This window comes from Bidens hawaiensis, unplaced genomic scaffold (genome assembly GCF_021521415.1).
Source record: "Bidens hawaiensis isolate Kalapana, Puna unplaced genomic scaffold, B.hawaiensis_p1.1 tig00000459_1, whole genome shotgun sequence".
Classification (NCBI taxonomy): domain Eukaryota; kingdom Viridiplantae; phylum Streptophyta; class Magnoliopsida; order Asterales; family Asteraceae; genus Bidens; species Bidens hawaiensis.
The window spans coordinates 1,392,289-1,536,467 of NW_027491031.1; the positions used below are offsets into that span (position 1 = coordinate 1,392,289).

Genomic DNA, 144,179 nt, shown 5'->3' on the forward strand with positions numbered 1-144,179 from the left:
ACTTAATTTTTTAATCAGATTTAATCTCAACCATATAATATAAACCTATTAAAATAAATGTGGTTAAAAATGAGATTCTTAAAGTTATTAAAACTCAACAAGTTCTCAAATTATTCTTCCCTAATATATATTATTTATTTAACAATTATGGGCCTCTCTGGAGAATGGACCTGGGTCCGTCGCCCTCCATTTTAGCCAGCTTTGGCCACGCAAAAATATTTTGTGGGGTTGTGATATACAACAAAATTTGTGTGAGTTACAACAAAATTTTTGAAATCTAACAGAATTTTCTAGGAGTTCCGATCAAATTAAATTTGAGTTATGTCGGGAATTAATAAAAAGTTTTACAACTAACTTCATTTACACTTGGCTTCATATAATAGGTTGACAATATCGTCGTTGGCATATTTAAACAGTCGGATTTAACGGATTTGGGATGGACATTTAAAGAATTGTTTTGAAATTAAATTTATTTTAGATATCCCGTTAGTTTTTTAATAACGTGAACTGCTTATTTGACAAATACATTAATATTCAACTTAAATATTTCATTAGTTGAAATCTCGACCAACCGGTCAAAGTTGAAAACAGATAAAAACCAAGAACGATCAAAACTTTGTATGGTGACTTGAGAGCAAAAATTTAACCCAAGGAGAATGACCAGTATTCGATAATCGGAATTTTACCGGATTAGAGTTCAAAAATTGCCTTAGGTAGATATCCATAGGGGTGAGCATATTTGGTACCGCTACCGCCACCGGTATCGAACTTGGTACCGATTTGGACAGTCGGTACCGAATCAGTACCAAGTTTTGATTTTTCGGTACCAAACCAAATAATTTTAAGTGTCGGTATTGCTACCATGCCTAGCTCATCCCTAGTTATGGGATTCATTATGTAATCGTTGGTTTCATTCCATTAACCAACCAAACACCCATTTTTTCATTTTATCGCAATGACTCATTTCATTTCTTCTTACCAAACACTACCTTAAACTTTGAAATATATTATATTTGGAATAAAGGAAGGCATACCGGAAGCAAAGAGGAGTGTGACCAGCATGAACATGAACAAGCATTTACCCATCTTGAAATATTATTTCACAAGTATGATCAACACAGGTGGAAACCGAGTTTATATACACAAGTATTGGAACCAGTTAATGGTTTCTTTACGTCTCTATAACATATATATTAACAAAGTAACAGTAAATGTTTTAGTTTATTAATTTATCAACAATACTTTTAAACATTTAACTTTTTTTTGTTCCTTGACAACTATATAAGACTTTTCTTTTTCGAACTGTAACAACTATATAAGACTTGAACCATTTTGTAAAATGTAAAGGTTAGTTGTTTTTTATTTTTTTTTCCAAAAGGTTATTCTACTTACATGTGTATCATAGTGTACTGTGTATATGATCTTAATAATTAATATGGCATACATATACATATGTATACGATACAAAGTTTATGAAAGAATTTGGACCCTAGACTAAGATTCAATGGAAGGGATAAAGAAATAATGTCACGTCACAATTTTTCAAACGTGAAAAAACTTCAAGAGATAAATTTGATATAGCCAAATGGTGGAGTGGTAGGCGAGTTTGTGACTCAGGCTCAGGCTCTATAACATATATAGTAGCCAAGAGATAAATTTCAACCAGGGTGATGTGACTCAGGCTCGATTTTTGTCTCAGCATTTAGTTTCAAATGCACCAGGGTGATGATGAGAGACTAGGCGAGTTTGTGGCTTTCATTAGTTAGATCCTTGAACTAAACGAGTTTTATCTCATCGCAGTGTCGGGCCTTTGGTCGAGTGTTCATGGGTGTTCACGAGTGTTCACGAGTTGGATCCTTGAACTTAACGAGTTTTAACATTGTTTTAAATACTAAACATTTAACATATAAAAAGGAATTAGATCCTAAATCACAATAAAATTATAGGTTCCGCTTCTTTTACTCCCCGCACTAGGATTCTCTTTTATTAGCCTTGCTACTCTTCAAATATGCCACCGCGTAACACACAACTTTAATAACATCCGGAAATCCTAGCATATTATCAGGTGAGTAATCACAACCCATTTTTCCTATTTTTGTTTTAGGGGCATTATGCATATTAGAAATTATTATACTAATTTACTCAAACCAATTCCATTATTTGTGAGATTGTGCATGATATTGATCGATTAATTGTTGATTGTTATATGAATTATGTGTTTACTACTTTTATGGTTGGTTGGTATCTCATATTCATCCTCATAATATGATCATATGCCGTGTGAGTATACATGTCCGAATCTAGTGGCATGTTCAAAAATACACAATTGTTTACTTTTACTTTATGTTGTTTATTGGTTGCAAATTCGTCCAAATAGACATGCCCGAAATCTAATGGCATGATCGAAAAGACACATATACTTGTTTATATTAATTGATGTTATTCCATGCGCAAGGATTGTTTATTTCTCAATATTATTATTATTATACACCAAACTGTGAATTACTCGCTCAACATATGTTGTTGACAAATTATTTTTACGCATATTGCGTATTGTTATTTCAGATGATTTGAACTGGAGAACTTAGATCACATCTTAGGTTAAAAATTATAATAGTTTAAATGTTGTAATTTCGTATAATGCTGACACTAATTATTAATTTTGTGTATTTGAACTATGATACATGAAACTAAAAGTTGGGATTGTGATCAGTTACATTCTTAGTTTGTAACATCCCGAAATTTCCAAAATAATATTAATTGTATTACTTAATAATAGAGGGAAAGTTTACTCGGGTTATCGGGAAATAAATAAATAAATAGAGTAGGAGTTGGTATGGGTCGGGCTAGTGTTGGGTAATGGATATGGGTTATGGACTTGGGTTATGAAAGAAGGAAGGAGAGTCCATGGGCTTAAGCCCATGATCCCTAAATATAAATACCATTAATCACCATTTAATCCTCATTCTCACATATTCCATACACCACCAAAACACACACAACACCATCTTATAACCCGAACCAAGATCCGAAGGCGAAAACCAGAGCTTGTTGGTGCTGGAACGTCGTGACGAACCAAAACAACATCAAGGCTTAACCGGGTTCGTAGTTCGACTCGTTCAAGGTACGTTTATAGTTAGAAATCGTTCGTATAGGTTCGGTTTGATTTGGGAAATCATAGATCTGTGTTAGTTTGTTATAAACGAACCTAAAACAACAAATATTACTGGAAGTGATTAGCATTTGATAGGTTAATTGTTAACCTAAAAGAACCCGTAACCTATATGCCTAAATCGCACCCCTTAAACATCGATGTTAGGTCGAATTGATGGTTGGGGTTTGTAGGCGCTGGTCAGACGATTCCGTGGATACCTAAATCGAGTTGTTTGGTTAAGAAACGAAGATGATTAAGGACGAACAGTAGCTGCAGCCGACAACTTCGCCTGCAAGCTAAGTTCGCCTGATGAACTTCGCCTGCAAGCTAAGTTCGCCTAATGACAACTTCGCCTAAAGCTAAGTTCGCCTGATGACAACTTCGCCTAAAAGCTAAGTTCGCGTAAGGGTCAACTTCGCCTAAAGCTAAGTTCGCCTAAGGGTTAACTTCGCCTAAAAGCTAAGTTCGCCTAAGGGTTAACTTCGCCTAAAGCTAAGTTCGCCTAAGGGTTAACTTCGCCTAAAGCTAAGTTCGCCTAAGGTTTAACTTCGCCTAAAGTCGAGTTCGATTAGAAAATAAATTATAAACGATAAGTAAAAGTAAGCTAATACTAGGCCACCAGATTAGATCAGGCGAGTATTAATACGTGTAACTTATACAGTCAGCCGAGCTCAGTTAAAGAATGGATTTACAACTATCGGAGGAAGAGGCAGAGTTCAGGTGAGTTTCTAGCCCCATGTCCTTGTTATGTTTTCGGGGCTGTGTGCATACTCGATGTGAAGTGTGAATACACTTACCTTAAGTGGTAAGTGTATGCTATAGATTTTATACGAGGTAGCTATTATATAATACTTGTTGGTGCGTGAACGATCTTCGGATATTGCACGCATCGCCAAGGACAGTGATTGCCAAGTGGTTATTAGTGTGTATGTATGCTATGATGTGACTTGCTTATTATGTAAATGATATGAAGCATGTTGTAGATAAGTAGAGGTAGAGCGTGTTAGAAGTGGCAAGGGTGTAGTAAGAGTGATAGTGGCATGATGATAGTACGTGGTAGGGTAAGCCTATACGTGACTACGTCATTAAAGTGGCAAAGTGGCAAAGTGGCATAACGTTAAACGTTATTAAAGTGGCAAAGTGGCATAACGTTAAACGTTATTAAAGTGGCAAAGTGGTAAGGTGGTAGGTGTAAATAAGAGGCTAAGTGGTAAGGTAAGCAGGTTAGATAGTGGACTACGTGTCTTCGGATACGTATATGATGCATGTAGTGGTTGTATGATAAGTTGCTTGATTAACTAGAACTCACTCAGCGTAGCTGACTTTTAGTATGCACGCAGGTGAGTAGGAGGAGGCATCTCGCTTGAGGAGACACGTGGCACTGAATAAGAGGCTGGTATCGGAAGACTCAAGATGTTTAAGTTTAATGTTTCGTTTATTTTGAAAGGCAAAATGATGTTTTAAGACAAGACGTGTTTTGATATGAAATGTTTTAAGAAAGTTTTTTATATTCCGCGAAAGTTTTAATGAACTCTGATTTGTAAGAACTGTGTCTATGAGTAAATCCGACGCGAAAGTAGGGCTACCGGGTTCGGGGCCATACATAGTTGGGATAAAATAATGATTATTGGTTGGCTTGTAAATGAATCGAACGTTCGATGAACTATTTGTGATCCGTTCGACGAGAAATTCGTTTATTTAATAGACTAATGAATATGAACAAAAAAATTTTATTCGTTTAACTAAACAAACGGACATGGACACATGTTTCGATCGTTCGTTTATTTATGTATGTTTACTCCTGTTTATTTATGTTCGTTTAAGTATTAATAGAAAGTATTTAAATATTATCTAGATGAGTACCTACTTAAAGGTTTTATATTTTTTCATTTGTGTTCATGTAAGTGAGTTAATTTATGTTTGTTTGTGTTCATTTACATTTGTTCATATATGTTCATTTATCCTTGTTCAATTATGTTCATTCATGTTCGATTATGTTCGTGAACTGTTTGTTTAGATATTAAACAAACAAACATAAACGAATATAATATATTTGATATAGAAACATTTATCATAGAAAAAACAATCCAAAATTAAATTATCATCTTAAAAAGTATATGTGTACACCACTCCTTTTGAAATCAAAATTGCAACAAAATTAGGTGGCCGAATTTATGCCTACTTTAGGCTGGGGAAACCCAATTGAGGATGATAATTGTTCGGGTACGAATTGAAAAATAAATAAAAATTAATTAATAGGAAATTAGGCTAGGGAGAAATTTTAGAAATAATATTTTAAATATAAGTTGCATTACATTATGAAACAACTTTGTGGAACATATATGTCTAAACAATCAGAATATCAGATGCAATAATTATCTAAACAATTTACAAAGTTTTATTGAAAATTGTAACTTTTGTTAAAAAGATTGCATTGGTATTACATAAAAACAACGTTTCTTTTTTTAGATTGTTTAACTGTTATGAGCTAAATTTTATATAAATATTATAACTATTTTCTGTAATTTTGAGTAGTTTTGGAGTTGCTTTTATTAATATTGCTCCTAACTAGTTTATATTTATATTTTTAAAGCTTTTAAGGTGTAATGGTTTTTATTAATCTCAACTATCATCTTTTGATCCCTACCGGTCCTAACTAACCAATTAGTTGATAACATTGGTGTCATTGTGTTCACGCCCAATCAAACGTCTCGCCCCGGCATGCTCCACGGTTTTTTGGTCGGGGTGTGACAGACAGTCCCACATTTTATTATATATATTCCCAACAATCCGCGACTAACAGAATTATAACGTCATTAGTTGATAGTCACTGGAAAAACATTTTCGACCGGAAAACTCAACATTTTCATGCCAAACTTATTTTTAACCTTGGATCAGATCTTAGTGACATTTCTCTAATAAAATAATCCCTAATAGCCTACATCATCACTAAATCCTATATCCAAAAATCTATATCTATTAATCTTATATTTCTCATAAAAACTATTATGTTTCACAATAACTACAAAATAACAAATTTCATGCTCATTTTATATCGCTTAGTTTATAAATAAAAATTTTATAAATAATTTTGATATGGTAACTTATATTTATAATAAAAAAATTAGTATTTTATAAAGGAAAATTGATTTTTTACAATCCCACCTTTTTAAGGTTAGCCGATAATAATCACATCCTACAAAATTGTTGCCACTGGTCTCACTTTCCATATTATTTGTTTTCGTTGGACCCCGTTAAAAAAGCGTAACTCCATTAAGTTTTTTCTGAATTTCAAAATGATGTTCAGGCTTTTGATCGGAAGAGGATACGAGTCGACTGATATGAAACTTAACTCAAAATGGTGCTCCAAATGTCGAAACGATGCTTCAATCGGGGTGTTTAAACTCCCGATTAACAAAAGTAAGTCGTTTGGAGCACTATTTCAAGATAAGTTTACATGAACCGACTCATATACTCCTTTCGATTAAAAGTCATAAAATATCAGTTATTATTATTATTAGGGAATATTGAATTTTAAAAATCCCTATTAAATGGTATTGGCCGATAATAATCCCTATTCATTTTATCGCCACTGGCGGTTCCAAATTCAAAAAAGTTGGCCTCCAATGGTCCCCCGTTAAAAAGAACTTAACGGCGTTATATTTTTGCCGAATTTCAAACTAACTTTTTAGGGCTATTACTCGGAAGGAAGATACGAGTCGAATGATATAAAACTTAGCTCCAAACAATGATCTAAACGACTTGATTTTGGTTAATTGTAAGTTCAAACACCCGAATTGAAGCATTGCTTCATCATTTTGAAGCACTGTTTCGAACTAAGTTTTACACCAATTGACTCGTATCCTACTAACGATCAAAAACCCAAAAACATTGGTTTGAAATTCAGAAAAAACTATAACGACGTTAAGTCATATTTAACAGAGGACCATTAGGGGCCAACTTTTTTGAATTTGGGACCGCCAGTGGCGATAAAATGAATAGGGATTATTATTGGCTAATATCATTCAATAGGGATTATTAAAATCCAATATTCCTTATTATTATTATTATTATTATTTGACGGAGTCCAATGAAAACAAATAGTGTGAAAGGTTAGATCGACGGTCCGTGGTGGACCTACCATGGGAGGAGGGGTTAACGTACCCTGTAAGAATTTTTTTTAATTGTATATATGTGTTAAATCTCGATCAAACCCTATGAAATTTTTACACCGACACTTGTATGGAATATCAAAAATAATCACCAGCAGAGAAAATAGTAATAACCTATATCTTTAAGCCCATGCCATCAAGCCCATATTAATCCACCAACCTTATATATAATAAATAATTTTTATTTATTATTTGAGGAGACTCGTAAAACAATGGATGTTACATTTATTATATGATATAAATACATATAAATAAGTTTTAACACTCCCAGTAGCAACCACAAAGTTTTCTCTCATTACATTTTCCCACGGCTGTAGGTTTCCATGTACACAAATTTGCACACTCCCAATCAATCGTACGACGATACGGACCAGCTGTAGTAGGCCCTTCGCACGTCTTCGCTTCTATCACCTTCACCATCGTCTCTTCTGCAATTATTTTCCGTCTTGTTATCAAAGACATAATGATATTTATGTTACATGAGTAATGTTGTAAAGAGTATAAATCAGACACTAAGAAAATGAAGTAGACATGTGAAAATATGTGTATAAGATATATAAATATTTATGATGAAGAAAATGAAATGTAGAAAAAGTATAAAAGTGGATGAAGTTAATATATTCTAAGGTATTTCTCTTGATGCAAGAATATAATGTGAAATAATCCAATTTCAAGCCTTTATGCATTATAGAAGTTCATGCATAAAGATACTTAGAATTATTAATGGACAAATATATTCACGCTTATAAATTATAATACAAATACCTAAAAAATATCCTAAAAAGTGCAACCCCTTTAAATATTCAATCTATACCTGAAAAATACCCGGAAAAATACCCGAAAATAGGTTTTTTCAATGCCTGGAAGCAAGGTATTCAAATACCAGGTTTTAAAATACTCGGTTCTATAGCCGACCTGAACCTGATACATAGGGTATGGTTATTAGAGGCAATAATCGGACCCGACCTGACTCGGGTATTGCCAATACCCGATTTTCCAGTATGCGGTCATACCCGAACCCAGTTCCATACCCGAAACCGGGTATCTGAAAAACCCGATTTATGCATCTCTAGGCCAGACGATATTGTTTTAACTGGGTTCACGCTGGCTTCAGAATTCGGCTTGGGCGTTTCCCCAAAACCAAACTGACGGCTACCACTTGATAATCATTTGAAGACCGGAAATAACAGGAAATAAAATAATGTTTCGTATTTGCAAGGTATTAACTTGCTGACCCAAACCAGGAATTGAGAATTCTAATACATACGAATAACAAATATTAGTGAATCCATTGAAAAAAAAAATTTCTGCTACGTCACAGCTTTTGATTCCACCTAAAATTGATATATTGTTTGATTTATAAATATATATATATATATATATATACCTGAAGCAAATAGAGCTATCACCAACATGAACATGAATAAACTCTTTCCCATTTTGTAATCTAATTTTGCATGTGATCTAATACAAGTGGAAAGACGAGGTTTATATGTACAAATATTAACAGTAGTTAATGATATCTTTATGGCTCTATCACACATTAATTACAATATATTTGACTATTAATTAAATTATTATTTGAATATGTCGCTTCATTGATAGTATTTATTTGTAATATGTGATTTTTGACTATTAATCAACTAGTGATTTACCCGGTGTGTTGCATCGCGACTGATCGGTAAAACCTAGACAGACGTTGGTATATCCCAACGTTGAGATGGTAAGTCGATCGGCCGGTTTCGGTTAGATATGTTATTATATCGGAACTAAACCATAAATATATATATATAAAAAGTGGTGGACCAATCATCAGTGGGTAGCGTTGGTCGGTCAAACTCGAGCGTTAGTAAAACCCAACCGCTATCGATCCGGGGTGTTGAGGCGGTGAGTCTACGCAAATTCGGTCAGCTTCCTTCATGCTCTTTACGATACTGGAACTAAAACAAAAAAATGGCATTCGGCTGTTTCGTTACATTCGTTACGGTATTATAACTAAAAGAAAACGCGGTGAGTTTAACGAAGTCGGTCGGATTCCGTCACGCTCATTACGATACCGGAACTAAAAAACCATAATATAAATTATCATTCGGTCGGTTTTCAATACATTCATAACACAGCGTAGAAAAAACCTAACCTACACCAATTAAGTGGCACCAATAGGGTCTTTGCGACGCAATACCATTCAACTGTATATAGTAATAGTTATTTAAATATGGTACTTATTTTATTAGTTTTCTGTTTTTTATACACTCACAGTAAGATATAGGGGGTTTAATATTTTTTAATGGTCAAATAGAAAACTGACACTCACTGAGTCATTCGATTATCTGCATTCCACCCTTACGAGGAAACCTACAATATGTCGATTATCTGAAAACCACTTACCGAACCTGAAACCTTCTTTTTCATCGCATATGGTAGTTAAACCCAAAACCACCCAATTTAAGAAATTGAAGTATTTAGATGTCTCATTTCAACCGCCTGACATTACAATCACATCTAAATTAATACTTTTTAAATTCATATAATTTATAAAATTATGCATATGACTTTTCTATATCTATCTTTTTCAACACGAAGCTATTTTATTAATATTCTGTAATATTATGCAAAACAGGTAAACCTAAGAAGTGATTATATACTAGAAATAAGACAATTTATTATTAGACTAGTTTGAGCCTCGTGTATTACACGGAAAATTGATGAAAATTATAAAATTTGAAAACTAATCAAAATACAATCGACAACACAATTATTATATATTGTCAATAAAGTTAAAATTTATATTAAATAGGAATTACTAAAGAAACATTACGCAAATATTTACTTATAAGAAAAAATTTCTTGTACACTACGTTTGCGGTTGTGTTTTCCAATATACCTAATAATCAAAAATTTTAGTCAATGTATGCTTGTAAATCTTGACAAAGCGACGTATAGATTTCCGTGTGAAAACACGAGGTCTTTCAAGTACAATCCAACCATAAATAATAAAACAAGCTTATGTATTAAATCTTAATCTTAAATATATATATATATATATATATATATATATATATATATATATATATATATATATATAAACGAAAACTCCTTAAATTCTCTCAAGCCATCAGATTGCTTTATTTGTAAAAGAAGGTTTCTCATGCATTTAACCTGAATTCACGAGCATGGGTCTCATCAAACTCAGATAGCCTTTTAAACGGGTTATAACATCTCATTATATTAAAAATTGATCTCATCAAATATTTTATATGAAAATCCTATAAAATAAGGACATACTAAAAATTAGTATCTGGTTTTTAATAAAATATTATTTATAATTCAAAAACTGTTTTAGAGTAAAAAAAAAAAGTGGGTCATGGGTCTTACCAAACCCATATAGCCTCTAAACCGTGTTATAACATCTAATTTATTTGTGAAACACTTTAATCATCAAATCCTAAGTATATTAATAACTTCATTACAATAAATAAAATTAACATTCAAAAAAATATATTAAAATTAGAAACGAATAATATAAAACACCTCCGTATTACAAAAAATAAAAACTAGTTATATATATATATATATATATATATATATATATATAGGATCCTAAGAGAACCCTTTGCAAATTGAGAACTTTGAGAACCATTTTGGACCACTAAAAACACCCTTGAAAAAAATATTTAAAAAAAAATCATAAAACAAAAAATAACAAAAATTTTAAAAAAGTAAAAAACCAAAATTCTTATATTTCATTCAGGTTCCATTAAAAAAACTAAAAAAAAATAAAAAAATAAAAAAAACGTCGTATTATACACATATGTATAATTTTATTTAATCTTTAGTTACGTAATATACACATATGTACAGTGTCATTTATCTTAAATTATACACATGTGTATAAAAAATCATGTAAATGTACATATATGTATATATTATACATACGTGTATATAATTTGGCTAAACCGAGTTTTTTTTTTGAAACCGGGATGTTAAAATAAGAATTTTTTTTTACTTTTTTCATTTTTGTGTTTTTTTTATTTTATGATTTTTTTTATTTTTGGGTTTTTTGTGGTCCAAAATGGTTCTCATGGTTCTCAATTTCAAAAAAGTTCTCTCATAATCATGATCATATATATATATATATATATATATATGATAGTTAAGAAAAGAACTTCATGATTCTAGCTTTCCAAAATAAACCAAGAATAAATATAAATGGTTAGTATGTCGATAAACAAATTGATGAGAATTTGTCAATGTATATAATGAATTTTTTTTAAGGAATAAAGTATTATAATTGACTTTTATTTTATATACCTGAAAATACTAAAAAATTAATAATAAAGCAATGTTCCGACCACTTTAATCCCATTTGGCATGCTCTTTTTCTATAGCTAAATTATTTCATTTTATTACTTAAGGATAAACATGACGTTAAAAATAAAAAGAAAAATATATAAATAAATAAACATTAACACACTTGTTTTATATATACATAAGAATAAGGCTATTTAGGGTTAGCTTGGCCCACATAGGATCCAAATAACAAAATGGGTTTAAAAAATGTGAAGATGGCTTAAAGAATGACAAGTGGCACAAAGTAGTATTCTTTTATTAGAGTAGTAGATTAGATTTATTTATATATATGGTAAGTTTAACAATTTATTATTACATTATATTTATTTATATATCAAGGTAAGTTTAACAATCCCAGTTGCAGATACAAATATGTTTCGTTCTAGAACAAGCACCCACAGCATCTTTATTTACATTCCAGCATGGTTGTTGACACTCCCTATTCAGGACACAACTACTTCCATTGATAAACTGTTCGCACTTCTTCGCTTCTGTCACATTTACCATCCTCTCTTCTGCGATTATTATTCATCTTGTTATAATCAGCAACATAATAACAGTCAATGAAATTAACAATGCTTCAATTCGGTGTACGTTTAAACTTCCAATTAAAAAAAATCAAGTCGTTAGGAGCATCGTTAATTTGATACAAGTTTTACGTCAATCGACTTTATTCTTTCTTTTGATCAAAAACCGTAAATATCAGTTTCAAATTCAGAAAAAACTTAACAGGGTCCATGAAAACAAATAGTGTGAAAGGTGGAATAGTGACAACAATTTTCTTTTAATAAGATTATAAATTTAATCCAGTTTTTCTGTTTTAATTATATTTATACGTACGAAGTTTTGTATCCATTATATGTTTATGTGTCACGAATATTGTTATAAATTTATGAGCCAAACTCAATTATTAAGAAAAAAATAAAGTATATACGTTAAAAATATGCATAGTAAGAGGTAGAAAGTGTAAGATGCATGCACAAAATGAAATGAAAATGATGTACAAGGCTCAATAACATGGTCTCATTATCATTTAATTATAATAGAAAACGTTACTCATTAGAAAAACAAAAAAACAAACTAAAGCCGTTTTGATACCGCCTAAAATATGTTCTTTTGCGCATTAAATATGTAGTTTCTGGGTTAAAAGGAAAAACATACCCGAAGCAAAGAGAACTATCACCAACATGAACATGAACAAACATTTTCCCATCTTGAAGCTTTATTTCACAAGTAATAAGTACAAGTGGAAAGAGAGTTTATATACACAGATGTTGGCAATAGTTAATGGCCTTCTATACGTCTCTATACCATATGGTAAAAAAAATGACATTAAATGTTTTTTTTATTCGATAACTCACTCTCTCTAACTAGCTTTACTCTAGTATGAGTTGATGAAATTGATAAAGGAATGAAATGTGAGTTGAATAGACTAGTGTTGTCTCTAGGGACATCGAAATGAAGCCAAGGCTTTAGACTCTCACTTTTTAAGGACTTGAATTTCCTGAACAAAATTAATAATTAAACATTTTTAATTTGAAACTTGAATTAATGTGTGTGATTTGAGCCGCGTTTAAACTAAATTAGATCAAGGATAGTGTGAGGAATTGCATTACTTATGTATTTGCAAAAAAAAAAATGATGGCAATATCTTGATTTATTTGAAGTGAAACCAAAATAATTTATTTATAACAACACCTTGTTTTTAAACATTGTTTTAGACCACCAAAGTGGTTGAGTTTCCCCTGGAATGGACGAGGTAATAGAATGGATCATTATCATTCCGTTATCTTGTTTGGTTCTCATGTGTTAATGAAATTAATCATTTGTTTGTTAGACAAGAAAATACGAATGAATAAAATAAAATTGGTGGTGACTCGAGATTGTGGTGGTGGTAGGGGTAGTGGTGGGTGGGGGTGGCGGAGGTGGTGGTTGGCAATGGTGCTGGGTGGCAGCGGTAGATCACTTCATAGTTCATTCCATTAACTAAACAAAAACTCTTATTTTCATTCCTTCCTATTAGACCATGTGTAGTTATAAAGTCTTACCACTAGGCATTATGCGCCACGTGACGCCCAGTCAAAGTTATGACTTTTTACAAAAACACGGTGTAGTCATAAAGCACCACCCCAGGCATTATGCGTCACGTGGCGCCCAGTCACTTGTACATTTTTTTTGTTTTTTTAGTTTTGTTATTATTATCAAATAACTATAATATTTTATTAAATAACTATTACATTAAAATAAAAAAAACTACTCGTCGTCTTCATCGTCTTCGCCCTCCTCGTCGTCGTCGTCGTCTTCATTGTTGCCCTCGTTTTGATGCTCGTTTTCACCAGACAAACGCCGATTCATCCAAAGATATTCGACCAAATCCCCCTTTAGTGCGTTATGTATCTCTTTTGACCGCACAAAATCTGAGTTTTCGAGCCTTTTCTCCATACTTACTGGAGTTCGTGGTGGATCCGGGTCCGGTATGAAAGTTGGACATATTGTTCTTCCCTCGTCTTCGATGATCATGTTATGCATTATGATGCAAGCATGCATAGCACATTTCATTCTTTTAAAGACCATAGACAACAATGATTTCTAACAAAATGCCATCGTTGTTGAAGAACACCAAAACACCTCTCGATATCATTTCTCGCAGACTCTTGCACTTTCTTAAAGTACTGTCTTTTTTCATCCATCGGGTCTCTGAGTGTTTTAACGGTTATCGTATATTCTTGATATATTCCATCACCCAGATAGTACCCATGATGGTAGAAGTTATCGTTAGCCCAAAACGAAGCGACGGGAACGGTCCCAGATATGTAACTCTCTATCACAGGAGACTGCTCTAAGACGGTTATGTCATTGTTGGAACTGGGAACACCAAAGAATGCCGACCAAATCCAAAGGTTGTATGAAGCAATCGCTTGAAGGCTGACCGTTGGTCCATTTTGGTCACCTCGTGTGTATTGACCTCGCTATGCAGTTGGACAATTAGCCCATTCCCAATGCATGCAATCTACACTCCATATCATGCCGGGTAAACCATGCACCCTTGTATGTGCCTCGTAAAGACGTTGTATATCGTTCCAGCGTTTTACACATTATAACGCGCAAAAAAAAACCCCAAAACGCCGGGGGGGGGGGGGTGTTCCCCGACGTTTTGGGCGATAACTCGCCCCCATAACGCTGCATTACAGATGGTCTAACGAACTAATTATTACCAACTAAATTCCTACCATCCTATCACATCGCGCAAGGGAATCCCACTAGTTTATATTGATTCATTCACATATGAAATTTTACTGCGAATTTACACTTTCAATCGCTACAAATTTAAGGGGCCGAATTAATGGTTAAATGTCACTGTCCCGATTAAAGAGGATATTCAGGTAGTAGAGTCCCGGATTGTTTGTTTTCTTTTTACGGGCAAATGTAAACAACTTCGGACTGAATTCCGACCTAATTGAAATACATTGTTAATTTCCGAATTCGGTTGGTTACCAAACTAAATTCTGAATTTGATAATGTGTTTTATAAAAAAAATTAATTGTCTTGGCATATTCGAGCTATATATTAGAGTTAATGGCCATTTTCGTCCCTGTGGTTTGCGACTTTCGCCACTTCAGTCCAAAGTTTGATTTTTTGTCAATTTAGTCCTAGTAGTTTTCATTTTTAGCCTGTTATATCCTCTGTTGGTACATGTTTGTCAGTAGTTCATAGTCTTGTAATTGTAATCGAGTCTGTATTGTAATTGTGTATTTGATTATGTTTTAGATTGTGTAACTAGCAAAGTTGTCAACAAGTTTGCTCAGGCGAACTTGTTGAACAAGCGAAGTTGTCAACAAGTTCGCTCAGGCGAACTTGTTGAATATGCGAAGTTACAGACAACTTCGCCTGTGGCGAAGTTGTCGTGTATATATTCACTGTTTCAGCCGAAACGTGTAGAGGTTAAGCAGTTTAGGGTTTCAGTCAAGTGTTCGAGTTTAAGCAGACGTGTTTGCTAGTTCCAGTGTCTGTAATAGTGACTACGAGTCACGTGTTTGGTTAATAATATTACGTGTTTGATTCATTGCTTGTGTTATTCTATATCTACACTCGTAACCTACCTACGCAGGGATTCCGCACCTGCGTTGTTAGAGAACGTCTCTAACTTGATTTGTTTTGTGCAGATATGGCTGCAGTTGGAGGAACTGGTGGTGATGATGGTGATGAGCAACGACAATTCTTTCCAGCTCATAACCAATACATTACTTTGGATCCAGACGCACGAGGCGTTGAAGACTATAGGGAGATTATCACATTTCTCCAACGATCACGAGTTTTTCACGCGATCACTAATACACTACCCATATCTCTGCCCAACATTCAAGACTTCTGGCAGACGGTGTATTATGACTGCAGACCTGAGCCTCCAGTGATGCGAGCAACCGTCAATGGTCAAAACATACAGTTTTCTTCGGAAGACATTCGGTTGGCTCTGCAGTTCGGCAATGAGACACGAGACGACCCAACGGAGTTCGTAGCTCCCTTCCGTGACGGAGCATACTTGAGAATGGGTTATTCGGGTCCGCTGGGGGACTCGCAGAGGAGGAAAGGCTTTCTGCTGGACCAATGGCGTTTTCTGATGCACGTGTTAATTGTGTGCATGTCCGGCAGGAAAGCAGGAACAGACGGGATGGGTGCGACGATGCAATCTGCCATGACGGCCCTGACTTACAATCGTCGTTACTCTTTTAGTCAGATGATTTTCTATGAGATTGATCGTCAGAGACGGGCGACGGCGCGAGAACGATTTATCATGTATCCGCGATTTCTTCAAATGATTATTAATCATGTCGCTCCGTCTCTACCGCAACGGCGCCCTATTCGATATGTTGAGTGTGTAACAAAGCGTATTTTTGCTCAATGTAGGACGTCGAGCACTCGTAGCAACCCTGAACGCCGTCCAAGGCATACTCCACTTTTCGGGTATCTCATCAACCCGGAGTATGTTCCTGCAGGAGGGGACGAGTTCAGGGATCCGCAACCACATCAGGCGGCAGCACCTCATGCTGTATCAGCTGCGCCTGTTGTATCTTCTGCTGCTGTGCCAGCTACTATTGCACAGACTATGTCCACGGCTGAAAACGTTGATCTGGATGCTGCTTTCAGTGGACACGGTTTGTTTGATATGGATATCTCGGGTCCTCAAGTTATGGATGCTTCTACAGCAGCTACTTCGGTAGCTGAATCCGAGTTAGATGAAACGTTTGCTGAGGCCAGACGGCTAATGGTGACTCGTGAAAGAATTTCGGGTAAGAGGCCGAGAGTTGAGGAGGAGGAGGGAGATGAGGAAGAAGCGGTACAACTTGTGATGAGACGTTCGCAACGAGAACGACTGGGTATGGCTACTGGAGCGGGGGAGACTTCAAGGCATGTACGTTTTGCTCCGCCTGTCTTGTCAGGTATGTCACTTCTTCCTACTACTGCACAGGTTACGACTGTCGAAGCGTCAGCTCCAGCAGTGGTGTCTCTACCACCACAACCGTTTGATCCACCGGTGGTAGTCGCACGCTTCGTTGATTCGACTATCACAACAACTGCAGGGTTACCAAGTGTACCACCTGCGGTCACTTCTGCTACTGATGTTCCGCCAACTCCACTGCCTACTTCAGATGCTGAACGGATTACATCACTAGAGCGTATTGTTGCCGAACAGTCTAAGACTATTGAACGCCTAGTGGAATCCAATCAACTACAAGCTGCCCTCCTGGTTGAACACGGAAGAATAATTGATGCCTTCAAGGAATACTTGGCATCTCAGGGGGAGAAGACGTGTAGGGGCGATGAGTTGAGAACGAAAAGACGAGAAGATCATGACGATGATCCCAATGCACCTTCGGGTGCAGGTGGTGAGCTGCCAAGAACCTCTCAGGCTCTTGGGGCTTCCACAACTGAGGGGGAGTCTACAGATGTAGCTGGTGATGTTGTTGTTGGTATGGGTGATGATGCTGATGTTGAGGACGTTATCGATGCTTTAAAGGAGTTGGATGATGAGGAAGACGATGAGTTTATGGATGATGACGACGTGTTGCCCGTGGATGAGATAGAGAGGATTGGGGAAAAGATTAATGTGGAAAATGTGTTAGAAGAAGGTGAGATAATGGATGATGATGTTGAGCATGACATTCCCGAAGTGGAAAAGTCGGGTGTTGGTGATGAAACGGTGTTGGATGAGACGATGTGGGAAGAGCAGCCTAGATGGAAGGAAGAATATGCTCATTGGTTTGTCAAGACCAAGAAGCCTGCTGTTCCAACCATGTTCAGAAAGAGCTACAACATTAAAGGGTATGCAGAGGCGAAAAAGGGGATTATTTGTTGGATCTATGATGAACAGCTCAAGTTGTTTGTGGTGAAGCGTTATGATGGCGTTCAGTATTTCAAGAGAATGTTGAGATCGTTCAACACATTGCCTGAATGCGAAGTAAAAGATTTGGCCAGGTTGGGCCTGATAAACCGAAACAACGACAATATGGCTAGAATGATTGAGAAGATAATGTGGAAAGAAGGAGTAAAAGAAAAGAAGTTTGAGTTGCTAAAGCCACAAAAGGGAAAATTAGTGAAGGATACAGAGAGAGGTATGAGAGCAGATGGTAAACCGTGGATGGTGATGAAGTACAAACCAGTCCGATGTATCAAGGAGGTACCCATGAAGGCTATGCCTCGAGATGTGCTGAAAGATTTGAAATGGTGGTTTGTGGACTGTGAGACTGCAGAGGCAGTAATGGAGGACGAGGATGAACAAGAACTGCTTCGGGTTTACGACCCGATGCATCTTGTTAACCTGTCGCAAGCTGATCTGGAAGTACTCAACAACAAGAAGATCTTCTACATTCCTGCTTGGAAGGATCAAGCTAGGAGATATCAAAGTGTAGTGTCAGTATGTGTGAAAGAAGGGGCGCACGCTTAGAGATGCAGATTACAAGACTCGAGTTTTGAAGAATCAAGATATGAAGCTACTGCCAAGGGGGAGTCTGTTGGTACATGTTTGTCAGTAGTTCATAGTCTTGTAATTGTAATCGAGTCTGTATTGTAATTGTGTATTTGATTATGTTTTAGATTGTGTAACTAGCAAAGTTGTCAACAAGTTTGCTCAGGCGAACTTGTTGAACAAGCGAAGTTGTCAACAAGTTCGCTCAGGCGAACTTGTTGAATATGCGAAGTTACAGACAACTTCGCCTGTGGCGAAGTTGTCGTGTATATATTCACTGTTTCAGCCGAAACGTGTAGAGGTTAAGCAGTTTAGGGTTTCAGTCAAGTGTTCGAGTTTAAGCAGACGTGTTTGCTAGTTCCAGTGTCTGTAATAGTGACTACGAGTCACGTGTTTGGTTAATAATATTACGTGTTTGATTCATTGCTTGTGTTATTCTATATCTACACTCGTAACCTACCTACGCAGGGATTCCGCACCTGCGTTGTTAGAGAACATCCCGTGTACGATCCGTTCCAGGAACCTACATCCTCCCGTCTAACGGCATCCAAGTATGCCGTTAGTTCTTTATCACCTGAGGGCTAGAAGTGTCTTTTTAGATATTACCTCAGGGACTGAATAGTCTTTTTAGATATTATAATTAATTATTATATTAACTGAATATACAAGAACTTAGATACGATATTCACATACAACCAGTGATAAAGTGAAGAACTAGGGAAGAAGAACCAGCGATTAAGTGAAGAACAACATGGAAATGTGGGATACCAGAGCTTCTGGTGATGATTTCGATCCAGACGTTGAATACGGTATGTATTAACTCCTTAACCCTAACCCTAACCCTAACTATTATCTATTAATCAAAGAAACCCTTGAATTCCAAACCCTAACCCCTAACTATTATCTATTAATCGGTTTCAGGGAATTTTCCAGACCATTTTACTATTAAATTCCACCATGGGGGAGAGTTCGAGAAATCTCCAGAAACTACATACAAGGGGGGTTTGGTTACTTTTGTTGATAGAGTGAATGCTGATCTGTTTTCAGTGATTATTGTGAATGATATGGTACAACAATTAGGCTACAGCGAAGAGGAAGTTGTTACTGACCAGAAATTCTATTTTAGAATTCCCGGAGGGGACTTAGATTCAGGTTTAAGACCCTTGTCCAATGATGCTGGTGCTCTTAGCCTCATAGGATATATTAGTGTGCATAGGGTAATTGAGGTGTATGTGGAACATTCACACATTATATCAAAGGTAAAAGAGGCTTCAATGTTAAGTTATTTTAATGTGGAAATAGATGATGAATTAGAATCTGATGAACCTACAGATGATGATGTAGTTGAATTAGATGACATAGATTTACATAATGTTAGGGTGCCTGAATCTGATGAAGATGTAGAGGGGTTTGATAGTGATAGTGAGGCAGAAGGTTCTGATTATGATTCAGACTTCATATTTAATGAAAACAGTATGGATGACCCAAATCAGGATATGGAATTATTTAGAGCAGCCGTGGATGATATATCTGATGAAGGTGAAGATGTTGAAGATAAAGGAGATGAGTTAGATGATTTAGATCTACATGATATTGATAGTCTTAGTGATCCTGATAATGATACTATGTTGCAAAGAGCTATTAGGATGAACAAGAAAAAAAAGAGAAAATCACACTCAAAAGAAACTGATGAAGAATATTGTCATTTTTACTTGGGTCAAACTTTTGGTGGTAAAGATGAGATAAAGCAAATGGTGAAGACTCATGCAATTCATTCAAGGAGACAACTTCATGTTGTGAAGAATGACAAGATTAGGTATCGTGTAGTGTGTTTGGGGAGAAATTTAAATATGGGTAGTTGTGAAAATAATGATAACCAGACAAATGAGGTGGAAGAGAATCTCATGCCAAGAAGGAAAAGAAAGTGTAAAAAAAATTATGGGGCCCAAGAGGGTAGTTCCAGCCATAAATCAAAACCTAAAAGGAATAAGATTCCTCCTCCCACTTGCCCATGGGTCCTACATGTGTCTTTTGATGGGGCTGAAAGAATATGGTGTGTGACAACATTAGATACTGAGCATCAATGTTTACAAACTAGAACTGTAAGCTTATGCACGGTTGGGTGGTTGGCAAAGGAACTGGAGGAAGATCTTGAAGAGGACCCAAATGAAAGTATGAGGAAATTGCAAAAAAATATTCAAAGGAGGTTGCAAGTTCAAGTCACCCCTAACCAGATTTACAAGGCTAAAAGAGTTGCTAAAAAGAATGTTGTGCATGATTTTAGTGGTCAGTATGCTATTCTTAGAGAATATTGTCAAGAGGTGGTTAGATGCAATCCAGGTATGTATTTTTAAGTATCTTAAACTGTTTACTTATGTATTTTAGTGTAGTTTTGCTAAAATATTTACTTATGTATCTTAAAACTGTTTACTTATGCTAGGTACAACTATCAAGATTGATGTTGAAAGTGAATGTAATCCTAGCAGCCCAACTAGACAGTTTAAGAGGATTTATGTATGTTTAGCTCCATTGAGGGAAGGCTTTAAATTATGTGGGAGAGAATTATTGGGGCTAGATGGTTGTTTCATGAAGGGGATATACCCAGGCTAAATCTTAACTGCTGTTGGAGTTGATAGCAACAATGGTATTTATCCTGTTGCATATGCAATAGTTGAATCAGAAAATACCAATTCATGGACATGGTTTTTGGAGATTTTAGCTGATGATCTGGATTTGACATCTAACTCTAATTTCACTTTTATGAGTGACAGGCAGAAGGTAATTATTTAACACTTGATTATGTTTTATATCATATTACTTACAAATATTTTTGTTTTAAAATTAGGGCTTAATACCTGCAATACAAAAAGTTTTCCCAAATGTTGAACATAGATATTGTGCAAGACATATTGAAGAAAATATGAAACAAAAGTGGAAGGGTCAAGCTGCAAAGAATCTGTACTGGAAATGTGTATATGCAACAACTCCTCAGACATTTAATAAAGCAATGAAACAGGTGTTTATAGAAAATAAGGAGTTATATGATTGGTTGAAGGAAATTCCACCAAGGCATTGGTCACTATCACATTTTACTGGTATTTTTATGTTATTAATTACATTATTGTTCATTACATTATTGTTAATTACATCCTTGTCAGTTGAATTACTTATGCTTATACTATAGGTAGGGCACTAAGTGATTTGCAATTAAACAACATGTGTGAGGTGTTCAATAGGCAGTTGACACCTGGAAGGGACCTCCCTATCATTAGTTGCCTAGAGTTCATTAGGGAATACCTAATGAAAAGAATTGTGAAAGTGCATATGAAGATAGCAAAATGTAAAGGTCCATTAACACCCAATGTTACAGTTTCATTTAAAAAAATCAAGAAGGATGCCACTAAGTGTAATGTCATTTGGAATGGGGCTACAAAGTATCAAGTAAGTGGTCCAAATCAAGAGCAATATGTTGTGACAGTTGACCAAAGGTCTTGCACATGTAGAATGTGGGACTTGACTGGGATTCCATGAAAGCATGCAGTGGCATGTATTTTTGATATGGGTGAACATGGATTGGATGATGGTGTGCCAGAGAAATGGGTTGACAAAGTGTATTGGTTGGAGACATGGAAGAATGTTTATGCACACACCATAGATCCAATCAATGGCCAAGAAGAATGGGCACCATCCCCTTGGCCCACTAAATTGACTGCTCTTAAGCACCATGTGCAGATTGGTAGACCAAAAAAGAATAGAAAGAAATCTGCTGTGGAAATTGAATTACTGAGTCAAAAGGTTGGTAAAGCCAAGAAATTGCCAAGGAAGGGTCGTACAGTTACATGTGATATTTGCAAGCAACCAGGACACAACAAGAGATCTTGCAAGAAGAGGAAAACAGGAGATATAAGAGAAGCAGGAGGTTTAGGAACACAAGTTGATGCAACTGATGCAGCAGGCTGTTCAGGGGTTTAAACTGCTTTTGGTATTGTAATATTAGGATGTTAAACTGCTTTTGGTATTGTAATACTTTGGTACTATGTTTAATTATGTTAAAACTTGTAATCTTTTGGTATTAGGATGTTTTTGGTACTTTTTACTTTATGTTAAAACCTGTAATCTTTTGTATTGGTTAGTTGACCTTACAAATGTCAACTGGAATGGCTAATGGTATATTGTTTGAATTGCATAGTTGATTGTAGTTAAAGGGCATTTTGGTAATTTGTATTGGTTTTTATTTGTTTGTTTGTTTTTTTCCTGTTTGTTTGATCTGAACAAGCAGGCTGATAAAAGGCATTTTAGTAATCTGCATAATTTTGGTACTTTGCAGACAAAAACATACAATCTGCATAATTTTGGTAATCTGCAAATAATCTGTTAATCTTACAAAAGTCATTTGACCTTAACATACAAAAGCAATATAAACTGTTAATCCATTAATCTTTAATTTCATGAGTTTTTGTATTTGGTATAATATGTTAATCTTTATCATCTTTTATTTCATATGTTTTTGAATTAGGTTAATTTTGACTTTTACAAAAGTCAACTACAGTGGTACCATTGACCTGTCAAACATTTTACACAAAACCAACCAATTAGCTTGTCAAACATTTTACAAAACACTTAATCAAACATTGAGTTGTTTAATCTAACCATATGTTCAAACAAAGACCATACATTTTCATATCATAAAATTAGTACTACAAAAGACAATACAGTGGTACGATGACCATACAACAAAGAGATCTTAGCAAGACAACTTCAACATTCAGTGGAAACATACATAAAGGAAAAAAACAACCAAAACAAAAGTCAATGCAAACTTCATTCTTTTGGTCTTCAATTCCATTTTAGTACTTGTTTGACATATTGGAGGATCCATCCAAACAACAAAGCCACAACTCCTTGGCTGCAATTAACAAAAATTAGGGCAAAAATTAGGGGAAAAAAAACCTAATTTCAAATGTTTGTTCAATACAATTGTATAACTTACCTGTTTGCTGCAACAATAGAACCGTCTTCCTGGGTTACTCTCCGTATATGAGGTACGAATCACAGTAGGCCAACCACATGAGCAGAAAACCATGATTGATGATCTAGAGTTTTGATGGAACAATTTGGTTGATAATCTAGGGCTTCGTTCTGCTTTTGGTCTTATAAGGAAAAGAAAACTGATTTAAATTAAACATAATCGAAAACTAAAAAGAAAAAGACAATAATACCCTTAAACTAACGGCATACTTGGATGCCGTTAGACGGGAGGATATAACAGGCTAAAAATGAAAACTACTAGGACTAAATTGACAAAAAATCAAACTTTGGACTGAAGTGGCGAAAGTCGCAAACCACAGGGACGAAAATGGCCATTAACTCTATATATTATATATAATTTTTATACATTAAAAAAATACTTATGTTCGAACTAACCCGAAAGATATCTTAAAATTTTTAATTTCAAAAGATCTAAAAACTGACCCGGACTAATGTATTAATGATGATACAAAATATAGAAAATATATATACAAAAGATATGTGCAAGAATTGCACTTGATTAATTAATTATTGCAAAGGTCTCGTTCAGAGATATACTTAAAAAGTAATTATTCTTATGATTTTCTAGTTTGAAAAGGTAATAATATTAAATACAAATAAATATTAGGGATATTAGTTTTTACTCTCAATAACACTTCCAACTTTTGATTTGTCACTCACCACTCCCAACTTTCACTCTATTTTCCTGTACCACTCCTCGTCTAAATGAACACTAACCTCGTTAATGTTTTGGACTAAAAATGTCATTCAAACTAGTCGAGGGGGTTAAACAGAAATTTTATTTTTAACACACAACCTCCATTTCCGGTGACCACGTTTTTCCGGCGACCTCTTTTTTTCCGGCGAATTTGATTTTTCCGACTATCTCGTCTTTCAGAAAATGGAGATGGTTCTAAGGTGTAAAAAGGTGATGGAGATCATGAAGATTGTGCACCGGTGGAGATATGATGAATATGGTGCTCGCCGGAAATCTGCAACTCGATTTTCCGACACGCAGGCAATCCCATAAGGTGTCTGGGTGAGACACCGGTGGTGGCGGGGGGCGCGGGTTGCGGTTTTGGGGCGATGGGCGGTGAAATGATGGATATGGTGTTCGCCAGAAACCTACAACTCGCCGGAAAACTCAAATTCTCCAGACAAAATGAGGTCGCCGGAAAAACGATGTCACCGGAAATGGAGGTTGTGTGTAGTAAAATTTATGTTTTACCCCCTCAACTAATTTGAATGACATTTTTAGTCCAAAACATTAACGAAGTTAGTGTTCATTTAGACGGGGAGTGGTACAGGAAATAGGGTGAAAGTTGGGAGGGGTGGGTGACAAATCGAAAGTTGGGAGTGTTATCTACCAATGAGGGGAAGTTGGAAATATTAAAAACCAATATCCCTAAATATTATTCTTGTACCGTTACTGTATCACACCGGTACTACAGCGAGAAATATTGATATCAAAAAGGAGTGAAAGTATAAACGAATGCCGTATTGAATATATATGTTTGATACCCATTGGTACCAATATCATTGAAAATACCAAACAAAACCGAAATCGAAAACATGAAAAGCAACTATCATAACGGTAGTGATAGACTAATAGAGCTTGATAGGTATTGGTTCGGTAGGGTACTTCGTACAAAATTGCTCATCTCTATATACTACTAGTTTTAACATAAAGTTTTAGTGACAAGATATATTGTCAACAACATTGTAAGCTGTTTTGATTTGCAGGCTGTTCTTCATATTTGGCAATATTCTTCATTTCAATATGTTTATTTATTCGGTCTACGTATACACTTTTGTTAAGTTTAGTGTTCAACAAAACACTACTTAGAAAATAGCAATTGTAACCAATTTGCGACAAAAGTTTTTTTTTTTTTTTTTTTTTTTTTTTTTTTTTTTTTTTTGTTTTGTTTTGTTTTTCAGTTTCCTGCTTTATTTGCAACCGGATTCTATTTTTACTTCTGATTAAATATTTTTCTGGCGACCGATTGGCAACCAAAGTTAAACGGTCGCAAATTGCGCCACCGTATTTTGTTCACAAGTTGGTCGCTAAATTTTAGACAGACCTCTTAATCACGAATGCCCAATTTTCTAGTAGTGAAAGTTGACCATTAACATGTCCTGTATATATTGGTTAGCAATAACTAGTCGGGTGTTAGGCTACCAAAAAAGATTTGGCATTATGTGGTGAAAATTGGTTCCCATTCATACACATGAACAATAAAAAAAAATTGCACAAATAGATGTTCATAATTTAATCTACTATATGTGCATATACATAGATACATATATAGGTGTATATGGCCTAAATATTACATACATCACATATGTAAAATAATTCCAAATAACTAATCAAATAACTAGAATGGGTGGAAAGCTAATTTGCCATGCTGTAGGTGGAAATGTACCATCAGCGTTGCGAGCAATCTTAAAGCAATTTTAAACAGTTATGTAGTCAAAACCGATAGATAATGAAGCTTTTCTTTACATATCTTTTTTTGATTTTGGTGTAAAATGATGTGTGAATTCATAACTCAGATAAGCTTGTATATACTCAATATAATTCACGTTTGAAGTTTGAACTACCATTTGCTTTATATATGAACTAATATCGATTCTCACATGAATTTTTACTTTGAACTACCTTGGATTATTAGCTCGTATTTGAACTTACACCACTAATTATTAGGGTCAGTGTATCGTGTATATTTTTACACGATAAGACACGGACACGAAACACGTATACTTGTATACCACTCGAAAACTTATCGTGTACGTGTATCCCAAACCAAAACACGAACCTATTAAAACAGGTAAACCTAAGAAGTGATCATATACTAGAAATAAGAAAATTTATTATTACATTATATTTATTTATATATAAGGCAAGTTTAACAATCCCAGTTGCAGATACAAATTTGTTTCGTTTTAGAACAAGTACACACAGCGTTTATATTTACATTCCAGCATGGTAGTTGGCAGTCCTTATTCTCGTAACAACGAATTTCATTGATAACCTTTTCGCACTTTTTCGCTTCTGTCACGTTTACCATCCTCTCTTCTGCGATTATTATTCATCTTGTTATCGATAACATAATAACCTATGCTTCAATTCGGGTGTTTAAACTTCCAATTAACAAAAATAAGCCGTTAGAAGCACTGTTTTGATACAAGTTTTACATCAATCGACTTTATTCTTTTTTTGATCAAAAACCGTAAATATCAGTTTCAAATTCGGAAAAAACTTAACAGGGTCCATGAAAACAAATAGTGTGAAAGGTGGAATAGTGACAACAATTTTCTAATATAAGATTATTATCGGTTAACCTTAAAAATGTGAGATTAATAAAATCCAGTTTTTCTGTTTTAATTATATTTATACGAAGTTTTATATCCATTATATGTTTATGTGTCACGAATAGAGTTATAAAATTTATGAGGCAAACTCAATTATTAAGAAAAAAAAATATATAGTATATACGTTAAAAATATGCATATATAGTAAGAGGTAGAAAGTTTAAGATGCAGAAAATGAAATGTAAATGATGTACAAGGCTCAATAACATGGTCTCATTATCATTTAATTATACTCCCACCGTCCCAATTTAAATGTCCTAATTTGACTTTTCAAGTCTTTCTTTTATAACTTTGACCGTAAATATTTTTGTTCGTGTCATATAATTCTTGATGAAAATTATATGAATGGATTGAGTTTTAAATGTGTTTTACATTGATATAATTTTCATCAAGTATTATATGACACGAACAAAAATATTTACGGTCAAAGTTGCAAAAGAAAGACTTGAAAAGTCAAAATAGGACATTTAAATTGGGACGGAGGGAGTAATAGAAAACGTTACTCATTAGAAAAACAAAAAAACAAACTAAAGCTGTTTCGATACCGCCTAAAATATGTTCTTTTGCACATTAAATATATAGTTTCTGGGTTAAAAGGAAAAACATACCGGAAGCAAAGAGAACTATCACCAACATGAACATGAACAAACATTTTCCCATCTTTAAGGTATATTTCACAAGTAATAAGTACAAGTGGAAAGAGAGTTGGCAATAGTTTTATGGCTTCTATACGTCTCTATACCATATGGTAAAAAAATGACATTAAATGTCTTTTTTATTTGATAACTCACTCTTTCTAGCTTTACTCTAGTATATGAGTTAATGAAATTGATAAGAGAATAAAATATGAGTTGAATAGACTAGTGTTGTCTCTAGGGACATCGAAATGAAGCCAAGGCTTTAGACCCTCACTTTCTATGGACTTGAATTTCCCGAACAAAATTAATAATTAAACATTTGTAATTTGGAACTTGAATTAATGTGTGTGATTTGAGCCACGTTTAAACTAAATTAGGTCTAGGATGGTATGAGAAATTGCATTACTTATGTATTTGCAAAAAACAATTGATGGCAATATCTTGATTTATTTGAAGTGAAAGCAAAATAATTTATTTATAACAACGCCTTGTTTTTAAACATTGTTTTAGACCATCAAAGTGGTTGAGTTTCCCCCGCAAGGGACGAGGTAATAGAATAGATCATTATCATTCCGCTATCTTGTTTGGTTATCATGTGTTAATGAAATTAATCATTTGTTTGTTAGACAAGAAAATACGAAAGAATAAAATAAAATTGGTGGTGACTCGAGATTGTGGTGGTGGTATGGGTTGTGGTGGGTGGGGGTGGCGGAGGTGGTGGTTAGCAATGGTGGTGGGTGGCAACGGTGGTGGGGGTGGGGGGTGGGTGGCGGTGACGTTGGGTGGCGGAGACCGCAGTGGGTGGGGGAGACGATGGTGGCAGTGGAGGTGGTTGGCGGAGGTGGTGGTGGTTGGTGTGGTGATGGGTGGGTGGTGGCAACAGTAGTCGGTGGTAGTGGTTAGAGGGTGTGGAAGTGATGTAGGGTGAAAGAGTGAAGTAATTGAATGAAAAACAAAAATAAGAGAGGTGGATGGAATGAATTTTAAATGTTTTATGAGAATAGAATGGACTATGTAATAGATTACTTCATTCCATTAGCTAAACAAACACTCTAATTTTCATTCCTTTCTAATAGTCCATTCTATTCCGTCTCTTAATCCTACATACAAAACACCGTCATTTATTTTATTTTATTTTTAACAATTATGAGGTTTGACATATAAAACGCTACCATTTATTTTATTTTAAGTTTGACAATTAGATTTGAACCTTCATTTGTAAAAGCCTAAAAGGCAAAGCCTAAAATTCCAATAATTAATAAATAGGTGTGAGCAATTTTCTGTTTGGTTTGACTATTAACTAAAGTTTTTAGATTTTCATAAGTGGATGGTTTCAGTTGACAAAGAAAGTTGTTTTGTTTGATTAGGTTAATCATCGAAAGGCAGTCAACTTTAGATGGTTGATCCAAGCTAACTTTAATCATGAGTAAATTATGCAAATGGTTCAGTCCATGTGGATTGATCCACATTATGAACGTGGCCGCTGACCCATCCGATTATTTTTAGTCCACCCTTTAACGAAAACCTATAATAGGTGTGAAAAATAGGGCCCAACCTGAAACCTCCTTTTTCTTTGTCTACATGTGGGAGTTGACCCAAAACCACCCATTTATTAAATTAAAATTTTTTGATGTCACATCTCGACCACTTAAGTTGTTGGAATAATTGACATTACAATCACATCTAAATTACTACTTTTTAGTTTTTAAAACCATATTTACAAAATTCATATCCATTTTTTTTTATTTTTATCTTATTTAAAACGAAGCTATTTTGTTAAGATTGTATATATTTTTAATGTAATATTATGCAAAACAGGTAAAGCTAATTAGAAGTGATTATATACTAGAATAAGGCAATTTATTTATTACATAATATTTATTCATATATAAGGTAAGTTTAACAATCCCAGTTGCAGATACAAATATATCTCTTTGCAGGACAACTCGCCACAGCTTTACGATTTATATCCCAGCATAGCAAGTCACAGTCCATCTTCTCCGAGCAAGGTCGATCTGTTTCATTAAAAACCTTTTCGCACTTCTTTGCTTCTGTCACATTTATCATCCTCTCTTCTGCGATTATTATTCATCTTGTGATCAACAACATAATAACAAACGATGTAAGATGCTTCAATTCGTGTGTTTAAACTTTAAATTAACAAAAACAAGTCGTTTGGAGCACTGTTTCGAGACAAGTTTTACGTCAATCGACTCTATTCTTTCTTGTAATCAAAAGCCTTAAAATATCAGTTTGAAATTCGGAAAAAACTTAAAAGGGGTCCGATGGAAATAAATAGTGTGAAATGTATGACTGGTGACAACAATTTTCTGAGATGAGATTATTATCGGTCAATCTTAGATTAAAATCCATTTTTTTCTGTCTTACACTAAAACATAAGATGCAGCAAATGAAATGTAAACGCTGTACAAAGCTTAATAGCATGGCCTCGTATCATTTAACGTTACTCGTAAAATGGTGAAAAACACGAAGCCTGTTTTGATTCAGCCTAAAAATATGTTCGTTTGCCCATAAAATATATAGTTATTGGTTAAAAGGAAAAGCATACCGGAAGCAAAGAGAACTATCACCAACATAAACATGAACAAACATTTTCCCATCTTGGAAGTTTATTTCACAAGTAATAAGTACAAGTGGAAAGAGAGTTTATATACACAAATGTTGGCAATAGTTTATTGCTTCTGTACGTCTCTATAGTCTATACCATATGGTAAAATAATGACAATAATTTTTTTTAATTGATAACTCAATGTCTCAATCTCTATAGCTAAACAGTTAAATTATAAGGCTTTGTTCGGTATGAGAATGAAATGATGAGGGAACGAAATGTGAATTGAACATTTGAATGGGCGAGATAATAGAATGTATCATTATCATTCCATTATCTTGTTTGGTTACAATTTGGTAATGAAATGAATAATCACTTTGTGTTGTTTGTTAAATAAGAAAATACGAATGAATAAAATAAATTGATGGTAACTCGCGATTGTGGTCGTGGTAGGGGTAGTGATGGGTGTGGGTGGGGTGGTGATGGTTGTGGGTGACGGCAACGGAGGTGGTGGTGGGTAGTGGTGGTGATGGTAGGTGGCGGAGACGGCAATGGGCGGCGGCGGTGTTGGCCGTTGGGTAGCGGTGGCGATGGTTGGTGGAGTTGGTGTTGGTCGGTGGTGGTGGTGGGTGGGTGGTGGCAACATTAGTCAGTGGGAGGGCGTGGGGATGACGTAGGGTAAAAGAGAAAATTGAATGAAAAATAAAAACAATGGGGTGGATGGAATGAATTTTTGATGTTTTAGGGAGGAACGGAATGGACTGTGTGATAGATCATTCCACTTAATTAATTAATCAAACACATATTTTTTTTTCATTCATTCGCAATAGTTCATTCTGTTATGACTCTCATTCCTATATACCAAACACTATTTATTTCATTCTTTTGTTACAATTATGAGATTTGAGCATTCACCACTTAACCACTTGTAAAAGACATAGCCTAAAATTCCAATGATTATTAATGATGGCCTAAATTATCTGTTGGTTTAATTATTGCCAAAAATTTTAAGTGGATGGTTTCAAATATCAAGGTTGCAAAAGTCGTTAGGCGAATTTTAGACGGTTGATTGGGAAGTTGGGTGCACTGGAGAGTACTCGAAAATGGTAAATATTAAGAAAATTGGTTTTTTGATATTTTATATATGATAAGTATCATAAATTTACTAATATCTATTACAAACTAAATGAGTATCAATATAAATAAGAGAAATACATTTTTAAATACTAAATTATTCCAAAATTTGTAAATCACAAAACAAAAAAGTGGTATTCATTTTTTTAATATAATAGTAAAATGATACATGTTTTATTTTTAAAGTCAAAATCAACCTGAATCGACCGACAAGATGTGACACTGACTGAGGTTGATCACATTCGATCAATTATTGGTAACTTAGCGGAGTTAAAGAAACTCATCTCGACATCATACCTTGTAGCGAGTACTCAGGGAGTACTCGGCCTTGTAGACCTGCTTTTACAACATTGTTTTCAATTGACAAGTTATGGATTTAAAACGCAATTTGCAATCATCTATTTCTTTTACATTTTTGGTCTAAAAAGTTAATTGAGATAGTTTTTAATAGTATGTTATTCTAAATTACCATTTTACACTTACTTTAAAGAAATAAAAATCACCCGACATCACTCATAGGGCTGGACATAAAAAATTCCAAATCAATTCAGATAAGGTTCATCACATTATAAAAATACAATATTTTAGTAAAAATCGTCATTAGAACTTAAAAAACACATGATATGAATATAATGATGTGTACGAATAAAAAAAACTACCTATAGTCTACGAGTTTTAATCTTTTAAAATCGTTGCGTTGCATCTTCAACCGAAACTTGTTGAAACAAATCACTTTCTTTCTAACAAATGCTAGAATCGTTCATGCATCCATCTCAAATGACCGACTTCATAAATCCTATGAGATGACTAACCAATGTCAGTAAACAAAAATCCTTGATTTGTAGTTAACTTCAAGGACGTGTCATGAAAATGTCAACATCAAACCAAGAACCAGTAATAAAACCGACTACGAGACTATCAATGTAGTATGTCGAGATATTCAATTCACCAATAAATGTAGGGTAAACATCGACTCAACAACTTTATCAAACGCCTGTGAAACTTGCACGGTAAAATTTGATAACCTTAATATTTTCATTTAGTGTTTTGACTTGTTTCATTACGAATACCCGTCAATAATAATCCAAAACTCAAACTAGACCCGTTTGACTATTTTCTTGTCAACCCAATAATAATCTCCACAATTGCACCTTGATCCTATTGCAAATAACGTGTATTCAAAAACTACATATGCAGTTTGCCTAGTTCGAAACAATATATACAGCTTGCCAATTTTGCCCTTAGTGCCAACAATGTTCCATAGTTAAACGGCCTTATCCACTACACCACTTCGTTATTTTTGAAAGGGGATACACTCCAGCTTTTCTATTTAACGAACACTATGATTTCAAAACTCGGGGGTTCCTGTGAGCCCCTTCCGGCAATGCATGCCACTGGCGCAACCGTACAACCGTCTTCCAGGCCAAGACAAACTACCCCTTTGAAGATATACACACACACATTTACCTTCTGTTATTAATACTTAACATGTTTATTCATTGCTAAACTCATAAAAAGTTGCAATAATGTGGCAGGTAAGCGGGCAACAAGCTGCGCCGCAACCCCCTTTTAAATAACAAATCCAATCTACTAATTACGAAGTTTTGGGTTTTAGGAGTCGAAAAGTTACTACTCGCGACCCGTTAAACTCTGGTCAAAAAAGCCACAACCTCTGAAGCTAGGAAACCGAATGTATTAAAAGCATTTTAATGTTATTTACTGCACAACAGGTTAACTAAAGAAGGGTAGAAATTATAAGATATATATTATTTCATTTATTGTATGATATATATAACTATACATAGATTTACATAACATTCTTTATTATATGATACATAGAAATAAGTTTAACACTCCCAGAAGCAACCACAAAGTTTTCGCTGTTCTTTACATATTCCCTTAGCTTTAGGGTTATTTTGACACAGGTTTTCACATTCCCAATCACTCGCACAACGTACCTGCATGCCAGATCCAGCAGGCCCTTAGCACGTCTTCGCTTCGGTTACCTTCACCGTCCTCTCTTCTGCAATTATTTTCCGTCTTGTTATCAAAATCATAATAAAAGTTTATAGGTGTATTGGTTTTTATTAATCATAACTATCATCTTTTAACGAATTGACTGTTTTATCATATAATTTGTTCCCAATAGTCAACGACTAACAGAATTCTAACGGCATTAGTTGCAAGTCGCCGGAAAAAACCGTTTTTGGCCGGAAAAATCACCTTTTTTTTTCGGAAAACTCAACATTTTCGCCCCAAACATATTTGTAACCTTAGATCGGACCTTTAGGAACCTTTTTTCTAGTAAAAACCCTCAATTATTAAGGTTGCCAGAACCCTGAAACCATCGTCGAAATTGGTTGATAGTACTCAAGCGGTGGTGGTTGGTTGGTAGTGAGTTAGTTGGCGATGGTGATAGTGTTCATGCTGAGTTTTCCAGAAAAAACATGCGTCTTTTCAGGCCGAAAGCGTTTTTCCGGCAACCTACAAGTAACGGTGTTAGAATTCTGTTAGTCGCGGACCGTTGAAAACGGATACGTGAAAAGATGGGATCAGTAGCGGCTAACTCATTAGTTATGACCGGCAGCGACCAAAAGATGATGATTGAGATTAATAAAAACCAATACACTTAGTTTATACGATATTTTACGTGCTTGTTATATATTTATGTTATCATGAGTAATGTTGTAAAGTGAATAAGTGAAACGCTAAGAAAATAATGTAGATACATAAAAGTAAAAGTATGTGTAGTATGATGTAAAAAGATTTATGTTGAAGAAAATGAAATGTAAATAGAGAAAGTATAGAAAGTGGTTAATTTAAAGGACTTTGCTAACTACATAGACAAAATGACAAGGAATTAAAAGACTTGTTATTCATACACTCTTTGATTCTTTAGTAAGAGTGTACACAAAAGATAAAATTTGTGTTAAAAGGGTGTATGGATATCAAAAAGGGTATGTGAATAACCAATGCCATTAAAAATGATGTTTTGTGCTTGCATGGTATTACCGATTCAACCCGAATCGAGAATGCCGATACATTTGAGTACCGTATATTAGTGAACCACTTAAAAAAATCATGGCTCCGTCACAGGTTTTGATTCCATCTGAAATCGATATATTGTTTTTGAGTTAAAAAGAAAACTATACCGAAAGCAAAGAGAGCTATCACCAACATGACCATGAACAAACTCTTTCCCATCTTTTAATTTTATTTCACAAGTGATCAATACAAGTGGAAAGAGGTGGTTTAATTATATGTACAAATATTAATGGTAGTTGATGACTTCTTTACGGCTCTATCATATATCATAAATATTTAACAATAATTGTTCTAGCAATTAATTGCATGCTGAATGGAAGATTTTGTAAATCCTATTTTACAACGAGCGTTGGTATCATAACGAACTGATACCAACTAAATTCCTACAATCCTATCACATCGCGCATAGGAATCCCACTAGTTAATATTGATACACATATGAAATTTTACTGTGAATTTACACTTTCAATCGCTACAAATTTAGGTGGCCGAATTAATGGTTAAATGTCACCGTCCCAATTAAAGAGGATTTAGGTTGTAGAGTCCTGGATTGTTTGTATTCTTTTTACGGGCAAATGTAAACAACTTCGGACTGAATTCCGACCTAATTGAAATACATTGTTAATTTCCGAATTCGGTTGGTTACCAAACTAAATTCTGAATTTGATAGTGTGTTTTAAAAGACTAATTAATTGACTTGGCATATTCGAGCTATATATTATATATAATTCTTATACATTAATAAAATACATATGTTCAAAATTAACCCGAAAGATATCTTAAAATTTTTAATTTCAAATTATCTGAAAACTGACCCGTACTAATGTATTTATGATGATACAAAATATAGAAAATATATATACAAAAGATATGTGCAAGAATTTCACTTGATTAATTAATTATTGCATAATTATTCTCATGATTTTCTAGATTGAAAAGGTAATAATATTAAATACAAATACATACTACACTTGTACTGTAACGGTATCAAACCGGTATCGTAGCGAGGAATATTGATATCAAAAATGAGTGAAAGTATAAACCGAATAACATATTGAAATTTCTGTTTGATACCCATTGGTACCAATATCATTGAAAATACCAATAAAAAAAACCAAAACCGAAAACATGAAAAGCATATATCATAACGGTAGTGATAGACTGATAGTGTTCGACAGGTATTGGTTCGGTAGGGTACTTCGTACAAAATTGCTCCTCTCTATATACTACTAGTTTTAATAGAAAATTTTAGTGACAAGATATATTGTCAACAACATTGTAAGCCGTTTTGATTTGCAGGCTGTTCTTCATATTTGGCAATATTCTTCATTTCAATATGTTTATTTATTCGGTCTACGTATACACTTATGTTAAGTTTAGTGTTCAACAAAACACTACTTAAAAAATCTAACCGAAAGGAAAAAAAGCCAAAGTCATATTTAAAACCCGTGTGATGCATGAGATGCTTAAAAAAGATGCAATTAAAGTACAAAAATTAGATGATTTAAATTTAAAAACATACATATATGTTATCAAATTAAATGGTTTTATAAGTTCAAGTATATTTTCTAATGGAATATTCATATGAATACACGGTGAATTCTTACATAATTTTTTCATAATCACGAAAAAAGATGTACCTAGTAGTTTTATGAGTTCAATAACGATTTATAACAAAACATGATACGATGTTTCACTATGAATGACATAAAAAAATCATATAAAAAATTAGCATGAATAAAACACGCTTTTGTATAATAGTTTCGAAAGAAAAAAGATGAAAACTCCATGAATCCATGGAAGTTGAATGAATATGTAAAAATAAAATAGTTATTCATTTATAATCTCATCTTGTCTTTATCAACTTAGACCTATAAATAGCGTTCATTAAATTTTACAATATTCATGGCCTACACTCAAAAGTTTATATAAAATTATAAATTAATCTAATAAAAAAATCAGCTTCTCGAAACTCCCGTGGACAATTCCTCCATTCGATATGTGTACAATCGATGCTACCGAGCAGCCCTGGAAAATGCCATCTAGCCTCATGCGCGGCGTAAAGACGTGTAATGTCGTGTCTTGTTGGTTTTCGTAGAAACCCTTTGCCATACAGTTTAATAATCGCGTTACAAAAGAATTATAGACATTCATGTGAAGTTCTCTCAGACATTTGTAAGTATTCATCGAATTGGTCGGGTGGGTTACCTGTCACTAATTGACGAATAGCGGATGTGCATTTTTGAAACGCCGTAAAACTTCGTTTGCCCCTCGCGTCGTAATATTCTTGAAACCATTTTTTGCTTGCTTCGACGTTGGCTACAATCTTTAAAAATAAAGATTTCGTCAAACGAAAGCGTTCCCTAAACGTCTCGTCATTGTATTTCGGCTCCTCCATAAAATAGTCGTTCATTAGCACTTCGTGGGCATGCATACGATCACGATCCACCATTTTTTTCTTTGGACGGCTCGGGCCTTCAAGTTCGTTGTATAACAACGGGAACCATTCGGCAATGTCATTGTCCGAAGACGAAGAGCTATCGGTGTCTAAGTGTAAGGCCCCGTACCCGGTAGCCCTACTTTAGTGTCGGATTTACCCATAAACACAGTTCTTACAATCAGTGTTAATTAAAACTTTCGCGGAAACTTCAACTTAAATAATTCATTACAAAACATTAAATCTTTTCTTTGATACCATAACACAAAACATTATGTTTAAACCTCTTGTCTTCTAACATCAGATGTCAGCCGTTCAATCCATGCCATGTGCCAACCTCATGCTAACTCTTTAATCAAATCACCTGCGTGCATACTAAAAGTCAGCTACGCTGAGTGAGTTCTAGTTAATCAAGCAACTTATCATACAACCACTACATGCATCATATACGTATCCGAAGACACGTAGTCCACTATCTAACCTGCTCACCTTACCACTTAGCCTCTTATTTACACCTACCACTTTGTCACTTTGCCACTTTAATAACGTATAACGTTATGCCACTTTGCCACTTTGCCACTTTAATGACGTAGTCACGTATAGGCTTACCTTACCACGTACTATCGTCATGCCACTAACACTCTTACTAGACTCTTGCCACTTCTAACACACTCTACCTCTACTTGTCTACAACACGCTTCATATCGTTTACATAATAAGCAAGTCACATTATAGCATTCATACACACTAATAACCACTTGGCAATCACTATCCTTGGCGATACGTGCAATATCCGAAGATCGTTCACGTACCGACAAACATTGTATAATAGATACCTCGTATAACATCAATAGCATACACTTACCACTTAAGGTAAGTGTATTCATACTTCACATCGAGTATGCACACAGCCCCGAAAACATAACAAGGAAATGGGGCTAGAAACTCACATGAATTTGGTTACTTCTTCTGCTACTGGTTATTCCTTCTCGAGCTGTGCGCGTCTAACTGTTTAATAATTGAATATCAAATACTACTCTAGCCATTCTCATTACTACTTAATTAGTCTTACGTGTCTAAGCCGATTTTACTTCATTGAATCATTACCCGGTTAGTTAATCGTTACTCGTTAATCCTTTAAGGGCATCTTTCATAAATTATCAAAGTCCAAGGGCTACTATGTAATTATCTCATTCTCTATAACGAATTAAGTGTAATTCGTTATCAGATCACACTCTAATTCGCTATCCAGATCACATTCTGATTCGTTATCCATTCTCAGTTGATTCGTTAATCTAGTTCGTCATCTTCCATAACGAATTGGGCCTTAACGAATCAGTCCATAACGAAACAGTCCCTCTAACTAATCGCCCATCTAATTCGTTATCTTTTCCCCTAAAGAAACAGACACGAACTAGAACTAATTCCTTACGCTCCCTCAGGCGAACTAGTTAGCGAATCACCTCTGGTTCGTTAGTCTTCCGTTAGCGAACTAGGGTTAGGTCAGGGAATGTCAGAACATTCCCTGACTTACCTCGTATTAACTTTTCCGGCGCCGCCGCCGGAAAGCCGCTGGAAAACCGCGGATTCGCCGGAAAAACGTATTCCAGCACCGTTTTCACCGTTTTTTGTCCTGTTCGATCCAAATCTGAGCTAGGGTGACCCCTAAGCTCATCTTAGGTTCGGTTTATACCCGATTCCACCGGATCTCGTGACTTTAACGGTTTAACGGTGTCGGCTCCTCGTTTCGCAACTAGATCTAACGGTTTTGGACCTCTACAATATCATACTAACATTACCTCGGGTCGGAACTCGGTTCTCGTTCTTCTTCTTCTTGGTTTCGGCTTAGAGAGAGAGTAAGATGAGAGAGAGAGCTAAGTGTGTGTTTTGGTGGTGTATGGAGTATGAGAAATGAATGATAATTGGTGATTTAAGGTAAATATAACTATGGATTATGGGCTTAGGCCCATGGTCCTTCCCTCTTTCCTTCATAACCCAAGTCCATAACCCATATCCATTACCCAACACTAGCCCGGCCCATACCAACTCCTACTCTATTTATTTATTTCCCGATAACCCGAGTAAACTTTCCCTCTATTATTAAATAATATAATTAATATTATTTTGAAAATTTCGGGATGTTACACTAAGGGAACCAAGTTGTTCGGAAATTCCATATTTTTTTGTTTTGAATGAAGTGGAAGATTGAGAGTGTTTTGAGTTGGATTGAAATGGTTATTTATTTATATTGTTTAATTTTTTTTTATTTAAACCCCCCCCCCCCAACGGTCAAAACCCCCAACGGTACAATTTCTTGGGATTCAAACGCGTGATTGTCATCACATGAGAGGGCCGGCAGCGGTGTTTGCCAAGCCATCACGCGTGATGGTTGGGCATCTAGCTCCACCCCGAGTCCCCTTAGAACCCGTGTGATGCATGAGATGCTTAAAAGAGATACAATTAAATTATAAAAATTAGATGATTAAAATTTAAAAACAAACATATATCCTATCAAATTAAATGGTTTTATAAGTTCAAATTATATTTTCTAATGGAATATCATATGAATACGCGGTGAATTCGTACGTAATTTTTTCATAATCACGAAAAAGATGTACCTAGTAGTTTTATGAGTTGCAATAACGATTTATAACAAAAGATGATATGATGTTTCATTATGAATGACATAAAAAAGATCATATAAAACATTAGCATGAATAAAACACGCTTTTGTATAATAATTTCGAAAGAAAAAAGATGAAAACTCCATGAATCAATGGAAGTTGAATGAATATGTAAAAATAAAATTGTTATTCATTTATAATTTCTTCTTGTCTTTATCAATTTATATTATTCTCAATGGGTTCTCTATATCCATATTCATTTCTAAAATTTAGAAAAAAACATTCAAATAATCATTCCAACCCATTCTTTATCTCCGAACTCCATCTTTAAATTTTAGTGAAATGATATAAGAAGCCTCCAAATTTAGAGTGTTCCACAATACTCCATTTCCATCTACCCTTCTATAAATTTATATTGGAAATAATTTTATATTGAAAATAATAATATGACAAATGAATATAGAGATAGTAGTGGAGAATGGGTTGGGGAAGGTTATTAGAAAATGATGTATAAATTAAAGAAATTATGTTTTTTAGTTTAATGTTAAAGATGGAGATAGAGAACCCATTGGGAATGCTTTTAGACCTATAAATAGCGTTCATTAAATTTTACCATATTCATGGCCTACACTCAAAAGTTTATATAAATCAATCTAATAAATATATATATATATATATATTAATTATTTTACCATAAATAACTACATATTTTTAATCCCGTATAATTTAGGTAATTAGTTATTTGGCTATAGGATGAATTGATATGTTTTGGTTAATTATACATGCATAAATATACTTTCAGTAAAACTAGAAAATGGTTTCAGCATAAAATTTAAGCTATGAATGAATCTACAAGTAACAAGTGTCAATAATTATTTTATTTTATTAGAATGGATAAATTTCATCATTTAAATCATGATCAAACCAATTCACCTAGAACAAAGGAAAAAAAACATAATAAATACATTGGATAATTAGACGAACTTGATCACCAGTGTCCCATAACCGATAGTTAATGGGTGTTTGATTATAGTTAATCATTCTTCCATAACCAAAGTAAACCGACTTTACAAATTACACACTTATAGATTGTATAATAGAAACTAGAAATAAGCCACTTTATTTATTTATTATATTAAATATACATTTAGTTTAACACTCCTTATGGCATGTACAAGTTTTAGTATTTGTACATTTTCCTGAAGTAAAAGCCTTATTTCTACAATCTACATGACACGTGACATCAGAGGCACACAGCCAAACATGATAATCTGAATCACAAAACTTTGCTTCTGTCACCTTCATCATCCTCTGTTCTGCAATTATTATTCTTTATATAGTCAACAAAATCGTAATAATAATTATTTTACAAATATATTTATAATTTATGTGATATTTTCTTCTCATTTTATAGCCATAAATAAACAAGTGTTAATTACTTAATTGGTTCACTGCATGTTTAAATAAACTAGTTGTAAAATGTCTAAATTAAACTGAATTATTAAAAAGATACGAATGGTAAGACTGCAAGTCGTGGAGAGGCTTTAAAGCCTATGTTAAGTGTCACGTCATAGCCAGTCAGTCACGTAGGCCTTGATGGTGTTAAAGCTCAATTCTCTTAAAGCTCCGTTTGCTAGCATAATTTATATATTTTGATATTCTAAAAAAAATAAACATCATAAAATGTAAACCAAAATTTAAAATTAGTTAGCAGCCTGACGACCCCATGTTGAAGCGGAGGTCGTCTTGTACGTGGTTGTGAACTTTTGCATTGGTCGACTAATAGTTGAGCCGTATCTCAGAACCTAGCAAATATCAACTTATCATTTGAATCTGACTCTGAAGAAGTGTTGTGCCCCGGATAGAAGTCGGTTCCGTATTTTTGTAAAAATATAATTTTTTGAAAGATATAGAGAAAAGAATTTGCATATCAATGTTGCTAGTGTATATATATAACCGTTGAAAACATTAGCTGACCCAACCACTAATATACATATTTATTTATACATTTCATGCTCTAGCCACCCCTTTATCGTCTGGGCTTTAAAGCCCTGACGCGATGTGGAGGCTTTAAAGCCAGGCCACACCTTTACCGCCTGCCATATTTCAAATGTAAATATGAAATGGTAAAACTAAGTTAAGTTATATAATCTAATATATTGTGATGATACACGAATATAAAATACACATGACATATTTCATTAATTCTTGTAGAGGTTTAGATCTTCCATAAATATACTTAGACATAATGATACTCGTCGTGATTTTTTAATATAAAATTAACAAAATACAGTGACATTTAGAATATATTGATCAGTTGTGTAATGTATTTGTGAGAATGTAATATATTTGAGATGGCAAAGCTTAAAAGAAATTACCGTTTGAAAAAATATTTAGTTAAGAAAAAAAAAACATACCGGAAGCAAAAATAATAAGTACAGACATCAAGACTAACAAACTTTTCCCCATCAATAAAAGGGGTGCATGTGAGCAGTTGGCATGCATGTACATTTATAGGCGGTAGTACGTTGATAACTTATTTGCATGTTTATATTATATTGGGTTTTATTGGGTTGTTTTCAATTTCCGTTTCTAATATATATATTTTTTTATTTTAATTTTATTTATTGTATGAGGGTTAATAATACACTTAGTGTTTGATGATGAAAGAATTGTATACTCCGTAAATAAATGAGATGTTATAGCTTGTTTAAAAGCTATATGGGTTTGGTGAGACCCATGACCCGCTCATTTTTTTTAGTATAAAGTTGTTTTTTAATTACAAATTATCTTTTTTTTAAACATTGAATATTAATTTTTAGTATATCCATATTTTATAGGATTTTCATATCAAATATTTGGTGTGATTAGTTTTAATATAATGAAATATTATAACTCGTTTAAGGGTTATCTGGGTTTGGTAAGACTACCCATACCCGTGAATTCGGGCCAAATACATGAGAAGTCTCTATTTACAAATAAAACAATTTGGTAGCTTGAAAGAATGTAGGAAGCAATCAGAAAGTTTTTAAAGGTTTCGTTTACGTATATTTAAGATATTAACAAAGTGATATATTTTTTTACCAGCAACTTATATTAAAAAAGCACCTTTACTGAATAGAAATATCTAACCGGAAGGGAAAAAAAAGCCAAAGTCACATACTAAGTAACGGGTTCTTAACCACGCTATCAAATTCAAACTGAAATTACATTTATGAGAAGAAAGCCATAAATAAGAAACCGAAACAACAAAATCGAAAAGAAAATTTTTCTTATTAAGTTTCGTACCAAAAATCGTCTTGTTTCGAGTATTCCAAATAAACCACTAAACAACGAAAATAATCACCTCAACCGCATCATTTTTCTTCTTCACCCATCAAGTTGAATCCAACCAGTTTATTATGTTTTTCGGCCCAAAACTGGTAGGAAATATAATTCCAACCAACGACCTATCGCTTTCCATAACTTGGACTCAATGAGACACCCATCAAATACATGATCCAAACCCTCCACCGAGTTCGAACAAGCATGACAAAGAATGGAAAGAATATCCACATCTTTGACTGAAATGTTATATCTAGTTGGTAATCGATCCATTAACAAAGTCATATATATATTAACAAGATTTTAATTAACAATAATTTACATAATTTCAGTTATATAGATTTAGAACAACTTTTTATTATTATGTTTCTTTTGAGAGTAGAGACAATAAGGTGAACAATATTTTTTATTATTGTGTGATTATGTTTTACCGGTGTAAATTTGTAGTTCATGTATTCGTGGACCAAACTTCGACGCCAGGTGATTTATTGTGGGATACATGTGAAGTAATACTTCAAATATTAACATATCATTTATAAATTTAGGTCAAGTTGCAACAAATTTAGGTGGCCGAATTTTTGGTAAAATGCCATGATTCCTGGACAGAATATAGGTCGCCCAAATCCAGTACAAACAATTTTGTATTTAGTTTTTATATATATTTATGTAATTTTCTAGGGAAATTATTAATAACAATAATAACTTATTAATAACTATTATATATAAAAATATAATACTTGAGACAATGGTGAATTAAGACACTTAATTTTAACAGTTTTACAGTTTGAAGTGTCAAAGAATTGCTAAATCAGCTTGGATAGGCCCGACTCGGTTTTTGAGTGGAATAATTGGATCCAAAGAAGGGGTTGGTTTCATAGCTTGGACGGCCATAATCAATAGACTGCCTACTTTAAACTCATTGGCGAGAAGAAAAATCATGGTAATGTTTATAGTTTTTCCTGTATGTTAGAAGGAAGAGGACTCGGTCGAATATGCTTATGTTTCATGTGAGTTTGCCCCAACGAAATGGTGTTTGATCTCTCAATGGTATAAGGTACCCCCGATTTTCGTCTTTTTGTGTTCGGGGTTTGGTTGAGTTGTATATATTTTCTGTGTTTCCTAAAGCAAAAGCGAAAGTGTTCCATGCGATTTATTAAATCACGATGTGGTGCCTTTGGAAGACTCGAAACGCCTTAGTCCACAATGGGAAGTCGGTCAACCTTCACTACTTGATTGAAGATATGATCTTGGTTATCTTTGGATCAAGCATAGGTCTAAAAAGAAAGGTTTTGCATGGGAGAATTGAACTTGGTTTCAGTTGTAAAGTCTTAAGTCTTTGTTCTTGCTTTTGTTGTTTGGTGGCGGGCCTTGATGATGTCAAGCCCGGTTTATTTGTGTAATTGCTAGTTTTAAAAAAAACTTGTTTTCCCTTCAAAAAAAAAAGTAAGAGTTTTACAAATGTTAATGGCTAAAGTACATGTGAAAAATGGGTAGACTTGTCTTATGAAGACAATTCACTCAACACACGTTTACACCATCATCTTTATTAACTTTATGTTTTTTATTTCAATTTTAAACCAATTTTCCACTCAAGAATTTTAAACGTCCAAAACTTTTTATACTAATAAACCATAAAAATGAGTATTTTATTCTCTTTAATTTAAGTATGATATTTTTTATAATTTATTTAAATTAAAAAAATTTAATATGTTACGTAGGGGTGTTTATTGTTTAATGCCGATTTGGATAGTTTTTAAGATAAACTTGTGAACCCAACCGTTAGTACCAATTTTTTTGTTCCAAAACCAAAGCTGAACCACTGAAAATTGAAACCGAACCGTTACTAACGGTCTTTTTCCGATTTGGTTTCAAGTTTAAGCTTTGATAATAAATTTTGTTTAAAATGATCGATTTTTAATTTAACTGTGCCATCAACTCTAACTAAACATCAACAAAATATTATACTTGAGAGAATCATAACATGAAAAATGATGATTTTCGCCACATAAATGGTAAACAATAATATAAAACCTAGGAGGCGAAACAATAGCAAGAACAAACATTACAAAAGTCATACTTGAATTATTAGGTTACTTTAAAACTTCCGTCATTTCATATGGCGGAACACTAGAAAATCATCCAGCTCACCAGACAATCGCTGACAGATTCTGCAATCACTCCTTACGTTCAGCCTATTTCCAAAAAAATTTCGACACAGTAGAGAGAAAAATTTCGACACAATAGAGATGCTTATTCTTCATAACCATCATCAGGACCCCTTCATTTCATTCATACTAGATATTCACACCATCACTATTGCTGCTGACACCTTCATTCCATTCCTACTAGACATTCACACTACCATAATCTCAATATATTTCAAGCTCTGGACCGCCTCTATTGTCACCGAAAATGTTGTCCTTACCGACATACTAGGTTTTAGGAGAGGGAGATGATGAGACATAGCACCCTCGGATATGTCCGGATGAAGTGACGAGGACCGAAACCATCAAAAAATAGTAATACAACCAGAAAGACACTGACATATCAACATGTGGAAGATTCAGAGTTCTGATTCGGAGATAAAACTCGATTATGAGTTAGGATAGATATGACAAAATCCAACAAAATGGACTTGGATATGTCGTAGCCTGACAACTGGGTACCTGTTTAACAGGTGATAAGACATGCGAATTGAAAAAAATGCGGTAGTGATTTTTTTATTTTCTTAACTAGTTATATTAATAGAGTAGACTATATTAATAGAGTAGACTTATCGTTTTTTCTATTTTCTTAAATAATTATATTAATAGGGTAGAGACTATCATTTTCTCTTTATTTGAACCTTAAAACTGTTTTATAGTCGAATCGTATTAAGTTGTTTCTAACCTTCAATTTTTTTCCTTAAAAAATTATATTGGTAGAGTAGAATCCTATCATTTTCCGTACATGAAATTTAAAGCTGCCTTATAATAATCAAATCATATAAAATAATTAAGCATGCAATATATTCATAATTTGATACTTGTGTTAAATGTATCGTTTATAAGATGCTAAGAAACGAAAGGATAAGGAAAACAAGAGGAAGTATATCTAAACCAAACAAAGCAAACTTGTTGATAGATGTTAATTGATAGAAACATGATGTAAATAACACACTTTTATTTCATATATTATTAATAACGCACAATTGAGTCGCACAAACGTGAGACTTAACCACACAAACGTACATAAACATAAGTAACACTGACTGGTAAGTGAAACATATATTTTAACACTGCTTGCGGCATGTACAACGTCGTCTCAGACCATCACATTTCCCTTCACCGAAACCTTGGCCTTCACATTTCCTGTTACAATCCCAATCCTTCACACAACTGCCTACATGGGACGTCGTTTCACACATCTTCGCCTCCGTCACCTTCACCACACTCTCTGAAGAATATCATTATTATTATTATTATCATCATCAAAATTGCAATAATAACAATATCTATGTAATATTTATACCATTTATTATGAAGAAGGAAAGAGATTCAAATTCGACATATTTATAAAATTATATGAGTATAAATTAGATATTTATATAGATGGTATATGACCAAAATGTCCATTTAACATTGAGCAGTTACAAAATGTTCATTTGACCAACTTGAAAAACCCGACCTAAATTGCCACTCTTGAAACTCGTCAGCTCGATCACCTTTTAATCATTACTTAGAGCATGTTTGGGATTCCTTATTTACACCTTCTTATTCCTTCTTATTCCTTATTTAAGGAGTTTTCCATAAGTTACAAAATCCTTACTTGTGAAAACTTTTTTCCTTCTTTAAAATGTTTAATAAATTAAATTACCCAAACACTAGCCTCATCTACAAAAGTGAATAAGTAATAAGGAGGTAAAAATAAGAAAACCCAAACACCCCCTCAATAAGATTTTTAGCTATCGGATTATGCCATTTGTCTTAAAATCATTGGGCTGGTAGCATTTTCTAAATAGTTAGGCTATGTGTGAACTTGAGAGGCTACAAAATAAAACGATTTTTGCAGTGTAAAGCCCAATCAGTAAAATGATGATTTTTATTTTAAGGGTATTGATGTTGTAACACCATATATATATATATAACAATAATATTTAACAAAACAAACCGGCGACAAAAACACTCACCCTCTGTCGCCTAAAATGGTGATTTTTATTTTAAGGGTATTGATGTTGTAACACCACATATATATATATATACAACAATAATATTTAACAAAACAAACCGGCGACAAAAACACTCGCCCTTTGTCGCCTGGGGGCGGTGTTCGCTCTGAATATCGCCCCTTTTCCTCGCCCAGTACGCGTGGGCTTAGAGCCGACAGAAGTATTTAGGTGTTCAGCGAGATTATTAAATCTCGTCGAGTAATGTTTAGATAGTAATCGTTTCAACATTTTAAGATGAAAATTATAAAAATTAATTGGTTATATAAACATTTATATACAATAAATAACATACCAGAAGCAAAGAGAACAAGCACCAACATAAATACAAACAAAGTAGTTTTCCCCATCTTGAGATATGATCACAAGTAATCAACACAAGTGTGAAGAACAGTTTATATAGGACTTATTAAAGTTACACGTGTCCTTGCATGGGCTGTCTTTTGGCACGTAAACATCCACCTATGTTCTTTGGCTGCCACCTTCACAACACCACAAATCTTGACGGTCATTGAATGGTTTTTAATGTTTTCTCATATCATATAAGCAGCAGCAACATATTCGATGATCAGTCGATTTAATGTCACACATAAATTACTATATATTCACTATTTTACAAATTTTATGAACTAGCCTTGCATAGGTTAAAGACTTAAATCTCTAAAACCCAAGAGATTGTTCGAGCGGTTGAGGATCCAGTTCTAGTTTGTTTTTTCAACTTATTGTATTTTGTTGTTTTCGACCTGCCTTTTTTTTTTAATTAATATAATGCTTAATGAAATAGTAGTTTATTTTTATTTCATGTTCATTTTGTTTTTAAATAACAAAAATAGTTTTATGATATTTTAGAGAAGTGTGTTTCATATGATTAAGGGGGGTTTTATGATAGTTTAACATGTAATGACATGTCAGTGTATGATTAATGAATTTATGATACACATGAGTAGAGCGCCCCTTCCCCCCTAGCAATGTTGAATATATCGTTGCGGCATGTTCATTTTGAACTTCGTTTTGGTGCCAGTTTTACATAAAAAAAGAGTTGTACGTAACAATCTACATTTCTTTGACACACAACTCTTATTCTTGGTTTGATGCTTTTGCGTTGCAGCACACGGGTTTTTAATAACTAGTTGTGTTCAAAACCGAAATCTAAAATAATAAAATTTTGAACTTCATTAGTTTTAGATAGGGATACTGTTACAAAATATGGAGGCCAGAAATAGGAGATTAAGTTTTATAAGTAAATAAACTATTTATACAACACAAAAATTACACACATAATTCAATCATCTAAAGTTTCATAATTTTGTATATAACTAACTACAAGATACGCGTGTTTAGTTACATTATTTGATCATAAGAACCTGACACCTTATACCTTGCGTTTGAGAACAACATTCGTGTACCCAAATAGTCTTCATAAGCTTGCAAAACCAAATATTTATAGCCCCAAAACCGAGCCAGCATTTCACTTGACTTGAGCAACACAGTCGCAACTTTTTTCCGTGCCAAGTGATATGATATATATAACACGGCCGATGAACATTTCTTTTTTGTCAATATTAATTATACAATATTCAGACATATATTTATTTGTATAAAAGATATCAGCATAATCCACACATAATTAAAATCATATAACGCTGACATAACTCGTTTAAGACATTATCTAAACGAGTCAAATAGGTTGATAGGATGACTAGCTTAGATATAAACAAGCCAACCTGGACACATAAACTACTTCTTTAACACATTATCTAAGAGTCATGCGGGTTGGTGAGTCAGTCTGCTTAGATAAATAAGCAGGGTCGACCTGTTTAGATGAACAAGCTAAACAAGACAATCTGACATAACATGTTTACTAAAAGTGTTATATGTGATAACTCAAAACATGATAATTTTCTTGTTAGAAATTGTCACCTAGCATACTAGTAAACCAATATTAAATGTTCATGAATTTTCTAAATGTGTGTAGAGTAAAGTTGGTGACAATTAATCTTAGATGTATTTTTACCTTACATGAATAAACAAGGAAATATGTAACAAACTTTTATTAATTTTTATTATTAAATGCTCACATTAAGTCACACAAATGTGACTAAACATACATAACACTGACTGGTAATTAGTAAAACATATATTCTAACACTGCTTGCGGCATCTACAACGACGTCTCAAACCATCACATTTTCCTTCAGCAAAACCTTTGCCTTCACATTTCCTGTTACAATCCCAATCCTTAAAACAACTGCCTAGATGGGACTTCGTTTCGCACATCTTCGCCTCCGTCACCTTCACCATGCTCTCTGCAATTATCATTATTATTATTATTATCATCAAAATTGCAATAATATATAATAATTTATAAATAATATTTATACCAAGTAAAACTCTATAGTATGAAGAAAGATATTAGACAATTCTCTGTTTATTGGTCGTTTAAATAAATAAATTAAAAGAAAAAAATAATGTTGACAAAAATATCCATTTGACCGATCACTACCTTTGATCAATTTTCCTAAAATGTCACTCTTGAAGCTCGTCAAACCGATCACCTTTTAACCGTTATTCAAATGAGATTTTTAACCAACCAGATTGTTATAAAAGTTAGTTCGTATTTTTTTTTAATTTTGTCAGAGCCGACGGGGTTACTTGAGTGTTCAAGTAGATTATCTTGGCTTCCGATGAAACCTTATGAACAAGTGGCAAACGATGGTTAAAAATCTCGTCGAGTAATGTTAAACAGTAATTAAGTCAACAAGTTTTAAGGTAAAACTTATTATAACAAACATTTATATATAACATACCAGAAGCAAAGAGAACGAGCACCAACATGAACACAATCAAAGTAGTTTTTCCCATCTTTAAGATTTTATCACAGCTCACAAGTATTCAACACAAGTGTATAATAACAGTTTATATAGGACTTGTTAACGTTACACGTGTTCTTGCATGGGCTGCTTTTTGACACGTAGATGTTCACCTGTGCTCTTTGACTGCCACCTTCACAACACTACAAATCTTGGCGGTGATTGATTTTAATTTTTTTTTTAAATATTTTCCTATGGCACATAATCACATATATATAATCAGTATTTAAAGAAAATGTCCACCACATGCTACCTTTGATCTTGCCTCATGATCGACATGGGTCTTTAATTTAAGGGTGTTCACGGTGTGTTTTAGACTTTTAGCAAGTTTGAAAAAAAAGTGTGTTTTAGTCTTTTAACGAGTTTGAAAAAAAAATATTTTAGATTAAACTGCTAACTATGATTTAAAAAACATGATAAAGGAAACAAATTGAATCAGCTTGTTTGGTTGATTTGTCAGATAGACCGCTGGTTCTAACGATTTTGTTTAGATGATTTGACGGTTTTGAACATTTTTCGTCATTTTTTGTGCATAACGTTGTACTACTTTTGAGAAAAAACGATAATGATGATAAAAATAGGTTGCGTTCAAATAACTTCACATGCATGAAATGAAAAGGTATAAAGATCATGTATTGTGGAAGACTTGAATGGCGGCCACATGGATGCATTAGATTGGGTTGCATATGATTAAGGGGTGTTAATTATGACCCATTGGGTTAAATGAGTTGTATCAAAATGTATATGATTATTCCAACTTCCTCACTATCACCAGTATCTTGTAGCTCATCCATATTCTGGTTTCCCGAGTTTATCCCCGAACTAACATCCAACGTATTCAACTTCTCGTTATGTGAGAACACTGAATATATTTCCAGTACTCAGGTTCTCCATTGGGTTTTTATCAACACTACAAACACCAGGGCTTAAATGATCATTAATGCTACTATTATTCCTTCCCCTATCATTCAATGTTGTTTCTAGCATATCATTAGCATTAATCTCACCATGATCAATGTTCTCAGGATCACTAATGACTCCTTTACTCTCTCCCAATTCATTGAATGCTCCCCCATGCAAGCATTAATATCATCAGGGAAAACAACTTATCGAAATAGGATTTTTTTTTTTTGGTTGGAAAGTTTATTATATGTTATAATTTACTATAAAACGATTACAATAAAGTGGCAGGCAAACGGGCAACAAGCTGCGCCGATCACCCTCAGCAGTGGTGTCTTCTTCCATAGTTTCATCTTTGTTACGCTTTCCCTTGCCCTCCGATTGTCGAGTATTGCCTTTAGATCTTTGGCCCCTCGACCCTTTAGACTTTCTACCTGTCGAAGTGTTTGAGGGGTTATTCTCCTTACCTGATGAGTCTTCAAGGTAGCGACTAGGATCCCTTAAACGCGTCTCCCAGGAATCTTTATCCCTTCTTTTGTTTCTTGTAGTTCTTGAGCCAGATTCATAGTAGTCGTCATCAGAGGATAGGTTATCATCATCGTTCTTCCTCCATAGTCTCCCCGCTGCTCCTGGTCAAGAGGTTCAGATTTCCGAACCCTTGCCTTCTCATTTATGTTCGTCCTCCCCATCAGATAATGATTAAGAGATGGATCGGACCCTTGTTAGATGATGCTCCAACACAACTAGAACGTAAAATAACACGATAGAAGAAGAAAATCAAAGAATGGTGGAGGATCGCCTTGAATCGCCGTCTCTCACAATTCGCACCTTGCCTTCTCAACCTGTTTTGACCCGTTTCAATCAATTTTTTTAATTTAACCCATTCTGACCCATCATATACATTTTGATACAACCCATGGGTCACAACTGTCACGAATTTTTTCAAAATGGAGTTTATTTATAAAAAAACAAAAAAAGGAAAATAGGGAAAGTTAAAAAAAAAAAAAAAAAGCAAATGGTGTATCCTCTGCTGACAGCAAAGGATTAGGAAGAACTAGTTTGAAAATGGAGTAGGATCCGCCATTGGCGGGAGAGGATCAATCATTGAGAGCTAATCCTTCGCTGCCAATGGTGGATTAAGAGGTCCAAGTTTCAAATCCCCCCCCCCTTTTTGTTCCGTTTTCTTCCATTAACTTCAAACCCCCCACCTAACTAAATTTTGTTTTTTTACCTGTTTGTCTTCAAATTACGGGTGTCGGGTCAAACTTCTAGGTGCAGTTTTTACCGTCTGTAATTTCGGGTGTCGGGTCAAAGATGACATGTCGACCCGTCTTGGAATACTCATAAATGAGGTGATGTCCGGATTGGATTCGGATAAATTGCTTTTCGGGTTTTTTGACCAAAAGGGAAAATATCTCGAGGCCTTACTTTCGGCTAACAAAAGGGTAAATAAAGATGGAAAAATTACCAGGGTTTTGTGTTTTTTACACGTGTCGAGTTCCGAGCTTCAGCACGCGATGTTGGTCCAACATATGTTTGAGCAGGCAGCGTTAAATGGCCTTACAAAAGTGTCGTAGTTGAGGCATGAACTTAAAAATGGTTTAAATGGGATTATGTTTATTGAGGATTTAAAAGATTCACTCGAGTTGTGTGAAGAAACAGAGACGTAATTTGCGTAAAACAGAAGAAAACAGAACAAAAATGGGGTTTGAAACTTGTTCCTCTTAATCCGCCATTGGCAGCGAAGGATTATCTCTCAATGATTGATCATCTCCTGTCAATGGCGGATCCTACTCCATTTTTAAACTAGTTCTTCCAAATCCTCTACTGCTAACAGAAGATACACCATTTGCTTTTTTTTTTTTGACTTTCCCCATTTTTTTTTTTTTTAAATAAACTCCATTTTCAAAAAAAAATCCAATTGTCACCCCTTCATGTGATGTGAGAGAATGCCGCTCCCGCAGTCCCAATTTGTCGTTACTATGGTTGCAAGGAAAGGGACTCCCCCTACTTTAGAGGTCATGTGGTAGAATACTAGACACCCCCTACTTCTCCACAACACTCGGTGTAATAATGGTAAATGTAAGTTGTGCGCATGTGAGTGAGTCGAGGGTTTTGTTTTTCTTTTCTTTTAGTATTTTAAAATATAAGAGCATAATAATCGTGCAAACAATCAAGCCCGGGCTTCAAGTAAAGCTCATTTAGTTATTAAGTTTGTGTTCGAGCCTTGTATGGGAAACTCGTTTAGACATGCCGAGCCATAAAATGTTATTTTATTTTAAGTTTTACCTCTTTTGAACTTCTACGCATTTATTTTACACTGCACAACCAACTTATGGCTCGTTTAAGGTATTACACGAGTTTGAGCCAAGCTTAGGCTTGTTTAAGGTTTCTCACAGAATATGGAAAACTAATTAAAAATGTGTATAAATTAAATAATAAATAATAAACTAGCCAAACCTGAGCTTAAAATACGAGCCGAGCTTGGGCTTTGGAAAAAGAGCTCGAAACGACCGAGCTCAAGCTCTTGTAATTTAAAACAAGCCGAGCTGACATTGATTAACTTGTGAAAATCACTCAAATCTCCTTTAATCACTTTTTGTTTATCGGTCTCCTTTGATTGTTTTACTATTCAAAAGAGTTTATAATTATTTTTAAATTTAATGGTAAAGTAATCCTTATAGAATTTGACACTTATTAAAAAGAAAAAAAGTTTATTTTACATTTTTCAACAATAACTATATTTTATCAAGCAATATAAATAATAGATTCAGTTTGTAGGTAAATTATATCTTTGTCCAGTACAAGAATTACACATAATTTACATCATCTAAAGTTTGATAATTTTGTACATAACTATAATATCCTCATGTTAAGTTACATTGTTTGATCATAAGAACCCGACGCCTTTTTCCTATCCAAGTCGTCGTCCATACAGGGTCACTCGACACAACCTTGTACCCTGCATTTGAGTACAACGTTCGAGCACCCAAATCGTCTTCATAAGCTCGCAACACCAAATATTCATAACCCCAAAACCGAGCCAACATTTCACATGACTTGAGCAACACACTCGCAACTTTTTTCCGTCTATCCATAAATCAAAGTGATATTAGCGTTAGATGCACGTGAATGTGCATGATTAAAATGTACTCCTATAACACAACAAATGAACAAACTTTTATGCCAATATTATAAATTCGTATATTTATTCTCGTCAAAAATACCATTCATAACCCAGACACAATTAAAATCGTATAACGCTAACACAACTCGTTTAACCCTATATCTAAACAAGTCAAGCGGGCTGGTGGGTTGACATGCTTAGATAAACAGATTAAACATGTCAAACCAAACACGACCTGATTATTTTCTTGTCAAAATTGTCAACCCAGTATATAGCAAACTAATATTAAAATTTTATGGCAATATAATATACCTGAAATTACGTAAAACCGCTATTCCCGACACGTAAAGATATTCATCTGCTCCGCGCAAATGCTCTAGAACAGATGCGTCTCTGAAAACCGTAACGTCCACGACTCCTACTAGTTGTTGTTTTCCTTCACTATTTGTTGTCGTCTCCGCAACCAAGCACGCGTATCTGACATGGTCATCAATTAAAATGTACAAATTTATATCCATGATCAAAAGTGTTTTTTAAACAAAAATAAATGTTTTAAATAAGTAGTCACTTTTACAAAACATATAAAATATTGACACAGTGATATAAAAAAAACTTATATAAATGTAAAAAATAACTCACCTATCAGGTGGTGAATTTCTTAGTCTGTAAAGAAGCCCTGCAAGAACCTCAGCCTGAATGTGTGTACAATAAAATTGGTAACAATCATAAATGTGTTTTTACCTTGAAACATGAATAAAAATTAATAGAGTTTTTATGTACATGGGAATATTAATTTTGGGGTGTTAAATTTGTCTTGTATTTTTTCATATTAAAACTCTAAACTTACATATTTAGAACCAAAGATACAAATTTATAAGATAATTAAGTTAAACTAGATGCTCATTTCTCTCTTGTAGTATTGTTTTCATATTTTTGGCATGTAAGAGATTTAATAACGGTAAGTATAAAATTAAACGGGTTAAACGAGCCCTCCAAACCTGTTTCGACTAGACTCAACCCCGTAAATTCCGTGTTAGGTTCATGTCATGTCAAAAATTTACTAATCCTAAAGTGTTATTTTGTCGAAAACATACCTTAATTATGCACATCATTTTTAAAATTTTTTATATGTAGTGTATTTTTTAAATGAAAAAAAAATTAACACACACAATATGTAACTTGCCCGTACTCATCCTATAGAAAATAAAATAAATATGATAATTATTATGGGTGTCCATCGGTTCGAAGATTTTTTGGATGAAACCGGAAACCTAACCGAGCCGAATTCAGATAGTTCAAAACCGAATTCAATTTCAGTTTAGTTTTCGGTGTTGACCAAATAGAATATTTTATATTTTACTTACTATAAACTTTTAAAAACATATTTACCATTATTTGTTATTGAATCAGGTTGAGCTAAACAAGAATGAGCCATATTGTAATTTTATAATCCGTTCGAATTAAATAACAAAACTTAAATAATCATTATTTGTTATTCAACTTATTTGTATAAACTCAAAAACCAAAAACCGAATTACCAATTCATATTTTAGTTTAAAATTGTACAAAAAATTTACCGAATTTGAAATTCAGTTCAGTTTTAATCGGTTTCAGTTCAGTAAAATTTCCGTGTCGACAGTTCAGATCGAATAAACACCCTACCCTTTATTTCAAATAATAAGCAAGGTACAACACTACAACCTATATAAATATAAAGTACAAGTCACCACAGCAGTGTTATGTTACCTGAAAGAATTGAAAGAAAACATCATTAAAGATAAGGACAGGATCATAAAAAGCCTCTGCTTGAATATTAGCCACACTTCTCATTTCATCATCCTCTTCAACCATCCTCCTTACTTGCCACCCATGCTCCTTAACCAAATTACCAAACTGCCCCTGCCCATCATCATATTTACCATCACCACCACCACCACCACCACCACCATCATCAACCACCAGTTCTTGAAGTTGTTGACCAGATGATGAGATTGACTTGCAATGGTAAAGTTGTTGTTGACTTTTGTTGACTTTCTTGACAAACAAGAGTCTTGGTGTTTTTATGGACATAAAAAGATTGAAACTATGTGGGTACTTGATGGAAATGGTGAAGGAGTTGTGGTGTGAAAGAGACATTGATTTGGTTATGAGTTTACTAGATTGGAAGAAGCTTTTGTTTCATGTCTTTGATGATACCTGGATTGTGTTTGTGAATATGTTTTTTTTTTTTTGGTATATTAAGCTTTAGTCTTCTACACTCGTTAGATATATTTTGCACCATATTTAATTCCACATGTAATAAACTAAATTATATTTTTTTAGTAAAAACTTTCTAAATTTGAATCATCATGTCCACTTGTATATGTTTCTATGAAGAGTATGTCACAAACAACCCCTAAGATCATAGACAATGGCGCAATTGCCCCTCATGTTTAAAGCTCCAGCTCTTCTTTTTGTTGTCGTAAATGCTGACATGTCTATTAACATTTGGATAGCTTTCTAAATTGTGTTGGATTCACGTTCGTATTGAAGTGTGTTATGAAAAATCTTAGTCGAACGATTCAGAAAGTTCAACAAGAGTGAGTTTCGTAATTTATGAGAGAAAAATGTGTGTTGAAACAAAGTCTTTTAAGTTGGAATGACGCAACACTTCGTAAAAGAGTGTGTCAACAACTAATTACATTTAGTCAAGGTATCAAAGACATGAAACAGAATTTCTAGTAACAAGTTAGTGCTAATGATTTTCTCATGTTACCGATAACTTAGTTATTGTTGGAACTCCCTGGACAGACCCCTTAAACTTTGGGTTCGTAGGTGTCAGAAATAGAATTAAGCGATCATGCACTTCATACTTTTTAACTTATACCAGTGGTGTATTCTTATTTTCTTCTGATTTTAAGTTAAGCAGACCAACAAACCAAAATGTGTTGATACTTGATAATACTAAAGGCTTCAACATGTTAATAAACGTTAGACAAAAAGGTCATTTAGGGAAGGGAAATGTATTCGCTCAAATTTTATTGTTTAATGTATAAAATTATTATCAAATAAGTACTTTATGAAATTCATGTGACCCATCTTAACTGTTTTTTTAGCATAACCTCACTTAAAGTTTGCATTTTTACTATATAATTTAACACAATTAGTTAGATTTTGAGATGTTTTCTAGATTCATGAACATGTAATAAGAAGGAATGAGTTGGCGTTTAAAACAAAGGCAATAAATGAAATACACAAATACTAAAAGGGCCAATGTATAAACTCCACAAATGGTTCATATGAAAGCCACGTGTTAGGCTGATTTTTGCTTGTATGGCCCCATACAAATGACATCTTATCTTGTGTATATCACTTATTGTTCATTTAAGTTGGTTTTCAGTTTCAAGATGATGGTTAAATTTGAGGATCTCAACGTCTCAAGTTAGAAACTTGAAGTATCAAATAGACGTGCACAAATCGGGTACATTTGGAAAACCCGAACCGGTTCGGAACCGGTTTTTTTTTCACCGGGTAAGAAATGGCACCGGTTCCAGTCAGGAACCGGTTCGGTTCCCGACCCGAACTGATGCCCCGAAATGCCAACTTTTAGGAACCGGGTAGGGTAGGAACCGGGACCGGTTATTACCTAAAAACCGGCGGTTTTTTTTGAATTTCAAATAATATAGCCGTTACAAACCGGTTCCAACGGCTATATAGCCGTTTTTGACCGTTGGAACCGGTTTTTTTTTTACTAAAAATAGGTTATTTACCTTCTATAAATAGCAAGGTATGGTGTGTACTTGTTAAACCACTTCCAAAACTATAAAAACACACTTCAAAACACAATTAAGTTTAAACCGACAACAAATGGCAACTAACGACGACGTTGTTATGGTGATCGAAACAACACGATGCCCCGATGTTTGGGTTCATTACGATTTGTGTCTCATGACCGACTCACAAGAGATGGCTCGTTGCAAATATTGCTCGAAGTTTCTTAAAGTATGATCCAACTCGACATTACGAAAACATACGAATAGTATTGTCGAGAGAAAAGAAGTTTGGATGCTAAAAAAGCGGAAGTGAGAGAGTCGTCCAGCTCTACAACCCAAGCATCTACCGCCGGTGACAACGCTTAATCGTTGTAGAACGCCGGATTAAAACGACGGACTTTTTTTAGTTTAAGTTGTTATGTTTAGTATCGTTTATGTTTTAATAATGTTTGTAGTAGTTATTGTTTGAATAAATAAAATGTTCGTCGTTATTAAAAAAATAACAAAAAAATTAATCATGACTAACAAAAGTAGTTATTATTAAACAAATCATAACTAAATATTAGTTGAACTTGTTACAAATAATTTTACTAAAACAAATACCAAACACAAATTACTACTCTTCTTCGTTTTCACCCTCGTCTTCATTCTCGTCTTCACCCTCGTCTTCGTTATCGGAAGAAAGGTCGTCCTCCACCTCCTCATCATGAATAGAACGCTCTATTGGTATTTCGTCTTCAAAGTTCGCCTTGTGTTGTACCCGATCCACCGCATCCAAATGGTCCTTTAGGCAAATGCAAACCTCTAAAGACTCAGGAGTTAATTTTGTTCTTCGCATTGATAATACCCTCCCACTAAGAGAAAAAACCGATTCGGAAGCAATCGTTGAGGCTTGTATGGCAAGCAAATCACGAGCCATGGCGGATAGAATAGGAAATTCGTTTTGTTTTCCTTTCCACCAAGCCAACAAATCAATATTGCAAACATCGTCGACAGTTGCACCCTCAACATAGTTTGCTCCACTATATCGACCAAGTTCGCTAGTTGGTGTGTTTCCTCTTTGCCTCTTAGATGCCGATTTACGAATCCCATTCATCAAGTTTATAAGTAGGTCCTTGCTCGGCCTACTAGTCGTCGTTTTTTTTAATAAAAGACGATCTCGTGCTTTGACCATATAGTTGAAAATAATGGTCATAAAGGTCTTGAAGGTTTTTGTTAAACTTTTCACACGCTTCCGTCGACAACTTCGGGTCGATCTCGTGCATACCCATGTTGTCGAATATTTCTTCGATCGTTCTCTCAACCCCATTAACATTCCAATATGGGTTTAAAGCGGCGGCACAAGTGAAGACCGACGGTATGTTTTCAAAATATTTTAAGAACTTTTCCTTCATACCCCCAACAATATTCTTGAATAGTGTGTTATTCTCCTCAAACTCTTTAAAAGTACAAGACATGTAGTATAATTATTGCAAAACCCAACAATTAGTAGGGTAATAGACTCCCGATAACTTTGTTGTTGAGTTTTTGAACACGTCAAAGATACCCCAACAAATAACCGACATTGACCCAAACACTTTCCGGAAGCATATCGGCCTCTCGTACGTCAAAAGGATTGTTATGAAAACTTTGTAGAGTTTGCCGTTGGGCGAAATCACACTTGAGCATATGACAAGTTGAGTTCCAACGGGTTGGAACATCCCAATTCGGCCCCAAATACTTTCTTTCAACCGACTTGCAATAATTCTTATATTCAAGATGTCTTCTTTTACCACTTTTGAAGACATCTTGTAACATAAGTCTAAAAAATTTTAAATCGTCACAAATGTTTTCATTTTCGAGACCTTTTTGAACAACCAAGTTGATGATATGTGCAACACATCGAACATGAAAAAAATCCCCGAAACAAGGTAGTGAATATTTAATGATAAATTTTTCGGCCGCCTTAGTATTGTTTGATGCGTTGTCAAACGAAATCGAAAATATTTTATTTCTCAAATTGTAAGTCGTTATAACTTCATCAAGCAAGTCAAACAATTTTTCGGCGGTATGTGTGTACGGGAAGTTTTCAAAAGCTATGGTTCGTTTCATCAATTGCCATGTCACCGGATCAACCTAATGAGCGGTGACACATATGTATGATTCGGGCAACCCGTGTGGTGTCGACCAAACATCGGTAGTTAAACTAACCATCGCTAGTAAAGAATGAAAAAACTCGATTAACTCTTTTTTAGCACACTCCCACAACTTGATACAATGACGTCTTAAGGTAGTATGAACTTTGCCATTCTATCTTGAACATGAGTTGTGTTGTAACGAAATAGCGTACCATCTTTACCCAAGTCAACTTGATCGGTCGCGCCAATCCCTTTTAAGGCCAGGCAATATGAATTCTCGATGTGCTTTCTCAAAGTCGATTTGGAATCGTGCTTTAATTGTTTTCCACATAGTTTGCAACGAGCCTTTTGATCACCTTTGGCATTGACAACCAAATCCCAATTCTTCCATACGTCTTGGTTTCGGGTATGGGTGACGACCACAAGAACATTTGGGTCCTCCATAGCACGAACGGGTTCAATAAAAACATTTTTCTTAGCCTTCTTGTTAGTTTTTTTGATGGGTGCCATAATAATATTTAGTTGGATGGTCGGTTTGCTAAAGGAGAAGTTTTTTTGTTTGTTTTTGAGTTTGGTGGTGAAACAAGTAATGGAAAACAACTTATATATAGGTTTTGGGCTACAAGAACCGGTTCCAACGGCTATATTATCGTTGGAACCGGTTACAACGGTTCTTTTGTTTCTCAAAAACCGGTTCCAACGGCTATATTACCGTTGGAACCGGTTACAACGGCTATTTTGTTTCTCAAAAACCGGTTCCAACGGCTATATTACCGTTGGAACCAGTTTGACCAGTGTTTGACCTTTTTAAGAAAAACCCGCCGGAACAGGGTATTTCGGGTAGGAACCGGACCGGGTACACTTAGGAACCAGGTAGGAACCGGGTTGGAACCGACTGGGAAATACAAATAGGGGAACCGGGTATGATATTCGGGTACAATAATACCCAAACCGGGTATTTGCTCCATCGGGTAGGAACTGGAACCGGTTCCGGGCCGGTTCCACCGGTTCGGTTCCGGAACCGGTTTTTTTGTGCACGTCTAGTATCAAAAACACCCCGTCTTAAGAATGTTTATCTAGATATTGAGGATGATTTCAAAAGCTATTAAAAACGATTATTATTCGTTCATCAGTAAATTATATTTTTCCTTTCAAAAATAAATAGATTTCAAGAAATAAGTTATATTTTTGTATACAGAGAGATTATTATTTTTATTGAAAAGTTAGGTTGATTAGATTGTGAATTTGGTCCATTTGAATGATGAGCCCAACAGCCCAAAACTCTAACCACTAGCCCAGCCCAGCTGCTTCCAGTAATACTTCAGCCCATCTCTCTTTCGGCCCACCAATTCATTAAAATAATGAAAATTATGAAACAATGAATATTCCAAAAGCTCAGATTCTCAGTAACATATAAAACATTCCAAAAATAACCGAATATCATAAGTTTACTGATATTTATACATAATACGTGAATGTATTATGTATAAATATCAATATAAATAAAAGATGACACGTGTCTATATAGCAAAGTAATTCAAAAAACTTATATATATTCTTTAATATTGTAAACATATATAGTAATCATTTACTTATTATCTTTCAATGTATCCATGAAAAACAACGAAAATTGGAATGTTCAAGTTGGACCGACTAGCTCTGACTTGTCTAAGTAATGTTGATTAAGTTAAAGAATATGGTCTAGGCATCCTACTAAGTACCAGTCCCAGATACCCACTCGGCCGCCAAAACCGATTTTTACAACACTGATCGGATCAGAACGTGACTGACAGACTTTATCTATATGTGACTTATCATCCAAATAATTTAGTAATAGTGCCGGGATATTTTGGACCCATGACTAATAAATTTGAAATATGACACAGGGCTACATGTGGGGGTCAAAAATAAAATATCTAATAATTTAGGAGTGTGAAATGACAAGTTAGAGTTGCAGGGATTGATCCTATTCCGGGGACCGGCCTTGTAAGTCACCATCACTTTATAGTTTTACATTTTTAAACTTGGATATTGTTTTTTTTTTTTTTTTTTTGATTTTATATTGAAGTTGACTGTTTAATTTTAAAATAATTAATAAAGTTAAAGCATAAGTTTAATATTTATTTACACTTAAATTAAATGTTTAAACACATTGATATGACATTTCAATTTGTTACTATTTTTCAATATTTCATGAGTTTAAATTAATAAAAAAAGGACAATATCATAACATTATGTTTTCTACGGCCAAAACCTGGAAAAAAAACAAAAATCTAAAAAAAATATTAATAGCACGAATATTTATTGTCATTTTTATAAATGAATCTTAGTTTCGAGTCTTTGGTATTTGAAAAATCTCTTTCTTGATATAAAATTTAAATAACATGATATATTAAAGATGTAATAAAATTTATTTATTTATTTATATAAATATAGATAAAAAAGTATCTAATTAATTGAGTGTACTTTGGAATTCAAGTTGTTTTAACATAGAATGTTTCTTTTATAGTGTGTTGTTATAGAAGAAACTAGTTTATAAATTTACCCCTCTACTTTTCAAACATACTGACAAACACCCTTTGATTTTTTTCACCTAATAATTAAGTGACCCTAGAAAAAAAAAGGTAACGTTATGTTTATAAGTTTTTTTTTTAATTATTTTTCAAAGACATGAGTTGAATCAATATAAGTACACTATGTTTTAGCTATGACCATTAAAGAGATGCTGATCATAGGAAATGCACCGTCTTAAATATTATTACTGTACTTTGACCATAATAATTATAAATGAGAGAATATCTTTATTGTTAAAAAAACGTGAGCTCTTCTTGTAAACAAAACAAGCAACACTAATTAAGGCTAAGGTATAGCTAAACCGAAATCCAACCAAAGCGAACTGAATTTATCCGAATTAACTAAATATCGATTGTCGGTAACCGAAATTTACCGAACTGAATCTTCTATGTTGTCATATATTTCTAGACTTTATACCTCGATATCATGCATTTCGTGTTATATGTCTACGTTTCAAGTATTTACACATCAATTTTATGTATTTATACCTCCGTTTCATGTACATGTACATATATCACCACTTCATGTATTTACACCTCTATTTCATATAAACCTTCATTTCATGTCTCTCTAAGCAAAAATTTAACCCAAGTTCAGTTTTGGTTATTAACGGTACCCAACCGAAACCCAACAAATTAACCGAATAAATCAAACCAATTACAAAAAACTAGTTGGTTAATTGTATTGATTAAACGGTGGCTTTATTTTCACTTAACAAGATGTGACAGAATTAAACTTCCAAGGTTCAAATGACAATACGTATATAATCATGGATATAAAGTGAAATAATATATCTTCGTGCGTTTGGTGAAAATGAAGTTATAATTGTTTTTTTATAAATGAAAGTTCATACACTCTATAACTTTACTCCTAAACTACACCTTTTTAATGACACTAGTTTTGATATGCCAATTAAGTATATAAGAAATGAATTGTTTTAAATATAATCAATGTGTTTTAACTTTTAACCGTACGTAGTACCTGTGAATGAGAGAAAAATTCATTAAGTTAAAATTCGTGAACTTCTTGTAAATAGAACAAACAGTATTGGTTGGTACAAAAAACCGAATAAGGGATGGCAATGGGTTGGGTTTAGGCATTCCCAAACCCTTACCCGGTTATGAAAGTCCGTCCCAAACCCGTCGGGTTTTAATCAGGTAATTATCCGTCAGGTTTTAGGTTTTCCAATCAGGTTTCCAATCGGGTTTTGTCAGAAGACCCGTTGGGTATACCGACCCAAAACCCATCGGATTTCCAATAAGGTTTTGTCAAAAGACACGTTGGGTATACCGGCCCAAAACCCATCAAGTTTCTATCGGGTTTTGATAAGATATAACTAATCGATAACAACTAATCATAAAAATAAAATGTCTCAGATAATTGTCATAAACAAATTTCAACAAATAATATATTTAGAGTATTTAGAGTATACTATATATAAATATAAAAAAAAGTTATGACGGGTACATCAGGTATATAATCGGGTAAATGGGTTAATGAAATCGGGTAATCAGGTCAGGTAATTGGGTATGTTACAAATCCCAAACCCACGAAAAATTTCGAAACTAATCCCAAACCTGTTCCAAACCCTAATGAGTCGGGTATTACCCGTCCCAATTATGTCGAGTTTCGGGTTTAATTGTCATCCCTAAACCGAACGCTACAAAACAAAACTTCTAGGGTTCAAATGACACTCCGTATAACACCAAAGGATTTAAACAAAATACACAATATTTCTTGTTGCGTTTTGATGAAAAATGAAATACACTTAAACGAAGAAACAGCAAAGAGAGAGCTTTAAACCTCAATCCAGCTCAGCTTTGCTCATCTTGCTTCCGCCATTGCTAATCACTGACGTCATCATACTCATACTTGTTTCAATCAACGGTTTCAGTTTCAAATCTCGATATTATCGACGGTTAATAATAAGATCTGTACGGTGAACCTACACTCCGGTTCATGATCACGCGGATTTAGGTATACCTATAATTTCTCTACTGTTCGTGTAACATTAACTCATTATAAGTTTCTTATACTGTGTATAATAATAATAATAATAATAATAATAATAATAGTGTAATAATGTCAATGTAGCGTTTTACAATGGAGTTATTGTTTTGGTAATTCCTTAAGTTACTTTCTAGGCTAGGCGCCTAAGAAGGAGTTGCGATTCGTTTATCGATTAGATGCGAGAGCTACTCGAGCTTGGATTGATGAAAAGCTCGAAACGAGCTGAACTTTTTCAAACTTGAGTCGAGCCTGAGCCTTATATAAAGCTCGTTTAGTTATCGAGCCTGAGCTTGAGCCTTGTATGTGAAGCTCGTCTAGGCTTGTCGAGCCTTAATGAGCCTTGTGTGTTATTAAGTTTTACCTCTTTTGGACTTCTATGTATTAGTTTGAAACTACAAAGCCTAGCTCAAACTGAGCTTTGGCTCGTTTAAGGAAGTACACGAGCTTGAGCTGAGCATAGGCGTGTTTAAGTTTTATCTCAAAATATATAAAAATAACTAAAGCGTATATTAATTAATTAATAAATATAAACGAGCCGACTTGGTTTAAAAAATCTCACCTGAGGCGAGCCAAGGCAAGGGCATCTTCGCTTTAGGCTAGTCAAGGCGAGCAATGTTTAAAAGGCGATCCCGAGGCGAGCTTTTTAGGAAAAAAAAGTGACCTAAGGCGAAGTTGAGGCGCTCGCCTTTTTTACGCAAGTGGTTTTTAAATATCTAAATGTTGTACAATATGCTTTTTAGGTTGTATGTGCAGGTAGTTTATATATTAAATAATATGTTATGCTTAAATATAGCTACATTATGGGTCGGGATGCTAAAAACCCGTGATATATACATATATAAGAATTATATAAGTATGTTCCCCTTGAGTACAAAAAGATCTCGCTTTTACGCCTGACGCTTCACGCTTCTGTTCTAAACCCCGTTGCTCTTCTTCGCCTCGCGCTTTTAAAACCAAGCGAGCCGAGGCTGAGCTTGAGAAAGCAACTCACAAGCCTAGCTTGAGCCTACTCGAGCTCGGGCTCGGGATCAGCTCGGCTCATATACACCGGTTAAGTTATAGAGTTGCTATATCCTGTATTGTCAAGTTATGCTTGTTTTCAGGAGAAGGTTTTGAGTTTGATAATAACATTAGGTTTTTCTTGTGCATCCATAACAGTTCAGAACTTCAGATATGACAGATTCAAGTTCGGTTGGTATAATACTTGAATTTCTGAAAAGTAACAACTTTGACAAAGCTGAAGCTGCATTACGCAATGAGATCGGTAACCGAAACAATATAAATGCGTTTATGCAAAATCTTAAGCTCGAACAAGGAAAAAGTTCTCAAAGAAGTGATGAAGCGTCGGACGGAGACATTATTGTGAAACTAATGGAATATGGGACTGCAAGAAGTGGACCAAATGATAAAATATATAGGTCGTCTAGTATTTCAGATGAAACCGTGCTTGATTTATATTCAAGAAATTTTAGTTCCAGTAACGGGTCGGTTGATCTTTACCAAAATGATGCATCCACTTTATCAAATGATGTGAAAGAGAGTCAAGTTTCTTCTCAAGCAAAGATTCATCCATCTGAATTAGCTGAATCTGATACTGCAAGTCGGGTCCTAAAGCAGCAGAGTACGAAGAATGATGAATTAAAATATAGTTCAACGGAGTTATGGAAAGATTGTTCTGTTGAAACAGTGTTTCCATTCCCTATAGGAGATGCATCAACAAGTTATGATAATAATATTAAGGCAGCTATTAAAGAGCGATTTGCAGCAACTCAGCGAACTAATGCATCAAGTGGTTTAGCGTTTCCTGTGATCACAGAGAAACATACGGAAGAGTTACCTAGATTGCCACCTGTTAAACTCAAATCAGATGAAAAGTTATCAAGTATAACTTGGCAAGAAAAGTATCAACGTGGTGGGCCCGGGTCAAAGACCATTAGTGTCGACAGTAGTTATCTTATTGGATCGTTTCTTGATGTTCCTATTGGTCAAGAAATAAGCTCTTCAGGTCAGTTGTATTCACAATATACATTGGTTTCTTTCATTTTTTATATATTTTTTGTACACATAGTTAGGCTTGTATACGAACCGAACGAACACGAACGGAGCATGTCCGTGTTAGTTCAATTTAACTTTAACCGAAGAAACAATTGAACATGAGCAATTAAACGAACGGGGTTTTCTTGTTCGTTCGTTAAGAAAATGAGCATGTTCGTATTCGATCTTTAAGCGTATAAACAAATGGTTAACGAACGGACATAACTGAACATAGATGAACGAAATAAAAACACATCAATTTACTAAAAAGCCATGTATTATTTATCAAGTTGATGAAAAGTTTAATGTAGATATTTATGATTTAGGTGGAAAACGGCTGGCAGGAGGCAATTGGTTCTCTGTAAGTCAAGGAATAACTGAGGACACGTCTGATTTAGTATCTGGTTTTGCAACAATTGGTGATGGTTTGAGTGAATCTTTTGATTACCCAAATGATTACTGGGATTCTGATGAATATGATGACGATGATGATGTTGGGTATATGAGACAACCTATTGAAGATGAAACCTGGTTTTTAGCTCATGAAATTGATTACCCAAGTGATAATGAAAAGAAAACCGACCCACAAGAAAAAATCCCACCAAAAAACGACGATGATGATCTTTCGTTTGCAGAAGAAAATTCTTATTTATCCAATGACCAATATTTTCATCCAAAAAAGGTGGGCCCTGTCACTCGGTCAGGTGATAGGATTGGTCAATATGCTGGAACCGAGTGCCATTCGGATGACCTTTGTGTAGATGATGAACAACACGGTTCGGTTCGGTCGATTGGCGTGGGGATCAACAGTGACATGGCGGATTTTGGTAGTGAGAGGGAGTTGGATGGTGTTTCATCACATGATTCTGAGAAGAAATATGTTGACCGAAACATGAAAGTCAAAGCTAACAAACCCACAAGTAATTTGACAAAAAATGTAAGTAAGCAAAATGACGATTTTAACCCTCTATGGAGACGAAAAAGCAGTAGCTCATCATCACCTGTTAAAAGTTCAAGAGATGAAGATGATGGATATGGTTTACATACAGCAGATTCCAGCCCGTCCACTCTGTCAAATTATGGTTATGCTGACTGGGCTCTTCAGGTGGACCAGAAAGTCGGCGGTTCACGAGAAGATGAACCACGGGGTTCACTAGAGGATGAAGAGGCTGCTGCGGTTCAAGAGCAAGTGAACCAGATAAAAGCTCAAGAGGAGGAATATGAAACCTTTGATCTAAAAATCTTGCACAGAAAAAACAGGTGTGGCTGTAGTGCTAATAATTATATGCTAATTATATTGTCTTTTGTCTATATCTTGTTGCATTCAAGATATAGTCATTTGTTGCATTCAATCTTCAATCACATACCATTAATCCATTCCTTCTACTCATTTGTGACCCAAAAGTACATTGTTTCAACACGAAATCTCCAAATCTAACTTGTATATGTATCATATCTAGAAGGTATTCAAGTGTAATATTATTTTCTATATATAGATACCCTATGTAACTCTATTAAACAACCAATATACAACATATTCTCTGGTTTATCTCAAACAGATAATATTATACGTAAACTTTTTAGGATTTTGCAGTCCAAAAAACCAAACAGAATTTGAATATTTGAAGATGGTTTTGGTTCTGACTGTGGTTTGAATGTAAACCCAATTTTTATATTTAATTTTTATATGATTCAAACCGAAAACTGACCAATAGGCAATATTATGCTATTGGGTAAGTTGTGAAGAACAATTGCTAAAAATGATATGGATGTGTAAATTCACTTATATATCTGTTATATCTACTGTTACATGTTAAACTGGTTAATATTGGTTTTTATTAATTTACTTGTTTCTCAGAACTGGTTTTGAGGAGGAGAAAAATTTCAATGTTGTTTTGAACTCTGTGATCGGTGGTCGCTATCAAGTTACCGAGTATCTTGGGTCTGCTGCATTCAGCAAAGCTATTCAAGCGCATGACCTTCACACCGGCATGGATGTCTGTGTGAAAATCATTAAAAATAATAAAGATTTTTTCGATCAGAGCCTTGATGAGATCAAACTTCTAAAATTCATTAACAAACATGATCCTGGTGACAAATATCATCTGCTCAGACTCTATGATTACTTTTATTACCAAGTAAGTAATTCTTTTTTGGAAATTTATCAGATTTTTCAGCTGGCTATGACGCATCATGATAATTAATATGTTTTTATCCAAAAGAACTGCTTCTGTTTACTTCCATTTACTAGAATTTTTTGCATTCATGTGTTTCTTATTTCATGTTCAGAACATTGTCTGCTTTACGTTTGTGTGTTAACTCGCATATAATATTATCATTGTTTTTATACTCTCAGGAGCATTTATTAATTGTTTGTGAACTTCTCAAAGCCAACTTATATGAATTTCATAAGTTCAATAGAGAATCTGGAGGAGAGGTTTATTTCACAATGCCAAGATTACAGGTATGTTTAAACTTTAACCTATTTATTAAAGCTGCCAATTTCAGAAAGAAAATAATTAAAAACATTTACATTTCATATTATTCAATATTTTATGCTGCAGTCAATAACCATCCAATGTTTAGAAGCACTCGAGTTTTTACATGGTCTCGGGCTTATACATTGTGATTTAAAGCCCGAAAACATTTTGGTGAAAAGCTACAGTAGATGTGAAATTAAAGTGATTGATCTTGGAAGTAGCTGTTTTGAAACCGATCATCTTTGCTCTTATGTTCAATCTAGATCGTATCGTGCACCTGAGGTTATTTTAGGGCTTCCGTATGATAAAAAGATTGATGTTTGGTCTCTTGGTTGCATCTTGGCTGAACTCTGTACTGGAAATGTGAGTTATATGCAATATAATTATAATAACTGTATTCTTATAATAAAAGTTTCGACTCGTTTGAGATGTGTAACATGGAATTAAAAGTTTCTTGTGTTGTAGGTTCTCTTTCAGAATGATTCTCCAGCTACTTTGCTTGCTCGGGTGATTGGAATTATTAACCCTATTGGTCAAGATATGCTTGCCAAAGGACGAGATACGTACAAGTATTTTTCTAAAAATCACATGCTCTACGAGCGTAATCAGGTACACACCATACTTTTTTTTTCTCATAATAACGAGTTGTTAAATATGATTGCAAATACAATATTATTACAATAATAATCAAAATCTTTTACAGTTAGAATAATAATGATTCAATAGGTTTATGTATTAGTATAGACTATGGAACACTTTCATGATTTCCGTCCCATACAAACGCCTAAGTTATTTTCTTTGACCAAACCAGAGCGACCCGTTGATAAGTAGACGGGTACAAAATGCTAATAGTGTAAACGAGCCAAGTCGCTACTCAAGATTGGCTCGTTTATGCTCTGCTTGATTTGAGCTGAGCTTATACGAGCCCAAGCTCGAACCTAAAAAATAAGCTTGTTTAGTATATTAGTCCAAGCCTGAGCTTCACTTACCGAGCCAGAGCTTCATTTACCGAGCCTAAATGAGCCTATCATTCATATAATTTTTAATTATAATTTGAAATATATATATATTTATAATGATAATTATTATTTGTTAAGTTCTGATAAAAAACTAACTAAAGAATATGTGTAATGTGTTTTATATAAATTTATAGTTATACTTATATGTAAAAGATAATTATAAATGTATATAAGTTAATCAATATATAGTAAACGAGTAGAGCCTGAGCTAGAAAAACTACTCACAAGCCGAACTCGAGGTTTTGGAAATAGGGCTCTCGCTCTCGTAATTTAAACGAGCCTAGCTCGGGCTCGACTCGTTTACACCCCTAAAAGTGCTGCCTTGTTTTCTCTGCTGGTATATATTAATTACCTTTTATACCCATGATAATTAATTTGCGTGCTTTGTTTTCTTCAGGATACAAACAGATTAGAGTACTTAATCCCGAAAAAAACATCGTTAAGGCATCGCTTATCGATGGGTGATGAAGGATTTGTAGATTTCGTCTCTCATTTGCTTGAAATCAATCCTAAAAAGCGTCCATCAGCCACAGAAGCTTTAAAACACCCATGGTTATCGTACCCGTATGAACCAATTTCATCATGAAATAATCCGAGACTTGGATAATTAGTTAATTACAAACATGCCTTCATCGTCGGGTTATCGGGTTGTATTTATATGTTTTGCATGACGACGAGTGATGTTTTGAAGGAGTTTGCATCTTTAGGGGTCTAATCATTTGTTGTACATATTATCCATCTAGCTACTAATACTGTGTTTATGGGTTATTTTGATAATAGTTAGCAAAACAGTATTTTAGCCAAACTTTTGGGTGGCAAATGTAGTCGAAATCGTCAAGTCCGTGTCCCTGATCTTTTCTGTGATTTGATGTGATCATGTTTCGAGTTTTGGTTCGGCAAAAATAGTGTACTGTGTGACCCAATGTGTGATAACTGATAACACACAAAATTGTCCATTTGCTACTGGTTTCTTTATATTTTGAGTTTTAAGCTAGAGATGTTCAACGAAACCGGTTCCTGGAACCGAACCGGTGGACCCGAACCGGACCCGAACCGGTTCCTACCCGTTTTTTGTAGGAACCGGACCCTATCTGATTCAACCCGATGATCCGTGACCGGTTCTTGCATTTCTGAGTGGGGGCGGGTAGGAACCGGAACTGAACCGGAACCGGTTCTGGAACCGAACCATCCGGAACCGGTTCCTAACCGGTTCTAGCCGTTGGATCGAATATAGCCGTTGGAAATCGTTTTTTGGCCGTTTTTTGACCGTTGGGGTCAAAAATAGCCGTTTTTTGGCTCCCCCAAGCACCCCACTACTAGTATAAATAGGTATTTGGTGTCATGGGTTCATCACAACACTCAAAACGCAAACCCGAACGCAAAAAAATACAAAAAAACGTTATTACAACGTTTTGAGTTCTCTAATCTCTTGTTTTCTCTTCTTCTATATTCATATTTGTTGTTATGGCTGCCTCACAATCATCGGTTGGTCAAGGTTCCAACGCCGAACCAAGTTTCGTTCGTATTGTACCTCATAATCGTAATCAAGAGATTTTGTGCAATTGGGATTTGGTTGAATTGAGTGATGACCATTCATTGAAGGCTCGGTGCAAGTTTTGTGGGATTTATTTAAACCCACTTTCGAATTCAAATTTGAAGAAACACATCGAAAAACCGTATTGCAAGGCGTTTAAAAAGAACGTCGATTCGCAACAAACGCAAATGGATAGTGAAGGCGGAATATTTACATACCAAATTGATCGAGTTCAAGATCGTATGGCGAAGTTTGTGATTCAAGAAGCTAATTGTTTTTTTTATTTTTCATGTTATACAAATACGAATCGTAGTTTAGAATCCAAATCGCAAACGAAAAACGAAAAAAAAAAAAAAAAATTTTACACTGTAACCGGTTGGAACCGGTTACGGTACAGGAACCGGGTTAGGAACCGGTAAGAACCGGTTAGATAGGTTAGGGGTCCGAGGGTGGGAGAACCGGTTCGGTTCCCTAACCGGTTCGAGCCTGGAACCGGTTTAAAAGGGGATTTTGAATATAGGAACCGGTTAGGAACCGGTTCCGGTTCCTAGTCCCAAACCGTTTTGAACATGCATATTTTAAGCTACTGACATTGATATCTTACTGTGCTAGTTTCACTGATGACATACTAGTTAACGACACGCTGGCCTCGATTGTATCCAAGATGGCGTCTGTGGTGAGGGGGAAACTAGATGATGTGGAGGAGAGAGGAGGTCCGTGAGCCCTAATTATAGATGGTCGTATAAGACGAATGCCATCCGAATTTCAATGTCAATCGTTTTACGCGTTAATTTATTGTTCATACAAAGAAACGATGGTTACAAAAGCTTCATTGTGGTGGTAACATGTCTTGGTAAAGAAATGTTGGTTACAAAGAAATTTATTGAATTTCAAAACCACCATAAGGATTAAGAGCATTCTCGGCTCATTCCTTACCGTATATTCATATATATCATATAATTACAATAAAAATAACTGTATTTTCTCTTTCATTAATTAAATAATACATTTTATACATTTATCATTATATTTTCTCTCTTCTATTCACAATCACTTTCAAAAAGTATTAAAAAAAAGTAAATCCCTAAATTTAACTTTCTCATATAACATTTTCCCTCTGCTCTACTCACTACCGCTCAGAACCATACCATATAATTTATAAACCTCTCTCACATTATTTTAGAGAACGGATTGAGAATGCTCTAAACAGAACCAAATACTCTAACATGATCATGTAACACATTTAATGCTATTTTTCTCATAATTTCATAAGATGAATGAGGAACGTCGGATGAAATCCACCTACAACTTCCAAATTTCATTAGTGTATATTTAAAATATATGTCGGTGATAAGTTATATCAACAATGAGATGATGGTGGAGTGAATGAGTGATAAGGGAGAAAGTTGTTGTTTCATATGATTCATGTTCGATTCTTGTCCCTAGCACTTAGTTTCAGCAGTACCAGAGTAATGATAAGATATTAGGCGAGTATGTGTCGTTTACTAGTTGAATCTTGAACTGAACGAGTTTTATCTCACCACACTATCATGCCTTCGGACGAGGCCCTAGGTGAGGGTTTTCCCAAATCAAAAGACGAGTATATTCCTAGCAATTAGTTCATTTAAAAGATTCGTTGGCTGTTAAAAAAATAAGTTATATTATTTTTATAACCTTTTAACGTTTGAGGGGGATACAATTATGACATGATTAAATATTTATATAGATACAAACACGAAATAATTGAAACTGATGAATATTTTACTAAAACAAAGTGCACCATGACGTGACATGGGTCCTAACTTCCTACCATGGGGCCCACCTAGGGTGTACAATATTCGAACGCTTACGTCACTCCGTGCATTCATTTCATTTCAAACAACTCACATTGCCGGAAACTCAACCACTCCGTACACCCCATGGCCACTGCCGCCGTCGTATCCTCCGTCCGTGTTAACTCTCTGATCAAACTCTCCGGATTCGGTTATTCGTCTTCTAATATTATTAACCAACTCGCTCCGTACAAGTCGTATTCGCCGTACCTAACGTTCTGTTTCAGTCCACGTGGATCCTCATATTTTGTTAATAAGTAAGTTTATTATTTAATATTTAATTTTTAATATCGATTGAATTAGAACTGTAGAAGAAGCGTGTAGTGTAATTGATTGATTGATGATCCGGTGCGAGTGTTGACTAGTTGATTATATTTAGGATTATTATATAGATTATAAACTATATTGATTATCGACTGAATTAGAATAATTATGTAGTTTAATCGACTGATGATTAGGTCCGATTGTTAACTAGCTAATTAGGTTTTTAGGATTATTCTGTGAAGTAGAACGGTTTCTGCTAGAATTGTTATAATCTAGACAAACTATTTGACCTAAGCAGGATCGTGAAGTTTGATAATGTGTTTTCGTCCGATAATATTGTTTTCGGTAGTAGATCGTCTCATTTTGCTAGCAAGTAGGTTTAATATTTGAATTAGAAAGGTGAATAGGATGTTATTTTTGGAGATTTTGATTGATGTGATGTTTTGATCATGTAGTGTAATTGATTGTTGACTAGTCAACTAGGTTTTCAGATTGTTCTGTGAAGTAGAACGGTTTCTGCATCACATGAAACTGTGATCATCTAGACGAAATCAAGTAAGGTGCGAGAGGTGCAACGGTTATAGTAGTGGATTGTGAAATTTGACAATGTGATTTTGTTCGATAATTTAGTTTTGGTAGTGGATCATCTCATTTGTTAGCTAGTTAGTATAATATTTGAATAAGTAAAGTTTATGCGTTGTTTCGTTGATTGATCTTCGGAGATTTTGATTGATGTGATGTATCGATCATCGACTGACTTAGAAAAATCATGTAGTTTAATCGATTGATGATCCGGTGCAATTGTTGACTAGTCAACTAGGCTTTAGGATTATCATGTGAAGTAGGACGGTTTCTGCTAGAAATTGTTATAATCTAGACGAAATCCAGGTGCGAGAGGTGAAACGATTAGTATAATCAATTTGACCTAATCAGGATAGTGAAATTTTGACGATGTGTTTTCGTTTGATAATTCTGATTTTACGATCTAGAACACTGTTATGGTAGTAGATTGTCACACTTTGTTAGCGAGTAAGATTAGTTATGAATTCGAAACATAAATAGTTTTTCGTTAATTGATCTTTCTGAGATTTTGATTGTTATGATGTTTCGATCATCGACTGAATCAGAACAATCATGTGAAGTAGTTAACTAGGTTTTCATTTGTTCTGTGAAGTAGAACGGTATCTGCCAGAAACTGTTATAATCTAGACAAAATCAAGGTGCAAGAGGTGAAACAAGCTCTAAACTAATTGACCTAGATAGTTTCTTCTAGAAGGCTAGAACATTGTTAATGGTAATGAATCAATAGGTATCATCTATGCTTGAGTTTTGTCTCATTTTCAGATAATAAGTATATTTCAGTCTGCATTTGATCCTTGTTTATCATATACCTTTATCACTTTTGGGAAATAGGATATAGTTTTGATCTTCGAGACTAAGTTATTGTTATCAGTATTTTGTTAGTTCAACTAGTGCTCTGTTACAACTCGAATTACATTGGACAAAAAGGAGTTGGTAAATCAGATCTTGTTTAATTGAATTGTGTATTATGTTTGGTGAATATGTTACGTACTAATCGTACTGTTATTCAGGAATATTGTTAAAGCTTCCATTGATGGTGTGGACGCGTTGGGTATAAGCTCGCTGGTCAGTTCTACTGTTCATATCGACAATACTAAATACAGTGAATACCTTTTAATAAGATTGATTTTGTATTCATAAATATTTTATCATCTATACCTTTTGTTGTCGTACACTGTATCTCATTCAAAAATTTTTATCAGGAACAGGATGCTGATATTCCTACCCCGATTGTTTTAATCGATCAAAATTCCGATCCATCTGCAACTATTGTCCAACTCAGCTTCGGTGACCGTCTTGGTGCTCTCATTGATACAGTAAGTAACAACCAACTTATTAATCATTAATGTCTTGACGTGATTAATCATTATAGCTTTTATCGATACATTAAGTTGAGTAATATTACTGGTGCAGATGAAATCATTGAAGGATCTAGGCTTGGATGTAGCAAAAGGAACTGTCACTACTGAAGGATCAGGCACCCAAACAAAGTTTTTCATTACTCTATTGTGAGTGTACTTCATAGTTATTTTCATCCTCATAAACAATTTCTGCTCAATTTTGTGAATATTATAGATCAACGGGGCGTAAAGTTGAAGATCCAGATCTCCTGGAGAGAATCAGATTGACCATCATAAACAACCTCTTGAAGTACCATCCTGTATATATATACAACTTATGCCCTTTTTCATGAATTAATTAGTTATTATTTATCTAGTTAGTTAATATACACATTTATTTTGTTTAAAAGGAGTCTAGCGCACGACTTGCAATGGGAGAAGCTTTTGGAATACAAGCTCCAGTCAAGAAGGTATAATTTTATTAACAAATCCGAAGCTGTGTGTTATCATGGCAATTGAAGTTTTTGTTTTAATGGCAGGCTAATGTCGATATTCCAACTCATATACATGTGAAAAATGACGGGCCTAAAAGGAGGTTAGCTAGCAACAAATGTATATTATAATATTGATTTAAATTTAAATTGATAAGTTTCTAATGCGTTGACTTATCGTATCTTGGTTGACTTTAGCTTGCTGTGCATAGAGACAGAAGATAGACCTGGATTGCTCTTGGAAATAATCAAGATAATGGCAGATATCAATCTTACCGTTGAATCAGCTGAAATTGATACTGAAGTATGTTATTTTCTCCTTTTCATTGGGTGGGTCAAACGGGCCGGGACGGATCAGATTGACCCGCAAAACTTTTTTCCTATTTTTAAAATTTAGTAAAAATAATCAATCCATTTTTGGTTAAGATATTAATAATGTTAATTTTGAATTAAAAAATTAGTAGGTTGTTTTATGCTTTAAAAATAGACTGTGGTTGACCTTCAACCCGTTTGACCCGCTTCTATTTTGGCTAATTTTTAATTTATTTCACATGCTTCTACTTCTGTATGGTACAGGGTTTGGTTGCCAAAGATAAATTCCATGTTAGCTATGGAGGGCAAGCTTTAAACGAATCTATGTCTCAGGTAACCGAATCATTTCGTTATTATTCGTTTTTACTCTTATGGGCTGGACCTCATCCAGGTCTAAGCCCAACATTGAGCCCGATCCAGACATATGTTAGCATAAGTTTGTTTTTGTTATTATTTTGTTGTTTACTTGTGTAAATGTGCAGGTGTTGACGAATTGCCTACGTTTCTACTTTCGGAAGTCGGAAACAGGTGAAGACAGTTACTAAGGAAGCATTTTAATTAAATTCCATGTGCCTTGTTCTTCTAAGTCCATGTGCTTTCCTTTTTATATATTTCAAAATAATGAATGCTTAAACTCTCGGAATTGAAACACGCAGATTACATTTGACTTTTATATCCTAATTGTGGAATCGTTAAAATTTGCAGATTAATATTTGATTACCGTGTAACTATCAAGGGAAAAGTGAATATGGTGTTGTCACACACCTAAGCATAAGCTCAGATGTTCAAAACTGTGCCATTTTAGTAAAATACCTAGAAAACACTTTTCCTTGGTTTACTCGTCATGCTATTCGAGCATAATGTACCATACTATCATATGCTTGAAAAGTTATGTTGACTGTCACACTAGCAAGATGCGTCGAAAAGAGAGACGTAAACGAAATAAATTTTGATGTGGAGAGTAAAATTAGGTGTGATGTAAACCAACCAAAACGACCTGGTTTTGAGAGATGTTTTTAGCATATACTAAGCTTAGGTGTACATATTCATTCTTATTTTTATTTGTATGTCATTGGTCTAGCCTCTATTGAACATACATCAAGTGTTTTTTTATGTGTTCTTGAATTACGAACACCACTCCCCAAAATGGTAGTTTTGTGTCAAGAGTGAACGCCCCTAATAGTATCTCAATTATCAAATTCAAAGATGATGGGTATGATGATGTCATTGTTATGTACGTGAATCTAGGTCGTCTAAATCGCTCATCGCTCGAACTCGTTCAACGCTCGTTTGAAAATTGCTTAGAAAATGTTTGCTTTTTTTTTTGCTCGATTGTAAACGAGCCGCTCTGCTCGTTCGGTTTGTAAACGAGCCAAACAACGAGCAAATGTATGCTTGGTTCGGTTCGGGTTGGCTCGAATATTTATTTATTTATTTTATATATAATTATATATGGACAAATATATAAATATATAGCGACCAACATAAATTATAAGTATACAAATTTTTAAACCCTTTTAAAATTTTCCAATTCCATCAATTTTAAAGTTTCATATTCGATTCAAGATTTCAGGATACTAAAAGTTTGTTTACATGTTCATTATATTTCACTTCAATCGTCTTTCTCCTAAAAATCTACAACCTATTACACATTTGTCTAAAAACCACGTACTATTTGTTTACAAAATATATTATTTATAGTATTCAAACTTGTTTCTTAATGAAATTTTTAGAGTGAAAAAGAAATAATTAATGCTTGAAAATCGTTCGATGTTTAATTAAAAAAATGCTCGAATCGATTTTGGCTTATTCGGTGTTCGCTCGGTTCGAATTTCAGTTTTTCGGTTCGGTTCGGTTGTAAACGAGCCAAGCAACGAGCAAGCCTTCGCTCGGTTCGGCTTGGCTCGTGAACAACCCTATGCACCATAAATAAATTCATACACATACGCATGGAAAAAAATAATGAGTTTTAACTTTGGAGTTTTGGAGGAACAAGAGAACGTGTTAAATATAATGATTGTTACATTAATAGGGAAAAAACATCATTTGATTGATGAGATGACTTTCCTCATCTAACCAAACCATGAAAAGAAAGTGTCTAACCATTTTTGACTGCCAAATTAATATCATATCAAAATCCAACAGTAGCAACAAACAATTATAGTTTCGTAATAATGCTCTAACGTAATATAAATTTAAACCCGGTTTCTAGGTTTCTAACTCTGGTCAGTTCATTTTACGCAATTTTATGATCTTGTATGTATAGATCTCATAACTATGCCTCTTAATTGTTGGTGGTGGATTTTGAATAGGAGTAGGGATGCTTTGTTACTTATATTTTTATTTTTAAGATATATTGGTATTTTATAAATACTTAATAGATTTTTTAACCTTGGTCTATAAACATGAGCGTTCTAGTGTTGTAATGAAAATGATGTAGCTTTTTAAAGTATGAATAGACAGTTCTTGATAGCCACTATAAACAATAATATAAACCACAAGTATCATAAATAGGTTGTATTATTATAGATTATTATAGATAAACCTATCGCATTCAACCCATGTATGAAGGCCTAACTCATGCCAAAATTTGTCCATCCGTCATTCAACCTAATAAATGCCAAGTGACAAAAAGATAAAAATAAAAATTATTACCCAATCATTTCTACAAACACCTTGTGTCCTTGTCTACAATTTATCTATCAATACATATAAACTTGTAGCCATATCCACCCTTCTTGAATAATCTTCTTTACTGTTTTTACTTAGTTATTTATAAGGTTTACGTTTTGGTCCAACTTTTACAAGTTAATGTTGTTTTAACGTTTTTTATAGGTTTAAGAGTTGTTCCATTAGCTTCTTTTTTAACTTGGAACAACATTTACACATTTATCACCTCGATCTTATGTAACAAATAAAAATCATATGGGCGTTGTGACGTGACGCTTTAACTAGCACATACTAGTTAGCCTCACACACAACCTTATGGCCCTAGGTGCACGTTTAACGTGGGATTTGTGTGTTAATCATCGTTAATTAGCTAGTTATGAGGGTGTTTGTGAGGTGGAGGAAATAATTGAGAAGTAGATAAAAGAAGAGAATAGTTTAAGGCCCACAAAAATAGGAGAAATGACTCGTTAAATGTCGGCTCCCATCCTCCGTAACACCCCGTTTAAAGCCTCGACATGGAGTGCGGGGTGTTATTGTGCCTATGTGACTACTTGCTGAACGCCCTCACAACACATAATCTAAATTACTAATTCTATAAATTTCGATTTTAAATAATTTCAATTATTTTATATTGGTAAATAACATTCCTAACTTAACAATTGGCTTATGGTAGATCGGTAGTCCCAGCTAAATGTGTATTTGTTTATAACAGTCCGCGACTAACAGATGACTAACTTCGTTAGTTTGTTTATGACGTGGCACAATTACACGGCATACACGTGTTTATTTAGTGTCAGCCATGGCTACTTTCATCTGAACCCTAAAACACCAAACTAACAAATTAAAGAACCCTAAAACCCCAAATCGATCTGGAGTGATCTTTAAGAGAGAATAACCGTTGAGAGAGAATTAGTGCTTGTAGTCATGTGAGTAAAAGATACAAAGATGATTTTTATTGTTTGAATAACACTCAAAAGATCTTAACAATGGACATCTAAGTGTCTCAACAAAGATACCTTTAGTTGAGACTATAGCCGGTCAAATATAAAGCTGGAACTGTTATTTATTAATAAAAATAACTGATATTATTATTATTTATTTAGAAAGACGACTTTCTTGTAATTAGGTTACCACATTATTTAAAATCAATATTCCGTAATTCTATTAAATTCAATTTTTTTTCTCCACTCTTTTTTCTTCTACAAATCACTATCACATTTAATTGATATGAAGGCCAACCCCATGGCAAAAATTGTCCATCCATCATTCATTTATTCAAACCAATAAAATAATATTATTATTACTTCCATACGTTAGTAAACACAAACACAATTACACAAAACTAAAACTCATTGAAGCATGTCATCAAACACCTTACCTGCACTTCACAACCAATCAAAACACACACAAATTCTAAATTCTAATTAAACCAAACGATGGGAAGATGGTGGGATGGTGCACTGGAGCTTAAACCATTGGCTCACTTATTGTTTCCACTCTGTTTCCATTGGATTGCTGAAGAGATGACTGTTTCCGTACTTGTTGACGTCACCACTGAAGCTCTTTGTCCTGGTGAAAACACGTGTTCTGAAGCTATTTATCTCAACGGCCTCCAACAAACTGTACGTGTCGGTTCGCGAAACTAAACGAGCCTGATGTTGTTATTAAATAAATGTATATTAAATTAATTAAAATAAAAACTATGTGATGAGAAAAATAATTTAAATAGTTTATTTAGTTAATTGAATTAAATTTTGTGTTCATGTTCGTGCATGTATTTAGTAAATGAACGCCTAACAGTTCATGAACAGTTTGCCGAATGTTTGGTTCGTTTACAGCCTTGTATATGAAATTATAATCAGATATTATATATAAATATAAAAATAGTTAATAATTAATATACAAGCCGAGCTAGATTGAAAAACTACTCACGGGCTGAGCTCAAAACGGGACGAGTTCAGGCTTGGCTCGGGTTGTTTACGCTCCTACTTTGGTTTGGGAGCTAAATGAGTGTGTTATTTATATAGTTTTTATTTAATTTATTTAGTAATTACTGTTATATATAATATTATAATAAAAAATATATATAAATATAAAAATAGGTGGTAAATAATATACGAGCCGAGCTCGCACTTGGAAGCTATTCACAAGCCGAACTCGAGCCTGAGCTAAACGAGCCTAGCTTGAGCTTGAAAAACTACTCACAAGTCGAGCTCGGACTTTAGAAATAGAGTTCGAGCTCTCTGTAAGTAACAGTCTATTAAATAAGCCGAGCTGGAGCTTGAATCTGCTATTATATAGTTTTTATTTAATTTATTTATTATCATATATTTAATAGTTATTGTTATATATGATGTTATAATTAAAAATAGTTAGTAAATAATATACAAGCTGAGCTGGAGCTTTAGAAATACAGTTCAAAACGAGCCAGGCTTGAGCTCTTTGTAAGTAAGCGAGCCGAGTTTGAGCACCAGGTCTTTGTAAGTTAAATGAGCCAAACTTGAGCTTAAAAACTACTCACAAGCCAAGCTCAAGCTAGAAATAGAGCTCGGAACAATCCGAGCTCTCTGTAAGTTATACAAGCCGAAATCGAGCTTAGACAATGTTGGACTTGTCTCGGCTTGTTGTCATTACATATCTTTTAGGACTTGTCTCAGCTTGTTTTCAAGCTGAAAATGAGCATGTTTGATCTCAAAAGTCATCCCCTGTATTCTTTTTAAAGAAAATAATATGTTAATATATTCTACTGTATGAATCTGGCATTTGATCCATTTCTTATGTAAAAATGTACTTACATTTTAGCTGAATCAATTACAATGAATGGATAATATATACATGAAAGAAACCAAAAACTTTATTTGTGCTCATGGGCTAAATACAAACAAACCCTAAAGTTACAATATTAATAACTTTATTGAGCATGTTCATATCATTTTTATTTCAATGTTTTTGTATTTGTGTATTAGATTGTAGGAATATTCAAGATGATCATGCTTCCAGTTCTAGGCCAGCTTTCAGACGAGTATGGACGTAACCGCTTCTTCTTGTAACGCTTTCCACAACTATAGTTCCATTCAGTAAGTATTTTTTTTATATAATCAGTTTCCTATTATGTAAAACCGTACTTGAAAGAAATCATATTGGGTCAACATAAGTTATTTTAACAACATTTAAGTACTCACAAGTGCTGTTTCGGTTTTTATTTAATCTTTCACTTTCAGCTCTGTTGGCCATCAGTGAATCAAGAGCATTTGTGTATGCTTATTATGTTCTTCGCACAGTTTCATATATTATTAGTCAAGGAAGTATTTTCTGCATTGCTGTTGCTTATGTGGTAAGACATGTCATTTAATTTTACTTTCTCTTAGAGCGTTAAAGATAGTTTTATGTAATGATCAACATCATTATTATTATTATTATCATTATTATTATTTTTGCAGGCAGATATTGTTGATAATAGAAAACGAGCAGCCGTGTTTAGTTGGATAACCGGCCTGTTTTCTGCGTCACATGTTGTAGGAAATCTCCTAGCTCGTTTTCTTCCCGAAGAGTATATTTTTGAAGTACACTTATCTTAATTTTTAATTATATAACATAATACACCATAATAAATTCCTTACGATTCTGATTAAAATTAGTTTTGATTCAGTTTTCAATAGCTCTCTTAATCTTCTGTCCAGTTTATATGGCATTCTTTCTGGTTGAAACGGTTGAGTTAACTCCAAAGGTTGACCAACATTCATCTTATCTGAATAAAGCAGTCACGGTTGTTCAAGAACGTTATAAAACTATGAAGTATGCTGTAACTATCGTGTTGAACACGTATGTGGATTTCAAGTTTCTTCCTTGTACTATTTACTATTTTGCGCTCCCTTCAAATTAATTCTAACGTGAGCGTTTTTTAATTTTTATTTTAGTCCAACTTTGAGGAGTATTTCGGTCGTTTCTTTCTTCTATGAATTGGGAATGTCGGGCATTAGCATCGTGCTACTGGTATGTTTTAATTTATTTATGTAAATTTGAGTTTTCTTTAGTTTAAGCTACATTTATTTTATAAAAACTTTTCTTTTCTCTCTTTAGTATTACCTAAAAGCAGCATTCGGTTTTGATAAAAATCAACTTTCAGAAATCCTAAGCATGGTTGGTGTAGGTTCAATTGTTTCTCAGGTTTGTTCTTCTATTTTTATAAAATTACTTTTTAAAACTTATTTTTTGGATTCTAATCAATAAATTTTTGTTTCTAGTTGGTGGTGCTTCCTATTGCTAATCCATTAGTTGGCGAGAAAATAATATTGTGTGCAGGCTTATTAGCATCAATAGCTTATGTAAGTTTATATATTCCACTTTTAATTAAAACACAAATTTGAACGAATATTCCATTTTAGTATATATAATTTTTTTAATTTGTTTTTTACCTGCAGGCATTACTTTATGGCTTTGCATGGGCTTCTTGGATAATTATCTTCATAATTCTTTCATCAGTTTTGACCCGTTGACTAAAACTGGAACGGGTCAAACATAGTCATATCTAAGTTCAAGTTTGACATAGATTTCTATTTGAAAACTTCGTATATAATTAACCATAGTCAAAGATTTATACCAAATTACTTGTTAATTTTGAAGATAAAGAAAGGTATTTAATGCGAAAAAAGTCAAATTTTTTACATCTTTTTTTTTGTGTGACGGATATGCTATTAAGTATTAAGTAAGAGTTTGTAACAAGTTCATGCATTTACAGGTACCTTATCTTAGTGCACCATTTGGGGTCATTTTTATCCTGGTTAAACCGTCTGTAAGTTTTCTTGATTAAAGTTAGTTATTTTCTAGTGCTATTAATTAAACATATAATATAATTGACTCTTGATCTTTTAAACAGACTTATGCGGTTATATCAAAAGGATCAAGATCAACAGATCAGGTCTGTAAATTTTTTACTCTTAATTATCGTTAAGGGTATTTTGGTCATTTAAAAAATGACAGAAAAGTTAATGTCGGTCTATTTTAGGGTCCAGATGTGTTACATTTGTGCCAACTTGTGGTCTAAAACCGTTATTTCTCAAAATCATGGACCAAAACCTCAGTAATGTATATAGGCATACCACAAGGACCACTCATGTAATCCATTTATATTTTATTATATATAACGGGCCCCAGAAATGGCGAAAACATATATAAGGATATCTACAATTTATACATTTTGTATGTAATTTTTTTTAAATTTCAGGGAAAAGCACAGACTTTTATTGCTGGTGTGCAATCAATAGCAAGCTTGTTATCACCATTAGCCATGACTCCTTTGACTAGTGAGTTTTTTTATCACTGTCTTGATGTCATATGTATTTGCTAATTTCAAACAGTTTACATAAACTGGTTAATTATTATTGTAATAGTGTGTTTAATCATATTTGGCACACCAACTATTTATAAAAAAAGGGTTATACAGACAACCCATAATATTTTGTTGATACATAATTACATACTAACTACAATATATTTATATTCAAAAAATTAGATTATTTTTGTAATTTTTTTTCTGTAATCATATTTAGAGCACCAAAATTATTTATTTATTAACAAATAGTGAAATAGGTCAAATAGGTGACACGTCGAAATTCACCTAGTGTGTATTGTTAATATATTGTAGCTACTAAAATTTTATATTAATAAATTTATATTAATATTGTAGTAGTGTCTTTTGATCATACTCAGCAAGCAAAAAAATATTTATATAAAAATGGGTTGAAAGTCACCATCTATACTTCCAACCTATTTTTTTTTATATTCACAAAGTCATATATTTATTGTAATAATATTTTTTTGGCAACCATATGTAGCGAATTTTGTAAGCATGTACAACCTACTAAATGTTAGTTTTATTTCTTTGCTGTAGTAATATTTCTTTGTTGTAGTTGTATTTACACACGAAAACTTTATAAAAAAAAGAAGGTTAAACGAATCGTGCAAAAACTCTCTTGGTAATCATATTTGGCGACAAAAACTATTAATAAAATCTTTTTAAATTATGTTGGGCCAAAAAGTTGAACGGGCCAACTCGACCGATACCAGAATTACTAGTTTTGACCAGTTACCTAACCTGCTTAACTTGACTTTTAACTTCCTGTGTTGCAGCATGGTTCTTGTCTACCAACGCGCCTTTTTACTGCAAAGGGTTTAGTATCATTTGTGCCTCTTTATGCATGGTAATCATACTCGACCGCCACCAACCGACACAAAAACTATTTTTCTAACGGAATTTATTCAACTGTTTTCAGGTGATTTCGTTATGCTTTGCCTGCTCGTTAAAACTGGAATCACCACAAGATGACGAAGATAATTTAGAAGCACCGCTAGTATCTTAATCGCGTAAGATATTAATGCGGTTTTAAATGTTTTGCTCAGTGTATCAATATTCCAATATGAACAGTTTTGTCTAATTTAAACATAATCTTAATGTTACACATATTTGCAAAAATTATATATGTATATAATCATAAAAAACTGTTAACATTTCTGAGTGTTTATGTATCATTCAATAAATCATTAGCCTTCTTCTCCAAACTCTCCTAAATCGGTTCTTGATATCGGTGACGGAAGTATCTGAAAAATAATCAAAAATCCGCTTTCAGTTTAATAAAATCATAAATGTTGTAAAAAAAGCTTTTGTTGAGAACAGTTTCTATTGTCGGATAAACGATTCATCCAACTACAGAAACTTTTCTTTGTTCTGCTTTATCTTGGTTTGTAATTTCTTTTTTATACTCTTGATGCTTCCCCTCGGGTAGCTATATCCTGCATCGTGATCCCAATGGCACCGGGATGGCGGGGCCCACATGGCACCCACGTGTCATCGGGTTTTTTGATGTAGAACATTGCATCCTGTGTTTTTACGTATCGGTTTGAACAAGACCTCGTTTACCTACAAATGTGTTAGTTTAAAATGGATTATGTTATAAAGCCAGTATTTAAAATTTCAAATATTATAATTTTTTAATATTTTTTAAAAAATGTTTCATCCCGTTTGTCACACGGGTATATAGCCTAGTTACTTATAAAATTGAAAATTTGGGTAAATAGTGACCCAAAAGAATATTATAGGTCTGGAATATTTTTAAGAAAACAACCGTAAATACTTATATGTAAGAATGAGTTTGATACCATGCCAGTACTGACCAGAACCGATCCCAAAATCTCAAATAGTTGGCAAAAAATCGATACCAACAGTAACCTATTTCGGTACCAATCCAGTCTCCACCTGCTCATCGCTACTAATACGCAAAAGGGAGTCTAGAGCTAGAATTTTTGAATCAACATGATGAGTTATGATAATTTGTTAACAGTTTTGGCCATGTCTAGTGCATGAAGCTATTATCGGGGCGTTTTGTCATTTGTGTCATATGGCATCACGTCACCTTAGAGGTTTTTTACAATATAAGGGTGTTGTGGATGGAGCCCCTTCAATCATTACCCAATTAATGTTTATTTTAGTTTTTTTTTCTATTTTTAATAAAAATAAAATATTTGACTTGTTGAAGTTTGTGGGAAAAAAATCTGATTGGTTGGATGAATAATGGGGGAGGCGCTTTGTAGGAAACGCCCTCAACCCAAAACCAGACCAAAACGCCCCGGGGAGTGGTGTGCCGGGGACCCGGGGTGCTTTGGGGCGTTTTTGTGGGCTGAAGGCGCCCACTACACATGACCGTACAAGTTTTTCAGTTAATGAGCTTTAGCTCAAGTGGCATTGGAAGGAAAATGAAGATTTGTGCTAAATACTGTAAAGTCTCAGGTTCGAATCCGAACCCAACTGAGTTATACCCCCGTGTGCCTTCAGGCATAAAATCATGTTTGTATCACTAGCGTATAGATAAAAAGAAATTCACCACCAACAAATCTGAACAACACAACCTCCAGTAGTACCTAGCACCAATGTCACACCCACCATAATGAACTTCATACATCTCATAAGATCATGCACCAACACACCTTCATCTTCCAAAGGCAAAGCAGTACACGCCATGCTAATCAAATCTTGGACATACCCAGATATTTATACCCACAATCACTTGATCACAATGTACTGTAAAATCAACTGTATTAAATATGCACGCCAAGTGTTCGATAAAATGCCTCAACGAAACATTATCTCATGGACAACTTTAATTTCATCTTATTGTCATATGGGTATGGAAACTGAGGCTTTGACATGTTTTAGATCAATGGTGGGCACCGGTTTCGACCCGAATTATTATACTTACGTTAGCGCGTTATCGTCGTGTGCGAGTTTACGGTTTTTAAGAACTGGGAAAGAAGTTCATGCTCGGATGTTGAAGTGTGAGGAGAAGTTGAATAGTTTTGTGGAGAATACTTTGGTTAATATGTATGGGAAATGCGGGATGCTGGGTTACGCGTTGTCGGTTTTCGACTCGATTTTGGACCCGAACGAGGTGTCGTGGACGTCGCTCGTGTCGTGTGCGTGTCAGTGTGGTGAAAATCTTGAAGGGTTGAGGGGTTTTGCGAAATGTCATAAAGCGGCGGTGAAAGTTAATGAGTTTGCGTGTGCGAGTGTGTTGGGTGCGTTTGCTGCGTTAGAGGATGTGGAAGTCGGTATGCAAGTGCATTCGTTTGCGGTGAAAACTGGAACGCGGATGGATCAGTTTGTTGTGACTGGTTTGGTTAATCTTTATGCGAAATGTGGTCACCTAGACTCGGCTCGGTTGGTTTTTAACGAGGCTAGAAACCCTCACTTAACTGCGTGGACTGCGTTAATCGGTGGGTATGTTCAATATGGAAAATGTAAAGAAGCCGTTAATCTTTTCGTTAAACTACATGTGTCGACTGATAATAATTATAATAGTAATAAACCAAACGAACGAACATTCGCAACCGTTTTTGGAGCGTTAGTCGATGCAAACGAGTTCGGGAAACAACTTCACTCGTTAGTTATAAAACTTGGTTACATATCGTTTACAATAATCGGTAACTCAATTATGGATTATTACTTCAAATCGAGTTGTGTTACCGAAGCTTTGAAAATATTTAATGAAATGAATGAACGCGATGTTGTCACATGGAACGCGTTAATCTCAGGGCATACAAGCTCGGGTTTATACGAACAAGCAATCGAGTATCTTCGTGTAATGTTATCAAACGGATTCGAACTTAACCTTTACTCGTATTCAAGCATTTTAAACATATGTGGCGACCTGCCCGCGATTGAATGGGGTAAACAAACACATTGTTGCATCATCAAGTTAAAAGTCGACTCCAACATCGTGGTTGGTAGTGCCTTAATCGACATGTATGCGAAATGCGGACGGTTATCAAACGCTCGTGTTGTTTTCGATAACTTTAGTTTCAAGAATATTGTTTCTTGGAACACAATGCTTGTTGGATACGCTCATCACGGGCACGGTGAACAAGCTTTAAAGATTTATAACATGATGTTGGATCACGGCGTGAAACCGAATGATATCACGTTTATTGGTGTGTTATCGGCTTGTGGGCATTCGGGTCTTTTAGAAGACGGGTTGTTTCACTTTAACTCTATGGTTAAAGATTATGGTATTACACCAAGAACCGATCATTTAGCGTGTATGGTTAACTTGTTTTCGCGTAAAGGGTTAACAAAGTTAGCATATGAGTTTATAAACGATTTTCGTGAAGAGCCCGATAAGGTCGTGTGGAGGTGTCTGTTATCGGGTTGTAAAAAGAATAAAGATTATGATTTGGGGAAATACGCGGCTGAAAAGATACTTCGTATTGATCGGGATGACGTTTCTGCGCATATCATGTTGTCGAATATTTACGCAGAGTCGAAAAAATGGGATGAGATAGTGAAGATTAGGAAGCTTATGAAGGAAAAGGTGTTGAAAAAGGAAAGTGGTTATAGTTGGATTGAATTGATGAATAGAAGTAATTTGTTTTGTTCGGGTCAAGACGCGGGTTTTGAAGGGGATCGGGTGGTTGAGGTTTTGACCGAGCAGTTGTTTGATGAAGGGTACGTGCCCGATGGTATAATCTAGACGGGTATGCGATGGTGGATATAAAGATTTATGGTGCGCGATGATTTATTTACGTTAACGAGCCGGTTTAATTGGTTTTATGGTATTTGTTTGCTAAACCATGATTAATAGTTTAAAGACGTAACTAGTTGACACTTAGTTAATTGATTTACCTCTCTCATATTGGTTGCGGGACCAGTCAGTGGGTGACGGCCAATGTTGGCATACATCATTTTTAATTATTTACAATACATAAAATAAAGTTGTAAGTGTAAGGTATTTCCCTCTTGAATAGTTTGCATCCTACCGCTCATGTTGTATCTATTGAGCAATATAATTTTTATTTCTTTTGGCCAAAATTATTTTTTCGGTTAAAATTTTTTAAGTTCAAATGGCAAAACCGAAAAAATTGAAACCGAGCTGAATCCAAACTGAAAACCCGAAAAAACAAAACTGAGTTGAACCCAAACTGGAAAGCGAATAAACGGAAACGGGATGGTTTTCAAAGAAATTTTGATTTTTGTTATGCTTTTTTTTGCCCAAAACGAACCATGCATACCCATGCAGTTGACTTTGAAAATATCGTGGCGTGCATTGTGTTTTTTCCGCTATGTGTTGATGCGAAATGTAGTCTAATGAGATCAAGTATTTGAAGACTGAGATATGCACTTGGAGTAACATAGATAAAGAATGTTTCACAGTACTAATAGGCTTACAAAAATTGAAAGAAAGAGAAAGTTGTAATGAAGTTGTGAAAGAAATAGCTCTTGGTTCGAAGCTCGCTCGAAATTGGCGCGGTTGTAAATGAGCTGAGCTCGAGCTCAAATTTTCCGCTAGACTTGAAAACCGAGCCAGCAGATACAGTTCATACCAGCATGTGATTTTAGTATAGTATAGTATATAATATATCATCATTATTTTAATTACTAATTGTAACCATTAAGTTATATTTAGAGACATTCAAAAACTCTTGGTTAATTTAGAATGGACTAATGCGCACCATTATGGCATTATGCATATACGTGCATTCACCTATCAGAAATTATAGAATATAATATAATACATTAGTGACACTAAAAAGAATATTATTGTATGAACATGTAAAAGGATCTAAAAGATATATAAATAAATCAACTAATCAAGTATATGGTACAAGTTTCATCTCTTTTAAAATTTATAAAAATTACAATTTTCCGTTAACTTTCTATTTAATTTCACTTTTCTTAAAAAGAATTTAGAACGCGTCTTCAATTTGCAGAGTCCGTACTCTCATTGTCTCACTCTAACCAGACTATGTTATCTTAACCAGGATATCGCTTTATTTTTTTGTAAAAGCGAATTAACTTATCAATTTATATAAATAATAATAATAATAATAGTAATAGTAATAGTAATAATAACCAACTTTTTTAGGGGTGTTCAAGAAATCCGAAATTCGAAAAAAAAAACCGAAATCCGAACCAAAACCGAAACCCAAATAAACCGATCCGAATTCTTATTCGGATATTCGGATCGGATCAATCCGAATATCCGAATAAGTAATTCGGATTCGGATCGGATTCGGATATGGAATTTTAAAAAATTCGGATTGTTCGGATTATTCGGATATCCTATTAATCCGAATAAAAAACATGTTTTTATTGGTATTTTCCGGTTTGGTATATATTTTAGACTATTATTTGAAGTTGTAAAATTTAAATTTATGTTAAGAGTAATTCGTATTTTCCGGTTTGTATGTTTATTGTGGTTCTAGACTATTAAATGTTATAAACAAAAAAAATAGAAAAAAATGTTAGCTTTATTTCGGATTATTCGGATAATATTATCCGAATCCGACCCGAATTGAATTCGGATAGAAATATTCATAATTTGGATCGGATCAGATCGGATTTCGGATAGGGTCTAAAAATTTTCAAATCCGAAAATAACCCGAATAATTCGTTATCCGATCCGATGAACACCCCTAACCAACTTTATCGGTATAAGTTTGAAACCTATGGTACTACATGTGTGACGCATAGGTAGGCGGTACAAAGAATTTGATGCATGTGGTACCACCCGAGGGAGTTTATCGGGGTGGAGCAAAGGTATGTAATCTTTTTGTTTAATGCAAGTCTCGATTGGAATTTTAGCTTTGTATCTACTTTTGTTTATGATCGTTTGGCTCATACCGATCCATCTCTATCTTCTTCATAAAAAACGAGGTAAAATCTTAAATCACGGGATTTATCAACACGACAATTATAAACATAGAGAGCAAAATGAACTCAATATAAACAAAGAGAAAAAAATCCAATATAAATATGACCTTCCAAATTCAAATTAGTTTTGATTTTTTATTCTTAATATTATTTTTTAATTAACTACATATTTAACTAACTAGTAACCAATTAACCCAACACGTTATATGTATTAGATTTTATGTTTCGTTTCGTATTGTCGTCGCACGCATGTTTGGTGGTTCCGGTTTCGATTATATAATATTTTTTTGAAAATAACACATTTCAATATCATTTTAGTTACATATAATTTTTCAGTTAGAGACCTCCTAAATGAGCACGCAAACATACGAGCCTTTGATAGAAGGAAGAAAGCAATTCAATCGATCATCTTAACGGCATGTTGGTGCTTGTGGAAGGCGAGAAACGAAACATTGTTCAACGAAACACGAGTATCAATAAGAAGGCTAAAAGAAGACATCAAACGTAATTCGTTCTTATAGGTGAAGAATAGGGGGGAAATGGTAGGGCTCGAATGGAAAGATTGGTGTAAGTTTAATTTTGATTAATGTTGTACCTAGGTGAGAACTAAATTTTGTGGTGATGTACTCTTGTTGTTTACTTTTTTGAGGGCTAACTACTCGTTAGTCCTTGTTATTTAATAAATTGGCCGTTCAAAAAAAGGTTATATGTAATTTATTTACAACTATATTTACTGTTTTTTTTTATTTACTATAATGAGTACACCAAAACTAAAGAAATTTACATCTGTTACAACACGAAGGTTTCATCTCCCTAGTTTAAAAGCATTTATGAGAATCGTAAATAAAAAAAAAACATGTAAAATAATTTACAATGACAATTGATAAATGTACAAATAATAAAATTAGCTATTTTGTAATAAGAAGTACAAACTTATATAGGCTTAAAATAGAAATCCATAAGTGGGTAACGTGGCAGTGGCATTATTCGGTACTAGAAGCTTGTGATATCTTTGAAGTGGAATGACTTTTATACCCTTGGTTTTCTTGGCCTCTACGTTTTCGCATGAATCATCCTATGGACTTTAAAATATCTTGGATATATGCAAGCCCCTCAAGGTTGTACTTATTACCAATTTCACCCTTCATTGTTTTAAGTTTTTATACAAAGTTAAAAGGACTTTTATTTGTGAGCATGCTCAAATGTTCGTAAACGATATAAAAACTTCATAATTGAGCATGCTTAAAATAGGATAATCTAAGGATAAGTGACTTGCTAAAAAGTCCTCACATGACCAATCAAAAAAATTTGTGAAAACCTTGAGCAAAATAGACAATCAGTTTGTCTGAGATACCAAATGTTACAAGATCTTTCAGCTTCAAGATTCTTTCTATCGGTGATTTCATCAAGTAGAAAAATAAATGATTTTAAAAACCTTCCTTCCATATATATTTTTTTATCAAACACTAAAATACGTACGTGTGAAGTAAACCAAAATTAGGAGGCACAATCGATAGCCGCCATGTTATGATAAGTAGGTATGAGCGTTTTCGGTATCGATATTTCGAGAATTTTGCACATAATACCGGTGCTGGTACACCAAACCGAACATTTAATACCAATACCAAATATTTAAAACTTTTGAGGTCAGGATTTTCAGAGTCAATACCGGTCTCGTAAATAAATAACATTACAAGGACTCAAAACAAACATTCATTTCAATCTCTCACTCTTTCTAGGCTCTCACTCTATTTCCATTTTTAAATTCAATAATAATAAAATAATAATAATAATAATAATAACAACAACAATTTCCAGATCCAACGGCCACCACCGTAACCGCCTCCACACACTCCCTCGTCCACCGCCGTAATCCGCCGTCAACAGGTACGTGCATATCACACACATGTTATAACGTATGGAGTACTCTGTTTCTAGAAGATTCCGGATCTGATTTGACCGTACGATCTTATTTTATTGATTTTGATGCGTAGAAGTGTAATTTTTAGTTATTGTTGGAGAATTAGGGTTAGGTTATGAATTGATATCATCGGTGTTGAGAATTTGAGATGAATTCGGATCTGATATAGTGATATGACCGTACGATTTAGTACGTTGCTTTGAGTGTTGAAATTTATGCGTAGAAGTGGATGTAGACGTGTAATTTAGTAAGTTATTGTTAAGAGAATTGTTGGAGAATTAGGTTAGGTTATGAATTCGATAGCGTTCGGTGTTGGAAATTAGTGAAGAGAGTTGGTAACAAATTATTGGAAGAGTGTCAGTGTCGGTTAATTAAGATTAGGTTATGAGTCGATTGAGTTGGTGTTGAAAACTTTGAGAAAACGGACGGTTTGAGATCGGAAGCGAGTAAGGATGGTGTCGGTGTCGGTGAATTAAGGTCAGGTTATGAGTCGATCGAGTTGGTGTTGAAAATATTGAGATAGTGGAGAATTAGGAACGAATGATTGGAAGAGAGTAAGGAGTAAGGACGGTGTCAGTGTTGGTGAATTAAGGTTAGGTTATGAGTTGTTCGACTTGGTGTTGAAAATATTGAGATAGTGAAAAGAATTAGGAACGAATGAACGGAAGAGAGTATGGATGGTGTCGGTGTCGGTGAATTAAGGTTAGGTTATGAGTCGATCGGGTTGGTGTTGAAAAATTTGAGACAGTGAAGAGAGTTGGGAACAGACGGTTGTCAGGCGGTTTGAGAGCTCGTCGGAAGCGAGTGAGAACGGGGCTGATGCCGTCGGTGGAGATGAGGACTACTAGGGTTTTCGGGGCGAGGGTTTTGAGGTCTGGTAGACGATGTCTTACTACTGAAGAGGTGTTTAAACATATGAGAAGAGCACCTTTAGCTGCTGCAAATGCTGAAGGAGATTGGATTGAGATGCTTGATCATGGCGGCGGCGGCGGTGGTGTTGAATTTATTGGTGATGGAGAATCACAGAAGGAGATTAAGTTAAGGCAAACAAGGGGAATCGGTCCAATTAAGCTTGTTGATGATGATGATGAGCATGATCATTCTTTAACAGACAATACTCGTTGGGGTTTGGTTTACTCTAGGAAAAGAGTTAGGACTGAATCAACCAATTGCAGTGATTTAGATAAAAAATTTGGGAAAAAGTTTTCGAGAAAGCAATCTGGAAAGAACGTTGTCACTGAAGTTAGGCCTCCATCTGTTTTGCAACTAAATATTACAACCACGAAGCCTCGCTTATCTTCAAAATCTAAATCCAAGAAAAAGAAGGTAACGAGGGTTTCAGTCACTAGACCAATTTGTTTAGGTTTACCATGTTTGTCACCAAGAAACAGTGTTACCATCCAACCATGTTTGTCACCAAGAAACAGTATTACCGTCAACCATACCATCCAAAAGAAACGAAGCTCATTAAGATTAAGAAAACTAAAAATCCCTTCAAGTTTTGGAAATTCAAAGTCCACCAGTGCTCCTTTCTTTCCAATAAGCTCAAAACCTGTAATTTCTAAGCCAATTCAGAAGGCTAGTTTTAAAGAAGAACTCAAGGAATTAACAGAAAATATAGATTCTGCAAGCTGCAATGCGAGTATATTAGTGATAGAATCTGACAGGGGTCATCGAGAGTTAGGAGCTGTTATTACAATGGAAATGGTTGGTCCAAATCAATGGAATCTTGTAGTTAAACGAAACGGGGTTGAGAGGTTTCGTATTGATGCGTTAAACGTGATGAGGCCGTGTTTTTGCAATCGAATCACTCTTGCCATAATTTGGGCTAGCAGTGATGAAAGTTGGAGACTCGAGTTTCCAAATAGACAAGATTGGTTTATTTTCAAAGAATTGTACAGAGAATGTTCTGAAAGAACCGTATCGGTTCAGAGTTCTTTAGCAAGTATTATACCCGTGCCCCGAGTGAAAATAGTATCAGAGTATGCAGATGAAAAGTTTGTACCTTTCAAGATGCCTGATTTGTATATCAGTACACGAGGTGACGAAGTTTCTAGAACATTGAAGAAGATTGCTCCTGTTTATGACATGGATTCTGATGATGATGAGTGGTTAAGTAAGTTTAATGATGGCCGTGATACAAGGGTTGATGAAGATGTTTTTGAGAAAATAATTGATGCTTTTGAAAAAGGGGTTTATTGCTATCCTGATGATTATTCTGATGTTACAATGGTTGTTGATCGTTGTTTGAGTCTAGCTTCAAAAGATGTTTTGAAAAGTGTTTATGGTTATTGGATTGCTAAACGGAAGACACATTCTGCTCTTGTTTGGGTGTTTAAGGTAAGAAAAATACTATGAATATTATTATTTTGTGACTTGTAATTTCTATGCATGGAAGTAGAGGTGGCAAAATGGGTGGGTTTGGGTCAAAACTAGAAATTTTTGTTTTGGTTTGAAACGGGTCGACTTGTCCTGCACCAGTTTTTGTCTCGAAGTTGGATTAAAAAAAAAGAATTAGGTTTCATATGTTATTTTGGAATTTATCTTATTTGAGTGCCCATTTATCTTATTCTTATCGAATGAAATCACTTAAAATGTTATAAGTAAGCCTGCAAGAACGGGTGGGTCGGTTGGGTTGGGCGACGTGTCAAAACGGGTTCGGGTAAAAAATATTTGTAACTTATATGTATTAATTGGTAGTTTGGTACACTTTAGGTGGTTGGAAATGGTTATTTTTAATTTTTATACTTATAAACAAACGGTTTATCAAATATGCTGTACAAAATTATTCAATTTTAATATGTTTTTTGTAATAAAATTATTTTGGAGATCATAATAATGTGTAAGTAAACGGGTCAAAACTGCCATGTCATCATTTAATATGCTTTACGCTCATAGTGCATACAGTTAAAGATGGTTATAATCACTAGTGTCATGTCAGCATGAGATTATTACATTTGTATTGACTTTAATGGTTGAAGTGTGCATATCTGACCAATGTGGCTGATGAATGTTTGTTTGCAGCTTTACAAACCAAAAAGACACGAGCCACTAAATTTAAAATCGGTTCTTCGCAAGAAGAGATCATTTAGACAACGTGGGACCCAAGCTGGAAGAGGAAAGGAACTTACTTTCTTGAAAGGTGTGTATATACTTATTAATATTGTTGTTAATAACTGTTGAATTCGACCAAATCGCGATAATCGAAGCAAGTTGGCCCTTTTGAGATGTTTGAGTTTTGGAGTATGTAGTTGTGTATTTAATACAAACTGCTAATTTTGAAGGAAAAAAAGGTTGTTTAAACCGCTAAACCAATTTTATACTATATGCTTGTAAACAAACCACGTAAACGAACCTTACGTTCAGTGAACTGTTTGCGAACCGTTCGGCGGGAAGTTATGCTTAGTTATGTTCACTCGTTTACGTTCGCAAACTGTTCGCTTATACTGGTAACGAACAATGAACACGAACAAGAAAACCTCGCGTGTTTTTTAATTGTATGTTTTCGATCGTTTGTTCGGTTAAAGGTAAACGAATGATTGAATGAACATGAACATGAACATGCTCAGTTTGTCTTCTTATATGGTGTATGTGAAATTACTAAATTGGACATCGGAATATTTGCAGCAGCATTATTTGAAAACACAAGAACCGTGGAGGCTGAGAACACCGCCACCAAAGTTGAAGAAACCGAAGCGGCGGCTATCTGGGCGGAACAAATGGCTGTGATGAAGCGGGAAAGAGCTCAGCTGTTGATGAAGGTTGCAGACATACTGACTTACAAGGCGGCAATAGCGATGAAAATTACAGATTCCCAAGCCACATTCAACGATGATAATATTGATGAACTTTTTTTGACCGGTGAATAACTTCGGTTTTAGTTGATATGTTGATTTTACCGATTAAAAAGGTGGTCATAAGTAAAACACGGATGGATACCGTTTGTTTTAAATTAGTTTTTGGAAGCTTTTGGATGAAAGCTAGCTGCGTTAGTGATATAATTGTTGTACATAAGTTGTATGCGTGTACATTCTGCATCACTCGTGGTACGTTACGAAAAACTTAATGCTGTATAAGCAGCAGAGGTTTGGTTTAGTTTAGTTTCTTTTAAAACTTATACAGAAATATGGGTTATAACTTATCACTTATGAGGGCATTAAATAACTTGTGTGCTGTTTTGTGGTCGTTTTTTAAGTTATATTATGTTTTTGTTTCGTCTTTTTTGGTTATTCAAATAGTCTTCAACTCCTTACGAATCTGCAATCGACTCAGTGCCAATGGTCGCTAAAGGTCTGGTTCTCGGTTTGCATTTTGCACACTTTTGGCCTCTGGAGCCTCGACCAGTCTTGACCTTGTTTGTTTTTGAATATGGACTCGACGTAAACACCTGGTTTGTTTTTGAATATGGACTCGACGTAAACACGATAAGGGGTGTGATACATACAAAGTCATAAAGGAGGAATTTGTAACTAAAAGGCTAATTTGATATATGAGAACTAAAACTCAAAATTTACTTCACTAGTTACGCAAATAAACAAATTTATGAGAAACTAATACGCTTTAGAATAAAAATTTATTCACTTTTAAGGCATAATGTACATTTAGTGTGTAAATTAAATGAGCTCAAACTGAACCGGGTTTAAATGATTACGAGCCAAGCCTAAATAAAAGCTTATTTATCTTATAAACAAGTCCGAATGTCAGATATTTAGCTTGACAATACCCGCATACCTAAATGTTATATATTATATAAATATAATAGTTTTATTTAATATAACAAAATATCATGTATATAACTATGATATATAACTAAATAACACACACACAAGTCGAGCTTGAGCTTGAAAATATATTTAGCTTGACAAGACCCGCATACTGAATGTCATATATTTAGCTTTACAAGTCAAACTCGAACTTTAGATATAGAGGTCATAGCAAGTTGAGTTCGTATTCAAGCTTGTTAAAACAAAGAATCAACCCAATTTATATTAAATTAAACAAGTCAAGCTTATTATCTTAAAATTTAGGTTGACAATTGGACAAATAATAACTAGCATACATTATAATAAGGGCTCATGTCGCGGGTTTTAGTCCACCGTGTGTTACGTCACTGAGTTCAGCTCTAGTGGAGGCATATCGACTGCCAAGTGGCAACCGGCGATATGGTTTCCCGGGGGAACGCCCAAGCCAAACTCTGAAGCCAACGTGAGCTCGGTTAAGACAACACTGTCTGGCCAGAGTAGGGCAACGGGACTCTCCAAATTTAGAGAGTACGGTGACCTAACACACAAGAAGTCACCGTTTAAAAAAATCAAAAATACAGTTTATCATAATTTAAAATATATTTAAAAAGAAGATTCATTTTCAAAAGGAAGATCAACAACAATATTTTCATGTGTATTTGAAGTTCATTTAAATAATTTAATTATAAGATTTTGTCCAATAAAAAACTCACCGGTTTGACTTGTAATAGTGGGAGGTGGTGAAGGTGTGGTAGGGTCTTCGACTTCCTGCTTCACTGGTGGTCAATGATTTTAGAAGTCAACAACTATAAAGTCAACCTAATGTTTAATTCTTTGGTCAACCTGAGTTTTAGAGGGAGGGCTCAATTTCAAATATCAAATTTAATAATTTTAATTGTCCATTTTGTTAATCATACATAAGTGTTAATCTAATATATGGTATATGATGATTTGTTTTATTTGAAAAATCAACCGTCTAACTCTAGAAACCAGTAAGAAACGTAACGTTTAGAAAATAAATCTTTTTGAGGTATAGAATCCGTGATTCAAATTGAATCTAATACTGTAATGAACTAACACTTTTATCTTTCGTTTAGAATCTTAGTATCGTTGCTTTATCAGCACTGTCTTGCTAGCTCAGCCCTATGCTGAACAAGGTAAGGAGTATAAATAGAGAAAAACAAGAAACACGTCTCGAGATGCGTTGATGTTGGACCAAGTAGATGAAGTGTTAGGGGTGGCTAAACATGTATTGTTTGACTAGAATGAAAACTTTTAAACATGTATTAGTCACAACCATTTTCCCAGTTAAAAAGAATAAAATCTTTAGATTTGATACCTTAAAATAAAGGTTGACTTGATAACAAAGTTATAATATTAATAATACATGTGAAGTTGATATGATGGTGAAGAAACGTGGATTGACTCACTGGTGGACGATCTACTTTCCTCGGGTGTGATTATGCTATTTCGCCGATGGTTTCTCTTAGATCTGGGTTCTTCCACCTACAAAATGAACAGCACCGTAAACTTACCCCTCAGAAAGGGACAGAGGGGTCCTCTTTGGGGTAACCCTCCGGTGTGAGAATAAGTATTTGTGGGAGAAGATAATAATATGTGAGAGTAAGGAATTTGGAGTGTATTGCTTAATAGCTGAATACTCTGTGATTGTATGTTATCAGATGATATTGGATGTGATATGATGTCCCTTCTCCTTGTGGAGTTGATGCTGTATTTATAGTGCTAGGGTTTCCAATGATTGGGCTCAGACCCAATTAGGGCTTTGTTGGCCTCTTCCAGTAGCTTTGCGCCACGTGTCCTTTGGGACACCTGGTGCTTTTTCATTGGTTATAACCACGTGGTGGCACATAGGTTTTGCTGAGTTGTCCACCTTTCATTGGTGGCTGTCAACATCAACATATTCTTATTCCTTAAAAAGATACCTTCTGGAAGGTTGTCTGACGTGCACAATCAAGGTTGCCCTAATCCTGATTTGGATAAGGACGAGGTTGATTATGTGCATGTGTGATATGCGCCAATCCTGAGGATGCGCGAGGTCTTCTCTTTATTCTCACGCGCAGATGTTTCATGCGCAGATGTGATATGCACGAGCATGTGATATGCGCCGCGCGCTGATGCGCCACGCGCATATGTGATATGCGTGAGCATATGTGATGCCTGGGCATCTGTGGTGCCTGGGCATATGATGCCTGAGCATGTGTGGTGCCTGGGCATATGATGCCTGAGCATGTGATGCATGAGCATATGTGATATGCGTGAGCATATGTGATATGCGCCATGCGCGTAGGTTTTGGCTTTGTGCCTTCATAATGCCTTGATTTCAAGCCTCTTGTCTATATCTTGTGGGTTGACCCGCCTTGCTCGGTGTTGAGGCGGGTACATACCTCTTCAAGCCCCCCAGTCTAATGTGTGTCTTGTCTCGCGCGAGCGAGGCAAGATAGATATTAGACTTAACAGTTTGCTCTTTTAGTAGGGGTTTGTCTTTTTCTTCATATTATTCATCGTTGCGCGAAATTCTATCCTTTTTGTTGCAATCGAATCGTCTCTGTACGTGGTTGGTTGTTGCTGACGTGGGTCAGTGATGGAGACGTGTCAGACCTTTCGTGTGCTCGAGGTGCTACAGTTGCCTTTCGTGTCCCCTCACATGCTGTCAGGGACACGTGTCGCGCTCGCGTTGGCCCGTTCCTGCGAGTGGTGGCGCGTGAACTCTGGCAGCAGCTGTAAAGTTTATTATCGTGTCCCCTCACACAGTGTCAGGGACACGTGTCGCGCTCGCGTTGGCTTACAGTTGCGAGTGGGGGCGCGTGAAGTCCGATCAGCACCAATTTTTCTCTCTCCTGGGCCTATAAAAGCCAGCCCTTAGAGTTTTTTTATCCTTCATCTTCTTGTTTATTCTTCTGAGTTATTTTCTTTCTTTCTTTCTATTCCGATTACGTGTCTTCTGCTTCCAGGTCTCTGTTCTTCAGATCATCCTTTGTCCGTTTTACAGTTGTATGTCTGATAGCTCAGACAACACAACCTCCCCTATCCATTGCCGTGTGAAATCGTTAGTGATGTCTACATTGAAGAAGACCGGCAAGGGGAAGAAGGCTGATGAGGTCTCATCGGAGGAGGTAGGGAGGACCAAGGCCGTGAAGAGGTGGAATGAAATCCCCTGCAAACTGAGGCAGGCTGATCTTGACAGCCTTATCGCCTCTCAGGGTTTTCTCCCTGTGTTTGGCTGCATGTTGCCGGGGGCCGGGCAAACGGCGGCGGACCCGCCTGCCGGCTATATATCCCTTTATAGCCATTTTTTCACCCACTGCAACCTTCGTCTCCCGATGACAAGGTTTGTGGGTGCGGTGCTTAGGTTTTATGGGATTCATATATCCCAAGTCCATCCGTTTGGACTCGTACGCATGACTCACTTTGAGTTCATGTGCAAATCTCAGCGCGAGGAGCCCACCCCTCGGCGCTTTCAGTTTTTTTACAAGCCCAAGATCCAAGATTCTTGGTTCTCCTTCATTCCTCGCAGTCAGAAGGTGAAGTGCTGCACTGTTTCATTCAAGAGCCTTCATGACTGGTCTGAGAAATTTTTCTATATAAGGGCTGGTGTGATCCCCATCCGCATGACCATGCGCGCGATTTCTTCTGCGCCTGCGGATGTGGGTGTCCTCAAGAACCCAACTGGCGCCTGGGTTAATAAGTTGACCGCTGAACCATCCCCCGCCAAGAACATTTGTGAGGAGGCGCTGGTGGGGGTTGGTATGAGCAGGAGGTGGGCGGACAGCGCGACTGAGCCCGTTATCCAAGTCGACGGCTTGTGTAAGTTTATCTCATTGCTTTACATCTGCGCGAATATAATTCTTTTTGCTGATATCATTTGACTTGTTTTGTGCAGTCACCAAGGAGTATATCCACGCCGCATATGATGAGCATATGGAGGGTGGCTCCGTCGCGCTCGGCGCTGGGGAGGTTGGTTTCCCCGATCGCTTTGATGACATGTTCATCCCTGTTGATCTGGGATTTGTCTTCGACAGCGATGCGCCTGGTAAGCCTTTGTACTTATGCATTTTCCTTTATAATACCAAATTTTGCTAACACTTCTGTTGCGTGTATTGTAGATGCGCTTGAAAACTATGAGCTGGAGCTCGCGGAAGAGGAGGAGGAAGAGGAGGCGCCCCAACTAAAGCGTAAAGCTAAGGGGAAAACTGGCGCAGGGGCCAGTAAGAAACAGAAGAAAAATGATGCCCCTGTTGTTCAGGATCCTCCTACTAAGGCGAAGGGACCTGAGAAAACCCAGGTGTTTACCACCAAGTTTTCCTTGTCCTCCCTGCCTCAAAAAGTGGGCAGACCTCCTGTCCACCTGAGGTATGGTGGCGCTACCTCCTCCCTTCGCGCGGCGGAAAAGGGAAGCGGTGTTGCGCCTTCGACAGGTATACTTTGCTTATCCTTTGCCTATCTTTTATGATTCTATGAGCGCGATTCTAATGAATGTTTGCTCTCTCAAATGCTTGTAGAGCCGGCGACAGCGCAACAAGATGCCGAGGCTGCGCCGGAGGTCGCTTCGAAGTCCCCTGTTTTACCCTAGAAAAAGGGTAGAATTGACTTCATGGCGATGTTTGCCTCGCGAACGGAGTTGCGCCAAGGTACGTATTGTGCTTGTATTTTCTGACTTTTTTCTTTTAGACCAAGTCATGAACCATTTCTTTTTGTTTATTTTTTCATAGGAGTCGTAGCTGGCGCACAAGCTGCTGGCGGCACTCCTGGTGCTGGTGCCAGCGCCGTTGGCTCTGCTCCTGCTCCTGCAAGCGCTGAATCTCCCCTTATCGGGATTACAAAGGAGCAGGAGGCCGTTTTACGCGCCGACCTGGCGGCGTCGAGACCTCCCTCACCTCCTCCTGTGCACAGCCCTCCTCGCGAGACTGATTTTGGTTCTAGGTCGCAGGAGAAGAGGCCTGTCTCAGAGGAGGATGAGGAGTTTGAAGGTGAAGGCCCCGACAGTGGGCGCGCCAGCCCTGTCGCGCCACGAGGTTTTGTGGCGGAGTCTTCCCGTGGGCCTGGCGCTGACTTTTCTGCTTCATCCCCGCAGGTATAGGTTCTTTTTTTTTTTTTTTGCTCCGCTGCGCGGACTTCCATCTTAATGTTTTGATGACTTAGATGATTACTTTGTTTCTGCAGGAAGCCGATCACATTTACCGCCCGAGATGGAATATTACTGAAGACAGCACATTTCAGTCCATGGGTGTGTGTGCGGAATTCTGGGCTCATGCTGTGCCTCCATCTGAAAGGAGGTTCCAGGAGGACCGCGCTCGCGACGACTTGCTCAACGATCATATGTTTGCTGGGTCAGCCATCTTTGCTGCCTCCCAAGAGCTTCGCTATGATTACGTAAAAGTACGTGATGCTCTTGCGGAAGCCAAGCAAGAGGCTAAGGTGTCTGCTTGGCATCTTTCTGATGCTCGAGAGAGAGCTGAGAAGCTCCAAGCAGAGCTCAGTGAGAACAGAGCAAGTGCCAACAGCGCCTTCGTGAAGCGCGGGCATGAGCTTCAGGCTGCGCGGGAGAAGCTACAAGCGGCGGAGGCGGAGGCGGCCAAGTACGCGCGCAGAGCGCGCGACTTGGAGCTGGAGGCGGAGGCGCGTGACCAAGCTCTTGTCCAGTCTATAACTGAAAAATCATCACTGGAGAGTGAGGTTGCGCGCCTGAAGAAGGAGCTGGCGGCCGCGCAGGCCGAGAAGGATGAAGCCTTGGCGATGGCAGCGTCTAGCCAGGAAGCATTTGATTCTGCGCGGGCGGAAAAAGAAGAAACCTTGGCGGCAGCAGCGTCCGACAAAGAGGAGCTGAAAAAGACTAAGGAAACTGTTGAGTTATTAAACTCTCAGGTTCCTGCCCTCGAGACGTCTGTTGCTGGCCTCGCGCAGGATCGCCAATGGCTAATCTCACAGGGCATGACTCGTTGCGCTTACGCGATGAAATACTCAGACGAGTTTCAGGCCCTTGTGATGGATTGCAACGCTGCCGCGCGCTTGGTTGGTCGAGCTGAAGGGTTTACGGATGGCTATGAATATGGCATGTTGAAGAAGAACCCATCCGAGTACCCTTATCAGAGCGACGCTGCCTGCGCGGACATGGCCGCGATGGGGGAGAAGTATTTGAATACTCCCATTCCCATCCTTGCATAGGTATTTTAACCTTAATGAAATAACCTTGACTTATTTTCCAAGTCTTTTTGTACTCATATTTTTCCTTATGATTTGCAGATTTCCGCGCTTGCTGACCAGCCCGATCTCGCCGCGCTAAAGAAATTACTTGACGAGTGCGAAGGGGCTGGTGGCGGCGATGATGGCGCGGGGAATGCTGGCGTTGCTAGCGGCTCTGGCGTGGCCAAATGATCTGCTCCTGACACTGTCGTGATAGAACACTCCATTCAGGACGAAGAACTTGACTATGGTCAGTTTGGAGATGACGAGGAGCAGGCTGCGCCAGATGCTGAGGGCGGTGATGATGACTATGAAGAGGCTGACGTCGACGTGGAGACTTGAGAAGCCCTTCATGTTTTTTGTATTTTTATTTGTAGTTTGTATTTCATCATCTTGTAAACTTGTAAATTTCAATGCCTTTGAATGAAATTTTGTTTTTCCCTTCTTCGCATCTTGCGCATTCTCCATTCATCTCTTTATATTGCATGTTTGCTTGTTTAATATAAGATATGCTTGCACGTTGAAATAAGAACAAGGTTGTAAGGAAATTATTATACTCAATCCTTGTCATATTGTAAGTGATTTTTCCATATCTTGATTATGTTGACACGCGCCTTGGCGTTTTCATTATTCCTCTTTTGCGCGACGTTTTCGCGCATGGAATTATGAGTTTTTTAGCCTTTACGTGTCAATATGTGTTACTCAGATATCCATTACAGTTTCATGCGCGACCTCGACCTGAGACCTTAACAACTATGTTTTGGCATTTGCTTTGGCTTAGTTGTGTTTAGTTATTTTTATGGTCAGGGTGCGCAGTATGTAGGATGGATGTTGTGAGTGATTTGAGCTAAGGCTCACATTATTGGGCTAAGGCCCTGACGTTTTAGAGTTAAGACTCGTTAACGCATTTGAGCTTGAAGCTCGCGCATTTATGTTTTACTTCGTTTTATTTCATTTTGATGTCAATACAATGTTGTCATATTGCTCAAAATTGATAAAGGGAAGTGTGAAACATGTATGCAAAAGGTAATAGAATTGGGCTAAGGCCCTGACGTTTTAGAGTTAAGACTCGTTAACGCGTTTGAGCTTGAAGCTCGCGCATGTATGTTTTACTTCGTTTTATTTCATTTTGATGTCAATACAATGTTGTCATATTGCTCAAAACTAATAAAGGGAAGTGTGAAACATGTATGCAAAAGGTAATAGAATTGGGCTAAGGCCCTGACGTTTTAGAGTTAAGACTCGTTAACGCGTTTGAGCTTGAAGCTCGCGCATGTATGTTTTACCCCGTTTTATTTCATTTTGATGTCAATACAATGTTGTCATATTGCTCAAAACTAATAAAGGGAAGTGTGAAACATGTATGCAAAGGTAATAGAATCCACATTAAGAGAAGATAGCGCGTATCATTATTCATAATGGCTTAAAAAGCCTTGATTACAAACTTGACATTTTTACATGAAACATTTTCTAAGCTGTGCCGCGTTCCATGCGCGCGGTATCTTCTTTCCATTCAAATCTTTTAAAGCGTATGCGCCTTTTCCCAATTCTTCCGAGACTTGATAAGGTCCCTCCCAATTGGGGGACATTTTTCCCGGGGGTATCGCGCGGCTAGCTTCATTGTTTCGAAGGACAAAATCATTTTTCTTGAAGTGGCATTCTTTCACACGCTGGTTGTAATATTTTTCCAGTTTTTTCTTGTACTTGGCTTCACTGATGATAGCCGCCTCTCTGCGCCCTTCAAGTAAGTTGAGATCCAACCTTCTTTCGCGCTCGTTATCAATTTTGCTCATCATGAGCACTCTATGGGATGGGCATCCAATTTCTGCTGGAATCATTGCCTCCGTTCCATAGGTTAGTCTGAACGGGGATTCGCCATTGCTGGTTTTGCTTAATGTCCTGTGTGCCCACAGGACATTAGGTAGCTCTTCGACCCAAGAATGGGATTCTCCCTCCAACCTCTTCTTCAGCCCATTTAACAAGCTTTGATTCGCGCGCTCCACTTGGCCATTCCCCTGAGGGTGGTATACCGAAGTGAAGATTTGGTTGATGCGCAATTCCTTGAGCCAGTTTGATAACTTCTTGTCAGTGAATTTTTTTCCATTATCGCTCACAATTTCCATGGGCAAGCCAAAACGGCATATGATGTGGCTCCAGATAAACTGCTTCATCGCTTCGGCTGTGATTTTTGCTAGTGGCTTGGCTTCAACCCATTTTGTAAAATAGTCTACTGCCACTACCAAAAATTTTACTCGCCCTTGCGCTTGCGGTAGGGGACCCACAATATCGATTGCCCATTTGTGGAAAGGCCATGCGGAGGTCACCGGAATCAAGTTGTTCTTTGGCCGCATGGTGTTTGGCGCATAGCTCTGACATGCTTTGCATTTTTGGATCTCTTTTAAAGCGTCCAAGTACATGCCTGGCCAATAGTAACCTGCGCTCATTGCCTTGGTAACCACCATGCGCGGGCCAGCATGTACTCCACATATTCCCTCGTGTATCTCTCTGATCACATAGCTTGCTTCCTCAGCATCTAGGCATTTCATGAGCGGTCCCAGATAAGAGCGTCGATATAATGTACCATCAAGCAGTTCATAGTTCTGCGACTTGTGTCTTATCTTCCTCGCCTGGGCGCGATCGTCTGGTACTTTTCCCTCCTTCAAGAATTCCATTACTGGAGTTATCCATGATGAAGGGGTTGTATGAGTTACAAGGACAGACTTCGCTCCCACCGACGGGTTGCTCAATACTTCCACCCTGACATCTTTGCCAAAGTGATCGAAGCTGGTTGATGCCATCTTGCTCAGCGCGTCAGCAGATTTGTTTTCACTGCGCGGAATATGAATGATTCTGAAGCAGTCAAATTGCTCGATGAGCTTTTTCGCCTGCTCTAGATACAGAGGCATGGTGTTCTCCTTGGCATCATAAAGGCCATTGACCTGTGCTGCTACCAAGTATGAATCAACATGGGCCTCCAGCCTTTTAACCCCGAATTTCTGCGCGATGCGCAGGCCAGCCACTTCATTGTTGGTGCTCTTGAAGTCCAACCTGATGGCGTAAGTATATTCATGATTCTCTGGATCCACCAGCTTGAGGCCTGCGCCGGATCCTTCGTTGTTTGAAGCTCCGTCGGTGAATAATCTCCACACATTTTCTTCATCATTGGCTCGCGGAGGGTCTACCTCGCGCTGAGCCTCTTCAATTTTTTCTTCAGGGACTTCTGCAATGAAATCAGCCAAGACTTGTCCCTTTATTGCTGGACGGGGCTTATAGGCGATCGTGTGTTCACCTAATTCCAGCGCCCACTTTGTCAGCCTTCCCGAGAGCGCGGGGCGCCGCAAGACTTGCTGGATGTTGTAACCAGTCAGAACTTCAATGGGATGACCATTGAAATATCTATGAAGCTTGCGCGACGCGTGTGTTAGTGACAAAACTAACTTTTCCATGATGGAGTAGCGCGTCTCAGGATCTGTCAGCACCCGACTCACATAGTATATTGGCGTTTGGATTCCCTTACGATCCACCAACAATACTGCGCCGATGGCGCGCTCTCCTGCCGATAGGTACAATGTCAAGATTTCACCAGGCAGTGGAGCTGTGAGCGCCGGCAAATTTATCAAACACTCTTTTATCTCACTGAAAGCTTGCTCGGCCTCAGGAGTCCATTTGAATTGGCTTTTCTTTAAGCAATTCCTCAATGTGTTGACAAATGGGGTAGATTTGCTTGCATGGTTCGCTAGGAACCTGTTGATTGAAACCAATCTACCATTCAGCTTCTGGACTTCTTTCATGGTGGATGGCGAGGGCATGTCAAGGATGGCCTCCACCTTCTCAGGGTTCACCTTGAATCCATCCTTGGTGACCATTACACCTAGAAATTTTCCCTCTAGTACGCCGAAAGTGCATTTGCTCGGATTGAGCTTCATGTTAACTTCCTTTAGGCGCCTAAGGGTTTCTTCGATGTCTTTGAGCATTTGCTTTTCCTCCCTGCTTTTGATCACCAAATCATCGACATAGACTTCTAGGTTTCTTCCAATCTGCTCGCTGAAAACAGCATCCATAAGTCTTTGGTAGGTAGCTCCCGCATTCTTCAAACCAAAGGGCATTTTTGTGTAACAAAAAACACCCTTGTCGGTTCTGAAGGCGGTCTTGTCCTCGTCTTGTGGTGCCATTTGAATCTGGTGATAGCCCTTGTAGGCATCCAGGAAACATTTGAGCTTGAATGGCGCCAAGGAGTCCACCTTTGCGTCGATGTTTGGTAGGGGGTAACAATCTTTTGGGCACGCTTTGTTGAGGTCCTTGAAGTCAATGCACATCCTCCACGACCCGTTACTTTTCTTTACCATCACAGGATTGGCTACCCATGTCTGGTATCGTATCGGGCGGATGATGTTTGCGCGCAATAGATCCTCAACCTGTTCATTCATGGCCCTCGCCTTCTCATCCCCCATGACTCTCTTCATTTGAGCAATTGGCTCTACAGACTTGAAGGTGTTGAGAGAATGTTGCGCCAGGTCTAGCGGAACCCCAGTCATATCAGAGTGTTGCCACGCGAAGACCGACATATATGCTGTGAGCAATCTTTTCATTCTCAACCTCGTGTCGTCTGATATCGTAGCGCCAATTGTGATTGTCTGCTCCGGGAATTTTGGGTTGAGAATCCATTCCTCTGGCGCGTTGTCTGCCATTGGAAGTTTCATCCTCCCTTCCCGCGGAGTACTTGTCACTGCGCACAAATGATCTCGGTATACAAAAGTTACACCTGTTGGTGTTGGGAACCCCAATGCGCCGTGCGCTGGCGACGGTATGGTGTTGAATTGGGCAATCGTTTCCCTACCCAAGATCATATTGTGGCATGAAGTGGTGGGCAAGACCAAGAAGTTGACAACTTCGGCTCGCTTGTGTTTTTCATCCCCCATGGTTAGTTCAAATTGTATTTGACCTAGGGGATGAATGATTTCATTCGAGACACCAGAGATCAGTGCATTCACAATCTCAAGCCTTGCTTGGTCTGCCGGATCCAGTTTCCTGAAACATTGCTCATACATGATGTCTGATTCGCTGCCAGTGTCCACCAGGACCTTTGACACTTCATAATGAGCAATGTGTGTAGTGATGACAAGAGGACTGCTGATGGAAGGGCCTCCCCTGATTCTTGGGAAGATGACTTGTTGCTCGCGCCAATCTCCTTGGATTTGCGCGCTTCTCTTTCTTGATATTTGCCCTTGCCTTCCTCCCTCGGCTACACAGATTCTTTTATACTTCTTGCTGGCTGAGGCTCCTGATTGTTCATTTTCTGGTCTTGAGTTTTTTACCAGGTGAGCCAGTTTGCCTGATTTCACATCTTTTTCAATTGCATCCTTCAAGTGGTGGCATGCATCAGTGTTGTGCCCTGTGGATTTGTGAAATTCACAGTACTTGCCACTGTCTGATGGTCCCTTGTAGTGTAGTGGCTTGGGGCTTTTGAATTGGACATTCTCAGTGCTTAACACCTGTGAAGGCGTTTTAGTGAGGGGAGTCCATATTCTTGGCAGAGGTCTGCTAGGATCTCTGCCGCCCTCCCTCTTGTCACCCTCCCCGCGACTACGAACGTCTTTTTGGGGCTGGGGTGAGCTTGGTTGCGCCTGCTTTTCTGCGGAAGAAAAACTGGTTGATTGCAACCTGGACCATACAGAGTTCTGTTTGCCCCTTTTTTCGTTGCTGCGCGGTGACTCAGCTTGATGCGCTCTTTCTCTTGCCCTATCCTGGGCAATTTGTTTTTCATTTCTCGCGAAGACTCGCGATGCTTCCATTAGTTTGGCCCAAGTGGTGGGCATGCCATCTCTGCTTACGAGAGCTCGGCGGAGTTGATCACTGCGCGCGCCTTGTATAAAGGCCACGCGCAGGAGTTGCTCAGTTATACCTCCGATTGTCAGGGACTCCTGATTGAAACGTGTTATGTAGTCTTCAATCGTTTCATCATTCCTGCGCACGCAGTGCATGATGTCATCAGGGTCGCGCGTGTGTCTGCGCTGCTGTACGAAGTGGGCTTGGAACTTTTCCAATAGTTCCTCGAACCCATCAATTTGCCCAGTCGGCAAGCTCTCGAACCAGACACGCGCCGCGCCCGTGAGGCAGCAAGCAAACATGTGACACCATGTTGGCATCGTCCAGCTCTCTAGGTTTCCCGTGTTGTAAAAACCTTGCAAGAAATCGTCTGGATCTGTTGTGCCGTCATATTTGCCCAAACCACTTGGCATCTTGGTTTTGTGCTGAATAGGGGCCTTCGCTATGCGCTCAGTGAACTTTGAATGTTTCACCAAGATGGCCGGCCTGTATGGTGTGGTTACGTCCACTTGCCCTCTTACTGGTGGGCTGTATGGCGCGTGCAGATCCAGATCGGCTCTGGCTCCAGGCGCCATGTTTACGTGCGCGCGGAGCTGTGAGCCTCCTGCATGAGTATCTCGCGTCTTCCTCATGCTGTGCACTTCTTCATCACTGAACTCAGTGTGTGCAGTGTGAACGGAATGACCATCTTCCGGCGCGTGCGCCCTTTTTGTCCCATGAACGTTTTGCTTGTCAAACGCTAGCCTTTGTGTTAAGTCGGCTGTCTTTTTGTGTTTGACCATCTCATTGTACTTGTCCATTAGGCGCCGTTGCTCGTTTATGAGCCATTCTTTGGGGTCATTAGTTTCATCTTCTGGACCCATTGGTCCTTTTTGTTTCGCGCCGGCAAAATTTTGTAACGTAAGATCGTCTGGAGGAGTTTCAGTCTGGCCATGAGGAGTTGTGATGAAAGGACGGTTACTGGTGGCGCGCGTAGAATCACGCGGCGCCCTCAGAAACTGTTGTCCCTCATTAACATCCTCACGCTCAATATCCTCCAGAACTTGATCAACGTTACGAACGCCAGAAACCATGGTGAAAATTTGGTTTTTTGTTTAGAGATCTGATGAGATCTTGTTGCCGTTGTAACAGTGGATGGCGCCAATGAAGAAACGTGGATCGACTCACTGGTGGACGATCTACTTTCCTAGGGTGTGATTATGCTATTTCACCGATGGTTTCTCTTGGATCTGGGTTCTTCCACCTACAAAATGAACAGTACCGTAAACTTACCCCTCAGAAAGGGACAGAGGGGTCCTCTTTGGGGTAACCCTCCGGTGTGAGAATAAGTATTTGTGGGAGAAGATAATAATATGTGAGAGTAAGGAATTTGGAGTGTATTGCTTAATAGCTGAATACTCTGTGATTGTATGTTATCAGATGATATTGGATGTGATATGATGTCCCTTCTCCTTGTGGAGTTGATGCTGTATTTATAGTGCTAGGGTTTCCAATGATTGGGCTCAGACCCAATTAGGGCTTTGTTGGCCTCTTCCAGTAGCTTTGCGCCACGTGTCCTTTGGGACACCTGGTGCTTTTTCATTGGTTATAACCACGTGGTGGCACATAGGTTTTGCTGAGTTGTCCACCTTTCATTGGTGGCTGTCAACATCAGCATATTCTTATTCCTTAAAAAGATACCTTCTGGAAGGTTGTCTGACGTGCACAATCAAGGTTGCCCTAATCCTGATTTGGATAAGGACGAGGTTGATTATGTGCATGTGTGATATGCGCCAATCCTGAGGATGCGCGAGGTCTTCTCTTTATTCTCACGCGCAGATGTTTCATGCGCAGATGTGATATGCACGAGCATGTGATATGCGCCGCGCGCTGATGCGCCACGCGCATATGTGATATGCGTGAGCATATGTGATGCGTGAGCATATGTGATGCCTGGGCATCTGTGGTGCCTGGGCATATGATGCCTGAGCATGTGATGCATGAGCATATGTGATATGCGTGAGCATATGTGATATGCGTGAGCATATGTGATATGCGCCATGCGCGTAGGTTTTGGCTTTGTGCCTTCATAATGCCTTGATTTCAAGCCTCTTGTCTATATCTTGTGGGTTGACCCGCCTTGCTCGGTGTTGAGGCGGGTACATACCTCTTCAGATGGAACTCTTTTAAACTTAACAAATCATATTGATATATGATTCAATAATAATATATAATCCATAATCAAACACTTGATTTGAAAGAGACTATTTGATGGTATGCTAAATAATTGAAATATCTTTTGCCAGTATAATTTAATGCTTCAAATTTTATGCTACAACTTTTAAACAAACTTTAAAAAGAATTAAATGGGAGATGTTTGTGGATTTTCAAGTAAATATGATATAAACCTGAAAATTTGATATGATCTCAAAATACGATATGAAGTGAAAATCGTGTCATACATATGAGGCATACCACAAAGGAGTTTCCGTGGGTTATACAAACACGACTTGTTGAACTAGAAACTTTATATTTGTGGTCTCTTTTTTTATTCGCATACTAATACTCTAAAATAACAAATGTACAACAAAAAAAATATAAAGGTAGGTAAAATATTACATTAAAACAAATATATTTAATAATGTATGACAATAATACATTCACTTTAATGAATGACAAAGCACATATAAAAAAAGTATAACATCAAAAGGCTAACCTACTACTTGCGCCAATTCAAATACGACCCGTTTAACTTAACACATACATGTTCGACATAAAGCTAGCTCGAAGTTCTTGACTAAATCTAAACTTATGAATCTCGTATTATTTTCATATCATGACAGAAATTTGAAAACGATCTATTAGCATATGACTTATTTATGTGGAGATGAAAAAGTTTTATTTATATTATATAAACATCCTTATTAAATAAACCTAAGTATTGATGCCATGAACAAAAGTTTTATTTAATATTTGATTTTCAAGGAGTATTTGTACGCTATTTTCTGAATATTCTTTTTGCCGTCCTTAATATAATACTTACCAAGGTCTTTAATACATGTACTATAATTTATATTATATTGAGTTTATTATTCCTTGAAAACAAAGTAAATAATAAATAATCCATTGACTTTGTAACATTTCTTATTATATAAAGGGTTACACAAACCCCTATCCTACCTTCACTTCATCTTTCTACAAATACACATAACACCACCTGAAAACATGATTTGCTTAATATATGATGGCTATGGAGCTTCAACAACAACCCTTGTCTTCATCACTTGCATTTGGGTTCCGTTTGTCCAATTAAAGAACACTGTTTCTAAAGTTGTATTTGTCTTGATGACAATGTTGTTTCACGTACAACGTCGTCATCATGATCAGGTAATTCATAATAATACCCATGACTATGACATCTGTTGGAAAGTTTTCCCATACGTCTACCATCTCCCGACTCTTGCATTTCATGATGCATCCTCAGGAGAAGATAGCAAAGTGGAGGATGATGTATGCTCCATTTGGTTGTTTGAGTTCGGGGAAGTGGATGAAGTGAGCCAACTCGACAAGTGTCATCATGTGTTTCATAAACGTTGCATTACGAGATGGCTAGATCATGGTCATTTCACTTGCCCTCTTTGTAGATCTAGTTTGCTAGACATCTCATGCAAACTTGTAGCGTAAAACATGTTTTTCGTGTTTTCTAGTACTTTGTTTTAGTTGCGCCTTTGACGAGTTGATTGTATAACCATCAAAGTATATGGAGTAGAATGCACATTGTGTAATTAACCCGGATGACAAGCTTAGTTATGAGGTTATTATGATTCTAATCATATTTTTAAGATTATATTTAGACTTGGATAAATAATCTAACATTAGCTTTTATATCAATTTGATGTATAAGAGAAAAAACCTCATTGTTACACAACCTTACACTAAATCAATACATTTTAAAATCAAATATATTCTCATTTTTGTTAAACGTATTGAGACGCTCGCAAGCTAGTTGAGATCATCTCAATAAAAGATTGTCCTGAGCCAAGCTTAAGCGATCACGAATCTTAGCCCATACAAATGAATCTGGCTTAATATACCGAGCTTGACCACAATTGTGTGTGTAAATGAGGTTTTTGTTATATCAATATAATAGATATATATTAGATAATAAATATATTTATATAATAATAAAAATGGGAGACTTATGCAATAATCTATTGTACATTATGCATTCAAATTTGTATATGTAATATTCTTTTTTATCTAACTTTCATTTTTTTACTTTTGGTCCCTACACTTTTCACAGTTTACAAATATGTCACAAAATAATTTTTAGTATTAGTCGTCAACATTTTTCCACTTTCAACTTTGGTCCCCTATATTTTTTATGTTTTACAATTTTTTTTTGTTTGATGTTTACATTTGAATTTAACGAGTTAACGAGCTGCAACGCATGTGTGTGGTTGAATGTTTTTATGTCTGTTTTCCCGTTTAACGGCCTCATTGCAACGCATAGATGTTAAGTTGACTTAGTTATTTTTTCTATATTTTATGTTATGGTCTACTTTTTGTGTGTTAACACAATGCAACGAGTGCGTATGGTTCAATGTTTTTACGTCTACTTTTTGTTCAATTTTCTTAATTATTAAGGTTAGTTACTACTTGCGGGAGAGGAGAGAAGGCGGCGGTGGTGGTACTTCATACTTTCGAGTGGAGTGGATATGTAAATACACGGCAAATGCACGGTTTTACACCTCCGCCGCAACGCGGAGGGTGTAAATACTAGTTATGTATATAGTTATGATAAACTAACTAAATACATGTATAAAAGACAAATTATTCACAAGCCAAACTCAAACTTTAGATTTGGAGCTAAAGATAAGTCAAGCTCGAACTCGGTCCAAAAAACAAAATTACTAAAGGGTTTTTGGCCTATTGGTATTAAGATGTCGTATAGAGGTGTTTTTCCTTAAATTATAAAGGTATAAGTCCGGTGATAGACATAAAAGTGTAAATTTACAAGTACTATTATAGAGTGTAAGTTTACCTTTTTAAAAAACCTGAAAACAAAACTACATTTGCGTTAAAATAAGGATTCATGTCGTAGAGGTGGGCAAATTAACCGGCTAACTGAACCGACCTGAAAAGTAAACGTAGATTGAACCAGCTTGAAACCATAGATTCGGAACTAGTTTGTAATTTCTCCACCAAAACCGGTTCTAAACCATGCAAAAACCGGTCTAAACCCGAATCGAAACCGATCAAAACCCGAACAGAAACCGATCAAATCAACAAACCTATTTCAACCCGAACCGAAACCAATCATAAACCATTTTTGACTTTTAGTGATCAAACCGAACTGGTTTCAACCCAAACCAGTTTAAGTTTTAAACCGGCTTATACACCTCTAATCATAAGAGGAGATCATCAAAATACAGATTACTAGAATATGAAAATATATTAAAAAAGAAGATTCATGTTCAAGGAATATCAACAATATTTTCTTGTGTGTTTGAGGTTTTTTTTAAATAATAGAATTTTAAGATTCTGTCCAATAAAAAACTAACCGGTTTGACTTGTGAGAAGTGGGAGGTGGAGAAGGGGTGGTGGGGTCGGCCCGGCCATTGACTTCCTGCATCATCGGAAGTCAAAGATTTCAGAAGTCAACAACTATATAGTCAACCTTATGTTTAATTTATTTAGTCAACCACAACAACACTAGAAAATATTTATTTGAAAGCGTTTGAACCTACCTTCAATACTTGAGTAAGTTTTTTTTGAGATGTCTATACTGATTTTCAGGGGAGGCTCGGAGAGTGTGTGAGACACACCATCGGCCGGGCACATAAGTTTCGGGGACACAAACTTTTTTATACATATAACATATATATGTTTTTTGGTGTTAAAAATAAGGTTATTTGCAATGGTTTATGAAATAATTACATTCTCAAAATGGTTTCTGCTTATAATAAATCGGTCGATAAAATTTTATCCATATACATTAGCAAATAAATAATTTTCGTTAAGGCCTACGGTCATTTTTATTTTGGCTCGACCGAGGTATTTAAATTCTTGAAGACGGCCCTGCTGATTTTGACTATTTAGACCTGACTCGCTTAAGATTACCATAACGAGAAAACCTACCATTGTGGAAAAAAAACCGTGAGTCATGTTTCGTATCTAAGACTATAAAAGACCTGAAGTCTTGACCATCAGTCCATCACTCTCATGCCATTGAATCAGAAGGCCAAGTGCACTGTAACACTCGGAATTAACCTGTTTGAAGAGTGATGTTAATTGTTTAACATAGTATAATATTTCCTTTTAATGTAAATATGGAATTACCTGTGTTGAAAAGAATTTTGATTTTTTATGTTGAATTCGTGCGCCGCTAGCATTTCCCAAATGTGTTGCTAGGACCGCCCTAGTAACACAGTGTAACGATTATATGGAGACAAAGATGATAGGGAAGCCTCGAGAGGTGCTAATGTTGGATCAAAATTTGACGATAATTAAAACTTCTACACACAAGTTACACCTAAGCATGTTCAATCATAAAAATCTTGATTTGATATGCATATTTGTAGTTGATACGATGAGTTCTTTTAAACTTACTAAATCAACTTAATACATAGTTTAATGATGATATGTAGTCCATAATCAAATACTTGATTTGAGAGACTACATAATTAGTTGCCAAGTAGTTGAAATATCTTTTATCATATTGAAAACAATATTATTAAAATAGATCTTGCCTTGAAATATACTATATAGTTGTTTTAAGATGCTTCAAAATCGATCAAACAACTTTTATAATGGAAGATTTTGCGTATTGACGGGTAAAACCGATATAGACCTGGAAATTTGACACGAACTGGACCACGACATAGTTACTTTGCATATTAATACTTTAAAATAACAAATTTCTAACCAAATTTAATGTGTACACAATAATTATGTTAAAACTTACGAAAAAACATATTTAAAAAAAAGTTATAAAATTAAAAGGTCAACTTGCGAACCTGTGTCAACCCAAACACTGCTCGCCTAGATAAGCATGTTTACGTGTTTGATCTAAACTCGCTATACCTCACTTGGACTAAATCTAACCATATAAAATTTGTATTGTATTTGTATCATGTCAGAAGTTCACGATGAATAACTTCTGCTTATTTGCCTTAAGATGAATAATGTTCTATATAAACTTATAAAGTTATAAACATTGAACTTTTTTGGAGGTGCACAAATAAATATTTGAACGTAAAGCGGTTTGATTTCGGGCAAAGTAAATCAAAATAGATTTAAACTGTTAACTAAAAACAATATTAATACGTTAAATGCAATTAGAAACAATTTAACCTTTTATAATTTCCTTTAAATTAATAAAACCCCATAAACCTTTAAAGAAATTAATTAAATCTTATAATCGTTATATATCTTATTATTTTTTGAAAATTCAAGTTATTACAACTCTTTCAAAATCGAACAATATTAACAATATTATCGTTTTGAGAACAATGTTTTTTTATTCTTGAAATCCATCGAAATTTGTATGAAATCTAATGTTAATGAGATCCAGAGTAATAACACCATAACTAAGCGTGTCATCATTGTTAATATTGTTAATTACAAAATGAGCATGCTACTACATAAACTAACTTACATGAAAGGTATAGTTTATCCAAAACAAATTACTAGGAAACATGAAAAGACATGTTTTATGCAACAACTTTGCATGGAACGTCCAACAAACTAGATCTACAAAGAGGGCAAGTGAAGTGGCCGTGATCTAGCCATCGCACAATGCAACGTTTATGGAACACGTGGTGACACTTGTCGAGTTGGCTCACTTCATCCACTTCCCCAAACTCAAACAAGCAAATGGAGCATATATCATCATCCTCCACTTTGCTATCTCCTCTTGAGGATACATCATGAAATGGAAGAGTCGAGAGATGGTAAACGACTGGAAACACTTTCCAACAGTTGTCATGATCATGGGTATTGTTATGAATACCCTAATCATGATGACGATGTTTTATGTGAAATAACATCGTCATCAAGACAGATACAACTTTAGAAACAGTGTTCTTTAATTGGACAAACGGAACCCAAATGCAAGTGATGAAGACAAGGGTTGTTGTTGAAGCTCCATAGCCATCATATATTAAGCAAATCATGTTTTCAGGTGGTGTTAAGTGTATTTGTAGAAAGATGAAGTGAAGGTAGGATAGGGGTGTGTAACCCTTTATATAATAAGAAATGTTACAAAGTCAATGGATTATTTATTATTTACTTTGTTTTCAAGGAATAATAAACTTAATATAATATAAATCATAGTACATGTATCAAAAGACCTTGTTAGTTATTATATTAAGGATGGCAAAAAAGTATTCAAACAAATAACGTAAAAATACGCCTTGAAAATCAAATATTAAATCAAACCTTTGTTCCATGGCATCAATACTTTGGGCTTGCCAAAGAAAAGTAAGCCTGGTTGACCGGCCCAAATTAAAAAATAAACAAATAAATGTCACATGTTAAATCTTATTTTTTTTTATAAATAACAAATTAATGACTTTATAACAGTTGTAACAAACGTCTCGTCAGTTACTCAAATGATCGTTAAAAAAAGAACGAAAAAAAGTTGTGACAGACGTACTTGGTAATTAAATTGAAATTTGAAGATTTTGTGTAAGCCAGCCATTATACGTGTAAATTTAATTTGTTAAATACATCAGAATATTGTAACTTATTATTGTTGCTAAATATTTTTCTATCCTTTTCAATTCTTAGGTTTTAACATTTAAAACTACAAAAAAAATTTAGGAGGGAGAAAATTATCAAATTATAATCCAAGTTTAGACGTTAAAACAAAGTTACTCGTAAATTTTTTCTAATAGTAAAATCAGTTGAGTTTCAATATTGTTTTCAATGTTATCAAACTTTGTATAAAAAAAATTATAAAATTAAATACTAAGTGATTTAAATGGAATATATGGAACTTAGCCTACTATGTATTGCATATTTCTGTATAGTGTTAAATGGAACAACTATGATAATTAGCTTTAATTTAATTACCTTCTATTTTAGGTTGACCATGACCTGTTTTTTCCCACAACGTCCACCCTAAATCTAGTGGATCAGTCTACTTAATAATTATCATCAAACAAGATTTTTAACGAACATGATTTTGCGTTATGTCATGGAAAATCTCGTTGGAAGCCAAAAAAAGATCTCGTTGAAAGACGAGATAAATCCCGCTCGAAGACGAAAAAATCTAGTAGGATGACATAGAATCTCGTTGAGACACATAAAATCCCTCTTTTGATGATTTTTTTGTTAAAAAATATCCAGTCATCTCAATAGAATATTGACATGTGGCGTGACTTGGTTGGTTGAAAATTTTAGTCGATTGATGATTATTAGGTAGGCAGGTCAACTGGATTTAAGGTGGATGATTTAGTCATTTTCCCTTTCATAGAAGATATTAGCTTATCATGCATAATCATATCTATCAACATTTATCGCCAAGAATCCCCCAACCCAAATGATTAAGGTGAGACACCATTCAGGTATGAAATAGTATAATTAGATAGGCGTATTCATTATATGTATATTAACTTTTGATGATGTGACTAAAACTATAGTTCAAGCGAAAAGTTGTGTTTTTCTTGTTCTCGTTATCACGCGTTCCTTATACTGTATCATGCGTGATAACCATTAGCTTAGATAAGATGCTTATTGGGAGCTAGCGTAGTTGATAAATATTATCTTATACTTCGATTAAGTCATAAGTTATAACTACATTTGGTGGTACACTAGGTGTCATCATATCACCAATTGCAAGACATTATTAGTAGTGTTACGAGCAACCCACATGTCTACATTGTTTTTCATAGGTGCTATAGAGTACATTATTTTGGTTGTGGATATTTATTATGCGTCTCACTCCATCGCTGTGCATACACGTTACAATGTAACTAAATTCGCAATACTAACACTATGTACGCAGTATGGTTGGGTGGAGGGACTATATGGTTCGAGCTGGCCTAGATTGCACCCCTACGGCATGGCCCACGTGCGTGAAGTGATTTATAACGAATCGAGTGACACATCAATGATTTTTTATAGATACAACTATCTTTTAAGTAATATTTTTGTAAAATGATAAACTCATAAAAGTATATGGTTAAGAGAACATAAATATTGTGAAAATTTTCATGGTTTTCTTCCATATTCAAGCCAAATAATTTGATTGCCTACGTCACTCGTGGCATGATCGTCTAGAAGCCAATAACAATAATTCAGTGACACAAACAGTCAATAAAATTAATATTTAAATGGTAAATAGATTTTACATTTAAAACGTTGACATGAAATACATGAGTAAAACAAATTTTAACTTTAGGACCTTGTCTTGAATAATTGCACAATAAAATAGTAACGGATTTAGAAAATAATTTCAGGAGTGATACAATTTAATTTTTTTTTAACGTACATTAAAGAAATCAATAATACATAAAGTTAAACATGCACCTAAAACGTAAAAAAAACAAAGTTTTGTTGGAAAAGTCGAGGGGTAGTGAGTGTTACCCCTGTCCTTCGTAGGGATGTTAAAAAAAACTCACAGCCCGTGGCTTGTTTGAATAAAACTCGCTAAAGACTTGAGTTGAAATAACCTGAGCTGAGTTTGCTCATTTTTGTGACCAATCCAAACTCAACCTAAGCTCAGTTCGAGTCATGGCTTGGCTCGATCTTAGGCTTGTTTAACTTCAAAATCGAGCTCGAGCCTAGCTGATGTGCTTCTTGATCATAAACGTTTTTTTGGAATGTCTCTTGCTCGTAAACGTTTTTTTTTACTTTTTACTTGTCTAAGGAAGAATAAACCATTATGGGGATTTTCCCATGTTAGACCCAGCGTGGTTGACATTTTTACAACTACACTTGTTTTTTACAAAACATTGAATGCTGACTGTGCGACAAGTGACGTAAAACGTATAGGGGTGTAGAGTTTTGGTTACGCATATCTTATATTTCCTTTTAATCGTGGTCATAATGTAATAATTACTTGCGACATAACTTTTCTTTAGTGTTAGATTAGTCTTTGACTATGATTTAACTTTTAAGACGTATTATATAACTTGAAATATTTTTATATAATGAATGGTTACAAGGCTCCATGACAACCGCAGAAAGTGAAGTGAACCATGCAAATAGCTAACCTATTACGTGGCTTAATTTAGCACCACAACATACTCTTGGCTGCAACACTCGAATTTGTACTACATCCTAGTATTGTATATGTTAGGTAACATTTGATAGTTTGATTACGCATGGCTTCTAGAAAAAGATTATATATGTATACTCTTGAGTCTTGATTATGTGCAACTATGTTGCTTGAATATTCAAGAAACTCAATATGATTTCTATGGCTAGAATAATTCTTATTTTTATCAATATTATTCTTATTTGTAGTGGATGTTGTTAAAAATATTGTCTCATTTCAATTTAATGTCAAACATATTATTAATATAACTCTATGTTTGTTTGGTTTCATATTTCTCGTTTTGGGCTTCTCTTTGGGTAAATGGACTATCAAGATCTTGCCTTGTGTAAGGCCCATTTTATGTTTGTCCAAGATCCTGGCTGTCAAAGATTAATGGTGACTAGGGTATAGGCCCGCGTGACACGCGGGTGGAATAACTTGTCACTAAATATATTGAAATATAAAACATTTTTTGGCCGTCATTTTATACTTAACAAATTTTATACTCTTTTAAAACAACCTGTTTTAAAATATTTTCAAAATAGTTACAAAATATAAAAAAATTGGAATTAGTCAACTTTAAAAAATTATGAAATTTTGTTTGATTTTTGACCAATTATGGTAAGTATTTATAGTTTGACAATCAGGATTTGAATATTAAAATGATAACTTATTCTAGTTAATGCCAAATCACAAAAATTAAAATCAAATCGGTTTTAATTTTACTAATATGACTAATTAATTTAGAAATAATTACCAAAATGAAAATTAAATCGGTTAATTTGAAAACTTCAAAAAGTTATGTAAAGATTTTGAAATGAGTTTAAAATTATGTAAAGTATTAAAACTTTTAATAATTTGTTAAAAGATTGGTCAATATTCGAATTTAAAAAGAGTTTAAATATGTTAATTAAAAAGGAGTTTAAATTTTGTAGTTTTAAGTTTGAATTTGGTCTTCTATGTAAAGATAGAAATAATTTGAATTATCTTGATTCATGGGAATAATAATATTAGTAAATTATGAAAAGTTGTCATGTTTAATAATATTCACTAAATCATATGTGACGAATAATATTTATAAATGATGATAAAACGGTTATTTAATTTATGATATATTAAGTATTAATTATTAGAAATTATGTCAATTTGAATATTGTGTTCTAAAATAACACGGTTATTATTTACAAATATGACTAATTAATTTAGAAAAAACTACAAATATGAAAATCAAATCGGTTACTTTGAAACCCTAAAGAATTATGGAAAGATTTTGAAATGAGTTTAAAATTATGGAGAGTTTTAAAACTTTTAAAAATTTGTTGAAAGATTGGTTAATTTTTGAATTTAAAAGAAGTCTAAATATCTTGTAATTAAAATCATGAAAACTTTATAACTTATTTATTGGGTTTTCCATATATAACGTAATTGGTTATATATAGAAAATATAATGTATCTTACAATATAATAACATAATAATGTTTTAAGTCAAATATATCGAAATATAAAAATGGTAAGGTGTAAATGTTATTATTTCTGTCAAAATAAGATGTAACAACTAATTAGAAAAGGTAATGAATTAATAATAACAAAATTACTAAAATTATAATAATTATTATAAATTATAGAGATTATCATTAATTAATAGATAAATATAAGATACAAAAATAAAATTTTCTTTAATACATCGGTTCTGATTAAAATATATATTAAATGGACAAAACCAACAACTATATATGATTGATTATATAAAAATCAAATAAATTACATGAATTGTGAAAAATACATAAATACATGAATAATAACAAAAATATACATCAATATTAAAAAAAATAAGATATCTTATCAACAAATCTTCAACCCATGAAATTAGCTATATCAACTTGGAAACGTAACCTGAGATGAGAAAATTAAATATTAATATTCGTTTTACAAATAATAAATTTTAATCGTGGTAATGTTACATGTTATGAAAAATTTACTCAATAATTCATAAAATTCAACTTTAATTTAAATTTAGAAATTTATAAATTTTAAATTGCATCGTTTTAGAAATAATAAATCTTAATGATGAAAATTTTAGAAATTATAAATGTTTGTTTAATTACCCATTTAAAAAGTTCAACTTAAAGTTAAAATCAACTTTAATGTTTGACCAGGCAATTTAAAAATGTTTGACCAACTTAAACGTTTGACCAGCAATTAAATAAAAAAATCAACTTAAATTTAAATTTGAAAATTTAAACTTTTTTAATCAAATAGTTTTAGAAAATAATAAATTGTAATGAGGGTAAGTTTAGACGTTATGGAATATTGACCAACCATTTACAAATTTCAACTTTAACTTAAATTTGGAATTTAAAAGTCGAAATTGTAATCGTTTTAGAAATAAAAAAAAATTTGTCCCGGTAATTCTACATGTTATGGAATGCTAAACCACTAATTTACAATTTATTATTGGCCTTACCGGAAAAAGAATATTAATAATGTCCATGAATGAAACTTTTTATTTAGAACCTAGAAGAACAAAATGTGAAAGAAAAAACAAATATAATTAATGCAATTATGGCGTCAATCAATTAATGTTTCTAATTAATAATAAACTCAAATAATGTAAAATCAATTGTTTTGTTTAATTAAATAATTTTTTAACCATAAATAAATGGTAGAATTAACAAATATAATTTTAGCTTTTCTTTTTTCTTCAAGAATTCGTAATTATGTCAATCAATTAATGTTCCTAATTAATAATGTACTCAATTAATGCAAAATCAATTGTTTTGTTTAATTAAATAAACTCAATTAATGCAAAAATATGTCAATCAATTAATGTTTCTAATTAATAATAAACTCAATTAATGCAAAATCAATTGTTTTGTTTAATTAATTAATTTTTTAACCATAAATAAATGGTAGAATTAACAAATATGATTTTAGCTTTTCCTTTTTCTTCCAGAATTCGTAATTATGGCGTCAATCAATTGGATTTTTAGAAACCGTAATTACAGGGCCAATTAATTGAATTTATAGAAACGTCGTAACCTTCCAAATTCTTACTCCAAATTGGCGTTCACGGTTTCAACTGAATCAGATCGTGGTTCGAATTTATAACACATGAACGGAAAAACTTACCGGAAAAACGTAAAAACGTATAATTATTAGCTTCATCGCCTTTTTTGATTTAGAACCTAAACTGATTTTAAAAAAATCAATTAACAATGAAAACAAAGATAAAAAGGTTAGATCTTCAATAACCGGAAGAAAATATGATGTTGCCGGAAAAATACAAACAAAAACGGAAAACAAAAATCTTACCGGAAAACCGTAATAACTTCAAAATATCAATTCAATCTTGGATTTGATATACAACCTAATGAGATTATTACAAAATCATATAACAATTAAAATAAATATAAAACCATATCGGAAAACCTTACCGAAAAAGATATTACCTTGCCGGAAAATCAAATAACATTGTTGGCCATTACCGGAAAACGATTAATCTCGATGGTGGAAATTACCGGAGAGAGAGAGAGAGAGAGAGAGAAATTATAATGATTAAAATGATGGTGGAAAATTATAAGGTTTAAATAGTATGTGAGATGACACATGACATCATATTAGAGAGTCTTAGAATGGAAATGAGATGACATGGAGGCCTAGGTGAACACCCTAGTAGAAGGACATGTGGCAAAATTGTATTGATTTAATAGATTAGTAAGATTCCCTTGATTAAGGGTGATTGATCTCTTTCCTTGTTTGCTTCTTGTGGATGGCTATATAAACAAGTCTCGGCTGCTCCTCCATAATTAGAACATACGATAGTTCACTTTATTATATCTTGTATCTCAAATCATTGGGAATATTATCATCTTCATAAGTTTCGGTTTCATCAAAAAGATCAAAAAAATTTAAATTATTTATAGAGTTGTCAACTTTTGGATCAGATCAATTTAAAGTTTTGTTATCTTTAAAAGGAAAAACATTTTCATAAAATCTTACATCTCTTGAAAAAATGACTTGTTTTTTTGTCAAAACTCCATAGTTTATATCCCCTTTTTTTATTTGAATAACCTAGGAAAGCACACTTTTCAGCATGACTCCCAAATTTATCCAAGTTATTTAAAACAGTGCTAAAACAAAGACAACCGAAGTTACGAAGATGTTTAAGGAAGGGTTTAAAACCATGAACCAGTTCATATGGAGACTTGCCATTTAGAATAGAAGATGGAGTTCTGTTAACAAGATAAGAGGCCAGTTTGGATGCATTCAGACCAAAAATGAAGAGGAATCCCTCCTTGGAATAAAAGAGACCTGGCGATATTCAAGAGATGTCTATGTTTTCTTTCAACAATTCCATTTTGTTGTGGGGTATACGGACACGAAGTTTGATGATTAATACCATTGTCTATAGTAAAATCTTTCATTTGACCATTTACAAATTCGCTACCATTATCATTTCTAAAATCTTTAATGGTTTTTTCAAATTGAGTTTTAATCATACTATGAAAACTTTTGATGTTCTCAAAAACTTCATTTTTGCTTTTCATTAAGTATACCCACATAGCTCTTGAATAATCATCCACAATTGATAAAAAATACTTATAGCCTTCTTTACTTTGAACCCTATAAGGTCCCCAGACATCAAGGTGAATAAGATCCCCCAATGAGGAGGACTTGTGATCACTTAAAGGGAAATGAGCCCTATGTTGTTTGGCTCTATGACAAACTTCGCATGGAAAATTATTTGTCACGGTTTTTAAATTTAAAGTGTCTTTTAAAACACTTAGGACAGGTCTGACGGGTGTCCTAGTTTAGAGTGCCATAAGTTTAGAGTGTCGTGACTATTAAAGCACACCTTCATATTTTTTAATGTGTCTCCACAAAAATATAAACCATCAACTTGATTACCAGTCACAAGGATGTTCTTTGTGTGTGAATCCTGAATATAACAGTTATCCTCATCAAATGATACCTTTAGTTTATTATCTTTAGCAAGTTTATAAACAGACAAAAGATTAACGTAGTATTCTGGCACTACAAACACATCAGACAGAATCACCTTATCACTTAATTTATAATTGCCAATTTTTGTGACAGTGGCATCAGAACCATTTGGGTGTTTAACTTTAATGTTGAATTCAGACACATCAATTTTATTAAAAATCCTTTTTTCTGTCATGACCATGTGTTGGTTTGAGCCAGAATCTACTACCCAATTGATAATGTTGGGTTCAGACATACTGCTTGAGAAACCAAATATACGTTTGTAGTAATTATTAGCACAAAAAGGATCAAAAACATTACCTCCCATGTTAGCGTTTTGCGACGTCACACCCTCAAAATCCACTAACGGAGTTTTATCGTCAGAGGGTGTGAACTAACAGGATCGGAATCATTAGTTATAATCAAACACCATAAATAAAGTTTTCAAACCACGAAACATTTAAGTTTAAAATAAGAGCGGAAGCGTAAATTCGTAAACCAAGTGTTGCGTCACGCAGGACGACTTAAAACCCATTTAATAACAGTTTAAAAACGATAGAGTTCAATGAAATGCATGTTCCTATACCGCGCGCCCGCCTCGGCTACCTGAGAATAACATACTAAAAGTGTCAACACAGGGTTGGTGAGTTCACATATATAAATAAAGAAAATGTTTGCGTTTAAGTGTTTGCGTTTTGCGTTTGCGTTTGCGTTACTAGATAATGTTATGTCAATTGTATATCGATAGGTAGCTAGCCTCTTAAACAAGTATTACTAAGTGTTCGACACCGAAGCTGACTGTTTATCAATTGCCTTGCCACCATGTCTACCACGACCATGGAAAATGTGTTAGCCAAAATTACACCCACTCGACCTGCCGTCGAGTTTAGAGTTGGGTGGGGTTTGTCAAACCCAGTAGTACTACTCAACAGTGACTCGCTATTATACAGATACTAAACGGTTCGATGTTATGAAGGACTTTAGTTGGTTCGTTTGCCACTTAGCCTTACAAGTGATATATAATTAATAACAACATCTAAAGCGTTTTGGAGTATGTTATCTCCCCCAAGTAAAAAGCGTTCAAAAGAGTAAAAAAGGGAACGTGAAACTCACTGTTTGCGAAGAATTCAAAAACAAGTCAACCGAGATATGCGCGTCACAGAAAATCCTCACTAGCGCTCTAAAACAAGAATGAGATTTTCTAAGTGTTGGAACTATTATTGAGTCTCTAGACCCGGCACATAATACCTATGCATGAGATACGTTTCGTGTTTCGTTTGTGAATTATGTGTAACTCGACAAACACATTGGTGACACGTTACATATGTATACAACTACTTAAGCATCAAATACTAACATTGTACATTACTAGTAATATATTCCCCACAAGGGGCAATTTAGTCAAAACATAGCTGTCACACCCTCAAAATCCACTAACGGAGTTTTACCGTCAGAGGGTGTGAACTGGCAGGATCGGAATCATCAGTTATAATCAAACCATAAAAACGTTTAAATGCAAATAAGTGCGGAAGCGTAAAAACCTTAATTCAAAAGCTGCGTCACGCAGGACGACTTAAAACCAAAGATAACTGTTAAAAATAAGTTTGCAGAATAAAAGTGTTTTCATTTAATGCATGCTCCTAAACCGCGCGCCCGCCTCGGCTACCTGAGAATAACATACTAAAAGTGTCAACACAAGGTTGGTGAGTTCACAAGTTATATAAGATAAATCGTTTAGCGTTTTGCGTAACCTCGTTACGGCGTTTCAGTGTTGCGTAACCACGTTACGGCTTTTAAGTGTTGCGTAACCACGTTACGGCGTTTAAGTGTTGCGTAACCACGTTACGGCGTTTAAGTGTTGCGTAACCACGTTACGGCGTTTGAGTGTGTAACTACGTTACAGCGTTTAAGTGTGTAACCACGTTACAGCGTTTAAGTGTTTTGCATTACCAGATAGTGTTATGTCAAATTATATATCGATAGGTAGCTAATCTATACAACAAGTATCGCTAAGTGGTTCGCGACCGAAGCTGACTGTTTATCAAGTGCCCGTCACCAGGTCCTCCAGACCATGGTAAGTGTTAGCCAAAATTTACACCCACTCAACCTCCAGTTGAGCTTAGCGTCGGGTGGGGTTTGTCAAACCCAGTAGTACTACCCAAAAGTGACTCGCTATTCCAAATATTAACCGGTCCGATGTGTGGGACTTCAAATGTTACGTATGCCGCTTAGCCTTTACAAGTGATATATAATTTATAACAAAATCTTTCATATGCGTTTATCTCAGAAAATATGTTTATCGGAGTATGTTATCTCCCCCAAGTGAAAAACGTTTGAAAACAGTTTAAGAGTGGGGTAAGTGAAACTCACTGTTTGCGAAGAATATCCGATCTAGATCACCGAGTGATGCGCGTCGTAGAAAACTCTCTAGCGTTCTAAAATAACAAGGAGATTTTCTAAGTATCGGAATGTTTAACGAGTCTCTAGACTCGGCACATAATACCTATGCACGTAACATGTTTCGTGTTTCGTTTGTGAATCGTGTGTGACTTTAACAAGTAAAATTGTGATACGATACATGAGTGAGCAATTACTTTCGTGTCCCGTATTAATAACATACTTATTAGCAATTATTCCCGTAGGGGCATTTTGGTCAACAAACAAAGACTAACTAACCATTATTCCCCAGAAGGGCAATTTGGTCAATTCATGGCAATCAACTAGCAACTATTCCCCGCAAGAGTATTTTGGTCAAAATACAACAATTATATAAAAACTATCATATTTCATGCATTCCTATACAACTCAGCAGCTAGTTTCGTTATGACAGAATTTCTACTTGAAAGATTGCACTAGTTTACCGATTATAACGTCTCAATTAATTTACCAAAAATTACCACAGGAGCATACATATCTTAGATTTCCAGAACATCTTTTATCTTATTTTTATTCCATATAGATTGTTCATAATGATCAAAACATTACAGCTAACTTATATCAGTCAGATTCATGCACATCAGAATGTTATTTGCAATTCCCGTTAAACGAAAAATCAAATAAATGCAAGACCACTTGGGTTTGGTTCCTAACTCAGTGAGTCAACCTCCAGAAGTGGAACCAACCCAATTGGTCTCGTAGTTCATGAGATATAACATTTACAACATAACCTAACAGCAGGTCTAACAGCTCAGCTTTGCATCATGTTTTTGTAAAATCATAAAAGTATACTTCCACTTATCCAAAAATTACGAATTTATACTTCATAGAAACTAGACTCAACCTAGTTTACTGCAGTACCCACAATCTCAATCAATTTTCACGTTTACACTTCGTTACAGTCAGTTAAACATCTTATATACGTTCTGTCCAGAATCTGTTCACATCAAAACTCATCATAATAACAATCTATGAACTATCATGCATCCATATAACCCTCTAGACACTATAACTACTATCCATGCATATCAATCACACCATACATACAAGATTAGGGTTTGTGTTTTAATTCAAATCAAGAACAACAATCAATCATGTATCAATATCAATCTAGTTATCAATCTATTATCCAACTAACAAGAATCATAACAATCACATACATACAAGATCGGCCGATTTAGGGTTTTCACACAACCCATCAAACATCAAAATTAAACAACAAAGAGGTAAGAGATGATCAAGTATACCTTCCTAGCACCTAGTTCTTGGATTAATCTCTTGATTTGATGTGTGTATGTGTGTGATGGTGGACGGCAGCCGTGGGTCAAGAGAGGGAGAGAGAGCCGATCGGTGGTGTTGTAGGTTTAGAATAATAGGTTAGGGTTTGTTTATTAGTGATATATTTATAAACAAACAAGTTACACTCTAGTCCTTCTACTTTCAAGTGTTGTTTTTCTAGAACATTCTATCCTAACTTGCACATAATCATGACAATAATATAACACATAATCCTAACACATAGTTATCACATCATTAGTGTTTTAGTGTGCTTCGTTTATTCCTCAATCGTTTGCGTTTCGGTGCAAATCCCGAAAGACTACTACACATGTAGTAAGTGTTAAGCGTCATTTAAACCCTAGTTTAAATGTAATGAAGTATGCGTTATAGATTCAACGATCTTAAAGTTTGAATTAACGGAGTTGAGTTAACGAGGTTAACCTGAAATTGACGATTGTCACATCATTCCCATGTTAAAGAATTTTCGTCCCGAAAATTTGAGTCAAGTCGTGATGAGAGCCTGAAAAAGTAAGAAAGATTTTCAGTTTGTCATATCATCCCCTAGTAGAAAGAAATTTCGTCCCGAAATTTAGTTCATACCTCCGGTGATGTTTGACGGTTTGCCGGGTTTCGCGGTTTTCGGTGTTTGGTTAGCCCTTCAAAAAGGTGAGGATACTTTTTCATCATGTGATCCTCGCGTTCCCATGTGAACTCCGGTCCACGTCTCGAGTTCCAACGAACCTTAACAATTGGAATTTTGCTGTGTTTGAGCGTTTTGGTTTCCCAATCCAAAACCTCGACTGGTTCCTCAATGAACCGTAACTGTTCATCAACTTGTAGTTCCTCCAAAGGGACTACTTGGGTTTCATCAGATAGGCATTTCTTCAAATTTGATACGTGGAATACATCGTGTACGCCACTGAGTTCTGTTGGTAGGTCCAGTCGGTACGCCACCGGACCAATGCGCTCAGTTATCCGGTACGGACCAACATACCGTGGGTTGAGTTTGTTTCGCTTTCCAAAGCGAACCACACCTTTCCAAGGTGAGACTTTGAGTAACACCCGATCGTTCACTTGAAATTCGAGAGGTTTTCGGCGCTTGTCGGCGTAACTCTTTTGGCGATCTCGTGCTGCTGCCATGCGATTTCGGATTTGAACAATCTTTTCCGAGGTTTCGAGTACCAGTTCCGGACCAGTGATTTGGCTGTCACCCACCTCTGCCCAGCAGAGTGGTGATCGACACTTCCGTCCGTACAGCGCTTCAAACGGCGCTGCCTTAATACTTGCGTGGTAGCTGTTATTATACGAAAACTCTACCAAGGGTAAGTGGGGTTCCCAACTTTTTCCGAAATCTAAAACGCATGCACGCAACATATCCTCCAGGGTCTGAATAGTCCGTTCACTTTGCCCATCCGTCTGAGGATGGTATGCTGTACTCATATCGAGACGGGTGCCCAGTGCGCTTTGCAGCGACTTCCAAAAGTGCGAGGTGAAACGAGAATCTCGATCGGAAATGATCGAGACAGGCACTCCGTGTCTAGACACCACTTCTTTCATGCATACGCGAGTCAGTCTTTCCATTTTGTCCGTTTCCTTAATTGCTAGGAAGTGTGCCGATTTAGTCAACCGGTCAACGATCACCCAGATGGTATCGCATCCCGTCGGTGTCTTAGGCAAACCCGTAATAAAGTCCATTGAGATGTGCTCCCATTTCCACATTGGGAGTTCCGGTTGTTGCAGTAGACCAGATGGTTTCTGGTATTCTATCTTGACTCTGGCACAAGTCAAGCATTTGCTCACGTAGGTGGCAATGTCGGCTTTCATGTTCGGCCACCAGTAAAGTTCCTTTAAATCATGATACATTTTATCTGAGCCAGGGTGGATAGAATATCGGGACTTGTGAGCTTCGTCCATCACTAGAGTTCCCAATTCTCCGTATCGTGGAACCCAAATCCGGTTCTCAAAATATCGGACCCCGTCCGATCTGGTTTCAAGTTGCTTGCTCATGCCCCGCATGAGTTCCGATGGAAGATTATCATCTTTCAACGCTTCCAGTTGCGCATCGCGAATCTGATCGGGTAAGCTGGCATGAATCGTAAGTTGCAATGCTCTCACCCGTCTGGGTTTATCTGTTTTTTTTCTGCTGAGGGCGTCGGCCACCACATTGGCCTTGCCAGGGTGGTACTTGATGGCACAATCGTAATCTTTAAGCAGCTCGACCCAACGACGCTGTCGCATGTTCAGCTCCTTCTGATCGTAGATATGTTGGAGACTCTTGTGGTCGGTGTAAATGGTAAACTTGGTACCGTACAAGTAATGCCTCCATATCTTAAGAGCAAACACTACAGCTCCGAGTTCCAAATCGTGGGTCGTGTAGTTCTTCTCGTGAACCCGTAGTTGTCTAGAGGCGTAGGCTATAACCTTCTCGAGTTGCATCAGCACACAACCAAGACCTTGTATAGATGCGTCACAGTGTACCTCAAAATTTTCCGTTCCCTCGGGGAGGGATAAAATAGGGGCGCTACAAAGCTTGGTTTTCAACAGTTGAAAAGCGGATTCTTGCGCGTCACCCCAGTTGTACTTAGTGCCCTTGTGGGTCAAAGCGGTGAGGGGTTGAGCAATTTTTGAAAATCCCTCGATGAAATGCCGATAGTAGCCGGCCAGTCCTAGGAATTGTCGCACCTCAGTCGGAGTCTTAGGTGCTTCCCAGTTTTTGATGGCCTCTACCTTACCGGGATCGACATGGATACCATTCTCGTTGATCACATGTCCTAAAAAGTGAACCTCGCGAAGCCAGAATTCACATTTCGAGAGTTTAGCATACAGTTGTTCCTTCTTCAGTAGTTCCAGAATTATCCTTAAGTGCTCTTCGTGGTCAGTCTCGTTCTTGGAGTAGACGAGAATATCATCGATGAAAACAATCACGAACCTGTCGAGGTACGCCTTGCATACTCGATTCATGAGATCCATAAATACGGCTGGCGCGTTGGTTAGGCCAAAAGGCATAACCGAAAACTCGTAGTGACCATACCGTGTTCTGAAAGCCGTCTTTGAAATATCTTCTTCGCGCACTCTCAGCTGGTGGTAACCGGATCGTAGATCAATCTTCGAGTAGTAACTCGATCCTTGAAGCTGGTCAAACAAATCATCAATTCGGGGTAAAGGATAACGGTTCTTGACCGTCACCTTGTTCAACTCCCGATAGTCGATGCACATTCGGAAAGTCCCGTCTTTCTTTCGGACAAACAAGACAGGGGCTCCCCATGGCGATGAGCTAGGTCGGATAAAACCCTTATCCAACAAATCTTGCAACTGAGTGGACAACTCCTGAAGTTCCGCCGGTGCGAGCCGATACGGGGCTCGTGCTATGGGTGCTGCACCGGGTGTTAACTCGATTTGGAATTCGACTTGACGAATAGGAGGGAGTCCGGGCAAATCCTCCGGGAAAACTTCCGGAAAGTCTCGCACAACCGGTATGTCTTCAATTCGTTTCTCCTCCGCGGGTTTCTCAACAATCTGCACCAAAATTGCCGGATGACCCTTTCGTAGATACTTCTGTGCATTCAAAAGGGTAATGACGCTGGTGGTCATGCCGCTTCTCTCGCCTCGGACCGAAATGATCTCGCCAGAAGGGGTGGTAATATGGACTATCTTATCATGGCATATAATCTCCGCTCGGTTCTCGGATAACCAGTCCATGCCGACAACGACATCGAAACTACTAAGCGTAAAAGGAATAAGGTCGATGTCAAAGACATGACCTGACAGTTTCAACTTACATCCCGCAAGTATATGAGTTGTTATTACAGTTTTACCGTTAGTTAATTCAACAGGAAACTTAGCGTCTAACGGGGTTGGAGTAAGGTCTAAAAGTTGGCTAAAAGTTTTTGACACAAAACTCCTATCAGCTCCAGTGTCAAATAAAACAGAAGCAAAACAATCGTTTACAGGGAACTTACCAGACACCACATGCGGGTCATTGCGGGCTTGACCCGATCCAATCACAAACGCTCTTCCTTTGCCATTGCCTCCACCATTACTGCCACTTCGATTACCCCCATTATTGTCATTCTGTTTCAGCTTGGGGCAATCCTTCCGGAAATGACCTTCCTGTCCACATTCAAAACATCCCTTAGTCGTCATCGGTGGCTTAGGAGCACCCTTCGCCGCAAGGTCTCCTCTACATTCCTTCGCTTGATGACCTATCTTTTCGCATCTTTGACACTTGACACGGTCACATTGACCAACATGATGAAAGTTGCACCTGTTGCACTTTGGATATTTCCCAACATATCCGCTCGAAACCTGCCCGCTACCGTTGTTGTTGTGATTCTGAGTGTTGAAACTCCGAGTAAATTCGGGCTTACGGTAGTGGTGTTGCGGTGGGAGGTTTGAGGATGAAGATCTGGTGTTGTCAAACTTTCTCTTCCCGCTGTTCGGGTTGCTGTTGTTGTTACTGTTGCTGACGTGGTCATTACTCGGGTTGTCACGGGCTTTAACAGTCGAACCCCTCGGTGGTAACGCACCCTGGGTCACAGCCTGATCCGTCAGTTTGTGAGCCAAACGGATCGCTTGTTGGATCGTGGCTGGTCTGGAAGACGTCACCATACCCTGAATCTGTGGTGCTAACCCATCAATGTACATCTCTATTCTCTTGCTCGGCGGATCCACCATCCGCGGACACATCACTGCCAACTCGTGCGAACGAGTAGTGTAGCTTTCAATCTCTGAACCCACCATTTTCAACGACCAAAACTCCGACTCTAACTTCGAAATTTCTTCCCTCGGACAGTACTCCTCTCGCATCATGTTTTTGAACTCCTCCCAGTTCATCGCGTTAGCCAGTTCCAATCCAAGGATCTGCACATTTGTACATCGTCTGTGGACACCTCTGATTGTGCCTCTGGCTCAGCCGGTTCTTCCTCCGGTTCCTCTTCGGGTTCCTCCTCGGGATCTTCCTCGGGATCTTCTTCAGGCTCCTCTTCGGAATCTTCTTCAGGTTCGGCCTCAGGCTCCGCCTCAGGCTCGGCTGCGTTCTGAGCAAGTTGCATTTGTAAGACATCACAACGCTCTAGAGCTATCTCGGTTCGGGTCCTTGCTACCTGGAGTTGCTCTTGCAAGTCTATCATCTCGGCTTGCATCTTCCTCATAATCTTCATCTGTTGATCACTAGCCTCTTGCATTTCCTTCATTGCCGCTGCCATGCGGGAAATCTCCTCCTTAGTCTCGGTTCCGTCTTTAAACAGTCTGGAAACGTTCTCTCTCGTGTAGCGCATGTAACCCACATTACGCTCCAAACAAGAAACGACAGCTACGAGAACTCGCTCTACAGGTTCGGTTATGGGTGGTAGGGTGTTGGGATAAGCAGGATAGTTCGGGTGAGGCAACGGGGGAACTTGTTCGCGATAGACCATACGTCTGATCATGTTAGGGTACCAATCCCAGCTAACGTCGTTTTCGTAAAGGCCTCCGGATAGGCGGTACCTCTTCGGTGCGGGAGCTTCGAGTTCCGGGACTACGGGAGGTGGCGAGGCGGTAGGTAACTGCGGTTCCTTCCCGTGAGCATGCGTCATCGAATCGGATGAGGATGAGGGTGGCGTCGACACTCCTACAGGTAAGCCGGGTATATGCGCGCGTATGAGTGAAGGAGATAAGGAAATAAGATTTCAAGACTACACAAACCTATGCAGTGCGTATCATTATAACTAATGGGTCGTCGCGGTTATAGTCTAGTATGCATGCAGTTTCTAGTTCGCTATAACCAATGGCTCTGATACCAATCTGTCACACCCTCAAAATCCACTAACGGAGTTTTACCGTCAGAGGGTGTGAACTGGCAGGATCGGAATCATCAGTTATAATCAAACCATAAAAACGTTTAAATGCAAATAAGTGCGGAAGCGTAAAAACCTTAATTCAAAAGCTGCGTCACGCAGGACGACTTAAAACCAAAGATAACTGTTAAAAATAAGTTTGCAGAATAAAAGTGTTTTCATTTAATGCATGCTCCTAAACCGCGCGCCCGCCTCGGCTACCTGAGAATAACATACTAAAAGTGTCAACACAAGGTTGGTGAGTTCACAAGTTATATAAGATAAATCGTTTAGCGTTTTGCGTAACCTCGTTACGGCGTTTCAGTGTTGCGTAACCACGTTACGGCGTTTAAGTGTTGCGTAACCACGTTACGGCGTTTAAGTGTTGCGTAACCACGTTACGGCGTTTAAGTGTTGCGTAACCACGTTACGGCGTTTGAGTGTGTAACTACGTTACAGCGTTTAAGTGTGTAACCACGTTACAGCGTTTAAGTGTTTTGCATTACCAGATAGTGTTATGTCAAATTATATATCGATAGGTAGCTAATCTATACAACAAGTATCGCTAAGTGGTTCGCGACCGAAGCTGACTGTTTATCAAGTGCCCGTCACCAGGTCCTCCAGACCATGGTAAGTGTTAGCCAAAATTTACACCCACTCAACCTCCAGTTGAGCTTAGCGTCGGGTGGGGTTTGTCAAACCCAGTAGTACTACCCAAAAGTGACTCGCTATTCCAAATATTAACCGGTCCGATGTGTGGGACTTCAAATGTTACGTATGCCGCTTAGCCTTTACAAGTGATATATAATTTATAACAAAATCTTTCATATGCGTTTATCTCAGAAAATATGTTTATCGGAGTATGTTATCTCCCCCAAGTGAAAAACGTTTGAAAACAGTTTAAGAGTGGGGTAAGTGAAACTCACTGTTTGCGAAGAATATCCGATCTAGATCACCGAGTGATGCGCGTCGTAGAAAACTCTCTAGCGTTCTAAAATAACAAGGAGATTTTCTAAGTATCGGAATGTTTAACGAGTCTCTAGACTCGGCACATAATACCTATGCACGTAACATGTTTCGTGTTTCGTTTGTGAATCGTGTGTGACTTTAACAAGTAAAATTGTGATACGATACATGAGTGAGCAATTACTTTCGTGTCCCGTATTAATAACATACTTATTAGCAATTATTCCCGTAGGGGCATTTTGGTCAACAAACAAAGACTAACTAACCATTATTCCCCAGAAGGGCAATTTGGTCAATTCATGGCAATCAACTAGCAACTATTCCCCGCAAGAGTATTTTGGTCAAAATACAACAATTATATAAAAACTATCATATTTCATGCATTCCTATACAACTCAGCAGCTAGTTTCGTTATGACAGAATTTCTACTTGAAAGATTGCACTAGTTTACCGATTATAACGTCTCAATTAATTTACCAAAAATTACCACAGGAGCATACATATCTTAGATTTCCAGAACATCTTTTATCTTATTTTTATTCCATATAGATTGTTCATAATGATCAAAACATTACAGCTAACTTATATCAGTCAGATTCATGCACATCAGAATGTTATTTGCAATTCCCGTTAAACGAAAAATCAAATAAATGCAAGACCACTTGGGTTTGGTTCCTAACTCAGTGAGTCAACCTCCAGAAGTGGAACTAACCCAATTGGTCTCGTAGTTCATGAGATATAACATTTACAACATAACCTAACAGCAGGTCTAACAGCTCAGCTTTGCATCACGTTTTTGTAAAATCATAAAAGTATACTTCCACTTATCCAAAAATTACGAATTTATACTTCATAGAAACTAGACTCAACCTAGTTTACTGCAGTACCCACAATCTCAATCAATTTTCACGTTTACACTTCGTTACAGTCAGTTAAACATCGTATATACGTTCTGTCCAGAATCTGTTCACATCAAAACTCATCATAATAACAATCTATGAACTATCATGCATCCATATAACCCTCTAGACACTATAACTACTATCCATGCATATCAATCACACCATACATACAAGATTAGGGTTTGTGTTTTAATTCAAATCAAGAACAACAATCAATCATGTATCAATATCAATCTAGTTATCAATCTATTATCCAACTAACAAGAATCATAACAATCACATACATACAAGATCGGCCGATTTAGGGTTTTCACACAACCCATCAAACATCAAAATTAAACAACAAAGAGGTAAGAGATGATCAAGTATACCTTCCTAGCACCTAGTTCTTGGATTAATCTCTTGATTTGATGTGTGTATGTGTGTGATGGTGGACGGCAGCCGTGGGTCAAGAGAGGGAGAGAGAGCCGATCGGTGGTGTTGTAGGTTTAGAATAATAGGTTAGGGTTTGTTTATTAGTGATATATTTATAAACAAACAAGTTACACTCTAGTCCTTCTACTTTCAAGTGTTGTTTTTCTAAAACATTCTATCCTAACTTGCACATAATCATGACAATAATATAACACATAATCCTAACACATAGTTATCACATCATTAGTGTTTTAGTGTGCTTCGTTTATTCCTCAATCGTTTGCGTTTCGGTGCAAATCCCGAAAGACTACTACACATGTAGTAAGTGTTAAGCGTCATTTAAACCCTAGTTTAAATGTAATGAAGTATGCGTTATAGATTCAACGATCTTAAAGTTTGAATTAACGGAGTTGAGTTAACGAGGTTAACCTGAAATTGACGATTGTCACAATAGCAATTATCGATCAACAAACACGTTTCATGTATTTTCACATAGTTCAGTAGCTAGTTTTATCAAGACAGATTTCTACTTAAAAGATTACTCTATCCAACAGATCATAACATATCAATTAATTTACAAAAAATCGTCACAAAAGCACACATGAGTTAGGTTTCCAGAACTATTTTTATTGTATTTTTATTCCACATAGTTTCTCACAAAGACCAAAACATTACAGTAAACTTACAGCAGTCAAAGTCATGCGCAACAGAATGATATTTGTTATTACCGTTAAATGGTAATTCCAATTAATTCAAGACCAATTGGGTTAGGTTCTTAACTCAACATGTTAACTTCCAGAAGTGGAACCAACCCATTTGGTCTTGTAGTTTATGAGATATGATAATTACAAAACAGCCTAATAGCAGATCTCACAATTCAGACTTGTACTTCAGTTTTGTAAAATAATAAAAATTAACTTTTACACGTCCAAAAATTACAAACTTGGACTTTATAGAAACTAGACTCGACCTAGTACACTGTAGTGTTAATAATTTCGACCAATTACCACATTAACATTCAGTTACAATCGTCTATACATAAACTTAACAATCTGTCCAGTACCAGTTTTGACCTTTGATCACATTTAAATCGTTTGAGCAACCAAAACATCTCCAAATCAGGCGTGGTTGGGTTTTCTGAAAACTAGACTCAGAGTACTACCTTTTAGACTCATAAATAGTCCAGTTTGGTTTCATATTTAACAAGTTACACCTCGTTCAAGTTTAACTATCTCTGCTGTCAAAAATCAGCAAGCACACACAATCGTCTAGCATGCATCCTAAGCATACGACATATCTCCAAACATGCAATAAACATAATTATCCATAAAAATCAGTAGTAAACCCTCTAGGGTTTACGAACAATCAATGATCTAACAATCTTTCACCGTTCAAAATCACACATGATCATTTAAATCAATAACCGAAGCATAATCAAACATCATCTAATCAAAACAAAGCATATGAACACTTAACACATGATATTCGAAAATTAGGGTTTATGTTTATACCTTAAAAACGCAGAAACAACCAAGAGAAAAGTGAGGGATGACTAGAAACAAGTGCGGGATGCTCCGATTATGAAAAACGAGGTCAAAACGGAAGTGATATGGTGGTGGTGGCTGTCGTCGCAAGGGGGTGTGAGGGAGAGGGAGGTTAGGGTTTTGTTAATATTATTTAATAATAATCATATTACACAATGGCCCCTCTACTTTTAGTTATTACTTTTCTAGCATAAAATAGACTTTTGCATCTTGAGTTAATGTTCTACATATAAATGTCAAATAATACATAAACCTAACACATATTTATCAAATAATTATTGTTTTAATGTTTGTCGTTTGTTCACCAATGGTTTGAGTCAACTCGTTTGCGTTTCGGTGCAATCCCGAAAGACTACATGTGTAGTGATTGTCAAGCATCATTTAAAACCCTAGTTTAAATGCAATGAGATGTGCGTTATAGTTCTAGTGATCTTAAGTTTGAATTGACGGAGTTTGGATTAACGGAGTTAACCTGAAATTTTCGAGTGTCACATGCGAGCTTTCACCTGTTTTTTCATTTAGAAGACCTAACAACCTTGAAACTTGCTCAGCGGTTAGAGCGGGTGCGATAGAGGCGGAAGAAGAATCCGGGTTGTTTGAAACAGAATTATTAGAGGCGACCGACCTTGTACCATAATTACCAACATGATTTCCTCGTGACTTAGAGTTCTGTGGATAGCCAACAATTTCATAACATTTGTCCACCGTGTGCCCCAACTTGTTGCAATGTGTACATTTTAGGTTAGGATTAGGACCCAAACTTTTTCTTATTTTCAAAAGACTGATTACTTTTTGAAACAAAGCTCATATTTTGATTTTGTCCTTTTGAAAGGTTTTTTGAGTTTCTATGAGACTCTTCCCTACAAATGATTGAGTAAGCAGATTTAACAGAGGGAAGAGGATCACTAGTTAAAAGATTTGTCCTAACCGGTTGGTACACATCGTCAAGACCCATAAGAAACTGCATCAATTTTATCATATGATTAAAGTCATTAAAATCTTTTGAAGCTTGGCAAGTACAAGATGGAAGTTGAACCATTTGATCAAATTGTTTCCACATAGTATTAAGGTTATGATAATATTCAGACACAGAGGTTCCATTTTGACTCAAAGAATTAATTTTTTGATGAAGACCAAAAATGACGGAACCATCTATTTTATCATATGTTTCTTTTAGGTCTTGCCATAATTCAGAAGCAAATTTAGAGAAGACTTGACCCATATATAACTCCTCAGAAATTGAATTAAGAATCCAAGTAAGGACAATTGAGTTACATCTATCCCATTGGTTTGCCAAAACATTATTACTAGTAGATTTTAAACAGGTTCCATCAATAAAGCCAATTTTGTTTTTTACTTGAAGAGACAATTTCATGGTATTTGACCAAATAGTGTAGTTTTCAGACCCTTTTAACTTGATGCTAACGATAGTTAAATTACTAGAGTCACTAGCATGTAAGATAACGGATCATGTAAGATAACGGATCGCTGGCATCAAGTTTGTTTATCAAGGTCTTGTTATTAACAGGAGAACCCATAAGAAAAAAAACTATTTTGCAAAGAATCCTTAGTAGGATTATTTTAAATATTATGAAAATCCTTACTATAGAAACAAAATTAAATTGATTTTTATTTGAGAAACCTTTTTACCATATAAAAAGAATGATGGAGGCCTTTTTAAATATCAACTAAAGTAACAGGTACTCTAATATATAAAAAAGAAATAAGAGAAAATATGAACTTACACTAGTAGTAATCAGCAGCCGGATATTACCACTGAAACTACAGGCGAGGCTAATGAACAGCAGCCTAGCGAAAGTGGCAGTACTGGCGAGGCTGAAATTACCGGTAGGAATCTTGATGAAACAATACCTCCTGAGGGAACTAGTGAACCTCCTTTTATAAGGAAATCCACTAGAAAAGTCAAACTTCCAAAAAGCCTTCAAGATTTCATAATAAAAGGAAAAGTTAAATATGGTCTTGAAAAAGTTTTAAACTACTCAAACTTGCCTCTTGAAAGTATGTGCTTTACTACCATGTTAAATAAAAGTGTTGAACCTAGTTCATATAGAGAGGCTGCCTCTGATCACAATTGGGTTCGGGCTATGAATGAGGAGATGGAGGCCCTTCATAGAAACAATACATGGCAGTTGGTTGATTTACCTATAGGAAGAAAAACTATAGGATGTAAATGGGTTTTTAAAATCAAATATGGGGCTAATGGTGAAATTGAAAGGTATAAAGCTAGACTTGTCGCAAAAGGCTATAGTCAAAAAGAAGGAATCGATTTTGAAGAAACCTTTTCCCCTGTGGCAAAAGTGGTCACGGTAAGATGTATTATAAGCTTGGCCGTAGAAGAAAATTGGCCACTTTATCAATTAGACATTAACAATGTTTTTCTGTATGGTGACTTAAAAGAGGAAGTTTATATGGATCTACTAGAAGGTTTTTTCTCAAAAAACGAGTCTAAAGTTTGCAAACTAGTTAAATCCTTATATGGTCTAAAACAGGGTCCACGTATGTGGAACGAAAAACTGGTCAGTACCCTCCTTGACTTTGGTTTTATACAAAGTAAGTATGACTACTACTTATTCATTAAATCTACACATTCTTCATTTGTTATCCTTTTAGTTTATGTAGATGATATAGTCTTGACATGTAGCAACGTGTCTGAAATAAATAAAGTAAAAAAAATGTTACAATCAAAATTCTTGATCAAAGATTTGGGTCTATTAAAATATTTTCTTGAGATTGAAGTTATCAGATCAACACAAGGCATATGTCTGTCCCAACGAAAGTATTGTTTGGATTTGTTAGCTGAATTTGGTCTTACAGCTTGCAAACCAGTCAACACCCCTATTGAGCAAAACTACTCAGTTATGTCATTTTGCAAACAAAACAATGATTATCTGTTTGATATAACTGTTTATCAAAAACTCATAGGAAAACTCATTTATTTGTCACACACTAGACCAAATATATCATATTATGTCCAGTTTTTGAGTCAATTCATGCATAAGCCCGCTAAATCACATTTCCATCTTGCCTTGAGACTCCTACGATACCTAAAGAAATATCCAGGTAAAGGAATTCTGTTTGAGAAAGGCACATCTTTTAACTTGACTGCATATGCGGATTCAGACTGGGGAAAGTGTTTAGACACAAGAAGGTCAGTTACTGGTTTTTGCATTTTTCTATGTAAGTCTTTAATATCATGGAAAAGCAAGAAGCAAAGTACCGTTTCACGGTCTTCTGCTGAAGCTGAGTACCGAGCTATGTGCTCTACTACTGATGAAGTTATATGGTTGGTAAATATTCTTAGGGAATTGAATATAAAAATAAAATTACCAATTTCCTGGTTTTGTGATAACTCTGCTGCAATATCGATAGCAGCAAATCCAGTTTTTCAAGATAGAACTAAACATTTTGAAATGGACTTGTTTACTCTAAGAGAAAGAATGAATTGCTTCTGGCTTTATTAAAGTTATAAAAACTGAATCAAAAGATCAGTTGGCAGACATGTTTACTAAAGGACTTTTAGTAAACCATCATGAAAGCATGTGCAAGCTCCTTAATATGTTTGACATGTTTGCATATTAAATTGAGGGGGGTGTTAAAAATATTGTCTCGTTTCAATTTAATGTCAAAACATATTATTAATATAACTCTATGTTTGTTTGGTTTCATATTTCTCGCTTTGGGCTTCTCTTTGGGTCAATGGACTATCAAGATCTTGCCTTGTGTAAGGCCCATTTTATGTTTGTCCATGATCTTGGCTGTCAAAGATTAATGGTGATTCCCTTGATTAAGGGTGATTGATCTCTTTCCTTGTTTGCTTCTTATGGATGGCTATATAAACAAGTCTCGGCTGCTCCTCCATAATTAGAACATACGATAGTTCACTTTATTATATCTTGTATCTCAAATCATTGGGTTATTGTTCTTACCAATCACTCGATCGGTTGTTCTTGTATGCTTTAATCATTCAATAAAAGAATTTTACTCTTTTGATAGATGCTAGCAGACACTAATGGACAAACAAACACTAACGGACACTAATAGATAAGCGAACACTAACAGACACTAATGGTCATTAGTGAACAAACATACATAAACGACTCTAACGAACGAACAAACAAAAACACTTACATATTCATTCAAAAAGAATAAATATAGATCCACACAAGTTTACCCACAAATTCAGAATTACACCACATGATATCAAAAAATAGGTAACACTTAACATAGTAATCAAAACATGTATAGTTAGTTTATTAAATGGACGTTAGCAGACGGACGCTACGGAACGTTCACGAACACTATTGAACGGATGCGGCATTTGTCCATGTTTGTCTGTTAAGCTTACCGAACACATCTTTTATGTTTCTGTCCGATTAGTTTATTAAACGGACAACCATAAACGAAATTGTTGCCGAACATCCGGTTCACTTACAGGCCTATCAAAAACTCATTATTAAAGGTTTATTGCAATTAAGTTACCTTTACATTTTTACACAATAAATAAACATTATTCTAGCTTAATTGCAACTTATTTAGTTTCTGATGGAAACCAATGCATAGGGGATTATCACTAAAGAAACTTAAACCATTAGGTTGTCTAGATTTATAAATTTCTCTTATAGGTTATATCTATTTTATATAAAACTCGTTATTTTGTTAATATTTTGATTCGTTTTATCTATAACCGCTTTGTTCCTTCTCCGACAAAAAATCCTAGATTCCAAAATGTTGATGAGACGTTTGCCATTTATAAGTTTCAACTTAG

General features: G+C 35.7%; 6 protein-coding genes and 1 pseudogene across 8 annotated transcripts; 6 read left to right on the forward strand and 1 right to left on the reverse strand.

Moving 5' to 3' along the window:
• The first annotated feature begins 19,914 nt into the window (after positions 1-19,914).
• Positions 19,915-21,644, forward strand: LOC143629357 (uncharacterized). Its single transcript, XM_077098653.1, has 2 exons — positions 19,915-20,980; positions 21,081-21,644. The coding sequence occupies exons 1-2, from the start codon at positions 19,915-19,917 to the stop codon at positions 21,248-21,250; spliced, it is 1,236 nt and encodes a 411-aa protein (XP_076954768.1). The 3' UTR covers positions 21,251-21,644.
• A 31,928-nt stretch (positions 21,645-53,572) lies between these two features.
• On the reverse strand, positions 53,573-56,265 carry LOC143629830 (GCN5-related N-acetyltransferase 10, chloroplastic-like). The gene is made up of 4 exons (XM_077098997.1): positions 55,659-56,265; positions 54,552-54,604; positions 54,225-54,389; positions 53,573-53,875 (listed from the first exon to the last, which is right to left on the reverse strand). Exons 1-4 carry the CDS (start codon positions 56,046-56,048, stop codon positions 53,653-53,655), a joined length of 831 nt encoding a protein of 276 aa, XP_076955112.1. The 5' UTR covers positions 56,049-56,265; the 3' UTR covers positions 53,573-53,652.
• Positions 56,266-64,281: 8,016 nt separating this feature from the next.
• LOC143630319 (uncharacterized) lies at positions 64,282-70,803 on the forward strand. Its single transcript, XM_077099374.1, has 8 exons — positions 64,282-64,332; positions 65,524-66,370; positions 66,726-67,659; positions 68,258-68,537; positions 68,756-68,863; positions 68,964-69,242; positions 69,345-69,488; positions 70,296-70,803. Exons 2-8 carry the CDS (start codon positions 65,539-65,541, stop codon positions 70,482-70,484), a joined length of 2,766 nt encoding a protein of 921 aa, XP_076955489.1. The 5' UTR covers positions 64,282-64,332; positions 65,524-65,538; the 3' UTR covers positions 70,485-70,803.
• A 2,517-nt stretch (positions 70,804-73,320) lies between these two features.
• Positions 73,321-76,926, forward strand: LOC143629841 (ACT domain-containing protein ACR12-like). 2 transcript variants are annotated; one of them, XM_077099004.1, is made up of 10 exons: positions 73,321-73,521; positions 75,121-75,175; positions 75,313-75,426; positions 75,524-75,618; positions 75,686-75,770; positions 75,861-75,920; positions 75,990-76,045; positions 76,140-76,245; positions 76,518-76,586; positions 76,736-76,926. In XM_077099004.1, the coding sequence occupies exons 1-10, from the start codon at positions 73,352-73,354 to the stop codon at positions 76,796-76,798; spliced, it is 873 nt and encodes a 290-aa protein (XP_076955119.1). In that variant the 5' UTR covers positions 73,321-73,351; the 3' UTR covers positions 76,799-76,926. The 2 variants fall into 2 exon arrangements, with proteins under 2 accessions (XP_076955119.1, XP_076955124.1); XM_077099009.1 differs by having other exon boundaries at positions 75,319-75,426.
• Positions 76,927-80,298: 3,372 nt separating this feature from the next.
• LOC143629858 (uncharacterized) lies at positions 80,299-85,333 on the forward strand (annotated as a pseudogene). The gene is made up of 12 exons (XR_013153041.1): positions 80,299-80,545; positions 81,890-82,000; positions 82,145-82,257; positions 82,364-82,486; positions 82,573-82,745; positions 82,841-82,916; positions 83,004-83,090; positions 83,662-83,715; positions 83,800-83,841; positions 84,148-84,226; positions 85,053-85,123; positions 85,196-85,333. The product of XR_013153041.1 is annotated as an uncharacterized LOC143629858 (transcript).
• Positions 85,334-86,863: 1,530 nt separating this feature from the next.
• LOC143629869 (pentatricopeptide repeat-containing protein At2g27610-like) lies at positions 86,864-89,014 on the forward strand. The gene has a single exon (XM_077099023.1). The coding sequence runs from the start codon at positions 86,864-86,866 to the stop codon at positions 88,940-88,942; it is 2,079 nt and encodes a 692-aa protein (XP_076955138.1). The 3' UTR covers positions 88,943-89,014.
• A 3,893-nt stretch (positions 89,015-92,907) lies between these two features.
• LOC143630329 (uncharacterized) lies at positions 92,908-97,117 on the forward strand. The gene is made up of 3 exons (XM_077099384.1): positions 92,908-95,383; positions 96,068-96,185; positions 96,671-97,117. Exons 1-3 carry the CDS (start codon positions 93,863-93,865, stop codon positions 96,910-96,912), a joined length of 1,881 nt encoding a protein of 626 aa, XP_076955499.1. The 5' UTR covers positions 92,908-93,862; the 3' UTR covers positions 96,913-97,117.
• The last annotated feature ends 47,062 nt before the right edge of the window (positions 97,118-144,179 follow it).

Coding starts and splice junctions, on each gene's coding strand:
- LOC143629357 (XM_077098653.1), top strand. CDS start 19,915: ATGTTAAGTTATTTTAATGTGGAAATAGATGATGAATTAGAATCTGAT. Junction 20,981..21,080: donor GGTGGTTAGATGCAATCCAG/GTATGTATTTTT, acceptor TACTTATGCTAG/GTACAACTATCAAGATTGAT.
- LOC143629830 (XM_077098997.1), bottom strand. CDS start 56,048: ATGTCTCTTTCACACCACAACTCCTTCACCATTTCCATCAAGTACCCA. Junction 54,390..54,551: donor AGAAATTCACCACCTGATAG/GTGAGTTATTTT, acceptor TGACCATGTCAG/ATACGCGTGCTTGGTTGCGG. Junction 53,876..54,224: donor GCGGTTTTACGTAATTTCAG/GTATATTATATT, acceptor ATTTATGGATAG/ACGGAAAAAAGTTGCGAGTG.
- LOC143630319 (XM_077099374.1), top strand. CDS start 65,539: ATGACAGATTCAAGTTCGGTTGGTATAATACTTGAATTTCTGAAAAGT. Junction 68,538..68,755: donor ATGATTACTTTTATTACCAA/GTAAGTAATTCT, acceptor TTATACTCTCAG/GAGCATTTATTAATTGTTTG. Junction 68,864..68,963: donor TCACAATGCCAAGATTACAG/GTATGTTTAAAC, acceptor TTTATGCTGCAG/TCAATAACCATCCAATGTTT.
- LOC143629841 (XM_077099004.1), top strand. CDS start 73,352: ATGGCCACTGCCGCCGTCGTATCCTCCGTCCGTGTTAACTCTCTGATC. Junction 75,619..75,685: donor AAGTTTTTCATTACTCTATT/GTGAGTGTACTT, acceptor TGAATATTATAG/ATCAACGGGGCGTAAAGTTG. Junction 75,921..75,989: donor TACAAGCTCCAGTCAAGAAG/GTATAATTTTAT, acceptor TTTTAATGGCAG/GCTAATGTCGATATTCCAAC.
- LOC143629869 (XM_077099023.1), top strand. CDS start 86,864: ATGAACTTCATACATCTCATAAGATCATGCACCAACACACCTTCATCT.
- LOC143630329 (XM_077099384.1), top strand. CDS start 93,863: ATGCCGTCGGTGGAGATGAGGACTACTAGGGTTTTCGGGGCGAGGGTT. Junction 95,384..96,067: donor CTCTTGTTTGGGTGTTTAAG/GTAAGAAAAATA, acceptor GTTTGTTTGCAG/CTTTACAAACCAAAAAGACA. Junction 96,186..96,670: donor GGAACTTACTTTCTTGAAAG/GTGTGTATATAC, acceptor GAATATTTGCAG/CAGCATTATTTGAAAACACA.